General features: G+C 31.3%; 6 protein-coding genes, 2 long non-coding RNA genes and 1 pseudogene across 36 annotated transcripts in view; all 9 read right to left on the bottom strand.

Moving 5' to 3' along the window:
- Nucleotides 1-2354, bottom strand: part of LOC134280553 (uncharacterized) — a 5539-nt gene extending 3185 nt beyond the window's left edge. The window contains exon 1 of the long non-coding RNA XR_009994929.1: nucleotides 2030-2354. This is a non-coding gene — a long non-coding RNA (uncharacterized LOC134280553). The remainder of the gene's footprint in view (nucleotides 1-2029) is intronic.
- An 8029-nt stretch (nucleotides 2355-10383) lies between these two features.
- Nucleotides 10384-30730, bottom strand: LOC134280551 (multiple epidermal growth factor-like domains protein 11; the record flags this gene model as incomplete). The annotated part of the gene is made up of 3 exons (XM_062762993.1): nucleotides 10384-10684; nucleotides 29542-29691; nucleotides 30565-30730. Coding segments are annotated over 3 exons (576 nt in total), but the record flags the coding sequence as incomplete, so codon positions are not given.
- LOC134280550 (multiple epidermal growth factor-like domains protein 10) lies at nucleotides 19791-22920 on the bottom strand. The gene is made up of 3 exons (XM_062762992.1): nucleotides 22123-22920; nucleotides 21463-21562; nucleotides 19791-20585 (listed from the first exon to the last, which is right to left on the bottom strand). Exons 1-3 carry the CDS (start codon nucleotides 22358-22360, stop codon nucleotides 20564-20566), a joined length of 360 nt encoding a protein of 119 aa, XP_062618976.1. The 5' UTR covers nucleotides 22361-22920; the 3' UTR covers nucleotides 19791-20563.
- On the bottom strand, nucleotides 23111-24995 carry LOC134280554 (uncharacterized). Its single transcript, XR_009994930.1, has 2 exons — nucleotides 24627-24995; nucleotides 23111-23320 (listed from the first exon to the last, which is right to left on the bottom strand). It is a non-coding gene; the product is annotated as an uncharacterized LOC134280554 (long non-coding RNA).
- Nucleotides 30731-31002: 272 nt separating the features above from the next.
- Nucleotides 31003-80817, bottom strand: LOC134280545 (multiple epidermal growth factor-like domains protein 11). 29 transcript variants are annotated; one of them, XM_062762965.1, is made up of 31 exons: nucleotides 80656-80817; nucleotides 79132-79347; nucleotides 78807-79028; nucleotides 75155-75304; nucleotides 74585-74734; nucleotides 73181-73321; nucleotides 72840-72989; nucleotides 72616-72756; nucleotides 72050-72199; nucleotides 69331-69471; nucleotides 67176-67325; nucleotides 66427-66567; nucleotides 66069-66218; nucleotides 64365-64505; nucleotides 63032-63181; nucleotides 59110-59259; nucleotides 58341-58481; nucleotides 57989-58138; nucleotides 57407-57556; nucleotides 56728-56868; nucleotides 52522-52671; nucleotides 50295-50444; nucleotides 49299-49439; nucleotides 48942-49091; nucleotides 47724-47873; nucleotides 46988-47128; nucleotides 45739-45876; nucleotides 45464-45598; nucleotides 44668-44773; nucleotides 44512-44576; nucleotides 42823-43063 (listed from the first exon to the last, which is right to left on the bottom strand). In XM_062762965.1, the coding sequence occupies exons 1-31, from the start codon at nucleotides 80735-80737 to the stop codon at nucleotides 43047-43049; spliced, it is 4350 nt and encodes a 1449-aa protein (XP_062618949.1). In that variant the 5' UTR covers nucleotides 80738-80817; the 3' UTR covers nucleotides 42823-43046. The 29 variants fall into 29 exon arrangements, with proteins under 29 accessions (XP_062618942.1, XP_062618944.1, XP_062618948.1 ...); XM_062762958.1 differs by lacking the exons at nucleotides 42823-43063; nucleotides 44512-44576; nucleotides 44668-44773; nucleotides 45464-45598; nucleotides 45739-45876 and adding exons at nucleotides 31003-31177; nucleotides 31880-32008; nucleotides 33520-33750; nucleotides 34019-34237 and having other exon boundaries at nucleotides 80656-80812; XM_062762972.1 differs by lacking the exon at nucleotides 46988-47128.
- Nucleotides 80818-92288: 11471 nt separating this feature from the next.
- LOC134280548 (multiple epidermal growth factor-like domains protein 6) lies at nucleotides 92289-99206 on the bottom strand. Its single transcript, XM_062762990.1, has 6 exons — nucleotides 99113-99206; nucleotides 97748-97966; nucleotides 97237-97461; nucleotides 95781-95909; nucleotides 93127-93276; nucleotides 92289-92553 (listed from the first exon to the last, which is right to left on the bottom strand). Exons 1-6 carry the CDS (start codon nucleotides 99189-99191, stop codon nucleotides 92291-92293), a joined length of 1065 nt encoding a protein of 354 aa, XP_062618974.1. The 5' UTR covers nucleotides 99192-99206; the 3' UTR covers nucleotides 92289-92290.
- Nucleotides 99207-101261: 2055 nt separating this feature from the next.
- Nucleotides 101262-117629, bottom strand: LOC134280552 (multiple epidermal growth factor-like domains protein 11; annotated as a pseudogene).
- Nucleotides 117630-120091: 2462 nt separating this feature from the next.
- On the bottom strand, nucleotides 120092-123405 carry LOC134280549 (scavenger receptor class F member 1-like). Its single transcript, XM_062762991.1, has 3 exons — nucleotides 123213-123405; nucleotides 122788-122931; nucleotides 120092-120685 (listed from the first exon to the last, which is right to left on the bottom strand). The coding sequence occupies exons 1-3, from the start codon at nucleotides 123388-123390 to the stop codon at nucleotides 120423-120425; spliced, it is 585 nt and encodes a 194-aa protein (XP_062618975.1). The 5' UTR covers nucleotides 123391-123405; the 3' UTR covers nucleotides 120092-120422.
- A 9633-nt stretch (nucleotides 123406-133038) lies between these two features.
- Nucleotides 133039-136621, bottom strand: LOC134280538 (perlucin-like protein). The gene is made up of 3 exons (XM_062762951.1): nucleotides 136583-136621; nucleotides 134761-134857; nucleotides 133039-133265 (listed from the first exon to the last, which is right to left on the bottom strand). Exons 1-3 carry the CDS (start codon nucleotides 136619-136621, stop codon nucleotides 133039-133041), a joined length of 363 nt encoding a protein of 120 aa, XP_062618935.1.
- Nucleotides 136622-144179: the final 7558 nt, after the last annotated feature.

The raw sequence follows: 144179 nt of genomic DNA on the forward strand, positions 1-144179 counted from the left end.
CTCATTAATTTTCTATAATTCGTGATATTTTTCGACAATTTTCTCAAATATATCTTTAAACAGTTCTATCATTATGTATTTAGATTTCTGACGTGATATTTGAAGTACTAATAGAAATATGGTGATTTTTCTCTGATGCGATCTCCGTGAAAACGACTGTGAAAATGACGTCTACTGAATTGACGGCGCACTCCACTCTTGTTAAATTATGTGTAATGGTCGAAATATCGCCAACATAGATCCAAAACATGTAGTAAACTAAGGTATTCGTGAAATTCGTCCACAACTAGCAAATTGAAATTTTAGACCATTAGACCTCTATAAAACGGCTATACGGGAGTACGGGAAGAAGATTATCGACAAAACGTTATCCGGACTGTAAAGAACGTGATTGAGAGTCACCAATATCACTCTATATCTCATTAATACTTGTAGTTTTGGGTTTTAAAACAAAAAAAAATATTCTTTGCTTGTTTAATAGGTTTTATGCTTGACAAGAAATGGTGTTTGGATGTTGAGTAGATAAGGTACTCAAACTATAGAGGTACTCTTGGGAAAATGTTGAGAAACTGAAAGCTCAATCACTAATTTTTATAATGCCTGTGACGTCGAAGATTTTGATGCTCCCTAACGTAATGATATGTCCTGAAAAATCTCTCAAGATTGATACCAATTTACAAGATTTTGATATTAAATTTCGAAGACCATATAAATAACCTTTTAAATTATGTGTGGCGTTTTGCCTGATTATGTCGTCTAATATTTTTTCTGTGCAACAACTCCGCGTAATTTTTCAACGGCCCTTGTATATGATGAACGGAGGTCATAGAACTGCTAACGATAGTATTGTCAATTTTCATAAGTTAACATATTTGATGATTTTTTAACATTTCTTAAAGAAAATAATAAGAATTTTCATAAAACATTACTTATTTGGCAAAACAAAGAAAGAAAACTCTAAAAATTTTGGTAAAACATGTGTTTTTCACTATTGAAATCAACGGAAAACGTAAAATATTTCTAAAATATATTCCTCCCCATGACACAAAAAATCCTTGTTACAGGTTGTATGGACTGCTAATTTCACAAATTCATACCAAAGCTTTTTGTGTGCCATGGGGGAAACATATGTTTGTAGACAAAAACGACAAAAATGCTTATTTTTTCACCAATTTCTAAGCGATTAACAATTGAAACATTATCTTTTATAAATATAATTATTCATATTTTATTTTTTGCCTAAAACATGAGAAAATACATAAGGAACATTTAGTCATATCCAAGACTATTTCAAAATATGGTGATGCTTGAAAGCCCGATTTCAATGAAAAATATTGTGTACTTCCCTTTTTCCTAGAGTTTGATTTTCGAATAATTTACTATTTCATGCTGGTATTAAGATAAGTTATAAATTACCATTAAATTGTTTTTTGTATCAAACAAAAATTTTATTGCGAAATTGTCATTGATATTGATATAAGTGTATGAAAAATGTAGGCGGGAATCGAGAGTTAGCTTGCGTATTTCTTTACTAAAATTAGAATTTCAAATAAAATTATAACTACCCAAGGTTATCAAACATGCAAATGTTGAAAATTATAATTATAATTAATGTTATTATTTTTTCAACAAGCCTATTAGAGCATAATTGATGGACTTCACAAGCACCAACGTTGAATTTACAAGACTAGAATAAGAATTTGTACCAGGAACATATTCCCTTGAATTAAAAAAAAATTAAACAGACTAAAATTACATCTTGACTGTATTAGTCAATTACGGTAACACATTGCAACATCAACACGCTCTCTCCTTACACTGTAAAGATTGTGTCAGATTAACCCTCTGAATTTCTATTGTACAGGACTGAATAATGGTAATGTATCTGGCTAAGGTTTATAGGTTGCTTACATTTTACTAAATTGCCAAAAAAAAAGATGATTCAATATAATTTGTACATATGTTATTATTTTACTTTCCAAATCAAATTAAGATACGTGAACATTTAAAGAGAAGCTAAATAACTTACCGTTAGAGTCATTTCTATACCAAAACTTAACTGATTTGATGATGTCAATTTTTCCTAGGTCAATCATTAGCCAAGCCTCACTTTCATAACCAGCTGTATGCATGCAGTATGTATAGGAATTTTGACTGACGTCTCCGTCCACTGTCTTGTTGGGGTATCCACCATAATCAACAGAACTACTGATTGCCCAGGTGTGTCCGGGTATTACAAGCTGATCTTTGTAAGAAGTTCATTAATTATATACGTTTCTAATTTGAGTGCTTACTGGCACAATAATTCTTATTAAAGTACTGAAAAGAAGAGTTAATTTTGTTACAGAAACACTTCCCTTTTCTTTAATTCTATATAATTTTTATGATGAGAATGTTGACAAATGATAACAGAATGAACAATACCAATGTTAATAATTAAATTGGAACAAGTGACCGTTTCATTTTTTAATATCTACCCACCTTCTGCATCAAATAGATTTTCACATTTAATTACACGAAAAAAAAAAGATTACCCCTCTGACAGGTTTTCTTTAACATTCAATTAATTAAATTAACGCTTGCGATATATATTTTATTCAATAAAAAAAAATAGCAGGTATTTGATAGGAGGATAGGTTGTTTCCTATGTCAAATATTCAAATAGTAGATACACGCATAATTGTAATAGAGAGTGCAGCCTATTATTAGCTGAACTATCGTTCTATTTTTTTTTATATAGAAGAAAGGAATTTTTTAGAATTGCTATGGATAACTCTATTGATGACAGGTTGAGGTCAAAAATTAAAACACATTCCGATTTTCACACAAAAATACTAATTGATCCTCAAAAATTATGTCGACATTAACATATATCTGTTATGTAATCAGATACATTGCATCATAGGCTTTTATGGGTCGGATAACTGAAAACATAAATAATACATACTATAGCATAAACCACGGTATAGAACATTAATCCAAGTAAAAAATATAACAGGATGACACTTGCTTAATCCCATCTTTGATCAACACTGATGAGAAAGATTTTTCATATATAATCCAGAAAATCTGGAAAATTGTAGATGATGATGTTGTTTCTTTCCGTATCTAACTCTTAAAAAATCTACACATTATATAAATACACTTCCTTTTTCAACACAACTTTACACCCTCTTTTTGATACGATTAACTCCGAAACAAACCTTTTTAGCTTTAAATGTCATGGTCTTTCTCTTTGCTCTTTAATTATCAAAGACCTATGTATATAATAAACAAATGCTACGTATTTAAGTTTAATGTTTTATTCGAGTTGGCAGGTATTGTCCACAGTGGTCTACACAACAGTGGGGCAGCCGGCAAAATGGCATACCCCCAACATCAACATAAGTTGTGCCCTCCCTGACGGGAAAAGTAGCACGCTGGGTTGACCTCATTCGTGCTACGGACACATTTCAACACAAATTATCTTTTATAATTATATTATTTGGCTTTAGCTTTAAATTGTATAAGATATAATTTTCAAAGTCAACGTCACATATATCAACATCAACCATCACATATATCAACATCAACCACAAAAAGTCAACAAAATCAACAGTTCAATGGTTAAATTGAAGGTGACGATTTCGCAAACACGACCACTGTGAAGTATAGTTTACTGTCTTTCCCCGAACTCCTCGAATGGATAATTCGCCAAATTGACCCTTGTCATGCATGGTATTCGGCCAGTGATCATTCCAAAGGTCCCAGAATACGGAAATTCCAAAAGTCCCAGAATACGGAAATAGCAGGCAATTCAGATCAGCATCGTTAGTCTCCTTCAACGAAATCTCTTATATCTGAAAAGACAAAAACAAAAACCCACAGCAGAAAAAGATTCTCAATAACATTTGCACAACTCTAATAAATTTGGTATAACCAAATGATGTAAAACAATGAAAAACGTTATTTAAACAAACAAAAGAAGAAAGGGTATATACTTAACACCTAGCTCAAGGGTTGAGGTGGGAGGGTATTTCATAAAACAAAAACATAAATCAGATACTTTCATCACCCACCTTTCACTTTCATTGATGCATAGAAAAGGGGAGATAACCCGTAAACCTAGTGACTAAGTACCGACACTGTATGGATGGATAAATAAATTCCGGCTTATCACATTTATTAGTTTTTTCCACAAAAAGGAGGTGAATGATGACATATAATAAAAGGATAGAGCTTTGATAACGGCGCATATTGTGAGATGAACTCAAATATGCGGTATTATCAAAGACCTATGTATATAATAAACAAATGCTACGTATTTAAGTTTAATGTTTTATTCGAGTTGGCAGGTATTGTCCACAGTGGTCTACACAACAGTGGGGCAGCCGGCAAAATGGCATACCCCCAACATCAACATAAGTTGTGCCCTCCCTGACGGGAAAAGTAGCACGCTGGGTTGACCTCATTCGTGCTACGGACACATTTCAACACAAATTATCTTTTATAATTATATTATTTGGCTTTAGCTTTAAATTGTATAAGATATAATTTTCAAAGTCAACGTCACATATATCAACATCAACCATCACATATATCAACATCAACCACAAAAAGTCAACAAAATCAACAGTTCAATGGTTAAATTGAAGGTGACTATTTCGCCACATGGGCACCGTAGGTGCCCACCGCCACCTGGTGGGGGTAGGCAACTTCAATTTAACCACCCACCATGGACTCCTAGCCTACTCAAAACCCTCAGCAACCCATCCATCGTGAACATCACTCTCTCTCATTGCCAACCCACTGTAGAACTATCCTGCATTAAAATAATTCTGGTCTCCCTTCAATTAATTGGGGCTAACGCCCCCCCCCCCTCCTGAATTTATATCTTTCAAGTTACTAGTATATTGCTTAGGGTCTCAGATTCCATTATTAATAGCCAGCTGGCAAGAGAGAACTACTACCTGGACTAATGTAAGAAAATTATGTAGAAAATACGTTTTATTTAGGTCCCCCCTTTTTATTTATTTGTTTATAAATTTGAATTTTATTTCTTATTTAATTATTTTTTAGGTGATAAAATACTTTCATGCAGAGATTAGAAACAAGATGAATGAGCACCTTTACTCTTTAACCTCCCCCCTTCCCTTTCAGCATGATTATGCTATTCCTGTATTGTTGACAATAATTTTAAAAGTGTTCACGTGCCCAATTTGTAAACTGCAGAACACGTTTTTTGATATTTGGTAAATTATGTATTTTGCCATTTTGAGGGAATGATGTTTTATATACATGTACCACTTATTTTGAAAGCGAACTCTTCAAAGCACCATTTAAAATTGATTAAATCTTGTATATAATAAGTACCTTTCAAACCAAGACACACAATGGAGGACTGTATTTGTATTTACAGCTCATTTGTAAATGTAGTTGGACTGCAGCAGACACTGAAGGCACACATGACTAAATCCTTTATTCTAAAGTCTAAACCCCTTCCCAGCTGATGTTCTATCAAAAATGCATGATCTTTTCACACCTAAAGCTCCCCCCCCCCACCCCGCAAAAATATGTTATGGAATAGGTTATTTAAATAATAGACTTCAAAATATTTTTAAGGCTGTAGAAAATGGATATATGATAGAGAGCATAAAAATTAATATGCTCAGTCAGTGGAAACCTAACCTATATCTAATACCCTAAAATGCTGGAGAATTTTATCTAATCTTAATACTATGAATCTTGTAACTCCTACACACATGTGGATTTGTATTTGTATCCCTTAGCTAACCTGTATTTGTACCCACTAGCTAATGCATGGATGTAAACTGCATGTACATATATATATGCACCGACTAATGCATCTTAATCCAATATGAGATAAATGTGTAAAGTAACATAAAATAATTATGCTACATGTAACTGCTCAGATGAGAGATAAACACCTATCATATTACATGCAAATGGCACCTGGGTTTGAACTGATATTTTCAATGGGAAAATGCCCCCTGAGATATGCATATGTGTCTTAATTTCCAACAGTAAGCACATTACTATTAAAAAGAAAATATTGTAGGAAATGGTTTGGATTGTAACCTAGCCTGTGGAACAATATGTGTTAACACCCCCCCCCCCCCCCCCCCCATCCCCGCGCTGTTAGGTAGTTAGGTAATCTCGCCTTTAGTGCTTATTAGTGATAAAGAAAACTAGCTACCTAAACAATTTACCCTTTGCGAGTTTAAAAACTGTGAATATAGAATTTTAACTAAAGCAACTTTTATCTGTGTGAAATAGCAAATCTTAACAACTTAGAGACACAGCAGAAACCAACACTGATAAAAAGACCCAATTTGAACCTTATAAGTCTCATTATAGCCCTTTCTATTTTATTTATTTATTGATTTATTTCTTATCGTTGCATGACCATTCATACAGCATATGCCATATTAGGAAAATACATAGAAAGTACCAGCACTGTGAGCTGTGTTCAAATGAGCCTGCATATGCATTGACTGTAGCACCTGAAGAACTCTGTGAATTGTCCCTCATTCCCAATGCCAAATTGAATGAGTAAAATTGGTAAAAGTTCAGGAAATTTGAGTTGCAATTCCTATTTTAAAGTTCACTTTCCCCAATGAGAAAGATAACTCTAAGGAATAAATGTTAATTATGTTAATTTCCTAATACTCTTGACAATTTATTTATTTCACAGTGCTTCAATTAGCCTATAAATTATTATTATTAAACTTCTTTTTATAGTCTTTTATTTGTAGAATTGTATTTCAATACCCAAAGTTCTCTTCTTGTATAAATATTAAACAAGTGACTAGACTCATGTTTTTAGAACATTGTCAGGAAATAAAAGCCCATGCTGAAATTAATCTCTGTGTAAATAATCAACATTTGTGAAATAATCTATATATAATAAATTAGTAAAACAAGTTTACCTGATTTTTCATGTTAACTTATTGTCTTAAGATGGTACAAAACTTTTCATTTACTAAACACAACTTTATAAGATACAAGGCCTTTATGCTGTTAATGGGTGAGAAGACTTTAAGGAGGCTAGGGGGTCAACAATTATTAACCACCAGATATAATTTAAATTTTGGGATATGATATCTTAAGCTGTCAACTATTATTTGGAAAAGATAAATTTCACAAGTGTTAGCTTTAAAATTTGATCAGTTATATCTTTATTGAGCTCTTCTTCTAAAGGAGATCCAAATAGCCTAAAAATGGCCACAACCACCCAGTCCCTTTAAATGTATGTGTTTATATTGTGTTATCATCAAACCTTCTCAATTAAGGTAAAGGCGCTGTTAGAGAAATTCATGATTATGCTCATGTACACTGGAGACGGCTTCCTTCTTTTATTTCCTTTATGTATAATTTTAACTACCCCATTGAACAAAATGACAACACAGAATATATGCGAAACATGCCCTTCGCTCCATCTTACTTAATCTGAACCCTTTGATATATATTAACCAGCAAAATAGTAGCTAGCCTTGCTAGATATTACATGTAGTTAATTAAAACAAAATTTGGGGAATTCTATTTATATCAACTGTTACTAATGAACCATTGAGGTCCTAAATTACTATGCCCACATTGTTATTGTTCTTGTTGAATCTGAAGTTGCCCTCCCTATCAAGCCCCTTAAGAGAAGTGATATCCGAATAGGCGAGGATGCTGCTGGTCCTAATATATTATAATTATGTGGATTTGACAGACAATGTACAATTCAACTCTGGTGCATGTTACCTATGCCGGGTATGCCTCCCAGATTTTACAGCCTGAATTGTTGATTGTAATGCTTCCATCCAACTGAATTTTTTGACTCAAAATCTATTTACTTTTTTAGTCATCATTCATATTTACTTACCTTGAGTTTTGTCATATAGCATGTGTACAACTGTAAATATGTCTAAACAAATACACATCTTACTTGATGTTTCATTCATATCATAAAATGCATCATTGTAATGCTACATTCAAAAGCACCCAAACTTGTAATGTACTTTACTTCAAACTATTTTATTTCACAATTGATTACTGTCTTTGTCGCAACTGCATATCTTTCATGCCTCTCTTTGGACCCTTGTTAAAGTTGAATGGCCTTGATTGAAATTTATATACTTTAATTAGAGTTCTGTCCCTTTGTGAATCTAACTATAAATAACATTTCTAAAGATTTGTCAAACTTTTATTACTTCTCAATCTGTATTTTTATTTTTTATTCACTGTTTTTAGGACAAAAGGTAAACTGGTATGGCACAGCTAGGGTAACCCTATCCTTGAACATTTACTTATTTATTTTTTTAAAAAATCACTCAATATTTTAAATAAACTGATAAATGCACCAAACCCAAAGTTATAAAAAACATACTCATACTGTAAGAATTATAATTATGGATATTCCCATTTTTAAATCCCCTAAAGATAGGCTAAGGGATCTAAGTAACTAAATATAGGCCACCATGTGTACGGATGTTTATTGGCAAATGACCTTGAATAACATGGACCGAATAAAGTTGAAGTTCATACCTATTTTTACATTAGCTCATTTTGTTCATATATTATTTCACTTAGTAAGTTTTTATTCATTCAAAATCTGCTGATGAAGTTGGTTATTATTTTACCACATTGTAATCTTGTACCATGTGTCAGTGTTTAAAGCATGGACGGGTGGCAAATCGATCTGTTTCAATCCAATAAAATACTTGCCATCGAGCAATATCAATGTTAATAAGATAATCTGTTTTACTTCTTTGACTGAAACTTAACTTTAAAGACTGGAAATTATTATAAAATATTTCATAAAACAAAAACATAAATCAGATACTTTCATCACCCACCTTTCACTTTCATTGATGCATAGAAAAGGGGAGATAACCCGTAAACCTAGTGACTAAGTACCGACACTGTATGGATGGATAAATAAATTCCGGCTTATCACATTTATTAGTTTTTTCCACAAAAAGGAGGTGAATGATGACATATAATAAAAGGATAGAGCTTTGATAACGGCGCATATTATGAGATGAACTCAAATATGCGGTAGTATATTAAAAAAAAAAAAATAAACTGCGTTATTTTATTTTCCTTTATGATCACAAATTCTTTTGTACATTTGGTCTTCAAGTCTATTTCAAGTCTTTTTAAATGTATTAGTTTTATATACTCTATCAGGTTCCCCTATTTCTTAAGTTTACTTTTTGTTCATAGTATTGTTACAAATATTTAGTCTACTGTAATTATCTGCATTTTAATTTCGACAAGGGACCTCCATAAAAGATCAATTTTATATTTATTCAATGATTTATAAAAAGCAACATCAATTCTATATATACATGTATACATGTAATGTAAAAGTATACATTTTCTAAAAGAAAGATGCGTAATGATTGCTTTTTCTTTTAAAACAAGTATATCAGCATACAAGGAAGTTCTGCTGTCGTAAATGAAATCTTATAAGAGTTCTCAACATACGGAAAAAGCAAACTTTAAATACTAAAGGAAAATGAAGATGTAGTACTTGAGTTTTAATTTTATGTTGTTGTTTTAAAGGTGAAGCTCTTAAATTCTAGAGTATAAGCCTACAATAATTTACTTACACTGTAATACTTATACAAAAAACGTTCATCTTTAGATTCTTTCCTTCTATCTTCCTTTCCCTTAACATATACCAATGTTGTTTCATACAATTTATGATATGACATTAACAAAATTAGAATTGAACTTTCACACATCAAGGTAACTAGGTCGGTAGAGCACTTGCCCAGTGAACAGAAAGGTTGTGAATTCCAAAACAAGCCTCAACTGACCCAAGTCAATAAAAATAGGTAGCAACTGCTCATTTACTAAGCGCTCTGTACCTACAGTATATGTTACACGTCCTTTGGATGAGACTTTAAAAACAACATCTTCTCGAGACAAGAGTTTTTGATAACGCCTTTCTCCTCATAAACCATTGGCAGACGTTGCTGTGAAAAGATGCATTATTTACGTAACATAATTTCGAAACAGTAACATAATGATCATTTCTTCTTGTCCATTCGTTTACCTTTTAAATGTTTAGCTCTGCAGTTCGGATAGACAAGTTCAAAATTGCAAGTGATGTCTTAGACAAAAAATGATTCTAGAAACCGTCTTTACAGTAACATGTAAAGCTTATTTACCAGTATTTTGAAATATATCTTAGTAATACATGTATGTTACTTTTTCCTATGTCGAGTACTAGTATATTTTTATTCATTCATCAATAAAAATTTTAAAAAATAAGGCAAAAAATAATTTTGATTGATTTTCATGGGTCAGGAAGTGACTTTCCAAATAATAAGGTGCATAATTTTTATATCGAAGATCTAATTCATGCAAGAAGTAGTGTAAAAAAATAGTCATTAAAAAGTCTTGTTTGAAAAAGTATGTTTTTATTTTCAAAAGGCAGTGGGAGACGCACAATTTTCCTTTAGTTCAACTCTGCGTCTCTTATCGAAAAGTAATTCTCTCATTAACTTAATCATTTTACGATGATTTGCTAGATGTTTAGAAAATACGCTATTTTCACATTTGTCTCCGAGATATCCAGGTTCACATAATCCAGAACAGGATCCGGTCACGTGATGGCATGATTTGTTACCTCTGCAGTAACCACATTGTTTTCTACATTCGCTACCATACCAACCGGGATCGCAGACTAAAAAAGTAGAAGAACAAAAATGACATAAGAGAAATCTTGGTCACTAAGATTGATTGATTGATTGATTGATTGTATATTGTTTAACGTCCCTCTTGAGAATTTTTCACTCATATGGAAACGTCACCGAATGCCAGTGAAGGACTTCAAATTTAAAGACCTATACTCGGCACTCAGGGCCATTGAGCAGTAAGCGTGCCAGCGCCTACCGTGACACGGGACCTACGTTTTTAAAGTCATATCCGAAATAAGGTCATATCCGAAAGACCCGTGACTTTCACTTCTAGTGCCGAGCGCTTGGCGAAGGAACATTCACTACCTTTGTTTACGTCTTAGGTATGACGCGGCGCCGCGAACGAGAATCGAACCCGGGCCACTCGATCACGAAGCGAACGCTGTACCACTAGGCTACCGTGACCGGTTTGGTCACTAAGAATAAAAAAGATCAAGAGTATTTTTCGATTATAAAAATTTATACGCAGTACACATGTGTGAAGGAGACGTAAATATAAACCGGAAATTCCAAAGATGGGATCAGAGGCTAAGGATGAGTAAGAATCCTCCTCAGACGTATTAACTCTCAAGAAAACTTCCCAGATTATCTTAAGAGTTCTATTTTTTTAAAATGAATTTAATATCGATAGAAGCAACGATATTAGTTACCTTATTTTGCAAATATTGAAAGGAATTGTTAGGTAAAGAAACGTTTTTTTTTATTCTTTATGAAGATGAACGCGTATTGTATAAGCTACTTGAGTTTACTTTCACAGTTAATTGTTTCATTGTCATTTTTTACCCTCATCTTACAAATAGAACGATGAAGAATTTACATACGATTGTTGCATTTTTCCTGCTGATATCTAGGCTTACATGACGTAGGGCAGGATCCATTTCTATGATTGCATGCGATATTACCCTCGCAATGACCACATTGTTTTTGGCATCCACTTCCATACCATCCAGGATTGCACACTTGAAAAAACAAATAATATTTTTTGGTACTCTTTAAATATTGTTTTTTTCCCTTTTCAGATCAACTGCCTGAAAATAGACCTACTCAAACAACTTTTTTACACCCTTCTCCAGGGATTAAGATACAGATGTTCTACAATCTTTTATTTTTGATTTTATTTTTTCATTAAAATAAATGTTGCTATTTTCTAAGAGAAAAAAAGTCCAAGCTATATACCTGAGGATTACATTTTACCCATATTCGAGAGAGAGCAAGCAAAAATTGTTCGAAGATGACCTGATTAATTTCATTGGCATCTGTTTCCCTGCTCTTTTGTAAATTTGTTGGGAGAAAAAAAATTATAGCTGATGCAAGGCCTTTTGTACCCGTGAATGGGTTCACGGGTACTTAGTAAAATTGGATTAAATCTTTAAGAAGAGTAGTTTTTTCCTTGAATAAGTGTTTGGTTTTATGTCTCTTTACGTACCAATCGAACTCATTTGCCAGTGAAGGGTTTAAAATTTTACTTCACTCAGCACTCAGAGGCACCCAGGGACATTTAGCAACCAGACATATATATGTAGCGTGCCTCATAGTCAAATGCTGACTGAGGTCTTTCATACTAATTGTTTGTCCATAATTTAGAAGCTGAATTGGCGACGGTTTTTCATTTTTTTCCAGATCATAACAAGAGTCACACGGGAGATGTGACCGTTCGGCAGAGGATGCTCACTCCTCCATGAAACCAGACCCCATATCTGATGTTTTAGAGGTCCGTATCTGTCTGCTTCTCTCCTATTTTGTATTGTTTTATGGAATATAATATTGAACACTGTTCGTTTTCTCCATATTCGTCATCCAAAACATCAGTAACTTCTACCTGAATGTGGCGAACTCTTGACAAAGAAAGAAACAGGCTCTAGCTTTTACAAACAACTAAGGTATGTTGCTGTTGGGAATGTATCCAAATGCCCTTGAGTAACTTATTTTGAATTTGATTTAAGAAAGATGCAAAGACAGATAGATACAAACAGACGGACAAAACTGATGTCACTGTTTTAATGCAAAAGCCTTTCTGGTATGTGATCAATTGAGCTGATAATGCTAGTACTGACACTGCATCTAAAATTAATATTTAAGAAAATTATGCTCGTAAAAGCAATCTATTAGTTTAATGTACATATATACATTTTTTATAAGACATACCAATGTCTTTATTAAAGTATATTGAATTTCTTTCATCCAATTATTAACCTGAATCTATGTAAGATTTCAATGTCAATATTTCTTAATGACGTAGGGTTATCTTTATACCTTCCCCTTTTGTGTTATCGATGTTGATTTCACAGGTGGCCTTGCACTGTTCCTTCGTTTCGAAATTGTTTTCGTATCCCCTGCATCCTCCGTAGACAAATCATTTACATTCTTGTCCATTAAAATAGTACTTCTTATAAAATCCTAAACATGGACCGCTGATCATTGGCTGTTCGCAAATAGGGTTAGGCACTAAAAAGGGATATCATCAATGTGCATTTTAAAAATAATGTTACAAAAGATTTTTTTTGTAAATTTACCGCAGATTTTGTCGACTCATAAAAAGGCATTTATTCAACAAAGGTAAACTTTCTTGTGAAATTGTTCTCACTTCACAGTTATATTTAAGAGCTATAGATAGTCAAATTATAAATTTAAGACTAAAGATATTGTGTCCAAAGGCATCAAGAATTAGATTGATTGTTGAGTAAAGCACAACTCTTCGATTTATTTTACGAAATTGGTGCTTATTAGTGAAATTTCGTCTCTGTCTGTAAATATATGTAGTTAACTTTATTTTAACCACATGGATTTTAATTTAAATTCAGAGAGTGCTTGTGATTTTTTTTTTCCTTCATAAGTTATAAAAGATCAACCAGAAAATCCACTGCACCTGTATCAGTTTCATTTTGTCTACATCAACGTAAACACGAATATAAATCATCAAAACGGTTGTTGTTACCACCACATCCACCATAAAAGAACCGTTCACAGAGGCCAGATATGGAATTATAGAACCATTTAACAGAGTAATCCTTACATGTTCCAAGTTCAGAGTTCATTTAGCAAACTCCAACTGATGTCACCCAAGGTTCTACAATGGAAGCAAAAGTCTCTATGTCTTTAGCCAAACCGATTGGTACTTAAAATGGTGATGCTGATTGATTGATTGATTGTATATTGTTTAACAGCCTTCTCGAGAATGTCTCACTCATATGGAAATGCCACCACTTGCCGGTGGGGAGCTGCAAATTTTGTCCTATACTTGGCACTCAAGGCCATTAAGCAGGTAGGGATCTTTTTTCGTGCTAGCACATACTGCGACACGGGGCCTCGGTTTATACGGTCTCATATGAAGAACCGGTCTCCACGTCCCACAGTGGGATTCGAACCCGCGATGAAAGGATTGACTCCTTACCTCGCGACTCTAGAGCAAACGCTCTAACCACTGCGCCACGCGGGCGACAGGAAGATGGGAAAATTAAAATCTTAACCTAATCTTAATCTAAACATTAGCTACGGAAAATCAATTAAAAAGAATTCTAATGATGTGTGCAACTTTCCTTTAATTCATACTGAAATACAGAGATGACTTTGATTCAAAAGAATACAACGAAACATTAAAGGAATAAACAACAATCAATCTCAAATTGCATGTTTTCATGAGTTTTATTTAAAGAATGAAACCTATTTAAGGACGTTCGATCCTGGGCTTTTGAGTGGATTTTGGTCATGTCCTTTATTTATAAAATTCTGCATCAATATTAAGTATTTAGATTAAATCTGTATTTTGCAATGCAATTGAACTATATTCAATGAAAAAAAAACGCGATTAAATTCTATTTAAAGAATTAAACTAGGACTATATTTTGTGCCGGAAATTTTTTTAGACGAAAATGATCAGTCTTTCCCTTTTGAACTATAACAGTACTGTTTATTTTGAATTCCTATTTTTCCATGCTGGTTGCCCACAAAGCTGTTTTTTGCAGTGAAATATGTTATACTGGTTCTGAAATATCAATTAAGTTATTTCTTATGAATTCTATCAACAAAGTTTGACATACCCCGGTATATAATATATATATTCTGAAAATCCGGGAAAATATTCACCCAATTTTAACGTAAAAGTGACTCTTTTTTTAGTAATATCTGAAAATTTACATCATATACCCCCACTTTTGATGTTCTTTTCTAAATATTCAAGATAACTTTGACCTATTTGCTTAAAATCAGAAAAAAAATTAAGACTTTTAAATAATTTTCTTCCTAATTAAATTTTCAATGCCAGAAAAATCACCTTTTATGAGTGCAAAAAGGATAAATAGTTATTTATGCAAAGCAATATGAAACTTTCTCTTACTAGTCTTAGTTTCTTTTTTTTTTAAACATACTTAGAGTTCATTTTGTTTCTTGCTTTATTTGGATAAAAAATATTGAAGGGGAAACGTCGAAGATGTGATTTTTAATTAAGACACAAATATCAGAGCAAAAAAATTCATATTAAATGTACAGTAGCGCCAAAAGAAGCATATTGACCCCCGTTTTTTTATTTGAATTTTAATTAAGATATGTATGTAAAAATTAAAAATGTACCTGGCAAAAAAGTTTAAGACTTTAAATATCAGGATCGAACGTCGTTAATCTTTTTTTTTACGATATAACATAACTTTGGGCAGTTTACGCTTCGTAACCCGCGAAGCGGTTTATAAATAAGCGTAAACTGTCCCATGTTATGTTACATGGTATAACATAAGTTGAAATAAGCTTCATTTCTTATAGTTTACTTTCAGAACAGACAATAAGACAATTTTTCCTTCGAGATAGGGCATTGAATTTAGCATATTTCTAAAATAACGTCCAGCGGAGTAAAATGCTTTTAACGTTAATCATTGTGACGTAGGCTAGTTGTGTTATAAAACATAATTAAAATCTTCTAACCAATCAAATGAGTGTAACAGCTAGAATTAAATTATCAATATTGAGTCAACGTACATTTTAATGATACATGTAATACAATATAATTAGACAATAAATCTTAGAGTGTATATTAATGTTCTATTAGTCAAAACCTGCATGAGAAGTAGCATTTTGAATGGATTTAAAAACATTTTCATTCATTGAACCATGTCCAAAATTCTACAAAATCAAAAATCGAAACAAATTTGTTGTCTTTATGGTTAATCTTTCTCCAAAATTAAATGGCAATAATTGAGTATGAATTAGAATTTACAGACGGAAGGACAGACAGATAGGAAAATAATGGAAAAAGGGAGGAAAATGACCTACTTCTGATCCGTAAGGTCTTGTGGTCTTTGATCATTAAAATGTCAAAATAACTAGATACGTTTTTATTCAAGCAAATTTTTAAAAAAAATGAAAGGTTAATTAAAATGTGATCGAATTACAAAGCATTGTCATTCAGAGAACAAATGAGAAAAAAAAAGTAATTACTTACCAATTAAAAATACAGAGGACATCATTAAAATGTGAGCGCTGAGAAAATATATGGACCCCATCTTGCACTTCACATTCGTATAATTGTAAGTTTATTTGGATTAATAAGATATTGAAAATTCAAAAATTAATAAACTGTTTTCCGTATATCAATATTAAATACTTTTTCCCTGATACCCGCTTATAATGTTCACATTTCTTAAATTAACATTGAATTCCGAATAGAAAATTGCAACTACAACAATTATAAAGCTGCCCCCGCAATTGGAGTTTCAAGTTGTTGAAGATGTTATGTAGAATTACTAGGCTGAGAATTTATGGGGCAATCCAGGTTCAAGGAGAAAGAGAAAATCTATGTACACTGTATGTACTAAGAACAGACATTTATTATTATTTATTAAAACCATATGAGTATTTTCTCACCTGCGTAAAAATATAGACAAAAAAGTATTGCTGCATCTGACTGAAAGCAATGAATAGAAACAAGCAGATCCGTTTTGATATGAGAAGGATTTTGTGAAAAAAAGTACCATGACCTTCGTGTCAACATTTATATATAATGTATCAAAGACATTTTATCTATAAAAATATATATTTCTAATTCTCACACTCACTAATTGTATCATTTAGAACATTGCATAAATGGGTCGGTTTTATTTAATGCATGTTTTACCTCATATTTTCTATCGTCTTTGAATTCACAACTCACTGTTTTCACCTGCCCATAGAAACTATTTTTTCATGGGTGATTTCATACCTAGGAGCTTGTTCTAGTGCGGACGATTCCTTATATGGGGTAGCTTCTTTTCATAAGATAAAAAAAAACAGTCTAGTTAAAGGAGGCTAGGGGGTCAGCAAATTATTTTTTCATTAACTTAAATTTTTGGATATGGTATCTTTAGCTGTCAACTATCATTTGGCAAAGAAAAATTTCAAAATTTTGATTTTAAAATTTGATCAGTTTATTATATCTTTATATGGAGCTCTTCTTCTAAAGGAGATCAAAATAGTCTAAAAATTGCCACGACTACCCAGCCTCTTTTAAGTCAAAACTTTACCAAACGTAAGGTCGATTAAACGACCATGACAGATGCAATCTTTTATTAATTTGAATGTGTAATGACGTATCTAGACAAATATGGGTGCGACCACCTCTCCCTTACCAATATTCAAACCAGAATGGAATACCTTTTCCTCTTATAAAGTGAAGTACGCCCTGGTTACATTATTTTTAAAATCGGATGTAGTATTTTTATAGTCTGAGCACCAGGAGATTATGCAGAAATGAATGCATTATAAATAATTTAATAAAACCGCTAATTATAAGTTAGATTAAGTAAACCAGTATAAAAATAAAATTGTGCGAAAAAAATGAAATCAAGTAGCCAGAATGTGACAAATAAAAATTTTCTTTTAAAATTTTGATAAACAAAATTTTTAACTTCCATGAAAACACAACTGTTGAAATTTAAACTTTTCACCTATGCTTACAGTGTGATCTACAACATTATATATTCAGTTCACAGATGTTTTCCTAGTTTCACTTGTGAAAACTGTCTCCAACATGTGTTGCTCTGGGAATTTGTAATTTCAAGAAAATCAATGTCTGTAAAAAAGAATAAAAATGAAAATCCTTATGCAGAGTAGAAAAGTTAAATAATAAAATTGGACAAGTTTATTGTACATACCTTCAAATGTAATATCATCCTCACCATCTGCATTCTGGGGTGGCAGCACAGCGGCAGGGTTGGTAGATAAACCCAAAACATTTTTTGTTTTTTCGCTGAAAAAAAATGTATTTCTATGTATTTATAAGTAATATAATTTAAACAAATCATAAATATTTTGTTACATGTATGATTATATAACAATTTAATAACTGAATTCCCATAATAGCCCTTGAAATAGACATGGCCATGTCCATTCATCGCAAACATGAGCTGAACAACTCCTTATGCTGCTTTCTGATTGGTGTAATTGACGTGATAAAATCTGTCTAATTCTGTGATAGAAGTTTCTTTCAAACAGTGGTTTGTGTAAAAATTCATTTTTTGAGAATTTTTTTAAAAAGCTACTTTTCATACTTGAGTTGGCCCATTTATCCAAAGCACATCTAAATCTTTGTTCAGTTTTTCGATGTAGGTCACAAAAGATAATATGGGCAATGCGGTTGATCTTTAATCAAAAACCTTGACTGTTACTTTCGTCATCTTTGTGGTTCTTTGTACGTGATCTCGTTGCAAAATACAAATATTGTTCACTATCTGTACCAGTAGAAAAGTCACTAATTCTTAAACCTATTAAATTCTCCCTTCCTCTATTACAAAAATAGAGCATGTAATGAACAAAGACTTTGTCTTGTATGGGACATTTACAATTAAAAAAAATAAAGTTTCTGTAAATCTGATCTTGTAATGGGTTCTTTGTGTACTACTGCTCCTTTGCCCTCCTTTTTAATTTTGGCACACAAAAAATACCGTATTTGCCTTTAAAATCAATCATTTACATATTATCTTTCTTTTCTTCATGAAATACTTCTGTAAACCATGTCTGATTGATATCATACTTCTCTTTGCATAAGCTTCTCCATCTGCACTTCGTAAACCCCCATAAAATACTTTAAGAAATTCCTGGAGCTCGGATTTCGGTATTGCGTACAAGTCGGAAACATCTCGTCCAGTTTCATCACAGAAGCTTCAAAACACTTACACTTGAACTGATCACCCGAATTGTGTTTACTGATTTTTTTTTTTTTCAATTAGATTGTTCAAATCACTGGAACTAAAAAAAGCGAAGTTGCTTTTCCGTCATTTTGAATCGCCCACTGTTGACGTTTGCTTAGCAACTGAATGTCGAACCCGAGCTTAAATATATGTAAAAACACGTGAACGTGATAAAATAGTGACATAACTGTTTAATGTTTCCGGCCGGACATAACTGTTTCCGGTGTGACTCGGCATTTTTCAGGGTTTATAGCGAAACTTATCACATTTGTGATATAATAGGAAAACTTGTTCAAAAATGTTATATAAAGAATTGACTGCATTACATCTGTATGACTAATTTTATAGAAACGCTAGGTTATGTTAGATTAATCAGTAAAAATTAAAACAAAATTATACGAAAAAATGAAATCAAATAGTCTGAATGTGCTTTTTTCTAATACAACAAAATTGTAAAGCATCAAACACAATTGTTGAACTCTTCACCTATCTATGATACGATCTATTATTTATATATTAGAAGGAAGAGTTAACTTGATAAGACCTCAAGAAGGCTCTCAATTATCTGTTCATTACCTCTAGAAAGTACGTATAACTAGTCATCTAAGCCTTTCGTTACATTTTGTCTATTAAAGTAGATCCATTGACAATCCCTGTATAACGACGTTAAATTTTAATGAAGAATTGCTTAACTAGATTTTTTTGTGTGAAATTATAACACTATAATGTCAGAATTTAAGCCCCGTATGAACAGACATTCAATGACAAAGGGTGAAACTGACTTTCAGTAAACTAAAACCAACAAGGTTTCTTATACAGGTTTCTTTCCATATATTGCAGTAAATATTCAGCTGATGATTTTAAAAACAGTTTTTCTGTCTTAGTGCCCATTTGAAAATTTTGTCAAAAATCCATATTTTGTCACTAAATATAATATTCTAAATAGCAGAAAACAAGCTTTAATGTGCAATTTTTTACATTCATGATAAGAAACAAATATAGTTAAATACATGGAGAAATCAAGTATTTTTTCATCAATTAGAAAAATAATCGATGGAAATGAGTAACATCCATGGAACATTTACAAATTAAAAAAAATTATAATTGTTTGTATCGACCCCGTTAAAATTTCAATTTATAAAAAAATAAATTCTTCAATTTTACAATAATTAAGACAAGGTGTTTAAAAAGGCTGGAAAGATGTAGGTAATTATTATTCCTACCTCCAAAAATATATACCACTTACAACCCAAAAAGTTTACTAATTTTTTTTTAAATGAATTGTATTTCCATATTAACACAAGCATATACACACAAATTTATATTATATTTAAAGAATATGAGGGGTAATTACAAAAAAGATTATGAATGTACGCTAAGCAATACAGAAAATACATATACTGTACTGTAAGATATTACGATAATTTAATTCCTATCTTTACAATGTATACATACACAAGAAAATTTACAATACAATAAAATATAGAACTTTACAATGTATACATGCACAAGAAAAATTACAATACAATAAAATATAAAACATCTGGTATAACTCGCCATTCTTTCTTTAAATGTTGGGGTAATAATTATTTGCAAAGGGCAAGCATTGCAAAACAAGGGATGCAGAAGAAGCGTTTTAACAGAATTCAAAAAATCAAATGGAGTTTCTTCAAATGTTGGAGCTTGTCATTCCGGTGTTCGATATTAGAAATCATTTCACATAGCAGCCAACCTCTCCCTGTAAAAGAAAAACAATTACACCATGAAGTATGAAATTTAGCATTGAATATTATTATTCTTGCACAATCTTCTCTGCTAATATGAACATTGTATGACACATGATGTTGTCAAATAAAAATCAAGCTTAATCAAATAATTTATTATGAAAACACTGAATTTCCTTTGGATGGGTGTAATTTTCCTTGTTTTCATAGTATTAAGAGATCCACGAACAATCTTCTTTTTAGAAATGATAAATTTTCGATTTACATTAGAATATTTTATCAGCTTAAAATGTACGATTTTCAATCAAATCTCCTCGAAAAAGTTTTCTTCTTAAACCGTGAAAATTGAAACCCCTTGTAATAAACAATTCAAACAAATATCATACGTGTGAATTACTTATTCATTTTAAAATCCTTATTCACCTTACTGTAATCATAAAACATTTAGCAGGGTATTTTATTTAGCGATTTTGGCGGAAAGCAGAGTCCGCTAATTCAAGTGCATTGCTAAATGTTTAATGTACATTTAACATTTATAACTAGCACATTCAGACAGCACTAAAATAAATCTACGTTAATTGTTTTAAAAAATGAATTTCCGCCAAATATCGTACACGACAAATACATGTATAATACATTTACATGTATACAAAAGACGATAAGTTTGTAAAACTCAGATATCTTTTCACGTAATGTTTATGAAAAAAACTGTATTTACGTCTATATAATATCGTTAATTTTTAAGACACAAACTTTTTCATCGCCCTTGATGAGAAACGGCTAAAACAAGGCTTAGACAATGGAACATTTAAAGTGACAAAAACCCTCGAATAAACAAATAGAGCACTAGCTAAAAAAGTGGCAATTATATGCTTATTGTTATTGAAGTACCTTTTCAAAACAAGTGCAAACAGTATGCTGAAACAGGCGATACTTGTGGTAATTCCTGCCACTTCAACTATTGATGTCATCCGCCGTTGTAATGCATGAGCTTAAAGAAGAAACAAAATCAATTATTTTATTGAAATATAATATCCCAGTAAATATCATTTTTTTCTTTTTGTAAAATTTGAAGTTATTTTAGCATGTACATGAAAAAATATCCATGTTGTAAATATAATGACCAGGAATTATTTCTCAGAATTCCCAACAATCGGTCAAAATATCCGAAATCATATATTTAGAGATAGGACATTTCATTTTTACCAACTGATAATTATATTGAAGTTTTTAATACTTATTTTGTTTTATGTAATGACGATATATACGGTCCATTTTAAATAGTATAATCATGGAATGTAAAAGTTAATAAAAATTGTCATATCTCATGCCTGCCTCCAATCATTTACATGTAGTCATGTAACATCATAAAATTTATGAATACATTTTCTTAAAATAGGCTATGTACACGCATAACAGTTTTGTTTTAAAGTAAATGATGTACATAAAAAAAATCACACCAGCTTTATAATATTGTAATACAGATTGAGCTGATATGTACTAATTAGAGTGACAAATACATTTCATTACGGTTCATAATTAATACAATACCGTCGATACAGAATGCCCCTGTGTATCCCTCTCTGCATTTCTCGCACGTCCCGTTCTTTTTATCGCACACCGAGAGACAGCCCTCACTACAAACAGATTTACATTCAGATCCATAAGTTCCATCCGGGCATACTGTAAAATATGATATAAAATTATTTAAAATGTTTAAAACAAGATGTAATATATAACTAAATGTGCACATACGATTATTTTCTCTTATCTGAAACATATGGATCATCACTCAAACAAAAAAAATATACAGCATATTTTACATGTAATACATGTAGAACATATTTTTTGCTTCCGTAAATGTTTTTAAAATATCAGACCCAGCAAAGCTTTTAATTTCTTAGTCTTTAAGAAGAAAGAAAATAAGCTTTTCTTTTAAAATATGGCAATGACAATAGAGGCGGCAAATTAATTGCTAATATATTTCTAGGTACAGTGTATTTCTAAATAAGAAATACACATGATATCAAATTGATTATACTTGTTATCAAATATTTAATTGTATATCACAAGCCAAGGATGGACTAAGGGAATACATTTTATAATACACTGATGCAAATATTTATACTGATTTTTAGAATTATTATATCAGATAATGTTTTCGACATGCAATCACTTATTCCAAAACATTTTTTTTGTAATGTCTATGTCAGCATTGATGCATTCATTCCACAAAAGATTTATACTGCATGCTTTTTATTCAACATAGTATCCTTTTGCATAGTAATTACACTATATACATGTATAACTTATTCACAATTATATATTTATGCTGCTAAGTATTAATACTGCATGTTATTCGAAGCAATTTATATAACATACAATTATGCTGAATACCATTAAAAGAGATGAAATCATTAACATTCATTTTTTTAACATTTTTTAAAACACGTTTTAAGTCGCGTGATGGATAATTTTAAAATGTTTATGAAATTTTATTTTATTTTTTTATCGTCTTCCCAAAATACAACAACAGATGTGAAATTTGTCATGATTTATTTCATAGAATTAATGCACTATTTAAACATGATCAAAATGTAAACATATTTTGAAAAATGTTGTCATAAGAGGTGCAAAATCTACAGTCAACAATATCTATTCCTTCTTCAGATTCTCTGTTTTCAGATTTACAGCATATTTTCTGTTGTCAGTCTTGGGGTCAATTTGTTTTGGATTCAATTATCGTTATCTAAAAAATACAAAATTACAATTAAATTAGAAAATGTTGTTAAGGTTTCTTTCAGTTAATAAAATATAAATATACGAGATTAGAGATTTTCTAAACATTTCTCCTTAATTTAAGTTGATATTATAGCTCAATTAATTTTATATTATGCATGAAATCATATAATTATACAGTTTTACTACTCTATATCAGAACAACTCTCAATACAGTGACTGCGAATCAGCAAAGAATTCCCCCCTGTTTTAACAAAACAAAAAGAAAGGAAAAAAAATCAAATTATTCAAATCAAAGATTTGATACATAAAAAAAAGATGGATACTTATGCTGCAATATACCTTCATCACCTGCATACTGAGCTTATATACGTCTTTAGTTGAATCGATTCGCAAGAGCTTGCTCTATGTATAAACAATTTCTAAAACGATGTAAACTATTTAAAAAAATTGATGAAACAAGAATATCACCAGTCTCTTTTAAAGTCATCATTTCGTTAGTTCTATGGTTGATACAATGACCTCGTTAGCAAATACAATATATCATTAAGACAAATGCTGACTGACGTATTTCCTAATAATTGTTAGTCCACTATTTATACAACGAGTTGACGATGGATATTTCCGTCATTTCCTGATCATGACAAAGAGCACAAGGCAGGTATGACCGGTCTGCAGGGGATGCCTCCATAGCACCCCATCCCACCTCTGATATTTTGAGGTCCGTATTTGCTCTGTATTGTTTAATGGACTTTGATATTGAATGCTATTCGTTATCTCCATATCCTTCACGGTAAGAATTGATTTTACTAAAGTACTCATATTTCTTGGACAAAAGTATCTTTAATGCCCATGTAAAATTGATTTTCAAAAATTCGTATTTATTTTCATAAACTACCCTACATCGCACTGTAATAATATCGATTAACAAAAAAATAACACAGTGAAGAATACATACTTCCTACAGTCCACTTAAGAAAATCAAAATTTCCCTCAGGAGTTTTCGAAGCAGAAAAAAAGAACCGTGATTTTTTCAACAGAATCTAACATTTTGTTTCATATTAATGCTGAATGTAGAATAAAGGCATAAAAATTCAAAATTTAAATCGTATTATTTTACCAACCTATCTTCTCTCTTCCCTCTACAAAAAAAAGGCTCACTGGATTTTTTCTCTCAATTTTTAGCACGTTTATTATACATTTCTTCAATTAATTAATTAATTAATAAGAATCGTTACTGCAATAATGCAAAAAAAGACAAGGGCATTTTTTAAAAGCTTATCTTGTTTAAAGTATTTTTATATATTCACACATACCTCAGTAGTGATCCTGAACAATAAACAAATATCCAGCTTAAAATGCTTTCTGACATGAGACCTGAAATGCAAAAATGCAAAATCTTAGTAATAATATGAAATATGTTTCATTGTAATTAAATAGAAAAGATATGAAGAACCACGCTCTTAAATAATTTGCACATTTTTTCTCCTCAAATTTCTTAAGTGTATTACACAAACATCTTAAGAGAGGAACCAATGAACAATTAAATCTTTTCAATTAATTCTACTGCAATAAGGAAGTAATCAGCGTAAGTGAACATGTATGTCTTCACTAAGTATAGCAAAACACTCAACATCTTTAAAGTTGCTTTCAAATACAAAAAAAAAGAATTAGTTGAAAGTGCGTCATTAGATGTATGCATTATGATGTGTCATTAGATGTATGCATTATTTTTTTTTTCAAACAAATATGAGCTTTTATTATCTAATTTCAGTGATATTCCAGTCAATACATTACAGATGTTTATGTTTATTTCAAAGAATTGAAACTAACCATGAAAACATAAACTATAAAGAAGAATATATATTCCATTCCACTGTAGATACACATTACAGTGTAAATGTATCTTTCTTTGCAAGATAGGCACTGCCAGATAATATTTTTAAAATCGTGTTAGACTAAGGAAACAAACATTAAACACCTCATTAGGTGATTACAATTATAATTGCAAAATTCAGAAATGAAAGCTAATTCCATTCAAGAAATATATGCATGTAGTAATTAAATTAAAATAATTTTTCATTCATCTCTGTTATTGCATTCTATCTGATTGGCTCAAACTAGATCGCATGATCAAGAATAAAAAGTGTAATGGACTGAATGTTTCTATGTAAAAAAAAAATAACCTGTTGTTTCTAAAATTGGAAGCGTTTTCTGTAAAGCAATAATAATGCTGACGTAACAATAGTTTTTGTAAACTGGATGTGTCTGAAAATAGATACTGCTTTTCATAACTGTAACGTCATAATGCAAATGACATAACAATGCCATATATGAGGAGGAACTGAATATAAGAAACAAGAATTTTAAGAAATTTCTCATTAATTAAGTGATAAAAAATTAATAAAACGATAAAATTATAGTCATTTGATTCGGTACAATCCCTAGATATATAGACCTTAGAGAAACAATATTGATCGAGCACAACGGGATGTCCGTAAAGTTTATGGACATGTAAAAAATTATATAAAAGTTTGTCATTGAAATTTATTATTACCATATCTTTAATCCTCTACTATGAGTGAATTGAAAATGTAAAAATGTAAAAACAATTTTAATTTTGAATGTTTAATAACAATTATGGCTTCATAATAAGCCTTTGAATGGAGACCCGGAGCGCCACAAAATTTTAATTGAAAAATTATTTATCAGTTTATAAATTTCTTTTATTTTTATACGATTCTGAGGAAATCTGGATCACTTCTAAATAATAAGGTTAACAGACGTTAACAAAATGCCTGAACAACAAAAGATGGAACATATTGAGACAGGATCGAACTTGCTGAAAAAGGAGACGTTTTTGGAATTGGTGGAGCAGTGAACAGTGATTAAATTCTTTGTAGACATCGGAAAAACACCTACAAAGACTAATACATTTTGTAAACAATCGGGGAAAGATAGTAAAAGACGCTGTACATTAGTATTTAAGTGGCATATAATATTTTCAGACAGAAGGAACGGTTTACAGGATGACATGCGTATAGAAAAATAATCATTCCGAGATTGCAGTGCTGTAAAAAATCAGTCAATAACGTGGTCATGACTTTCCGTAAATAAAATCTTTTTACGCAAACAGAGTTTGGACGATTGCAGAATATGAGACAGACATTGTTAACTATTATTTTGCGTATGAAATGAACATTTTGTGCACATTTGTATGACTCGTTAAAGCGACTCAAGAAATGTTTTGAGTTAAACAGTGACTATGTTGAAAAATTTTGACGCCGGGTAACGTCAAATAATTTTCGTTTTAATGCTCCGGGTATGAGTGCCTGTCTTTTTTGTATCTGATAAAAATTTAACCATTTGTGCTTTGTTTTTGTTGAAAAATTGAATATTTATAAAATGAAACATGGATTAAATGAAAATAATAGTTTCATCTATTTTATCAATGTTTGTCAGTAATTATCAATGTAGTCCACGAACTTTACGGACAACTCTCGTATATCTAGGGATTGACCTCATCAAAAGGCTATAATTGTATAATAACAGATTTGTTTTGCAACAGATTTGACCATACTATTTGAAAACCTTTTGAACTACTTTGCAAATTTATTTTTTAGTTCATAGCTTGTCGCAACAAACTCCGATCATTTAAATAGCATTTTCTTACAGTTAAATGCCACAAACGTAATTTTTTTTATAATAAACCTTTTTATAAAGTTAAATATGAAATTTTAAATATGTATATATACCTGATAACATCTTCTGAAAAAAGCACGTTCATTACCAATTGAACTTTAAACCATTTTGTTTATTTCTTATTCAAACCTTATTCAAACAGATTTAAAGGGGATGGGTATCATTTGTCCATAATTGTTTTATAATAAACTCAGAACTGAAAAGAATTCGACATTGAAAGCAGCATGATGATTCCAATTTCATTAACAGACATCTGTCGTAGAAAAATAAAAAAACGGCACATTCTACAACTTATAAACTTAGTATTATCTTTTCGCTGGTTATAGACATTGAAATTTTTGGAAAATAATACTACAGTAAACTTGTAAACATTTGCCCTGCTCGACATACAACTGGCTCCGACCGTTTCAACGTTGTTTTGAGGTATTGACTGTAACGTCACAATGCCCGTACATGCACATACGAATTCAAGCGACTATTCGCTACTATGCAGTGTTAAAAATATGCTTGTGTATACAATATAAAAACTATTTATGGACCGTAAAACAATACATTAAATCTTGAGGAGATTAAAGTATACAGAAAGTATTTACGAGTTAACTTGCTTTTAATCACACACTAGTTTAAAATTTAGGCGACAACTATAAAATTAATGAAAAAAATAAATAAAAATAATTCACATAACTGAGAAACTTGTAAAAAAAAATGAAATAAACTCTTGTAAAAGATATTTAATAATTCAGAGAAACATATAAAATGAGAACATTTCATTTTATTTGTCTTTTATGATTATACTTGATCATTTAATTTTACAATACCAATGCAACAAATAATTAAGGTTACATTTTGCTTTTATTATATACATGTCTACATCACTCAAATGGATAACTCACGATTATGCTGATATCCTTGTTGGAATATACAAATCTTTAAGCTAAACAAACCAAGATAAAATCATGTCAAATGCATTTATACGAGTACAAAGTTCTCAAGCTCTTATCAAAAACATTTATCTCTTTGAAGTCGGTAGGGAACACAACGTTTACTTTCATTTCAAATCTTTGTATTTTTAAAAGAAGGAAGTCTCTGATTGGGTTCAGAATTTTCCTCTGTATTGCAATAAGTTGGGGAAATTTGCTTTTTTCATATTTATCACCTTGATACTAAAAGCGCAAAACAGGATCAAGTCACATGATAACAAGACATTTACATGTAGTTTAACATGGCTCTTACGAAAAAGTTTTACGTTTAAAAGTCTGTGGGAGATGTTCAATTATATCTCAAATCAATTTTCATATTATATGAGTACAAAGTTCTCAAACTCTTTACAAAAACATTTATCTCATATAAAGTCGGTAGGGAACACATCGCTTGATCTCAGTTCAAATCCACGTCTTTTCAAAAGAAGCAAGTCTCTGAATGATTTCGGAATTTTCCCCTCCATTGCAAGCAGTTGAGAAAGCGACAAACAGGATCCAGTCGCGTGATAACATTACACTTACATGTAGTTTTACATGTCTCTTTTGAAAAAAATTCAAATTTAAAAGTCAGTGGGAGATGTTTCATTACTTCTCAAATCAATTTTGCGTCTTTTGTTCGCAAGCAATTCTCTCATCAACCTAATCATTTCTCTCTGATTTGCTAGATGTTCTGAAAACACACATTTATCTCCAGAATATTCGGGTTCACATAACCCAGAACAAGATCCGGCCACGTGATGGCATGGTTTGTTACCTCTACAGTAACCACAACGTTGTTTACACTCTCTACCGTACCAACCATCATCACAAGCTAGAGAAAATGAAAAGAAAGAAAAAATAACTAAAAGGTTTTCATGTGATTGATTAATTGATCGATTAGGTATTGTTTAACATCCCTCTTGACAATTTTTCACTCATGGAGACGCCACCACTTGCAGATGTAGAGAATTTTATCCTATAATTGACACTCAGGGCCATTGAGTAGGGAGTCGTCTTTTTCGTGTCAGCACCTGCTGCTACACGGGAAATGTGTTTATATGGTCTCATCCGTAGGACTGGTAGTCACATCAAAAAGAGGGATTCGAACCCGCGACGCAAGGATCAACTCCTTACTTTTCGACTATAGAGCAGACGATCAAACCATTGCACCATTGCGCAGATTAATGTGATAGACCATCACTGCTTATCGTCAAACATGGTGCAATTTACAACAAATAGATATATCGCCCTCTTGGCGCAGTGCATGGTAACAGCGTCTGCTCTAGAGTCGCAAAGTAAGGAGATGAACCTGATGTCACTGGTTCGAATTCCACTTTGAGACCGTATGGACAGAGGTCACGTGTTACAGTAGTCGCTGGCACGAAAAAAAAATCTTTACTGATAGTGAAGGACAAAATTTGCATCTCTCCTTTTGCTATAAGATGAATATAATGAAAACTTTTTGTTAATTTAGATATTACATTTATATTATTATAGATGTTAAATTTCATTTCATTGCAAACTAAAATTGCTGCTCATTTGAAATTTGAAAAAAGATTAGTTTTTTAACCTTCGTTACATTTCCTGTCTTTGCTGCGCTTCCACCCTGGTGCACAGTTCCCATCAGGACAAGAACCATTTACGGGGTGACAGGTTGCTTTATTGGCGCAATGTCCACAGGTAGAAATACAATTCTTACCATATGCCCCCTCTTCACATGCTGCAGTTAATGTAGATTACGAATGCATTTTAAAACAGAATCAAAATTATTCCATGAAGTTAGTGAAGTAAGAGTTTTGTTTAAAGAAATGATTTAAAATATTTTAGTGCATGTTTCCAACTGTTGTCTTTCATTTTCTGCAAATGTTACATGGGTTGATTTAATAAAAAAAGTGATTTTTTAAAGAGAAATTGTTATGATGTTTTTCAATATAAACCATTACATGTAGTTCTCAAGAATTATTTTTTTTATTTATGAAAAAGTCTTTTATATATAGTCAATCCATAGCGAAACAAACAATTAGGTATTCATTACTGTATATTATATGAAACTAAATATATTTTTAGAGGTCCATGAAAAAATAAATTATTTTAATACTACTAAAAAATAACTTTTTTATGCTACATATGTCTGTATGATTTTCGTGTGATTATTTTTTAATTTGTTATAGATACGCTTCTAGGCTAACATTCCATTCGTAACGTCATCAGATTTTAAAATTGGAAAAGGTCAATATTTCATTTTAAAATATTATTTTTAAATAAATTACTTTAAAAAGATTTCAATTTGGAGCATATATTAACCCGAAACCTTTAAAAATCCTAAGAAATCATTATTGCGTGTATATTGAATTATTTTGATACTGATTTGATACAAAAAAGCATATTCTACAAACAATTACAAAATGTAATCTCTGAAGGAGAAAATTCATGTTAAAAAATTATCGAAAACAGTTGAAAGTCATCATTAAACAAATTTTATTGCTGATCAATGGCTTTATCGGCAGATATGTATGATATAAAATTTATTCATATATTTAAAGATCTTTGAAAAATAGGCATACTGTTTTACGCAAAAGTGAAAAGCATATACCTTGATTGCATCTTCGATCGCTAGAATGTATCCAACCTGGATCACAGAAACCGGAAGGACAAAAACCTGTCACGTGATCACATGTTGTTTTGTTTCCACAATGTCCACATGGAAGACTACAATTCCTACCGTAGAAACCCTTCTTGCATTCTAGAAATACGTAATGTTTATTTTCAGAGCATTGTAATCAAATTTTAAATAATTAATGAAAGGCATTTTTTTGTACACAAATACATGCAATTTGGAATATTATTCTTGTGAATTGTTGAAAAAAAAATGTATCTATTAATTTTCTTTTTTAATTTTCATCGTGAAGTACGTGTGTACATTATTTTAATATTTCAATGAGAAATGTAAAAATTCATGCGTAGAAAGTCTGTCATTGTTTTGAACATTCAAAATCTAAATAATTTTTTTTTTCATATTACAAATAATGATAGGAGAAATATTAAAAATGGCTAGCCTTTATCACATTTCCAGTCTGTTGTATATTTCCATCCTGGTGCACACTCTTTATTAGGACACGATCCGGTTATATTGTTACATTTTGCATTATTGGCACAATGTCCACATGAAGAGTTACAGTCTTTGCCGTATCTCCCACTTTTGCATTCTGTGCAAGATATAAAGGATGACTGACGACTGACAATCTACATTGACGAAAGCTAAGAGCATTTGATTGTTGATTACACTAATTCAATACAAAATTTTCTGATGAAAATAATTAATATAATTCAATAGAAAATGTCATAAAATAAAAAAAAATGAAGGATATATTGAACCTATTTCAAACATAGCGATAATGTAAACTTTTTGCACACTCACAAGCCCGTGCATTTGTACAACAGCCGAATCGTGCCAATAAAAGTTAAATAGCCCTATCTTAATAGGCTATTTCAGCAAACCCTCTTGAGGGAAGAAGGTAATTTACAAGCCCTTTGTGCTTCATTGGATTCAGAATATAACAGAGCTGCTTTTGGAATATTACAATTACACAGTATAAACAACAATCTATTTAAAATATACGGTTGTATTAGAGCATAAATTAATACAGTAGACTTAATGGGAAAGAGCATATACAATTCCAATGAATTGTTATGACTGTGGCATAGACTTTTGTTATTTACAAGTTTTTTCTTCGATTAAAAGATTTGAATCTATAGACCTGTTAAAGTTTTTGTATCAATATTTGTTTTCAGTATTTTATTTATCATTATCAATATTGTTTGTGTGTTTGTTTTTTTTTTTCCTTATTCATTTTATTTCTTATTTGCATTTTATTCAAAACAAACACATGTTTATATATTTAATTTACCTTTGCAGTATGGCAAATTGTATCCATCATGTATACAACCATATCGATCACATTGTCCAGTTGCATGACAATCCAATTTGCAATTTCCGCAGGATTCACACCGTTCTCCGTATTTCCAACGCGGACAACCTGCAATAATTAATACTTAAGATATAATTTTTTAGGATAAACGTATTGTTTGTATACATTCGAACATATTTGGTTTTTCATTACCATTTCAAACACAAATGTATAGTGAAACAAGCAGAGAAAATGGTAATGTTCAATGATTTAACTTTAAATTTCGAAAAAACAAAAATTTTTTGCTCAGAAAATTAATTATGTAAACTATATGCGTTTCAAAACCTATGGGATAAATTTGACTTCCCGAATAGCTAAAAAATGTAACATTTTGAAAGCATCAATATAAAAAAGGAGATAAAAATCAGTTAAGGTGAAATCAAGCAGAGATGAAAGTACTATAAATATCATTTATTTTTATTTAATATGCTTTTAACTTTCCAATTATTGCAAAAAATGTAAATCCACTATTATTCAATGATTTTATTTTCATTTTTTGTAAAATTCTAAACAATAGGTAAAAACTGGTTAAACTGCAAAAATTCTAAATGCAGCTCAGAAAATTTATTATGTATATGCGTTTCAAAATAAATGGTATATATTTTACAATAAAGCAAATGCCTGAATGAAGAGACCTTAGAGGAAGTTATTGCCCTTGTCAACATTTTTTAAAGATTGAATAGTTGATTAAAGCAATATAAGCTGCATGTTTTGCATTTGAAAATTTTGTTGCAAATTTGTAATTAACTATTTCAATGACAGTAAAACAAAATATTAATAAACTTCTGTTGTTCATATTTGCAATGGAAAATTTTTTACTAGCTTTGATTGAAGTAAAATTGAGTTATTTTCGTCCTGTACAATAATAATTTCTTATATAAAAAACATACAGAAATATGAAACAAAACTTTATTTTGGGCTTTTTGGTCATAAGGGTTTAAATAACATACAAATGAATCATAATAGCATATTTTACCAGCAAAATTAAATTTTAAAAAAATGCAGCTCATATTGCTTTAAATATAGAAAATATGCATTTTTTTTTAATTCTTTAACTTAACAATATTTATCATTACACCTATTCTAATTCTTCCAAGACATATTTGATGAATTTAAATAATTACATATCATAGAAGGGTGGAATTACTTTAAAGACTTTTTAGGTCAAAACTAAAATTAAAAAAAAAAATATTTTTTTTAAATTGGATGACTCATAGACCATGTGTAAACAAAAATGAAAAACGAAAGGAAACAAAAACGAAAATAAAGGTATGTAAGTATATCAAGCATATTCTCGTATTAAAAGAAGTAACGTTCTCTAAAGCATTTGAGGAAAACAGAGGATATTTGATTTTACTAAATACACCAAATAATAAATCCTGATGTACTAAACAATTGACATTTGTATATATGCATCTCTCTCTCTCTCTCTCTCTCTCTCTCTCTCTCTCTCTCTCTCTCTCTCTCTCTCTCTCTCTCTCTCTCTCTCTCTGAATTTACATTTCCAAAGTCAAAAATCGTGCCCTCGATAGTTAACTGAAATTCTCTTTGTTAAATTTGCAATTCAAAGGCATGCATACCGAAAATTCTTATTTCGCAGATCTCCAGAACGGCACCATACTGAGATGAAAATGTTATCCTGTTAGTGTATATCTTTATATATCGAGCTGTCCGATCACAATTCACCTCAAGTATTGTTTCGGGTGCAACATGCCCTGGATCTTGATAACATGTGTCGTTTTCATTAAATTCAGGATTTTGAGAGGCGAGTATGGAAAATCCTCTAAGTCTGTAAGCACGATCCGATCCAGCTAAAAAAAACACTTATAAATTACGTACTCAATGTTACAAAGAATATCACAGACTTAAAAATTATTTTCTTTTGAAAAATCACCATAAATATTCTGACAGAAATTTATTAATTATAATTTCAACATTTCAAACAAATTAATATACGGTACAACTCATAATATGTACTTGTCAATATTAAAGTCATGTGTAATGTTAAAACACAAAAATATATTTAAAAAAATGATCCATCGTTAGCATATGAGAAACACACAGGAAAAATCAACTCACTATCATCTCTGTACCATATTTTAACGCTTTTCACATTGTAGATATCTCCGAGGTCTACAATTAACCAAGCCTCCGACCAATCTAGGGCTGTGTGCATGCAGTAGTTGATATATTGGTTGAAATTTCCGTCTATCGTTAAGTCTGCTGTCCCTCTGCCATTAAAGTATCTATGTACTGAACTACTTGAAACATTCGTTGTCCTGGTATTTATAAGCTGCTCTATGTGAAAAATAAATAGATATAAAACAGCTACATGTATAACATGAAACGTTCTTTTTGCTAGAGCAGGAACAAGGGGTCTTCCGACAGACCTATCCTACTCCATTCCATTGAATACATGTAGATTACATCTTATTATGTTTTTTTTATGTTCACATACTCCATTCTATAAACAATCTTCATAAATAATAAACATTTACCACAGAATACCTCGTTAAATTCTTTAGCAAAAATTGGCAAAATCTTCCATAAATGTTTTTGAAAAATGAAAACTCATTTGCAAATAAAAAAAAGAAACAAGGAAAAAACGTTTGATATGCCCACAGCGGGATTTGAACCCTCGACAGTGGAACAAATTTAATTCGGTCAAATCTTTGCAATAAATGCACGCATGAAGAGGGGGGGGGGGTATTTCGATTTCTAAGAAGAAATTTTAATAATTCTATAAATCCCAAAGAAAAATATTGAAAAACAAAAACTTTAAAATTTTGGACTACTTGAAATCACTTGCGACCAGATGTAAGGAAAATGAAGGACGATCCAAACATCTCCATTAGATGCTCTAATACTTCAGTGAGTTTCTCGTTTATATGTTTATCCGTTCTCGAAAAAAAAATCTAGAGGAAAAGTCATTAAAAAAATATTTAAAAAACACAAATTTCCTCGAAAATTGCATACGGAAGTGAATTTTGAAAAATAGAGATACTATTTAAAAAAAAAGAAAAGTAATAATGATAGAAAACAGATGTAAAACAATATTGTCCTCCGAAGGAAGTTGGAAGACCATAAATAATATGAAAAAGTGTCCTACCATAGCAATTCGCTAATGGGATACTCATTATCCAGAGAAATAAAAGACCTGAGAAACAGATCCATGTATCAACATCCATTTTTTTTCGAAATAAACAATAAAAAATACTTTAACGTTAAATCTAACGAAATGGCATTTATAGCACATTGGTTTGGAAAGCTGTACTTTTACAAAAATAAACAGCTTAATGAGTCCGGTTATTCAGTAATGGAATGTCAAGTAGTGTTTCCAGGGGCACCTATGGAGTTTTCACAAAATGTAGATAAGACAAGTATTTTTTTCCTGTGTACAATATATATTAAGATGCATAGTCATAGTTGCATTATCGTTTTGTTTCTAAATTTTATATGAAGACAAAAAAAGAAAACAAAACAAAAGATGTTCGGAAAAAACTTACCCAAAATTTCTATGTCCAAAAGGACATAACTCTGTCAAAATTGGTGCAATCGTACTCAAATATAAGTTGACCTAGATATTTATCTGATAAATCTGTATGCGCAACCTCTGCAAAGAAAATGAACGGAAACTGCAAATAATTGGGTTTTTTCCAATTCCAAGGGACATAACTCTGTCAGAAATGGTACGATTGTACCCTAAACAGAACTTGACCTATATTCATCGGATATACCTGTATACCAATTTTCATTTCAGCATATGCAACAGTTTTGAAGAAAATGAATGGAAACTAAGTGGACAGACAGACCAACAGACCAACCGACAGACAGCAGCAAAGGAAAATGCCCTCCAATCTTCGGAAGATGGCATTATAAGTCAATAACTACTGAAACTCAAGGCTTCCATGAATTAAGTAAGATATCTTTTTGGAATTAATTTTCTTATTCATCAATATAAAAGTATGCTCAAATTGTTCATACAATTTAATATTTTCTTTCCCACAAAGGACAATATTGTATATAGAAACCAACAAACAATGGGATATATTGATGCTTTGAGTAATCAAAAATTATCATCAAAAGACCTTTTCTCATATTTTACGTGCGAGCCTTTTATTTTTGAATACTTATTTTTAATTGAGTCATTTTTTTTAGTAAGTTGTGTTTTATTATGTGCAAATTATGTCCTCTAAATTTTTGTTTGATCAAAAATAATTGATATAATTTTCCATTTACGTCATAACTAGTAGACGTGTTCAACACACTCAATTTGTACTGTTGAGGTTTGAAAAAAAAATAAATTTAATCATTTTGTATGCTAAAAACGTATGGACGTCAAATAAATTGTAAATCAGTCTCAAATATAGATAAAATTCGATATTATTTTAAAATGTAATTCGGCTGCTAAGAAGGGATGACATTGAATTAAATCTATCATAAAGCTTTTCAAGCTTTTTTTTTTACCTGATCGCATGCCCAATCCGTATTTTCACCCCAATAAAGTTTTAAATAATAAACCTTATATCTTAATCAGAAGAACTAACTTAATTCGAACGATCACACACTTGAACAATATTTTAAGAATAACAAGTGAAATAATTCGTAATGCTCACCAGTCATTTCATAAGCTTTGGCTTATAATGTTGATTTTTTTTAAAATATAAATTATTGACAAAGAAGTTGATGAAACAAGAATATCAGCAGTCTCAATGAAAATAATCATTTTATATGTTCTATTGTGGGTACAATTACCTTGTAGGCAACTACAATTTATCATTGTGTCAAATGCTGACTGACGTTTTTCATACTGCAACTTCCTTTTTTGATACACCGAATTGTCGATAGATATTTCCGTTTTTCCAAATCATGTCAAGGAGCACAGGGTGAGTGTAACCGGGCGGCAGAGGATGTTCACTCCTTCATGGCACCTGATTCCAATTCTGATGTTTCGGAGGTCAGTGTTTGCTCTGCACTTTTCTGTATTTTTGTATGGATTTTTAATATATTAAATCCTCTTCGTTACTCCATATGTTTCAATCATCTGGGTACGAGTATTTGATATCGAATTCACACGTTTTCGTCTAAATTTAAATGATGTTTTAGGGTATGGAAAATATTCTGCACACATTAATAGTGATCATTTAACATCAAAACGCTTGGCTTTGAAACTCAAAAAGAATATAAGTGTCCTCATGTAACTGTTAATAGTCACTTTCCTTTATTGGAAAATATTTACATCCATTGAATATTTTCTTCTTTATTTCGTAAGAAAACCCATTGCGTTCATCCCTGCATGAACTACATTAGGCATATCACCTGTACAGATTTCTTGATCAGTGGCCGTTCCATCAATGAAACGTACAAAGACGTTCGAATCAATAACACAATAATTAATATTTTTAATCCTACTTAAAATGATAATTTAAACAGATATAAATATAAACAATAAAATGTCTTTCTTTGTTTGTTGTTACTGGAATGAACGGTCGCAGCTATTGTAGAAAAAAATTACATAACCCGCTTACGCGGGTTATGTATTTTTTCTGCAACAGCTGCTTCCGTTCATTCCAGTAACAACAAACAAAGAAAGCATTTTATTGTTTAAAACACAGCTTGCTTTGCATGAGTTGCATTTCAAGAGGCACATAAGCTTTATTTAAAGAATTTAAGCCGAAATAAACACCAATTGTCATTTATAAACTTATCTTTTTATTTTATGCTTATTAAACATACATGACATTAGTACAATGCTAGGAAAAGGCAAAACAAGAATGTCTAAAAAATTTGTTAAGAATCAAAAGATACTAGAGGTTCAGTATAGAAAACAATATTTATAATATAAAAATTAATCTAAACAGGAAACACTCTTAGAAAAAAAATATTGTTATATTATAAGATTAAAATTACGATAGGTCAAGTGAGTTAAGAAAAAAAACCATCACCTATGGAACAGTGGTACAAATGGAGTATATTTTTTTTTTACAAACGATTACATTAGTATGTTCAAATTAATGCAATATTAACACATAATTCTTTGACTCACTTATTTGATTTGAATCTTTCGAAGACCATTTCTTTTACTTGAGGTCAGTCGGGGACGTGATGTTTGCAATCAGTCCAACTTTTCGTTATTTAAAAAAAGAGCAGTTCTCTAACAGAGTTGAGTATTATCCTCTGTATTGCAAGAGGTTGAAAGAACTTGCTTTTGATTTCTATAATCTCCAAGATATCCCTGAACAGGATCCGGTCACGTGGTGGCATGGTCTGTTAACTCTACAGTAACCACAACGGTGTTTACATTCTCTGCCGTACCAACCATTTTTGCAGGCCAAAATAGATAAAAGGAAAAAAAATCAGTTGTTCAACGCCTTTGATAGAAATGCTAGCCTTCGTCCTTAAAGATTGATTGATTATTTATTGTTAAACGTCCCATTCGAGAATTGTTCACTCATATAGATACGACACCTTATTGTGTTGAAAGGCTTCAAATGTAGACCTATACTCGGCACGCACGGCCATTGAGCAGGGAGATCAGGAATATAAATTAACATGATACTTGATAAGACATTAAAATATGATTTAGTATACTCTCATCACCTCTTTTAGAAATCGCTTGCGCGGCGTGGACTTTAGTGCGCCTGCATGTTTTAGAGTGAGATTTAAAGATATAATCCTCATATTGTGGCTTCGAATGTAACTGTTGGGCGTGGAAACTTGTTCTTGGAATTAGATCGTATAAGCCGAAGTTCTTTGTCTCAGTGGACGTTGGCATGATAAAGAAACCACGCTACTCAATGGTCATAACAAAAGAGTATAGGACAAAATTTGCAGCTCTCCATGGCAAGTGGTGGCGTCTCCAGACGAGTGAAAAAAGTCCAGATAGAACCTTTAACAATAAACAAACTAACAAAATTTTAAAGCAAAATTCTAAGTTGGAGAGCAATGGAGTCCTATAGATTTATGTAAAATAAACAATTTGTTACCATTAGAATTACTTAAAATGGTTAAAGTTACTGTTCCCTTTCAAAGGACAGGCGTCACTCACGTGATCACGTGCTGCATTATTTGCACAGTGCCCACAAGTAGATCTAGAGTTACCATCTCCGCCATAGGTTCCGCTTTTGCATTCCGTGTACGTCAAAATTACATTGACTTTACAAATAGGATAACATTATGCAAATTCTGCATTTCATTCATAGAATATCTCTCCTGCTTTTACGACCGTGAACCAATATTGTTAGACATAAGCTCTACAAATGCAAATATAGTGAAATTTATAACTTCAATCTAATACATCATTCTGTACACGATAAGGAAGAGACATTTAGATGAAAGAGGTGCAAAATCATGAGTATTCATATTGTTTACGGATAATGAGACGTAAACTGACCCAAACCAGATTATACTCGATAATATGATCTAGAATTAGGGTCATTCCTTATAATTAAATTTTAAAATAATTAAACAATTTTGGATGCAAAATTGTCTTGCTTTTTATGAGTTCAAATTTACGGTGCAATAATACAACCGTAGTAATAGAAGTGATGGGAAGCAAGGGGTGGTAATTACTGATAGATAAATCTAGCAGCCATGATGTTTGTTTACATGAGGTAAGATCTTGTAGCTGTTTGAAGTTAAAGACCTGGATCCGGTTGTATCAACATTTAATGAATGATTAAAGCTTCATTAAACTGATTGTTTTTAATGTGTCATTAAATTTCGTTGTATCAATGCTTTAATGAAGGAATCGGTGCATTAAACCTTCATTAAATTCCTCAATTTTAATGAAGGTAAGGGGGCTTCATTAAGTGGTCATTAAGTATGGCGGCCTACTATATTTTTGTCCGCTTGACAGAGGGAGAAGAATCAGTGCCTTTTGTAAGCCCTTTTCACTGCATATTATGTACGAGGAAATTCGGAAATGATATCGATACCGTTTAAAAAAGAAAAGAAAATATATGGACGGTCTGTCGAACCTTCAATAGACAATAAGACATTAGGAATCACAAATACATCACCTACCTTGTCAACAAAATTATTGGTATAACGATGCTTCTTTAAATCAAATCACAATAGAAATCCCAACTGCAATATACCCAAAATACCTTCGTGTATATTGTAAACTAAGTGACGTCATTTCTTTCGTCATAATCTATGAGTGGTTAACCGGGTTTTTGTAACAAAGGTAAACAGAAAAGAATAAATACAGCTCCTATTTTAAGGTATACGGGTATCAATAAAATCATGCATATGAATAATCTATTATATGTCTCTGGAATAATATATCAGAGATCTTAATATTCTATATACTGTAATAGCAAGCCCCCCCCCCCACTTTCCCACACACACCTTTCAGCTAACCATCACGTAGTATTTGCACAGATTGTCATTGTTTGCGTGTTAATATTTTCTTACATGTAAATTAATTTTAAAAAAATTACTCATTTTTGAACAATACTGCCACAAGCTATCACATGTAATAACGAATAAAAGAAAAATCTCTTCGGAGATCGGTTCATTTTTTTTATTCATTGCTAAAATCAAAATGTTATAAATTATTAATTGCATTGAGAAAGATATATTTTGAGTAGAATAAAAGAGCTTGTAACCTTCTTTACATGTATCTTTAAAATACGAGTATATGCCTTTATGTTATTTTTTTTTTATTCATACCTACCAACCCAACATTTTACAAACATGTAGTATTTCTTTCTTAGAAATCATAATTGAAAGATTCAGTTACATATTGTAGTAAATAATGTCTCATCAAGCTATTATTTTATAAATAAACGTATTTAATTAAAGTTATCTAAAAATTAGTCTGTGTCTGCAACTAGAAAATTGTCGGAAAGACACTAATAAATTAATGCAAAAAAAAATGCAGAACATAATTAAATGTACAATACACGCATATATATGAAATCTTTTTCTAAAAAAGTAAACGTGATTCCATTTTGCGCCGTGATACACTCCCGTATTTTATCATTTTCTTAATTGTTTGTATTGAACATTCTTGGCGACTTTCCTATTAATGATTTTGATACTTTCTTCCATTCGTATGGTTAGAAATACATGTAAGTTGATTTTTGCTAGAACCCCCTCCCATTGCTATGATTATATCTACATGTACGCTATGTACAATCGTTGAATGAGATTCATTGTTTGTGTGACTGAATTTAAAACTGAATTTTATAAGAACAGAACAAAATAGGAGTAAATGAAGAGAAAAAAATCAAAGTGAAATGTAATAGGCATGAATATGAACAGCTTATCGAGACAAAAGAGTTACAGTATCAATCAGGTATAGGTGCATATAAGAATACATAAATAGGAAAAGATGTGTCGACGTACCCCAAATTTTAAAGAGAACAAGCTTCTCCAGAGAATTTGTGTCCCCGCTTAGGGAAAAATTAAACCATGCGCAGTTCGAGGGAGGGGGGGGGGGTTCTCGAGATATCATGTTGAAACAAAAGCATTACAGAAAGACGGACAGATGGACGGACATACAGATTCAAATTAATATCAACCACTTTTCGAGCGGGGGACAAAAAATGGAAGGAGCGGGAGTCCCCCTCCCTGCCTGTAATACCAAATGATAGAGAAGTATATAGACAGAATAAGAATAAAAGCGAAATACACAGACTTTTGATAGTATTTCCCTAAATTGCATACCCCCCCCCCTCCTTCCGCGCTACATGTATTTATGATAACGATATTTCTCTCCAGAAGTTCAGTGAATGTAAAATTTCGCTAGAATTAATTTTCTTTCCCTTATTTCTATTACATTTAATTCTAGTGCAGTTTTTGATGAGATGACGTTTTTTTTTTATGTTAGGCCTATATATCCTTCAAGTTACAGACTTCGTTAAATGACGTAATCTTTTTTAATGTTCACGTCATAATTAAAACGATTTCTATTCGGTTGATTTTTTAAACACTATTTTATTAATTAGCGCTTATTTATTATAGGTATTTTGTAAACAAGGGAAACACCCATGGATACGCCCCCGGGAGTATTTATGCATTGCATTGTGGGATATTCCCCTAATGTTAATAAGTCTTTAATGAATTCTTAAATATTTAATGATTCATTAAGTAATAAGACTCTACGAAGGGTTTTGTACAACACACTTTAATGACTTTATTAACTAATGTATCATTAAGAATTTAATGAATCATAAGGCTTAATGATTCATTTATTTTAATGAACCATTGATACAACCGGGTCCTGTACATTTATTAAATCTGGAATTTTCCAAGGATTCCGAGTACTGGAAATGGGGGACTGCATGGATAAGATGATTAAGCAAGTCGTCAAGGGGGATGTCCCCATATCAATCAAGATTATGAAAAAAATGCGTTTCTTTTTGGAAATCAACCAATGAGAAGCGAGCATACAAACCTCCGGCATAAGATTCTGTAAAATAAGAATTTTATAATGATAGAAAATTTGGTAAAAATGATTTTCAAGTTCAATTTTATTTTTTCAGTTATTAATATCCCTTGAAATTTGTAATTCATCAATAATATTTTAATCATAATCTTTATACCTTAGAACAATGACATTTATGGAAAAAAGTCTCATATTATCTAAAAAATATTATCTCGTTTTGTGATTTTGTATAGTATGTATTTTTTTTCTTCAAATAGACATTATCAGAAATTAGTAACGAATGAATGATTTCTAATTTTCATTTATTATGCATTTGTTAACTTAAATACTTCTTTTAATTTAATTATATCTTTTGAATTCGTGAGGATCACAAACTCATTTGTGGATTTTAAAATTATTATCAAAGACAAACCATGCTTACTAGGGTTCAATATCAAATTCAACATAAGAAGACAACTGACGCATATTTCAAGTTTTTATTGGTTTATTGGCGGTTATGACAATGGATACACTCATAATTACTGCAAGTAAAAATCGGAAAATGATCCAAGGTGAACCCTGGAAAACAGATGAACACCCGGATATGAAATTAATGATCATGTTCTTTAATGTTTCTGAATAAATTTAATTGAAAAATCCAGGTGAGCACTACTTGTAAGCTGAATATCCGTTCACTCCAGATATCAGCAGCCGCGACGGAGGGAACGGCTCTCATGGTAGGGTTTTACCTGAAAAATACACAAAAACGAATTAGCAAGATACATTTGTAAAATAAATACAGCCTATAGTTCAAGTACTCTGAAAAAATCTATAATTTTAAGCTAAAACTATTTTTAAGGAAGGGTTTGTTGGGTGAATTTTCACGTGCTGAATGCTAGAAGTGTATGCCGGGAGACTGTAGGATGGCCGTGATGTGACATCTTACGACTTACGTGTGACCCGACAAATGAATAAAATCCTATCATTTTTTAAAAGTTTCTGACAATTCAACTTAAACATTGTATGACTATGTACAAGGACAATTTCATTAATGTAACTTTGGGAATGTCCCTGATAAATTTTCTCTTTGTCCTTTCAAACATTTTTTGCTTTTATCTTAAATATCAAATATTTAATTATTTATATATATAAAACACTACTTTTAATAATTTTCTAACTAGTTACACACAAAGACTAGAATTTGTACATTTGAAATCTCCAAACGTAGACTGTTCTAAAATTACATAATTTGATCTATGAAGTCATTTTCGTTAAAAAGTAAATTTCCTTCTATTTTATGTTTGCAAAAAGCTCATGAAATAAAAAAAATGGTAAATTTCTATTTTTATGACGTTAAGATAAAGTGTATGTTGCAAAACAGTTCAGTAAGTTGTAAATAGTTATTTGCTACAAAAGAATAAGAAATTAAATGTATATTAGCAGATATTGACAAATATCCTTATACAATATCTTTGTTGTATCTACATAACATTAATATATCATCTTTGTTGTATTATTAAGGTCATAGGGGTCGTGAGGTTCAGTTCAGCTGTATAGCTTTCGGTAGGGAAGTCCAACTTCTCTTTGAGCCCTATAACTCTGTACTTAGGTATACCTATCCACATCATCACAAAATTTATAATATATACATGTACATATATTGTCTCATTTAATTCAATCTTCTCTATACATGAAATGTTAATAAATAAATTCGGTTATGTCGTATTTTTAAAATAAATATTTTTTTATAAATCACAATACCTTAAATTTATGTAAATACCCTTCTTTAGTTTTGGGGGGATTTTATATAAGATGAAATCCATTTAACATTTCTTTTAATATTTTGATCATCTTTATATGTGTACATAAAATACTTATAAAGCATTGGAAAAAAAAACTTATTAAATTAATTATGAAATTAAAAAAAAATACATGTTATATACAACAGATGACAATGTTTTCGCGACATTTTATTTTTCGCGAGAGAGACACTTGCTCTTCATAAGTAAGACAACATGTTCACAAATTTAAATAACTGTTCTATATAATCTCTAGAAAGCGATAATTATATATTCACAAGCACATGGTCTCGAGCAAGGACGCGGAAAAGTTCTCGCGAATAAAAATTGAATAAACAGTAGATGTTCTAACATCATGTTTACATTTGTTGTTTGTATTATATACATGTATAATATACCACTATTAGGCATTTCTTTCCTGTCTTGTAACTCTATTTCATGTGCTTTTTTCTTTCTTGATTTTCTACAAAATATTGAAAAAAAAATTAAAATTCTGCAAATAAAATCTGTATCTGGATGTATAAAATTAATCACTTAATTAGGACTGGACTAACCTGGCCATGACAACCACTAGTACGATGACGACTATGACGAATATGACAAAGAAAGCAGCTACCCCTGCATCTGTCTGTATCAAATCCTGTACCTGGCTTTCTGCAACTGTATTATTACTTTTATAGTAACGTAAATAAAACTATATTTATTTAAAACACTTTTTTTTTATTTCTGAGAATCCAATTTTCAATACAGGAAGTGAGGAACAGAACATCTGATAAAACCCTTAAAACCGAAGTCCTGTTTTACAGTAAATAGTTACACCTATAAAAAAAACATGAAACGCAACTCAAAGAAAACAAAGGGCAGTTTGAATCCTTTAATAAAAAGTTATGTCCTATCGATTGAGAGAGAGAGAGAGAGAGAGAGAGAGATCTAGACCGGACGTTTAATAATCAAACGTATTTTAAACAGAAATAGCTTAACTTTGATGCCAACGACAATATACCAGTAAATCACCAAATAAAAAAAAACAACTTAGAATAAGTTTTTCGGTTTTTTTTTTTTAGCAAAAAGTCGCATAATTTTGGATATATAAAGTAATAGTCAAGAAAGATACAGTCATGTACCTAAGCCATAAAAAATTTAAAAACCCAGAACTTTTTTTTTTTTTATTTTTTTTATATAATTTTTACTATTGACCAGTAAAGAAAATTTTGATTCAGATAAGATTACTCAATTGTTTTGTATTTGATTTTCTACTTTACAAACAGAACATCAAGATTAAAATCGACATTTATGATCGAGAAGTAAATTAAGAAAGTAAACTTTTATATGTCGCTGACTATACTGTACCGGTTATATTGCAAAATTCCCCAATGAATCCGTCATGACAAAGGTCACAGGTTCCATTTATCTTATTGCAGAGGGAAAAACAACCTTTTGAACAGGTAAAATTGCAGCGTAATCCAAACGTACCGTTGTCACATTCTGAAATAAATGCATATTTTTTCCTTGAAGATAATTGATTTTTGCCAGCAAAAGGAGAAGTTTCAAAGTTCAACTTTTAGAATTTTTGCCTTAGGATACATTGAGATACAATTTCAAATCGTTGTTTCTAAAAAGACAACCTGTGTCACATTTTTCTGTCTGAAAACCAGGTGCACACAAATTTGGACATGATCCATGGATGTGATTACAGGTGTCATTACCGCCGCAGTTGCCGCATATTTCATCGCATTCTTTCCCGTAAGAACCCGTAGGACATTCTTCAATAAAATTCATCAAATGTACCAAGATATATTCCTCCATACACATTTAGCTTTTAAATATTCTAGGGTATCACTGTTTTATAAGGAAGGGTTGTCTCAAGTAAAAAAAATCGCATTATATTCTAAAATATTTTACATCAAATAGTGCATTAATAACAAATTTTCGCTTTGTCCTTTATCCATGTGCGGACAAGTTCTTTTGCGAGCGCGCTATTCAAGGAGCACTACTGTTCTAAAAAAATATTTTTTTCTGGATTAAAGTTTTAATATTTCCCATTAAAAAAAAAATTCTGGATTAAAGGCACTATTTTTAATATTTCTGGATTACATTAATACACAACAAAATTGTTGCTTTTCCTAACGATTATGAATAAAGTTAAAATTTGTGAAAGTGAAATGATGTGTCAATCAAACCCACCAAAAAATTAGAAGTTTAATAACTTTTAAATGCAATAAGTTTTTTAATTAATTTTTGTGTGAAATGCTATGAAAATATATAATTTGTGACATTATACAAAATGTTTTATCTTTAAGTCTGTGTCCAGGCACCTTTAAGGCGCTCTGTTTACAGAAAAGTTATTGATTAAAGACAAAAAAAATATTTGGGATAATGGTCTTTTACTTATTATTAAATAGAGGAAGGGTTCAATTTTTTTAACATCAAATATGAGCTTTGAAAATTGATTGCTGTATTCTCTAAGCAAAAAATCAAAAAAATGTAAAGACATTGTATATATACTATTCATCCTTCAAAATAAATAAATGCAACTACAAATAAAGATATTTAACACACAGGGATACTCATACTCGTGAACAATCGAAAATATAACTCTATCGCTTTATCATTGACATTGTTCGTTTAAAAACATATATAATTAGTGCTATAGATCCCCTTTCCCATTCTACAAAAATATTTTAAAAAAACGAAGAAAAAACTCATCAGGTCAAATGAAAATAACTTAGATATGCCCATTCTTTTAAAAATCATTTAAATGATACAATTCAGCCATCAAACATTTAGAGAAAAATATGCTTTGTAGATAAGAAAGAATTTCCTACATGTATTTCTTTTCTCTGCATATTTAATAATTTCATCTAGTTGACTTACCTTCATTGCACTTATCCTTTGTCCATCCATCTGCACACTCTTCAATACAGATTCCATCATCTTTTTTGCACGGCAATCCACCTGTACAATGCCCACTGCAATTGTACATACAGTGTTCTCCAAATGTACCATTATCGCATTCTAAAAGCAAATATTTCAAAAATATCTCTCTGTGATTAAGGATTCTGCATTCCTAGCACAAATAAATCATGATTGTTTTAAAATTCTAGACATAATAAAGAATATATAAAATTATTTGTTCCCTTTAAGTGTATATAGAAACGAAATACACAAAATCTTTATGAATAAGTATGCCTGTGTTAAGTTTGTACAGGCATATTTACATATTATCTGTTGATATAAACTAAAGCAGTTTATGAACATGTACCTGCCTATAAAACAATGTAGTGTCTAAAATCTATTCATAAATCATGGCAATTAAAAATATTAAAACCAAGAGTAATTTTATTCAAAATAGGTTAAGAAAAGTAATGAACAAAACATGAATTATATGTCACGTGACGAGAAAATTATATTTATATATATATATTACTTAATAATTATGTTAACTTAAAAACATGGCACACAAAAAATCCCAACAATGTATTTTTTGAAACTTCCTTAATAAGCTAAAATTCATATAAAAATATTTACTTTTCTTGCGTCAATTAAATCATAGAAAATAAAAAAAAAAACTGAATTTGATAACAAGATAATTTAAAGTTTATGAACGTACCAATATTGCATCTTTTATCGGGTGTATTTTTCCATCCTTTCTCACAGTCTCCATTTGGACAGGAACCATTTACGTGATCACATTTTTCGTTTTTAGCACAATTTCCACAAGGATTTGTACAGTTCTTTCCATAAAAATAGTCGTTGCATGCTAAAGATATATACTAATTTTTATATGTGTGTAGCAGCGTATAGATATCATAATGAATGTTGCTGAAAAAGTCTTAAATTCTTATAGGTACCGGGATACAGATTTGAAGTTAATTAATCGAAAATCTTATTTCATTGAAAAGTTATCAATGCTTCATTTTTTTGCGGATTTGATTGACACATCCTTGCACTTTCACAAAATCCAGAAAATTCAGAGATGACTTGTTCGAAAGCAAAACAAACACAGAATATGTTGTTAGTCAGTGCAGATGTGGTGAGCAGACTTTGACTATTGAACGCACCCGGTGAATCGTAAACAGTAACAGTACCAGAGCTCGTGTCTTGTTTACATAAGCTGTACACATAAAACGAATGTGATCGATTTGCTCAACTCTGTACACAACACCTAGCTCAGAATGATGATACTTCTGAAGGAGTTTTGCTTTCTAAAATTTCTACTCTAAATAAAATTATTTTTTCTGGATTAAAATTTTAATATTTCTCATTAATTCACAACAAGATTGCTACTTTGCTTAAAATTTAAGAATAATGTTAAAATTTGTGAAAGTGCAAGGATGTGTACATGAAACCCTCCAAAAAATTTAAAGTTTAATTCTTTTTAAATGAAATAAGATTTTTGATTATTTTTGTGTGAAATGCTATGAAGATATATAATTCGTGATGTTATACAGAAAATATTAAATTCACGTCTGTGTCCAGGCACCTTTAAGCCGTTCTGTTTGTCGACACGTTGTTCATTAAAGACATAAAAAATGCTTATTTTTGGATAATTGTCTTTTGCTGATTAATAAATAGAAGAAGGGTCAAATTTTTTTTACAACAAATATCAGCTTTGAAAATTAATTGCGGTATTCTCTAAGCAAAACAATCAAATAATTTATAAAGACATTGCATATATACTATTCTACCTTCAAAATGAATAAATGCATCTACAATTAAAGATACTTCACACAAAAGGATACTCATACTCGTAAACAATCCAAAATATAATTGTATCACTTTATCATTGACATTGTTCATTTAAAAAAGGTGAACATTTGATATGCACCTTCATCACATCTCTTATCAGGTGTATGTTTCCATCCTGGCTCACAGTCTCCATTAGGACAGGACCCAGTCACGTGATCACATTTTTCTGTTTTAGCACAACGTCCACAGGGATGGGTACAATTCATTCCGTAAAATCCCCTTTTGCATTCTAGAAAAAAATGAAAGAAAACAAAGTAAAGAAATCAGCAGGTAAAATAAAATTAACATAGATATGCGCATTCTTTTAAAAATCATCTAAATGACACAATTCGGTCATCAAACATTTAGAGAAATATATGCTATGAGACAAAAAAGAAATTCGTACATGTATTTTTTCTTTCTCTGGATATTTAATAATTTCAACTGGTTGACTTACCTTCATCGCACTTATCCTTTGTCCATCCATCTGCACACCCTTCAATACAGATTCCATCATCTTTTTTGCACGGTAATCCACCTTTACAATGTCCACTGCAATTGTACATACAGCGTTCTCCGAAAGTACCATTATTGCATTCTAAAAGCAAATATTTAAAATTTATCTCTATGTGATTCAGGATTCTGCATTCCTAATAAAAGGTACGTTTTTTTTGTTTGTTTCTTTTGAAAATTCTATATATAGTAAATAATATACAATATACCGTATAAGTGGAAATTTTAGCGAGACGCAAATTTAGCGATTTCTACCTAAAATCTGATATTTTATTTTTAGCGAGAAGTAATCTTAGCAATTTTAAAATGTTAACTAAAGAAGCTATTACAAATAATACGCAATTAATTTTTAGCGATATTCAATTTTAGCGATGTCAGCACCCTCGCTAATAATGCCAAAATTAAATCCTCGCTAAAAATTCTACTTATACGGTAGTTTGTTCCCTTTTAGTGTATATAAACACGAAGATACACAAAATCTGTATAAATGAGAACGCCTGTGTATTGTTTGTACATGTATATATACATATTATCTGTACATGTTGAAATAAAATAACACAGTTTATGTACATGTACGTGCCGATAATTTTGTCTAAAATCTATTTTTAAACCATGGCAACTAAAAATATTGAAACCAAGGAGTAATTTTTATTTAAATTACGTTAAAAAGAGTAATGAACAAAACATGAAGTATATGTCATTTGACAAGAGAATTGTATTGAAATTAATAATTAATAATTCTGTTTACTTGAAAGCAGGATACACCACAACTTCCAGCAATCATTTTTGAAACCTCCTAAATAGGCTAAAATGCATATAAAAATACTTTTTCTGCATCAATTAAATCATGCAAAATGAAAACAACTGAATTTGTTAACATGATTTACCTTTGTCTCTAATTATTTCAATTATAAGGTTAATTCATGGTTTGTGAACGTACCAATATTGCATCTTTTATCAGGTGTATGTTCCCACCCTGGCTCACAATCTCCATTAGGACAGGAACCAGTCACGTGATCACATGTTGCATTTTTTGTACAATGTCCACAGGGACGAGTACAGTTGATACCGTAAAATCCCCTTTCGCATTCTAGAAAAAATGAAAGAAGCGAAATAACTCAGCTAATAAATAACAAAAGATATGAAACTTTAAGATATGATATTGATGAAATTAATTGGTACCAAAAGTAGGGTATTCTCACTGGAAACAATTGTGAAATTTGAAAGTAAGCCAATGTTCAAATTCTTTTCAATAAGTACAAAAAAATCCTATGTCAAGGTCAAAAGGTCAAGGTAATTGGTAGAAAATGAAAGGTCTTTCAGCATAAAATAATTATATAGAGCATGAAAGCCCTAGCCCTTACCATTCAGAAGTAATGCCGAATTTCTTTTTTCAGAAAAAGTACGTCAAACTTCAAGGTCAAGATCAAAGGGTCAAAATTCTTGTTCTCAAATGAAAGGTTTTGTCACAAGGATTAAATATGTAAAGGATAAAAGCACTAGCCCTAACCTTTTAAAAGTTAATAACAAGGTTTCCTTTTTTAAGGTAGATGAAGCTCAAAGGTCAATGTAATTGCTATCCAATGAAGGGTCTTTTCACAAGGATTACATAATAAGTATGAAAGCCCTATCCCTTACTGCTCAAAAGTTTTAACTAAGGTTAACTTTTTTTACAAGAATGGAAATTTACAAGGTCAAGGTCAACTGGTCAAGATTGTTGGTATCCAATGAAAGGCTTTTCAACAAAGATTACATATGTAAAATATAAATGACCAGGTATCTGTTGATTAAAAGATATGGCCAAAGTAAAAGGTTAAAAGTTTCCTGGAAAAGTGTGTCATACTGTAAGGTAAAGTTCAAGAGGTCAAATTTGGTGGTACAGAAAAGAGTTCATAATGCACATGTGAAATATAAAAGTCATAGCTCCACTAAATCAAAAGACATGGGCAATGTTAAAGTTTTCGCAGACAAACAGAGAGACAGACAGAGAGATAACTAGACAGACAGACTGACACGACAAAAACTATATACCCCCAAAACTTCGTTTACGGAGGCATAAAAAGTTAAAAGCATTGTCAACGACATTTTCGGACAACTCTCGTATAAATCACACAGACTTACACGAAGGCATATTTCTCAAAATGTGCTTGCACGCTTCATGAAATATGCCTTGAAAAAAATGTTAAAGGTAATCAACAACAACGCAGTATGATAAATGTGATTACTTTAACTTTTCTATCGTCAACATCTCTTATTCATGCAGCAATGTGATACCTTCATCACTTGCAAACGATATATCTCAGTTGATTCGATACGCAAGAACAGGCAATACGTAAGAATAATTTCTAAAACCAGATAAACAATTTGATGAATCAAACAAGAACAGAAGTGTATCTCGTTTAAAGTCATCATTTTGTAAGTTCTATTGTCGATATAATGATCTTTTCAGCTAATAATATTCATCATTTATTACTTATTGACGTTTCTTATAATAATTGTTAGTTCATTATTTATCTGAATCGACGACTGAAATGTACAAGCTTTTCATCAATAATGCACATTTATATTTTATTCGTTGATAATTATCGCAGAGTCAAAAAGTGTTTCTAGTTAGATGTTATAGCATGATTTCTTAATTTAAAGATTGAAATTTCTCTAGTTCACTATTGTTTTTTTTTCACTGATAAAGAAAACTATATTATTCTTACCAACTTTAGACACCTCTTGAGGATACTTAACGTAAATGCAATACTTAAGCATTAAGAACGTTTATGAATTGCACTTAAGAATTTTCACTACTGTTGTTATTTTTTTTTTAATCCACCAAAAAACTAGCTCAGTTGACGTGGTTTCGGTCTTGCATTAATGACAAAGGAACATAAAAGTATTTTTAACAACTTTAAGTAAAACTTAGGAAGTTAATAAAAAAACATGACTTACGTGATTTTTCAAACTGAAGAATATACTAAGAAAATTTTATGAATTCTGCCCGTGATCCAATCTCTAATATTTTGGCGGTCCGTGCTTGCTATGTTCCTATTTTTTATTGTTTTTATAGACTTTTAATCTTGAATACCATTCGTTATCTCCATTTGTTTAATTTAAAATAAAATTTCCTATTGGGTCTAGCAATGCCTTAAAGTAAAAGAAACATAACATGTACGTACTCTGATTGCATTGTCTGTCACTTGTAATATTCCATCCCGGTGCACAGAGTCCAGAAGGACAGAAACCCGTCACATGATTGCAGTTTTCGTTGTTAGAACAATGTCCACAAAAAAGGCTGCAGTTCATACCATAAAAACCTCCTTGACATTCTACAAGATAAACATAATCTTATTACGTCATAAAATAAAATCAGAAGTTTACAAAGAAAATGTCGTTAAAGTGCTAGGTCATAGGAATTATAGGTCTAATGTTACTCTAAGGTCTTTCATCTGCTCTGCAACCAATCTTTGCCGATCATTTATTGCTATTCAGCAGCATTGTTATTGTTTGAAAAAGGGGCGGACCTAATTTATACTTGAAATATTTACTGAGACGTCATACAAAATAGGTAAACATTTTGTATTTCTCATGATACTAGAAAATCAAATACTTTTGAATATTCAACTGTATTAGCGTAATAAAGAATATGAAAACTTATCAGTGCATTAAAAAAAGTTGCTAGTTAAACCCAAGACAACAGTTTATAAAAAAATCACTTACAGTCCCTGAAACGTTCTACTTTCCCATTTTTCCGTTCGCTAACCGCTCGTTCACCGATCGTTCGGTGTTTGCTCACCGTTCGTTCAGAGTGCGTTCACCGTTCGCTCTCCGTTCACGGTTTTGCATTTACCGTTCACCGTGCGCTCGCCTTTACTGTTCACAAAACGTTCACCGTTCGCTCTTCGTTCCGTTTACTTTGCGTTCACCTTGCGTTCACTGTTCACTTATCGTTCAGTCTTCATTCTCATTCGGAATCCGAAGTGAAAGGACTTATCTTTTTGATGGTAAGGATTAACACGTTTTTAATTAACTAAAATATCGTGTTTGAGGAATAATTATTATTATTTCATTGCAAAAATTATCTACACTATTTATATTTCTATTATTATAATTTCGCTGTTACTTTATTTGTGAAATTTCCCTGGAAAATAACACATTAAGTTTCTATATGTATGTAGAACAATGCTAAAATATTAATTTAAAAAAAGAGCAATGTACAATTGCTTCACGCACGGCAAATTCTTGATGTAATGTAAAAGACGACAAATCATTTATGTATGGATAATAATCCAAGTAAGACAAGAATACACAAAAAAATTATTTCTAATACGCATTTAAAAAAAATGCCCAAAAACATATATGAGAACTACTGTTAGGTCAGAGAATTATGAACAGTACTGCAGATATTTAGTTAAATAAATAGCTCTAGAATTAATTAAATTAATAGCGGCGTGATTTAAAATTTTAGATAAGACCAACAGTTTAAAATGCAATACATTAGAATTTTTTTTACTCTAAGTTAAGTCTATTATTAGAGAGGGAAAAAATTTCTTCATTCACCTTACCTAAATATATGATTGCCATTCAGTAAAAATAAGAGCCCCCCCCCTCCGTGCCTTATCTCCCGATATCAAATACTTAGTTAGTATATCCAGAATATTTCAATTAATATTTAATGTGTATTGTAACACAAAAAATATCAGTCTTAAAACGAACATCAAACAGTCATTAAACAATAGTATTCCAAAATATACATGTGCCGACAGTAGGATTTTAAATTGGCAGGGAATATGTTTGAAATTCAATTTCAAACTTAATCTTTGCAAATGTAAATTCCCATTATTTATTTTTTTTTTTTCTGCAGGAATGCAAAAATCAGATCTGAAATAAAAGGTAAAAATATTAAAACTTCTTGTAAATACTAAATGACTCTTTGCCTTCGGCATGCTTGGTGAAACGAGATTTCCACACCTCCACTGCGTCTAATGATTTTGATTGACAGGCCAAGCACGCGGACTTCTTGTGAACCGTGTGAAGTTGTAGATGGAAAATAAAAGCCGATGATTATTGTCACACGGATTTGTTAATCTAAAAAAATTGATTACTTTTATTACTTGGAATATTTCGGAACAATAATAAGAATTTTATTTGATGCAACAGATGTCTGAGAATGGAGGGGATTTCTCTCTCTCTCTCTCTCATACATTTCTCTGTTTAATAGAAACTATGACAGCACATTACTTATTTAGTTTATAGTTTTGAAAATGTAATCTATTACAAATAATTTTAATGACTCTTTCCATCATCTTGTCCGAGTATTATGACGGCCGGGAAATGTCTACAGATACATGTAGAGGTTTGCTAAAATAATCATCATAAAAAAAATAAAAATTACACTTAAATATAGAATATTTTGCATTAGAATTTTAGATTACGAGTGTTTTATGCAATACATCAACAGACAAAAGTGATTTTCAAAGAAAAAATCCGGTTTATTTTTACTCAGAATCGCCTTGGCATGGAAATACATTGTTTCAACTTGATACAATGTAATAAATTCATTTTATTAGTAGTAGTTTTATCTTCTAAAGTCCACATTATTTTAATAGTTTAAAAAAACATATTTACTATATAAGAAGATTAATTTATATTTCAACTACACGCATTCGGTAACAAATACACATGTTTTACGGTGATAAAAATCATATTATTAAAATATTGATTTAAACATGGGTATGTGCAAAGAAATGTTTTTATTTATTTATTTATTTACTTAATATTTATATATCAACGGAGGCATTACGAATAAATCGTTTCTATTGCGTTCACCGTTTGTTAACCATTCACTTTGCGCTCACGTTCGCGCTCCGTTTGCGTTCTGCGCTCACTCACCGTTCACTGTTCACACATCGTTCACTAAGTTGCGTTCAGCGTTCGTTCAGCGTTTAGGTGGGAAAATAGAATGTTTCAGGGACTATATCACAGCAAACTTTTCGACATGACGTCATTTTGGTAAAAATGACGTATTTAATGTGCTGCAAAAGGCAGAGGAAGTATATTTTTCAGTGAAAACTGGATTTTATAATCAAACAGAATATGTTTCACACATTTCAAATAGGCAATGAATACGTGTTGTTCATTACATGTATGTCCTTTTAATTGTTTAAGAACCAGGATTGTCGAGCTCATCTTTTATTTGATTTGTATTAAAAATCAGACAAGTTATTTCCATTATTACTCATGGTTCATTATCTTATTGCATGAGATGGATCTTCAAACAAGGTATCATGGTTCTTGCACCACCACGACCATTCCTTAGAAGGGTGTCGTATTGAACAAAAAGGGATCATTACGACACAATGAACTAGTTTTTTAAGCAATACTTATTTTTTTTCCTCATAACATTTCCAACATTTTATCTTTCCTCCTAATGTTCTCATGAGATGGGAAATACTGAGTACGCTGTACGGTGTTATGATTATGGGTTATCAGGGTTTCTAAATGACAAATGATTAATTATGAAATTCAATATATTTTTACATAATTGTTTATTACTTTTCGGTCTTGTTTGACATCTGTAGTTGAAAGTTAATTGTTTTCATTTGATGTTTAGGAGAGGCATTTTTGCACATGTTACCAATATCTAATTCTTGACGTCTCTTTCCTGTCTCACGATATCAATGTCATTTACTCATACTTGATATCAGCTTTATTGTTAGATCTTAGGATGGTGTTCTTTGAATTTGATATGCTTAGCTCTACCTAATTTCAGTGTTGTAAATCAATGTCATACGGATTCCCCCTGTTCTTGCAATTTTCTATGTGAGTGAGTTTGTGAGTGAGTTACTTTTAGGAAAATTCTTTGTAAAATTCAGTTTGTTCCATCTACGAAATTTGTTCTAATTTATATTTGTGAAATTTATATTTTTGGACTTACAATAAATTCTAAACTTTAAAACCTGACTTATCAATTTTACAATTTATTACAACGGTATATGAGCTTTACATGCTGTCTATAATATACCTTATTTTGTGTTTACTTTAATTAATTAATTTTTTAAGTTTCAAAATAATCTCTCTCTATTTAAAAGAAACAGTGATTCTTTCGTCTCATTTTCCATGAATCTTGATTTTTTTCTATACGATTCATCAAGTAAAATTCTTGTTAACCTTCAAGGTTTAGGTGTTTGTATATAGCAGTATGTGTATAAGACATTATCAGGTCATATAAACATGAAATAAATATGCCCATTCTTAAAATTCATCTAAATGACACAATTTAGCTATCAAATATTTAGAGAAAATATGTTTTATAGACAAGAAATAATTTCGTAAATGTATTTTCCTTGCTCCTAATATTTAATAATTTCATCTGGTTGACTTACCTTCATTGCACTTATCCTTTGTCCATCCATCTGCACACCCTTCAATACAGATTCCATCATCTTTTTTGCACGGCAATCCACCTGTACAATGCCCACTGCAATTGTACATGCAGTGTTCTCCAAATGTACCATTATTGCATTCTAAAAACAAATATTTCAAATTTATCTCTCTGTGATTAAGAATTCTACATTCCTATATCTTGTAAAAGTCATGATTATTTTGAGAAAAAAAAACTCTAGACATTATAAAGAATATCAAAAGAGTTTGCTCCCCTTGAGTGTATATAAACACTAAAAATACAAAAAATCTTTAAAAATGAGTATTACTGCGTTAAGTTTGTACGGGTATATGTACATATTATCTGTTAAAATAAATTAAAACAGTTTACGTACATGTACATGCCGATAATTGTGTCTCAAATCTATTTATAAACCATGATAATTAAAAATATTGAAACCAACGAGTTACTTGTTATGTCATGCGACAAGAGAATTATATTCATATTATATATTGCTTAATAATTACATGTATGTTTCTTCATCAGCTAAAAGTCTTATAAAATATTTACTTTTTCAATTAAATCATGCAAAATAAAAACAATTAAATTGGATAACATAATTTTCTTTTTTTCTTATTTCAATTATAAGGATAATTCATAGTAAACATGTATGAACGTACCAACATTGCATCTTTTATCGGGTGTATTTTTCCATCCTTTCTCACAGTATCCGTTGGGACAGGAACCATTCACGTGATCACATATTGAGGGTTTGGCACAATTTCCACATTGATTAGAACAGTTTTTTCCATAAAAATAGTCGTTGCATGCTAAACATATATACTTATTTATATATGTGTGTAGCAGCGTATAGAAATCATAATGAACTTTGCTGAACAACTCTCAAATTCTTAAGCTGTTCTGTTCACTGAAAAGTTGTTGGTTAAAGACATAAAAAATGTTTATTTTTGAATAATTGTCTTTTACTTAAAAAGAAACATTCATTTTTTTACATCAAATATGAGCTTTGAAAATTTATTCCTGTATTCTCTAAGCAAAAATCACATAATTTATAAAGGCTTTAAATATATACCATTCCTTCTCCAATTAAATAAATACATCTACAACTAAAGATATTTCACACACAAGGATACTCATACTAGTAAACAATCGAAAATATAATTCTATCACTTTATCATTGACATTGTTCATTTAAAAAAATATATAATTAGTGCTATAGAACGTGAACATATGATATGCACCTTCATCACATCTCTTATCATGTGTATGTTTCCATCCTGGCTCACAGTCTCCATTAGGACAAGAACCAGTCACGTGATCACATGTTGCGTTTTTTGTACAATGTCCACAGAGACGAGTACAGTTTATACCATAAAATCCCCTTTCGCATTCTAGAAAAATAATGAAAGAAAACAAGGTAAAGAAATCATCAGGTCAAATAAAATTAACATAGATATGCTCGTTCATTTAAAAATCATCTAAATTCAGTCTTAAAACTTTTAGAGAAAAATATGCTTTGTAGACAAGAAAGAAATCCGTACATGTATTTGTTTCTTTTTCTGCATATTTAATAATTTCATCTCGTTGACTTACCTTCATCGCACTTATCCTTTGTCCATCCATCTGCACACCCTTCAATACAGATTCCATCATCTTTTTTGCACGGCAATCCAGCTGTACAATGCCCACTGCAATTGTACATACAGCGTTCTCCGAACGTACCATCATTGCATTCTAAAAGCAAATATTTCAAGACTATCATTTGTGATTCAGAATTCTGCATTCCTAATAAAAGGTATGTTATTATTATTTTTTTTTTTGAAAATTCTAGATATAATAAAGAATAAACAATATAGTTTGCGCCTTTTTAGTGTATATAAACACGAAGATGCACAAAATCTCTATAAATGAATATGCCTGTATTTCGTTTGTACATGTATATATACATATTATCTGTACCTGTTGAAATAAATGAAAACAGTTTATGTACATGTACGTGCCGATAATTATGTCTAAAATTCATTTATAAACCATGGCAACTAAAAATACTGAAACCAAGGAGTAACTTTTTATTCAAATTAGGTTAAGAAGAGTAATAATCATAACATGAAGTATATGTCATGTGACAAGAGAATTATCTTGAAATTAATAATTAATAATTATGTTAACTTGAAAGCATGACACATGACAAATTCCAGCAATTATCTTTGAAACCTCCTATAAAGGCTAAAATTCATATAAAAATATTTACTTTTTCTGCATCAATTAAATCATGCAAAATGAAAACAACTGAATTTGTTAACATGATTTACCTTTGTTTCTTATTTTAATTATAAGGCTGATTGATGGTTTATGAACGTACCAATATTGCATCTTTTATCAGGTGTATGTTTCCACCCTGGCTTACAGTCTCCATTTGGACAGGAGCCAGTCACGTGATCACATGTTGCGTTTCTTAAACAATTTCCACAGGGACGAGTACAGTTTATACCGTAAAATCCCCTTTCGCATTCTAGAAAAAAAAAAACCAAGAGGCCCAAGGGTCTTCTATGTCACCTGAGTATTGCGGAAGAACTTTCAAACAATTAAATTTGGTTTGTGTTTTAAACCAGACGCTATGAAAATCAAAATTCACAATTTTGAAAGAGGCACCATTGCTTATCATAATTATAAATTTAGCATGCTTACTATATTTACTTAATACCCAGGTAGATCAGAGTAACAAAGAGATAATGCACTCACCCCAAAGGAACCACTGACCCAGGGGCCACATATTTCAAAATTTTGCAAATTTTATCATAAAATGGTGATTAATACCAAAGAGTAGATTTCAAAGTATTAATTTATTTTCAGACTATGTAACACCCCCACCCCACTAACTTGGGGGCATAAAAAGCACTTTGCTAGATGCACCTCTCTTCATCATAAATGTATATACTTGAATCATTGGCGAAAAACCCAGAAGCAAAGGAAAATGTTTTCAAAGAATTAATGTAATTTACTATATAATCAATAGAGCCCCACCCTAACACCAGAATCCCTGAACCGGTGGCCATTAATTTCACAATTTTGAAAGAGGCACTTTTGCTCATCATAACTATGTGCTTAGTTAGTTTATTTGATACCAAGAAGCAGAGAAGAATATTTTCAAAGAATAAATGCATTTTCACTATATAATCTATAGAACCCCGCCCTAACACCAGAACCCCTGACCCTGGGGCCACAAAATTCACAAATCTGAAAGAGGCAGTCTTGCTCATCATAACCATAGACTTAGTTTATTTGATACCCAGGAGCAGAGAAGAAGATTTTCAAAGAATTAATGCATTTTCACTATGTATTCTTTATAGCCCCACCGTAGCACTAGAACCCTTGACCCTGGGGCCATAAAATTCACAATTTTGGAAGAAACACTCTTGCTCATCATAACTATGGGCTTAGTTACATGTAGTTAATTTAATACCCAGAAGCAGACAAGACGATTTTCAAAGAATTAATGAATTTTTACTATACAATGAATAGAGCCCCGCCCTAACACAGAATCCCTGACCCTGGGGCCATAAAATTCACAATTTTGGAAGAGACACTCTTGTTCATCATATCTATATACCTTGTTAGTTTATTTAATGCCTAGAAGCAGAGAAGATTTTCAAAGGATAAATGCATTTTCACTATATAATCTATAGAGCCCCGTCCTAACAACAGGACCCCTGACCCTGGGACCACAAAATTCACAAATCTGGAAGAGGCACTCTTGCTCATCACAACTATGTACTTAGTTAGTTTATTTCATACCCAGGAGCAGGGAAGAAGGTTTTCAAAGAATTAATGCATTTTCACTATATTATCTATATAACCCCGCCCTAGCACTAGAACTCCTGACCCTGGGTCCATGAATTTCACAATTTCGGTAGAGGACTCAATGCTCGTTACATTCAAGCCAACAGTTTGCCAGAAGAAATTTTTTAAAGATTGCATTAATTTTAGTGGTTTTGGCCCTACCCCTCAGGCCCCAGGGGGGGGGGGACCATGAAATTCACAATTTTGTTCCCCGTAATCCATAGATGCTGTATACCAAATTTTGTTGAAATTGGTTCAGTGGTTTCAGAGAAGAAGCTGAAAATGTTCAAATGTTAACACACGACACACGACGCACTACGCATGTCGCACAACGGACGACGACGGACGAAAACAGATAGCACAGGTCACCTGATTTACTCAGGTGACCTAAACATGAAATAACTCAGCTAATAAATAACAAAAGATACGAAACCTAAAATATGATACTGATGAAATTAATTGGTACCAAAAGCAGGATATTCTCACTGGAAAACAATTGTGAAATTTGAAAGTAAGTCAATGTTAAAGTTCTTTTCAATAAGTAAAAAAAATCCAATGTCAAGGTCAAAATGTCAAAGTAATTGGTAGAAAATGAAAGGTCTTTCCACATAGAATACTTATGTAGACTATGAAAGCTCTAGCCCTTACCGTTCAGAAGTTATGCCCAATTTTTTTTAAAGTACGTCAAACTTCAAGGTCTAGGTCAAAGTGTCAAATATCTTGTTCTTAAATGAAAGGTCTTGTCACAAGGATTAAATATGTAAAAGATAAAAGCACTAGCCCTAACCCTTTAAAAGTTATTATCAAGGTTTCCTTTTTTAAGGTAGGTCAGTCTCAAAGGTCAAGGTCAAAGTTATTGGTATCGAATGAAGGGTCTTTTCACAAGGATTACATAATGAGTATGATAGCCCTATCCCTAACCGCTCAAAAGTTATGGCGAAGGTTAACATTTTTTCACAAGTATGGAAATTTACAAGGTCAAGGTCAACGGGTCAAGGTTGTTGGTATCCAATGAAAGACTTTTCAACAATGATTACATAAGTAAAATATTAATGACCTGGTATCTGTTGTTTAAAAGATATGGCCAAAGTTGAAGTTTAAAAGTTTCCTGTAAAAGTGTGTCATACTCTAAGGTAAAGTTCAACAGGTCAAATTTGGTGGTACCCGAAGACAGTTCATGTCACAAATAATACATATGTTAAATATAAAAGTCAAAGCTCCACTAAATTGAAAGTTATGGGCAAGATTAAAGTTTTTCGAGGACAGACAAACAGAAAGACAGATAAAGAGACAACTGGACAGACAGGCAGACTGACACGACAAAAAATATATACCCCAAAACTTCGTTTACGGGGGCATAAAAAATTATAAACATTGTCAATGACTTTTTTTGACAACCCTCGTATAAATCACACAGACTTACACGTAGGCATATTTCTCAAAAAGTGCTTGCACTCTTCATGAAATATGCATTGAAAAAGACGTTAATGGTAATCAACAACAACGCAGTATGATAAATGTGATTACTTTAACATTTCTATCGTCAACCTCGATTATTCCTGCAGCAATGTGATACTTCATCACCTCAGTTGATTCGATACGCAAGAACATGCGATACGTATGAACAATTTCTAAAACCAGAAAACAATTTGATGAAACAAGGACATCAGAAGTGTATCTCGTGTAAAGTCATCATTTCGTAAGTTCTATTGTCGATATAATGATCATGTCAGCAAATAAAATTTATCATTTATTATCGAGTCAAATATTTATTGACCTTTTTTATACTAATAGTTAGTTCATTATTTATCTGAATCGACGACTGAAATGTACAAGCTTTTCATCAACATTGAACATTTACATTTTATTAGTTCATAATCATTGCAAAGTCAAAAGGAGTTTCTAGTTAGATGTTATAGCATGATTTCTCAATTAAAAGATTGAAATTTCTCTAGTTCACTATTGTTTTCTTTCACTGGTAAAGAAAACTTAAGTATTTCTTATCTACTTTAGACACCTCCCGAGGATACTTAACGTAAATCCAATACTTAAGCATTAAGTACGCTTATGAATTGCACTTAAGTACTTTCATTCCTGTTGTTATTTTCTTTTAAATCCATCAAAAAAGTTGTCTTGGCTTCGGTCTTGCATTAATGACAAAGGAACATAAAGTATTTCTAACAAATCTAAGTAAAACTGAGGAAGTGAATAAAAAAAACATGACTTAAGTGATTTTTCAAACTGAAGAATATTTTATGAATTCTGCCCCTGGTCCCATCTCTAATAAATCAGTGGTCCGTGCTTGCAATGTTTCTATTTTGTATTGTTTTATGGACTTTTAATCTTGAATACCATTCGTTATCTCCATTTGTTTAATTGAAAATAAAATTCTCTATTGGTGCCTAGCAATGTCTTGAAATAAAAGAAACATAACATGTATGTACTCTGATTGCATTTTCTGTCACTTGTAATATTCCATCCCCGTGCACATAGTCCGGAAGGACAGAAACCCGTCACATGATTGCAGTTTTCGTTATTAGAACAATGTCCACAAGAAAGACTGCAGTTCATACCATAAAATCCTCCTTGACATTCTACAAGATAAACATAATCTTATTACGGTTAATAATAAAATCAGAAGTTTACTAGGAAAATGTCTTTAAAGAGCATAGTCACACGAACAATAGGTCGAATGTAATTTAAAGGTCTTTCATCTGCTCTGCAACCATTTTTTTGCCAATCATAAATTGCAATTCAGCAGCATCGTTATTGTTTGAAAAAGGGACGTGGCCTAATTTATACTTGAAATGTTTATTGTTTACTGTGACGTCACACAAAAAAAGTAAATTTTGTATTTCTCAAAATACTAGAAAATCAAAAACTTTGGAATATTAAACTGCATAAGCGTAATAAACAAAATGAAAAGTTATCAATGCATTAAAAATAGTTGCTGGTAAAATGCAAGACAACAGTTTATAAACAAATCGCTGATCGCAGCAAACTTATCAACATGACGTCATTTTAGTAAAAATAACATATTTCATGTAATGGCAGAGGAAGTATTTCTGTTACAGAGAAAAAAAAAATCTATTTTCAAATAGAATATCATTTACAGATTTCAGATAGGCTACAATGTATGAATACGAGGTGTTCATTAAATGTATGTCAATTTCAATCCTTTAGGAATCATGATTGCCGAACTTCAAACAAGGTATCATAGTTCTTGCACAACCACGACCATCCATTAGAAGGGCGTTTTATTGAACCAAAAAAGGGATCGATACGAACGATGAACTAGTTTTTAAGCAATATTTCATTTTTTTCTTATAACATTTTCAAACATTTTATCTTTTCTCCTAATGTTCTCATCAGGTGGGAAATACAGAATACGCTCTAAGTTATATGAGCTTTACATGCTGTCTATAAAAAACTTATTTTGTGTTTACTTTAATTCATTCTTTAAGTTTCAAAATGATTTCTCTCTATTTAAAAGAAATAGTGATTCATTCGTCTCATTTTCCAAGCTTCTTGATTTCTTTCTAACAAGTAAATTTTTTTTAACCTTCCAGGTGTTTTTATACAGCAGTGAATTTTGCATAAAAGCTAATAAAAACAGTATCAGGTCAAATGAACATTTAAAATAAATATGCCAATTCATCTGTGACACAATTCAGCCATCAAACGTTTAGAGAAAAAGTATTATTATAGACAAGAAAGAATTCCGTACATGTATTTTCCTTTCTCTGCATATTTAATAATTTTATCTCGTTGACTTACCTTCATCGCACTTATCCTTTGTCCATCCATCTGCACACCCTTCAATGCAGATTCCATCATCTTTTTTGCACGGCAATTCACCTGTACAATGCCCACTGCAATTATACATACAGTGTTCTCCAAACGTACCATTATCACATTCTAAAAGCAAATATTTCAAAATTATCTCTTTGTGATTAAGAATTCTACATTCCTAGTAAAAGTCAATTTTTTTTGAAATTCTAGATACGAGGGACAATCAAAAAGTTCGTGGACTAGCGCCATAAAAGTAAAACCAATGAGTTTTGAAATATTAGTTATCATCATCTTTTCTATCTATAGAATAAATTACAAATCATAAACTTTATTTTTAAATAATTTGAAAAAGTTTTTTGTAAGAAAACGACGTTTTTTCGGCCTCATTGTAACTAAAATAAACTATTTTGATATGAACATCGACATCCAAAAATCTCGTTAATTCAGGTATATGTTGTGACACTATTGTTCCATAAAATGTGGAATTCTTACCTCATTCTGGAAGTTCTATAAAATTTTACTGTAAATTTTACATGGAATATCCAAACAAATATTGCCTTGAAAATGACGTTAAAAGAGGAAGAAGGGGGGGGGGGTATTTTCCAACATTCTATGAAGTTTTGTCCCTGGAAAAACTGTTATACACATAGGAAATGTTTAAACTGGCTTCGGAGAAATAAAATGTATCCAGATTACATGTTTTAATGCCAAAATAGATCCAGAGAGTGATGCAAAATTGATGTTGTTTTGTAGTCAAGATTTGAAAAATCAATCACGTCAAATAATGAGGTCTATCATGTGCTTTAGTTATATTGAACTTTAAAAAATATGCTTGATAATCAATGGTAGATGTCTCCCAATGTATAAATCCATTTGCAATAACTTTGCATTGAAAGCTGCTGTTCATGACATTGTAATGTCATAATAACAAGGTGGGTTGAATTCCTAACTCAGTTCTAGGGTATCTCTAGCTAGGAAGCCGACATTGAAAAATAATGACGTTTGTCGGACGTCATGAAACTAACTGCCACGGCCCCGGGTGATCATATGATGTCGTTTTTATTTTATGATAAATTTGGAAATAATAAACCTATCAAGCTAAATTATCAACATATATTTATTTTTTGTTGTTTTATGTTCCAAATAAATTTTGTAAGCTCGTATCATAAAGAATATACAAAATGGTTTGCTCCCTTTCAGTGCCTATAAACACGAAAAAATACAAAATCTTTTTAAATGGGTATGCCTTTGTTAAGTTTGTACAGGTATGTTTACATATTATCTGTTAAAATAAATTGAAATAGTTTATGTTCATGTAGGTGCTGATAATTGTGTCCAAATTCTGTTTATAAATCATGGCAATTAAAAATATTGAAACCAAGGAGTAACTTTTTATTACAATAAGTTAAGAAAAGTAATGAACAAAACATGAATTATATGTCACGCGACAAGAGAATTATATTCATATTATATATTACTTAATAATTATGTCAACTTGAAAGCATGGTACACCAAAAATCCCAACAATCATTTTTGAAACTTCCTTAATAGGCTAAAATTTATATAAAAATATTTACCTTTTCTTAGAAAATTAAATCATGCAAAATGAAAACAACCGAATTTGATCAAATTATTTACCCTTGTTTTTTTATTTCAATTATAAGGTTAGTTCAAAGTTTATGAACGTACCAATATTGCATTTTTGATCAGGTGTATTTTTCCATCCTTTCTCACAGTTTCCATTAGAACAGGAACCAGTCACGTGATCACATGTTGCGTTTTTTGTACAATGTCCACAGGGACGAGTACAGTTTATACCGTAAAATCCCTTTTCGCATTCTTGAAAAAAAAAAAAGAAAACGAAGAAAAAAAAATCAGGTCAAATGAAAATAGCATCAATATGCCTATTCGTTTAAAAAATCAATTAAATGACACAAATCAGTCATCAAACATTTAGAGAAAAATATGCTATGAGACAAAAAAAGAAATTCGTACATGTATTTTTTTCTTTCTCTGCATATTTAATAATTTCATCTAGTTGACTTACCTTCATTGCACTTATCCTTTGTCCATCCATCTGCACACCCTTCAATACAGATTCCATCATCTTTTTTGCACGGCAATCCACCTGTACAATGCCCACTGCAATTGTACATACAGTGATCTCCAAACGTACCATTATTGCATTCTAAAAGCACATTTTTTCAAAATGTGATGAAAAAATTATAGCTTCTAAAAGTCATGATTTATTTTAATTCTAGATATCATAAAGAATAATTATACAATATAGTTTGCCTCCTTTAAGTGTATATAAACAGGAACATACACAAAATCTTTATAAATGTGTATGCCTGTGTTAAGTTTGTACATGTATATTTACTTATTATCTGTTGAAATAAATTAAAACAGTTTATGTACATGTAGGTATCGATAATTCTTTCTAACATCTAATTATGAATCATGGAATTTAAAAATATTGAAAACAAGGAGTAACTTTTTATTCAAAATAAGTTAAAAAAGTAGTGGACAAAGCATGAATTATATGTCATGCGACAAGAGAATTATATTCATATTATATTTTACTTAACTATTATGTTAATTTGAAAGCATGGCACACAACAAATCCAAACAATTGTTTTTGAAACTTCCTTAATAGGCTTAAGTTCATTTTAAAGAATACTTTTCTGCATCAATTAAATCATGCAAAATAAAAAGAATTGAATTTGATAACATGATTTACTAGTACCTTGGTTTCTTATTTCAATTATAAGGTTAATTCATGTTTTATGAACGTACCAATATTACATCTTTTATCAGGAGTATGTTTCCATCCTGGCTCACAGTCTCCATTAGGACAGGAACCAGTCACCTGATCACATATTCTGTCTTTAGCACAACGTCCACAGGGACGAGTACAGTTTTTACCGTAAAATCCACTTTCGCATTCTAGAACAAAAAATGAAAGAAATGAAATAACACAGCTTATAAAGAAAAAAAAGTATATGAATCTTTAAAATATGATATTAATAAAAAAAATCAATAGAATTAACAGTTTGGAAACAATTTCGTTTCTGGAACATAGTCGGATTTTAATTACTTTTCTTCCGAGACACCTATTCACATTTAATAAGTTATAATACAGTTAATTCTGGTTATGAAAAAAATGCATATATGTTTATAGTTTTTAAAATTTTTATAGTCTTTCATATATATAGTCTTTAATCTTTGAGGACAGACCACCTCGAGTAACGAGCTCAAAACGAGAGTTTCATGAAAAACGTTGATCATCAGTATCACAAAATGCACTAAAATGATATGTACTTTTCTCTGTTTCTGCAAAGACTAATATACAGCTGTAATATATATATACGAAAGCACTTTCAATTAAGTTGGAGTTCTTTAGAAAAGAATATAAATGAAAAAAAAACCCGCAAAATCTTATTCTGCATCCTATTTTTCTTTATTTTATTAGTTTTTTTTTTAAAAATAGAATATACTACTTGTAATTCTACTGTTGTATTGTGTTTTTTGCCATTTCTACTTTTCTTTGCATGATATAAGAAAAAAAAATTGAGAATTTTATATTGGCATTTTAATCAGGGTTGTGATGTCGCTAAAATTGAATATCGCTAAAAATGTCTGATATATATTTGTTATAGGTTCTTTAGCATATTAATGCTGAACACGACTCGTAAATAGGCATGCGCCATTTTCGATATCATTATCTACGATACTTCAACACTAGGGTATACTCGTCGCATTCGTCATACCTGATTGCTTTATTGTCACGGGTATCGGCGTGGAATGGCGACCCGTGTTTGTGCTGGTTATCTAGCATTACATTAGTTTACATTTTATTGCACTTATGTGTATCTGTGTTGTTTGTATACTGCACTGACCTGTACAACTATAATTGTAAATTTATTTGGTATCTTACTTTCCTGCATTAGACGAAATATTACGTTATTATTCTCCCTACTGAGTTTTGTGTAGCATACGTCCGTCTACACCGGTGTCAACTGATTACACTGAACAGTGCCCAAGTTTTGCCCTATAAATAGGGGTATGCAGAGTGGCGAGAATCGGGAGCAAAAATGGCGGACAAATTCCTTTAACGAATCGTGTTAAGCTTTAAATTAGCTACATATGGAATACCAGTTTCAAAAGACAAATCGCTAAATTTGCATCTTTCTAAATTATCCACTTATACGACATACACAGAGAATTTCGCGCTAATGTGAGGTCCAAATAAGGCTGCAGCAAAGCTAGTAATCAAGGTACTCACCAAGTACTGAAAGACGTGGTCAAAATAATATTCATGCTAGATTTGACAAATGTGAATTTTTTACGAGTTTCTATAACAACTTTATTTTTCATTAAAATCCTTAAAACAAAACGACGAATAAAATTTATTTACATTTTTCATTTAATTTGAAGTAGAAATTTAAATAAATGCTCAGTCTTGAAACCTCTTTGAACTGCTCCGAATTCCATTGGGTATGAATTAATATTTTTTATGAAGTAAACAATGGATGATGCCTACACAGTCATAATATTACGAGGATAGTACTTCGTTTACTAGGTGATTTACAGATAATGTTTTTAGTTTTAAATCATCAAAATACTTAATTAGTTTGAGTTAAAAAAAAAAGGTTCATATCCCTTTCTTCAGTTTGATACAAAATATTTATGGTTTGCTCAAAACAATTGCTGCACTCTTTCATATGCGTAGTTTTTATTGATAAGAGCAGTGAGATTTGCATAAAAACAAAGAAAAAATACCAGGTCAAATGAAAATAACATAAATATGCCCATTCCTTTTAACATCATCTAAATGACACAATTCAGTCATCAAATATATAGGGGAAAATATGCTTTGAAGACAAAAAAGAATTTTGTACATGTATTTTCCTTTCTCTGCATATTTAATAATTTCATCTAGTTGACTTACTTTCATCACACTTATCCTTTGTCCATCCATCTGTACACCCTTCAATGCAGATTCCATCATCTTTTTTGCATGGCAATCCACCTGTACAATGTCCACTGCAATTGTACATACAGTGTTCTCCAAACGTACCATTATTGCATTCTAAAAGCACATTTTTCAAAATTATCTCTCTATGACTAGGAATTCTGCATTCCTAGTAAAACCATGATGTTTTTGAAAATTCTAGATATAATAAAGAATATACACTGTAGTTAGCTTCCTTTAGTAGATATAAACATGAAAATACACAAATTCTTTATAAATTAGTATGTCTGTATTAAGCTTCTACATATATATTTACATATTATCCGTTGAAATCAATAAAGACAGTCTAATATATAATCATAAACCATGACAATTAAAAATATTGAAACCAAGCAGTAACTTTTTTTATTCAAAATAGATTAAGAAGAGAAATGAACAAAACCTGAATTATATGTCATGAGACAAGATAATTATATTCCTATTATATATTGCTTAATACTTATGTTAACTTGAAGGCATGGTGCACCAAAAATACCAACACTTCTTTACAAAAACACTTTACATGGCCTGGATATCGACTATCTGAAAAATAATCCCCCTTCGTGTTCATGTTCTTCTTCGCCCTTTAACTATAGTCCTGCTGGACAGGTTATTACAGGTGACGTAAATATAGTTCGTAATGAGGACCTTAGGTCACTTATTTTAAAAGGTCCTAAATATAGGGAACCCCGATCCTTATACTGGCGTCGGAATTTCACAAATATTATGGATTCTGTTGAAAATTACGCCAGACGATGGGCCAGATATGAAAAAAGAAGACGTTGACACCTTGTCAGATTAAATGTATCAGATCCATGTTAAAGTCTCGAATTAAAAGTTTGAGGGGCAAAATGAAAACCATCTATTCTTCTTTGTTCAATAAACCAGAAGTGAAAAAAGAATTAGATAGTTTACACGATCAGTACGTACTGGTTCCGGCCGACAAAGCAGGTAAAAACATTTTCTTCGTTTGTAAGGCTCATTATATAAATTGCATTCTAGAAGAACATTGATTTAATTCTACAAGTGGTAAACCTACTTATATTCATACTTCCCTTTGAAGGAAGAAATTCTTCAAAATCACCTGTCAGTTTTTAATAGTTTTAAAATTCCACAGAGACAAAATGATTTTGAACTACCTGATATATATTGGATTCCAAAACTTCATAAGAATCCTTACAAACAAAGATACATTGCAGGTTCCAGTAAATGTTCAACCAAGCCTCTTTCGTTACTTCTCACTAAGATATTGACAGTAGTAAAGGAAAAACTTCAAGAGTACTGTGCAACTATATATTCAAGAAGTGGTGTAAATCAGATGTGGATAGTTAAAAATTCTAAAGAACTTTTGGACAATTTGAAATCACAAGACTTTACAAAAATCAACAGCTTAAAAACTTACGACTTTTCAACTTTATACACAACAATTCCCCACGACAAATTAAAATCCAGGCTTTTTGATATCAGTGACAGCTGCTTCTTCAATAAAAATGGAACTCGTAGATTTACTAACCTCGTCATTGGTCATTTACAAAATTATTTAAAAAAAAAATGATTCTGATTGCACACATAAATACTCTGAGGTTGACATCAAGAAGATGCTTGAGTTTCTGATTGACAATATTTATGTGGTTTTTGGAGACCAGGTATTCCAACAATCTATTGGAATTCTCATGGGTTCAAATTGCGCTCCGTTATTAGCAGACTTATTTTTATATTCATATGAAGCAGACTTTATGCAAAAACTTATGCATGAAAAGAAGAAAACACTTGCTGTGGCCTTCAACTCGACATTTAGATATATCGACGACGTATTGGCAATTAATAATGGTAATTTCCATTCCTACGTCGATACGATATATCCTGGTGAGCTTGAGATAAAAGATACAACAGAGTCCGACACTTCTGCTTCATACTAGGATATTTTACTTAAAAAGACACTAATGGTAATCTAACAACCAAACCATATGATAAACGTGATGACTTTAACTTTTCTTTCGTCAACTTCCCTTACTTATGCAGCAACATACCTTCATCACCTGCATACGGAGTATATATATCTCAGTTGATTCGATACGCAAGAGCATTCTCTACGTATGAACGATTTCTTAAACGAGGCAAATAATTGACAAGCAAGTTGATGAAACAAAAATATCAACAGTCTCGTTAAAAGTCATCATTTCGTAAGTTCTATGGTCGATACAATGACCTTGTCAGCAAATACAATTTATCATCGAGTCAAATGTTGACTGACGTTTTTCATACCAATTGTTAGTCATTACTTATACACTGAATTGACGACGGACTTTTTTCCGTTATTTCCTGATCATGACAACCAGCACACGGCGGGTGTGACCGGTCTGCAGGGGATGCTCACTCCTCCATGGCACCTGATCCTACCTCTGATGTTTCGGAGGTCCGTGTTTGCTCTGCTCTTATTTTGTATATTGTTAAATGGACTTTGAGATTGAATACTGTTCGTTATCTCCATATCCTTCTTCTTTCTGAATATTCCTTAATAGTCTATAATTAATATAAAAACATTTACTTTTTCTGCATTATTTAAATCATGCAAAAAGAAAACTGAATTTAATAAAATGATTTACCTTGGTTTCTTATTTCAATCTTAGGGTTAATTCAAAGTTTATAAACGTACCAATATTGCATCTTTTATCAGGTGTATGTTTCCATCCTTTCTCACAGTCACCATTAGGACAGGATCCAGTCTTGTGATCACAGGTTGCATTTTTTGCACAATGTCCACAGGGATATGAGCAGTTCTTTCCATATAAATAGTCCTTGCAAGCTAAAGATATACACTTATTTATGTATGTGTGAAGCAGCGTTTAGAAATCACACATAATGATCGTTGCTGATTTTTTTTTTTAAATTCCTAAGGCGTTCTATTCACTTAAAGTTGTTGATTAAAGACAAAAATGTTTATTTGGGACAATGGACATTTACTTTAAAAGAAGAAGGGTTCAATTTTTTTTTTACATCAAATATGAACTTTAGAAATTGATTGCTGTATTTTCTAAGCAAAAATCTAATAATTCATAAAGACTTTGAATATATACTATTCATCCTTCAAAATATAACTATACATTTACCAGTATAGATATTTCACACAAATGGAAACTCATACTCATATACAATCCAAAAATAATTTTTTCACTTTATCTTTAACACAATTCATTCAAAACATATCGATAAAGAAATTACTTTCATTACAATAAGACTTTATCCAACCATCATTACACCCTCGTGGACAATACCCATTTACTTTGGAGCAGTGTAATCCACCTGCGCAGTGTCCACTACATTTGTGCTCACAGTTTAATCCAAATGTACCGTTTTCACATTCTGAAACAAAATAAAAAAGTGAAATTCGATATGTGCTGTGGGTGATAATTAAGAGTTATAAAAAGAGGACATTTAATATGCACCTTGATCACATCTCATTTCAGGTGTATGTTTCCATCCTGGCTCACAGTCTCGATTAGGACAGGAACCAGTCACGTGATCACATGTTGCGTTTTTTGTACAATGTCCACAGGGATAAGTGCAGTTGATACCGTAAAATCCACTTTCGCATTCTAGAAAAAAAAATGAAAGAAAACGAAGAAAACAAAACCATCAGGTCAAATGAAAATAACATGAATATGCCTATTCTTTTAAAAATCATCTTAATGACACAATTCAGTCAACAGACATTTAGAGAAAAATACGCTTTGTGGACAAGAAAGAATTTTCAACATGCATTTCCATACTCTGCAAATTGACTTACCTTCATCGCACTTATCCTTTGTCCATCCATCTTCACACCCTTCAATACAGATTCCATCGTCTTTTCTACACGGCAGTCCACCTTTACAATGCCCACTGCAACTGTACATACAGTGTTCTCCGAAAGTACCATTATTGCATTCTAAAAGCAAATATTTCAAAATTATCTCTCCGTGATTAATGATTCTGCATTCCTAGTAAAAACCATGATTTTTTCAAATTCTAGATATAATAAGAATATGCAAAATAGTTTGCTCCCTTGAAGTGTATGTAAACACGAAAATACACAAAATCTTTATAAATGAGTATGCCTGTGTTAAGTTTGTACAAGTATATTTACATATTATCTGTTGAAATAAACTAAAACAGTTTACGTTCATGTACATGCTGATAATTGCGTCTGAAATCTATTTATAAACCATGGTAATTAAAAATATTGAAACCAAGGAGTAACTTTTAAAATATGTAATGCGAAAAGAGAATTATATTCATATTTTATTACATTTTTAACAGTGAAATATTGTAATTTATCCATCGAATAGAAGTGATATCCTGTTATGACGTGAAGGGATATCAAAATGATATCCTGTCACAGTGTTAAAGACTCTCAGAATTGCGGGAAAACTCTCGATTTTCCTTCGTGTCTCTAAGAGTGTTGAAAAATATTCCTTAACCTGTTATCAGATTGAAAACGAATTCAAAAACATTTCTGTAAAAAAATAAAATTGAGAAAGTTCCCCAAATATCTTGCTGAAATGCATGTTTACAATGTCTTTCAATTAGCTATCACGTCTCAACCGCTCAACTATGACGTCATGTAGCTTAAGACTGCATTACAAGAAAGACGTAAGCTAAGGGAAAATCAAAGAATATGTGATAGACAGAAAATTCAATGTCTTGTAGTTGAATATGGAATTTATTTCACTCAGGAAACAGAATTTTTTTTACATTTTCACATCCGTGAAAATATATTAAAAAAAATCGAAATAAACATATTCATACCAAACATTATAATATATATATATATATATATATATATATATATATATATATATATATATATATATATATATATATATATATATATATATATATATATATATATATATATATATATATATATATATATATATATATATATATATATATATATATATATATATATATATATATATATATATATATATACATGTACCTTAATAATTATGTTAACTTGAAAGTCTAGCACACCAAAAACACCACAATTATTTTTGAAACTTCCTTAAAAGGCTATAATTCAAATGAAAACATTTACTTTTTCTGCAGTTTTCAAATCATTCAAAATGAAAACAACTGAATTAAATAACATGATTTACTTTGGTTTCTTATTTCAATTATAAGGATAATTCAAAGTTTATGAACGTACCAATATTGCATCTTTTATCAGGTCTATTTTTCCACCCTTTCTGACAGTGTCCATTAGGACAGGATCCAGTCATGTGATCACATGTTGAGTTTTTTACACAATGTCCACAGGGATTTGAACAGTTCTTTCCATAAAAATAGTCGTTACAAGCTAAGGATAATTATATACTTATTTATATATGCGTGTGGCAGCGTATAGAAATCATAATGAACGTTGCTGAAAAACTTAAATTCTTAAGCCGTTCTGTTTCCTGAAAAATTGTTGATTAAGGACATAAAAATGTTTATTTCTGGATAGTTGTCTTTTACCTAGATAGACGAAGGGTTCAATTTTTTTTACATCAAATATGAGATTTGAAAATTGACTGCTGTATTCTCTAACCAAAAACCAAATAATTTTTAAAGACTTTGAATATATACTATTCATCCTCTAAAATCAATAAATAAACATTCACAGGGACACTTATACTTGTAAACAATCGAAAATATAATTTCATCACTTTATCAAAGACATTGTTTATTAAAAAACATACATAATTAGTGCTATAGAGAGTGGACATGTATTATGCACCTTGATCACATCTCATCTCAGGTGTATGTTTCCACCCTGGTTCACAGTCTCCATTAGGACAGGAACCAGTTACGTGATCACATATTCCGTCTTTAGCACAATGTCCACAGGGATGAGTACAGTTTTTACCGTAAAATCCACTTTCACATTCTAGAACAAAAAATGAATGAAATGAAATAACTCAGCTTATAATTAAATAAAAAAGATATGAATCTTTAAAATATGAATTAACAGTTTGGAAGCAATTTTGTTTATAGTATTTTGTATACTCTGATTATGAAAAAATGCATATATGTCTTAAATCTTCTAGGACAGACTATCTCGAGTAACGAGCTCAAAAGGAAACTTTCATGAGAAAGGTGATCATCAGCATAACAAAATGCACTAAAATGATAAATACTCCTTATTGTTTCTGTAAAAACCAATATACATAATTATGTAATATGTATATGTAAACATCCGCAACATCACATTCTGCATCCTATTTAAGTTTTTATATTAAAAAAGATAATAAAATATGATGCTTGTTATTCTACGGATGTATTGTTTTTTTTTTTTTTTTGCCGTTTCTACTCATCATTGCACGATATAAGCAGAAATCGTATCGACGATTTTATTTTGCCATTTTTATTGAGGGTTGTGAGATCGTTCAAATCGAAGATCGCTAAAAATGTTTGACATTTATTTGTAATAGGTTCTTGAGCATTTTAAATAAGTAACATCTAGAATTCCAGTTTCAAAGGACAAATCGCTACATTTGCCTCGATATCTTACTAAAATTTCCAATTATACGGCATACACGGAGAATTTTGCGCTAATGTGACGTCCCAATGAGGCTACAGCAACGTTGGTATAATGCAACAATATCAAGCAGCGAAAAGTTCAGTTACGAGTATTGAGTAATAACTATATTTTGGTTCTTTGAAATGTGTAAAATGTGTATTAAAAGGAGTGTTTTTAAGTTAATGTGAATTATTGATGTACGAGAGTTGTCCCAGAGTCGGGGAAAGAAAAATCAGTTTAGTTTTTTTTCATAATAAATTAAATTTCTTTCCTGATCATAGCAAAAAGTAACATTTTATGATCATGATTTCAATTTTTATCATGATATCACATTTAATAAGAAGATGATGATAAAATAAGGAAAACATGTAAGTGTACATCAGCGCACGAAATCAAAGATAATTTACGTCCCTTATACGTCATGGTCTCTGTCTTCTTCACACACATCTGTTAACATTCAATATTTTATTTTTTAAAAGAAGAATAACCATATTTGACTAAAGGACTTCAAATTTTCAGTCAAACTTTAGTCATATGATCGCCTTACATTATAAGCAGCAGGGAATAATCGTAGGTGACGTCGTTCGTGGCCCAGATTGTTCCCTATTGACTGTGCTTAACAATCAGTACTCTACTTCTTTTGAAATCTTTACTCATGTCTCTTATGAATATGAAGCATCTCCAAAACAACCTAGTACATCTCCATGAGCATGCTACGCGTTTGACAACGTCATTTTCATCAAACGCAATTCAAAACTTTGAAAATCATAACACCAATCGCCTATTTTTAGTGCTATTCTAATGACATTTTGAAATTGCTTTTTAGATTTTGATTCTAGTTTCAAGGATTTAAATTTGACTTCAATGTTGTATGTAGTACTAAAGAAAAAAAAGCAAGCATACAAGTCAAATACATAAATTATTCTGAATTTTATTCGTGCGCCAACAGACCTTACAGGCCTTCATATAAATCGTCCTAATTTTAATAATATGAAGATACATGTATATCTTTTCGAATTTACAATTTTAAAAAACAATGGATATATTATGTCTTTGCAAAATTTGGCTAGTATTGGTTGCTAGTTTAAAAAGTTATAAACATCATCAACGACATTTTTTTCGAAAACCCTCGTATAAATCAAACGGACTTACACGTAGGCATATTTCTCATAAAGCGCTCATAAAGCTCATAAAGTCACCATTTCGTAAGTTCTATTGTCGATATAATGACCTTGACAGCAAATAAAATTTATCATTTATCATTGAGTCAAATGCTTACGGAGTTATTTTTATACTGATTGTTATTTCATTATTTATCTGAATCGACGAGTGAAATGTACAAACTTTTCATCAACGTTGCTGATAATTATCTCAAAGTCAAAAAGAGTTTCTAGTTAGATGCTATAGCATTATTTCTTGATTAAAAAATTAAAATATCTCTTGTTCATTATTGTTTTTTTTTCTCTGATCAAGAAAAATTAAGTATTTCTTACCTACTTTAGACACCTCCTGAGGATACTTAACGTAAAGTCAATACTTAAGCATTAAGTACGTTTATGAATTACACTTTAAGTATATTTTCTTCAAATATTAAAATATTCAAATTTGAAACTTATATTGAGTTCAAACTTGGTTATTTTATCCATTTAGGACAACCTTTTGATTTAATATATTATACTTAATAAAAATTTCCTTTCTGTTTTCTGAAACCTGAGTAAACGTTATCCTTAAGGTGTACATATAATATCTCTCAGATAAAAGCGATAATTTCCTGATGACATTTTACCATGAAATTTGATGGACTGTCGTTTTCAGAATTTACAGAGTTAAAAAAGAGAGAACCATTTAATAGTCAATTAAAAGCAGTCTGTAGTACTGTACATATATTGATTTATAGTTTCTTTTGCAAATATTGTCCTTTATTATGTACAAAATGATTACCTAAAACTTTAATGCTCAGGTCCTTTGATCTGTGTAAATTAAGATATTTTCATCTTTAAAGGTACTTTTCTTTTAATTGTTACAAAAATTCTAGATTTACAATTGTTCATAATCATTTAATTAATATTTTGTTTAACTATGATTTTCAAAGGCGATAATGGAAATATAACTCTTCTTGATAAATTTATATTTTCCAAGCAAAAATCATTTCGATATTCTGATTTAAAAAGCAAGTTTTCATTATATTTATACCTTATATGTTTAATTTTATTGTGAGATAAAAAAAAATCTTGATTTTCTATTTACCATATCAGAATTTCTTACAATCATGATTAGACAGAATATTCGTCTTTGAAAAAGAGTTAAAAACGCTTCATACTTTAAAATATCTTCCATTTGAAGTGTTAATTTGAATGCTATTATTGATGATGATAATCGATGTTTGGAATTTAAAAAGAAAATGTTGAAATTTGGAGCAGAGGAATATTTCACATGAAAAGGATTGTGAACCAAAGGTTCAGGTTTGAGCTTTTTAATGAGTCTTTACCCGATGATACAATGTTCTCTATCATATTTAATCCTTTTCTGTAGAAATTTTCTGCTCAAGAAAATATCATTTAGCAATAAATTTGTATAGCAACAATTCTTGATTTCATTTAAGAGGAATGAGGGCACATTTTAATCAGAAAGCAAAGAAGGATATGGAGATAACGAACAGTATTCAGTCCATAAAACAATACAAAATAGGAGCAGAGCAAACATGAACCTCCGAAAAATCAGTGGTAGGATCAGGTGCCATGGTGGAGTGAGCATCCCCTGCTTAACATACATTTGTACTTACTCATGCTTTTACAATGTTAAGACATGTATATACAGCGAGCAATTGAAATTACCTCGTTGTTTTTTTAATATCCAAAAGATTGCTTACCAAAAACCTGGACTTCACATATTTCCAGGAAAACTCCACCGTTGTGTGTTTTATTTGTGTAAATCCATACGTACTGGGCAACTCCTTTACATTCTTTCTCAATAATTGGAGGTAGAGTTGTTTTTCCATCATCTTGATAACATGTGTTCTGAGGAAGAGTCTGGTTTGTATTTGAGAGTCGGATGTTAAATCCCTGTATTCTTCCTGTATTATATCCCTTAGCTAGTACGATAAGTAAATTGTAATAAAGAAGAAATTAAGAAATAAATAACAAGTTTAAAAAAAGCAATATTACAAGGTTAAAACGAACGTAATAAAAACTTACTTTTTGAGTCGTTTCTATACCAAAACTTGACAGAATGGATATTGTAGATCTTCCTAAGGTCGATCCTAAGCCAAGCCTCTTTGTGACCAGAAGCTGTATGCATGCAGTATGTATATTGATTTTGTCTGAAGTCTCCATCCACTGTCTTGTTTGGGTATCCACCATAACCAACAGAACTACTGCTTGCCCTGGTGAATCCGGGTCTTACAAGCTGATCTTTGTAAAAAAAAAAAAATACTGTAGAAGTATTTTTTACGCGTGGTATAAATTTACACTATGTACGCAATGACAATTTTTCCGCGGAAATTTGTCCAAGGGTATTTAATATAACTGTAAAGCATATAGTGACAGTCTTCAAAATCCGCGTAATGTTTTACCCGCGGATTAAACAGAAATTGAGATTCTGCGGAATTATGACCACGTGGAAAAAAAGTATGTCTACAGTAACGTGGATATTCCTAATCTGAATGCTAATTAACCTTTTTTTAGAGTACACATATTCTCTGTTATGATGTCATCCTGATAAAAAATGGCGGGGACATTTTCTATTGTACGCATGAAGATGATGTCTGGGAATTTTTTTGCATATGACTGGGGCAATTTTGCTAAAACTTCACAGAAAAGATGATGACAAGATGTGTTTGTGCTTAGATATTTTCAGTTTAAACATATCTATTATTGCCATGAAAAGACGAAAAATAAACTTTTTTATGAAGTGTTCCGGCTGATGTCTCACACAATCATAATGAGTCTTGAAAACAGTAAACAATAATTTCAAACAAAACATTTTTGACATGAAAGCAGAAGAAAAGAAAATTCTATGTTTCACTGTGTTGTCTGCATAAAATGAAATTGATAGTTAATGAGAGAAATACAAAACAACCTTTAATTTCTTTTTAGTTAAAATACCTATGTCTTAGTGGGTTCTCGTAAAAGGTTGAGAAAATCTTCACGAATTTTTACATTTATTCATTCATTCATTTATTCTCTCCAAAATCCATATGCATTATTCTGCTAAATTCAAAGGGTATACATATAGTTTTATGAACGTGCAAATGCAGTGACTTTATTTACATACACTTCCTGTATCTATAAAAGTAGAACTTCGATGATCGGAACTAATAATTTCGGATTTTATTTAATTTTCATCTTTCGAACGCCTCGATCTCTCGAACATTTCTTGCGGTCCCTTGAACTTCGAGAGATCGAGAGTCACATGTACATGTATCTCAGAATCAATTAATGAATACATGGTAATAAATAAAAAATAAACTTTGTTAGAGAATATCATTTCTTTTCATGTTCATGTTACTGAAAAAAAATTGCTTAAATAAGCATTATTCTTAAAAGGGCTGATTATGGCCGTTCCTTTTCCAGTAAGAAAATAATCAGATTAACACAGTAACACGTCAATTTATCTTCGACATATTGACAAGAAATGGAATAAGAAAAATATTATTTTTTTATACTGAAGTTATAATAAGTTTTCCAAACGTCCACATATACTACATAAATAATACCTACTATAGCAAGAAACATGGCAAAGAATATTAATCCAAATAAATCTAATGAATGGATTACACAGTCTTGTCTTGTTTAATTTCATCTTTGATCGGCACGAAATACTGTCGTAAAGAAAAGCACGTTCATATATAAGCCAGGATAATTTATTTTCTCTTTCTTTTCTTTGTATTGAGCTCTTAAACACACTACATTATTAATATTCAAACACTTCTGTTGTCAACGCCACTTTATATTATTTCTATCTATAAACAAAGCCTTCGTGGACGATATCCCAACGTGGATTTTCTGGGTTTTTTTACAGCTTTTAACAGCTTTACGTTTGTTTTTTGTTCGAATCCATGCAAACATTAAATCTCTTTTTTACAAAATTAATTAATATTTGAAGTGAAACAATTTTATTAAGGTTTGTTTCTGTTTGTTTTTTTTTTATTCCTTTCTGTTTGTTTCTTTTCTTTTTCTTTTTTTTTAGTTTGTTTGTTTTTAATTGCTATATGATGCAATGATGATAGAGGTGAATTTAAATGATACATGTATATATAACACTTAACAGATGCATGAGTGGAGATTTTTTTAAGTAGTGTAAGACAGTCTTGTTATCAAATTTGATTTCTTATCCATCCTTGTAGAGAGCATAGCGAGCTCAGTAGACTTACGTGTGAGAACAGAGGAAATTCGAAATGAAATTTGTATATACATCTCGCAAATTTTTTCTGGGAATCATTCCCAGAATTCCTTTACTACCCAATGTCCTTTGCAAAAATGAATAAATCTGATAAAAAAAAATAACAATAACGTAAAGCAAAAAAGGCTTTCAGTTTTTAGAAGTCTTTCAAGGAAACAGAAAATAGCTCTGCAATGTTTTTCGACCAAAATTGCACTAGTTCTATAGTTTCAATCAGACGCTCGGCCGTCTCCGTAATCTTCTACGAGCTCAATGACGTCGTGTGACGTCACATCTAGTTGAGATGTCCTGTGCGGCTTGATGCCTGAAGTGGCTGAACAATTTTTCAAGTGTTTTGATGGTACAACTGCGCTAGCCCCAACGGTCTCACCGTAAAACATATTAACACTTTAAAAGTGTTTTGTAAAACTTGGAATCATGTTGTCACGTGATTGCATAAAGTCAACTGTTAAATAGAGTTTACACAGCTGGACATATTTCTATCTTCAGTATAATTACATATTTTATTACTTTTAGTCTTTAATATACTTTTAAATCTATGCACTCTATTTGGATCCCATATTTTTAATTGTCCTTTTTTGGTCAAATTATTCTTACAAGTATCTAGCAGTGATTATCTTCAATTCATTCTGGATAATTGACAAAGATGTGATTCATTCTATGTTTTCGGAGACACGCTCACAAAGATCATACAGGCAATTGCTAAATTTTCTAAAAGTAAATTATGAAATGTTTTAATATTCAAACAATTATATTATTTCAGCATAGGTGGAAATCTTGCTGTCACAAATGTCATCTTAAAAGAGTCCTTACTATACAGGAAAAAAATGAAATAGAAGAGGAACATAATGATGTAGTACTTGAATATTCATCTAATGTTTATTTTTCTCTCAAGAATGTCAAGATGAACCAATTTAATTCTAAGGATTTAGGCCTACGATAGATAGTTTACACATTCAAAAAGGTTTTATGTGTAGAATTCTTCTTTCAATTTTCCTGTTACTTAATACAATTCTTTTTATATACTGATATTATTCATAACTATATATGAAGTAATATTAACAAAATTAGAATTGGACTGTCTCGCATCATGGTAGCTTGGTCGGTAGAGAACTTTCTCAATGATCGAAAGGTTGTGGATTCGAAATTGTCCAAAGTTAATAAAATAGTAAGCAATCGTTCATTTACTAAACTGCATGCGTTCGGCATTCGGAAAAAAAAACAGTCACATGCCCTTTGAATGAATCCTTAAACACCACATCTTTGCTAACCAAGAGTGTCTGATACGCTACTCTCCTCATAAACATTTGGCTTGCGGTGTTGTAAATGACAGGATTATTTTCGCCAGGGGACCTCGAATTTGCACAAGTTGCGTCATCAACGGAAATGAAAAAAGTATTTAAATCATGACTGTTTTTAAATGATAAAGAATAAGAAAGTATAAGTTTTTTAATTTGTTGTTTAAAGTGCAGATTTAAAGTTTCAATATAAATTCTACATTGTAGGTCATGTTTTGCACATACTAGTATCTTCAGAAGATTTTAGATGACACCATATTTATTCATAGAATAGCAATCAATTATTGATTATTGTGATTTTCATCCCGAGAGTAAGAGACAAAATATGTCACGAACCAAGAAAATGTAATTGAAAGAAATCGATATCAATATAGATCCCCTCAAATCACAACCTGGGATAAAAACAAACTTTTTTACACGACGTTTAGCAAGTGCTTACTAGAAGAGTGTTGCCATCAGAACCTCTTGGCTAGCGAAGATGTTAAAACCGAGGCTCCTTGTAACGACAGACTTTGGCACAATAAAGGTCCGTCACTGCACAATGGTTATGAGTTGCAACTTAAGGTCTGAATATGAAGCCTTCGTCAGTGTTTGGTGGCGAATGCATATGAAAAAAAAAACTATTTTTAACATATAGGTCACAGCGTAGTAAGAGGAATATGCATACTTAAAATGAAGCATCTATCTCTTAAGGTTTGAAAGCTAAGGGGAAAGTTTGAAAAAGCTATTTTTAGCTTATGGTTAATGGTAGAGGTCATAAGGGCATGTCATTGACTCTAATGCCATGTGAAATAGCTTAATTAGTTGAGTATTCATATCATTTTTATCAACTAAATCCACTGTAAACGTTAGAAACTATAATTAACAACTCCTAACTTATAGTTCACGATTGTAATTTATAGTTTACAGAGGTGAACCTATGTTTATCAACAAAATCCATTGCAAACGTTTTATTATGGGCCGATAAACTAAGATTAACATTCGCAAACGATATTTAACAACGATCTCAAATCTCTGAAGGTGCCTGTCGCTGATAATTGTAATCATCCCGATTGGAGCTGTGTAATTATTCAGTCTCTCAAAATCCTCACAACTAACATACAATATACAAAAGATATACAAGATATATACACATTGCAGCTCTTCGATACAACAGGTGAACCGATTGTTCCATTGATTTCTACAAATTGATTGATTTTAAATCCAACCTATTCAACAAGAAGTTGTAGCGTAATTGATAAGGTCGCAGATAATCAAGCAGGAAACCTGGGTTCGATTCTTGCCTTGTGCACATTTTTTTTTTCTTGCATTAATTTTTTTCTCCTTTTTTTATTCAGAATTAAATAAATTGAATGCTATTACATGTATATGAAGAAAAAGTGAAAAAAATTTAAATGTTTAGTTCGAAAATAAGCCGATTATTAAATAAAGAGATGCAACTGATTGATGACTGAAAGGTCACTAAAATGTATGTCCCATTCAGTCGACTGAATGGTAACTGAATGATCACCGATAGGTCACGGAAACGGGTCTTTTCAGTGACCTTTTAGTGACTATTCAGTGGGCATTCAGTTACCATTCAGTCGACTGAATGGTAGATTTTCATCCTGTGATATATGTTCTACATCCCATACTCTTTGGTTGAAAACCAAGGGAGTTATACATGTAGGCATAAAAAGTTTTAGTCAATCAAATTGCAGCGCATATGCATGCGCGTGATATCGTGACAATTATTATATATCATATTGTAGGACATTCTTATGCACGACTTTTTTTTTAAATTTCAAAGCATTTCGTCAAAGAACAAAAAAGATATTGAGATTTTTGTTTCAGCCAATTAGAGCGAAGTGCACGTGTATGCGCATGTGTTCATGTTGATTTGACAATGTCATATTACCTTTACTGTCCATTTATTCTTTTTTAATGAGTTTTAAAGCATATCATCAAAAATATAAGAGTTATAGCTTAATTAAGTATATAAGTCATTTTAAGCTCACGCACGTGCATGCATATGAGCACAAAATGACCTCCCTTCTGCACACCTACACTACAAATGTATTAACCCTAAAAAGGTTTACACTTTGTTGGGTGAACAGTTTCTGAGAACACAAGCGGACAAAAAAGTACTTGAGAACAAATAAGAAAAAAATAATAATTATAATAACTAGAGTAAAGCTCGTTGCAAATTAACGAGTAGGACTTCCGTCCTGTTTGACCGAGAGTAACTTTCATTTAAGGAAAAAAAGTAATGGCGTCCAAAAATGGTTTCCTCCAAATTTATCCTAATTATTGCAAAAGAAAGCAATTTTTGCTACTTCCGGTTTGACCGGAAGTGTCGTTGACGGACGGGAAATAAAGTTTTATGCTTCCAGTGACATATGTTGCATAAAAACTTGTTAAGTACGGCAAAAATATGCTTTTTTAACTACTCCCAGTTTGATCTGAAGTTACGCACTCGGACGTAGTCTGACGACCCCAATAGATTTAGTTTTACATTTTAAACAATGTTGCTTTCTTTAATATTTAACAAATACTTAATACTTTAAAAGATATCAGGAAAAAAAATTCTGGCCCTCTAGATCCCTTATTTTAGGAGCCAGCCCTTTTTCCGAGCTATTATTTTAAAGATCTTAGAATTCTACAATTCTTTTGTTCTATATGTATTTACAATAAACTTCCAGGTAAAAAGATATTTAAGAAAGGGTGTTCGAAATTTTGAAATTCGAGATATGACTTTTTAGTATTTTTTTATTCTCTACCTGAACTGAAAGTTTCATAAAAATCGACCGAGTCGTTTCCGAGAAATCGCGTGCACAAAATCGGTAGGAAAAAAATAATAAATATAATGGAAAAGAAACCTAAGAATAACAGTAAGGTCTCATGCTGAAGACGAAAGACCTTAACGAGAAGGTCTGCTATTGCAAGCAATAGCGTATGTCACCCCGATCTGGAGAAAGACTTTAACTTTTTCAACACTAAAACAATACACATTAGCTAAGCTTGGAAAAACCATCAACTCGTATCAGTCCTTTAAGTACTTTGATTTAAAAATCCAAGTTAAAGTAGTTTCGATGGAAACTATCGACAATTTGCAATTTTTAAATTCAATGAGCACAATTACAGATACTAATCATTACATAAATAAAATTTTATGAAGAATGTCCAAGGGACCAGAAAAAAACGCGGATAAAATTCGTCGGTTTTTGTAGATTTTCATAGCACCTAACCATTTTGAACCTGAATGACCACAGAATACAACTACAATTACTGATCCTCCTTTGAGAAAAATTTCAGAAAGATTGTTCTAGCCATCTCCGAGAAACAGCCTGGAGAACAAAAAATGCGTACGATCCAAATATGTCGCCCAAATTCGTTCAGGGCGACATAACTAGAAAGTCTGATATTGAAGCAATATGCCCAGTAAATAGTTTCTTAACGTGGAATAACACCTCTGTGAATGTACATGTATGGGGTAATCCAGGTTCAAGGAGAAAAAAAAAGTTCTCTGAAGATAATCATGACATCTATTTTGAAATATCAATTTAACCTATGATAGAAATATTCCCATTTCATTGGAAAACAAACATAGACAAAATATTTCGCTGCTTGGGGCTATTAAGTAACGGATAAGCAATAAGGACATTTTTCCCCTAAAAATATGATTTTGTTCCAACTCTCATTCGATGGATCCACTCGAAACAAATGATCCCACAGAGTCTAATTCATATTTTTCATACATAATATTTTTCCAATAAAAAGTAAATAGTAACTTAAAAACAAAACTTTATGGTGAACACAATAATTTCAGATTTCTTTCATCGTTCAATTCACAGTTCACTTCCATTATCTGCCTATTTAGTGGGATCAGGTGTCATATAAAAGTGAGCATCCCATGTGGACTGGTCATACCTGCCCTATCAAGAAAGGAAAATAATGAAAAATTGAAAAGATAAAAAAAAGGAAAAAGAAACCGACTTGCATTTCACATTATAAGAAGAAAAGGTATGTCGATCCAGTTTAGAAACTGGAGAAAGGGGGGGGGGGGGGGATTTGTCTACAAGAACCTGTGTTCATCATCGGAAGTCGGAAAAATCCGTAAGATTAGCTAAACCACTATAAAACAAAATTTTACTTTAAAAACTTAAACAAATAACCTGAATGTATTTTTTTCTGAATATACAAAAGCAATAAAAGAATATTTTGAACTTTACACCTATCTACGATAAGATCTGTATAACTATATTAGAAGTAGGAACACGTAAACTTGATAAAACCTTTAGTAGGCACTTAAATATCTGTACTCTAGATATAGAAAGTGTATCTTGGAGTTAAGTTACATTTTGTCAAATTAAAGTAGATCCATTGACAATTCCTGCTGAACACTTAAGAATTTCTTTGTGTTATATTTTTTTTTTTTGGTGAAATTAAAATGTCACAAATTAATGACAGGATTAATGCACCGTGATAACATACATTAAATAACAAATTGTGAAACTGGCTTTCAGTTAACTAAAAACAACAGTGTTAAATTATACAGGGTTTCTTTCCATATCTTGCTGTTAACATTCAACGGACGGAATTTGTAAAATGTATATCCATTAACCGAATCAAAAAGGCTTCGCATGGATCAATTCAAGTTTGTCTATATATGTAAAGGATAATAGAAAACAAGCATAAATTTGCAATTAATTATATTTATTATAATGCATGCATAAAAATATGGTTAAAAATACATGAAAAAGGAGTCTTCTTCAGTTAGAGAAGGCTTTCATAGAACTTTTAAACAATAATAATTCCTTATTTTTGCAGTGAATTTTTCAATGAAAAATAACAGAAAAGAAATTATATAAATGTTTGGGGAGGCATGTCAATCAGTGTTCCTTATAAAATTCTAAAAGTTTACATAATTTGAAGCAAAAATACATCTAATTAATTTATGGATTAACACAAGCATTAAAACAGAATGTATATTACTGTAACAGTATTAAGAATATGAGGGAGAACATTCAATACAATAAGATATAATCATCTGGCATAACTCAGTTTCATTTTTATTCTATAAATGTTGGGGTTATAATTTCACACAAAGGGCAAACTTGACAGACAAGGGACAAATAAGCGTTTTAACACTTAAATGATTATAAAACTAAGATTGGGCGTCTTTTTTTCTAGTTTTGGTGATTTGCATTCCGATGTTCGGTTCTGGATTTCATTTCACATAGCAGCTAATCTCTCCCTGTAAAAAAAATGCAAACCAAAAAAAAAAACCATAGTGTAGTATGAAATTTAGCATTGAAGGTATATTTCTTACACACACTGCTCTGCAAAAATGTAAAACACATGACGTTAAAAATCAAAGCTTCTTAAATTCATTCATTGTGAATACATTTTTTTCCTTGCGATGGGTGTAATTTTTGTTGTTTTTGTGGTATTCAGAGATCCACTAACTTTTTTCCCTCTTGAAATGTTAAAATGTCATACTAAAGTACAGTAGATTGTTTTTAAACTACGATTTTAAATCCCCTGGAAGAAATATTTTTTTCAATTAAACTACGGAAATTTGACTTCTTGAAATAAGTAATTTTACAGTATCGATAAAATACACACCAGACGTAAATGTTGAAAATCATACATGTATGAATTACTTAATCTTTTACAAAAAAATTCGATGTTTGTTGAATGTATGTATTTAAGCTATTCAAGCTTCATTTTTGAAGAAAGAAAATTAATTTTTTCTCAAATGATATCGTAAGATTTTAAAGAGACACACTTTTTCACTGCTGTTGATGAGAACCGACTAAAACACGGCTTAGACAATGTAACATTTAAAGTGACAACACTTCTCGACTTAACAAAGAGAGCACTAGACAAGTGGAAATTAAGTGCTCATTGTAATTAAAGTACCTTCTCAAAACCAGTGCAAACAGTATGCTGAAACAGGCAACACTTGTGGTAATTCCCGCCACTTCGACTATAGATGTTATCCGCCGTTAAAGTGCATGAGCTGTAACAAGAAACAAAGATACATATACAGTTCCGTAAGTTATTTTATTCAAATTTAATATTTCGTTCAATATGCTTTTTTCTCTTTGTAAAATTTTAAATAATTTTAGGAGGTACATGAAAAAATATTCATGTTGTAATTATAATGATCAGGAAATATTCGTCAAACTTTCACAAGAATCGGTCAAAATATCCGAAATGATTTTTAGAGATATGAAATTCATTTCAATCGATTGATAATTATGTAGATTTTTTTAATACCTATTTCGTTTTATGTAATGAAGACACATTTGGTCTATTTCACATAATATAATCATATAAAGTTTATGTAAATTGTCATATTTCATGCTTGCCTCCAATCAGTTAGTCATGTAACATGATAAAAAATACAAACAGCATTTTTAAAATAGGTTATGTACATGTATAACTTTTAAAAAGAAAGTATATGATGTACATAAAAATGGCAACAACTTAATAACAATGTAAAACAGGCTGAGCCGATATGTAAGTTATAAATAGAACTGACATATTACAAAAAGACTTATATAATACCGTCGATACAGAATGCCCCCGTGTATCCTTCTCTACATTTCTTACAAGTCCCGTTCTTTTTATCACACACTGAGAGACAACCCTCGCTACACATAGACTTACATTCAGCTCCATAAGTTCCTTCCGGGCATTCTGTAAAATGTGATAGAAAATTATTTAAAATGTTTAAAACAAAATGGAAAATATAACTAAATGTGCACAGATGATTTTTTTCTCGAACAAATGGTTTATCACCCAAATAAAAATATTTAAACAGAATATTTTGATATATTAAGAACATTTTTTGCTTCGGTAAATATTTTAGAAATATCAGCTGGAGAGAAGCTTTTAATTTTTTAGTCTTTTAGAAGAAATAAAATAAGCTTTTCTTCTAAAAACAATCTAGGCAGCAATTTAATTTGCTAATATATTTCAATATATATAAATAAGAAATACATATGAAATCAAATTGATTATTCTTGTTATAAAATATTTGATTGTATACCACATGCCAAGGATGGACAAAGAGAATACATTTTATTGTACACTGATTTAATATAAATGTTTTTACTAATTTTTAGAATTATTTTATAATCTGATGTTTTCAACATGCGTTTACTTATTCCAAAACATTTTAAAAAAAAGATTTTTATGTTAGCATTGATGCATTCATTCCGCAAAAGATTTATACTTCATGCTATTTCTTAAACATAGTATCCTTACTGCATCGCATTTACACTACATACATGTATAAATAATCCACAGTTATATATAAATGATGCATGTTATTCGTCCGCAATTTAAGCAACATACATTCACACTAAATATCATTCGAAGGAAAGGGATCATGAACATATTTTTTTTTAATTTCAGAAAAGCATGTTCTAAGTCGCGTGATAAAAAAATGAAAAAAAATAATGTTTATGAAATTTTATTTTTTTTTTATCGTCTTCCCCAAATACAACAACACCAGTGAATTTGTAATGATTTATTTCATACAATTAATGTAATATGTAGAAACTAACAAAATGTAAACATTTTATTTTAAATGTTGTCATAAGAGACGCGAAAGGAACAGCCCATCCTCAAATTCTATGTTTTCAGATATACAGTATATTTTCAGTTGTCAGTCTTGTGGTCAGTTTGATCGCTAATCTACAATATACAGAATTACAATAAACATACAGTTAAAAATACATTTAAAATAACAAATGTATATTAAGGTTTCTTTCCGTTATTAAAATATAAATGCACTAAATCAGAGATTTTTTAAATAATTCTCTTGAATAAAGACATTATAGCTCATATAATATAATATTCTGCGCATTACAATCTTATATGCAGTTTTGCTACTCTATCTAAGAACAACACTCAATCCAGTGCCTGCGGATTAAGAAAAAGAGGTAAGAAAAATAATTAATCATTCAAATCAAAAATCTTATACTTAAAAAAAAAATACTTATGTAGCAACATACCTTCATACGGAGATTATATTTCCCAGTTGATTCGATACGCAAGAGCTTGATCTACGTATGAATATATTCTAAATTGTGGTAAACTATTGACAAACTAAGTTGAAGAAACAAGAATATAAGCAGCCCCGTTTACAGTCACCATTTCGTTAGTTCTATGCTCTGCTTCTAATTTGTATTATTTGATGGACTTTGATACTGAATACTGTTAGCTCCATATCCTTCATGATAAGAATTGATATAACTAAAGTGGTCATATTTATTTGACAAAATTATTTTGCATACCCATATAATTTAATTTTCATTTTTTCCCGTTATTTCCTGATCAGGACAAGGAGCACACGGCTCGTTTGACCGGTTGGGAGCGGTTGCTCACTCCTCCATGTCACCCGATCCCATCTCTGTTGTTTTGGAGGTCCTCTCCAAAGGAGCTCTGTTCCTATTTTGTATTGTTTATGGACTTTGATATTGAATACTGTTCGTTATCTCCATATCCAGCATGATCAAAATTGATATAACTAAAGTAGTCATATTTATTGGTCAAAGTGTTTTTGATACCCATATAATATTAATTTTGAAAAAAAAATCTTACTGTGTTTCATAAACTACCCTACATCGCACTGTAGTAATATCGATTAACAAAACTTAAAATAACACTGTAAAGAATACATACTTTCTACAGTCCACCAAAGAAAATGAAAATTTTCCCTCAGGAGTTTATGAAGCAAAATAAAGGAGGTGAACCGTGTTTTTTCTCAATTGAATCTAACATCTTGTTTCACATTAATGCTGAATGTACAACAAAGGCAGAGCAGGTCAACATTTAAGTCATATTATTTAAACAAACTGTCTTCTCTCTTCTATTTACTAAAATAAGGCACACTGGATTATTTTCTCTCAATTTTAGCACGTTTATTACACAATTCACCAAACAATTAAGTAAATAGAATCGTTCCTGCAATAATGTCAGGGCATATCTAAAAAGCTAGTCTTGCTATAAGTATTTTTTTATATATATTCACACATACCTCAATAGTGATCATGAACAATAAACAATTATCCAGCTTAAAACATTTTCTGACCAGAGACCTGAGATGCAAAATGAAAACTGCAGAAAGTAATGATATGAAATATGTTTCATTGTAATTAAATAGAAAAGATATACATGTATAAGAACCACACTTTTAAATAAGTAGAACAATTTTTTCCCTTCAAAGTTTCTTAAGTGTATCACACAACCATCTTAGGAAAGCATCCAATGAAAAAAAATTAATTCTACTGCAATAAGGAAGTAATCAGCGTAAGTGAGCATGTATGTTTCCACTAAGTGTAGCAAAATTAACACTCAACATCTTAAAAGTTGCTTTCAAATGCAAAAAAAAAAAAGAATTAGTTGAAAGTTTGTCATTAGATGCATGCATTAAGATTTTTTCTTTCAAACAACTATGAGCTTTTATTTTTTAATTTCAGTGATTTTCCAAAACATTACATATTTTTATGGTTTTATCTCTCGAATGAATAACTCATCAAAAATTATGCTGATATCATTGTTGGAAAATATAAATATTTAAGTTTAGCAAAACAAGACAAAAATCATGTCAAAAGCATTTATAAGAGCGAAAAGTCCACAGAATTTTTTTAAATATATCTTATATGAAGTCAGTAGGAGATGTGCCATTTGCTCTCAGTTCAATTCGTCGTCTTTTAAAAGGAAGCAGTTCTCTTCTGGAGTTCAGAATTTTCCTCTGTATTGCAAGCAGTTGAGAGAATTCGCTTTCTTCACATTTATCCCCGTGATACCCAGGTTCACATAGCGCTAAACAGGATCCGGTCACGTGATGGGATGGTCTGTTTCCTCTACAGTATCCACATTGTTCTTTACATTCTCTGCCGTACCAGCCATCCTTACAAGCTGGAAAACATCAAAAGAATGAAAAATAACGAATAAGTTTTTTTATGTCATAGACCTTTTCTGCTTTACCCGAGGCCCTTTACAGATAGATATTATAACTGTTTATGAGTATACACTTAAATACTAGTACGCTTCGAAATGAGATTCCCTTATCCACCAATACCCGATGCTCAAAAGGTGTATCTTTTCTTTATAAATATAACTTGGGCAATTGCAATATTTTGATCTCATTTTTTTTTAACAAAGTTCGGATAAGATATTCTTATTATATATATTCTTTTATGATAGGATGCATATAACGAAACCATTTATGTATTTTCGATGTTACTTTCATCATATTATTCAAGGTGTTTAATTTCACTTCGTTGCATTGCCATATATGGAGATAACGAACAGTTTTCAAGATCAAAAGTCCATTCAACAATACGAAATAATAGCAGAGCAAACACCGACCTCCAAAACATCAGAGGTAGGATCAAGTACCATGGAGGAATAAGAATCTCCTGCTAATATCTGCCTGAAATTGTCGTTTATGTTGCATGTCATTTTAATTCCGTGATAAAATTTTCAAACCTTGATTACATTTCCTGTTTATATTGTGTATCCACCCTGGTGCACAGTTTCCATCTGGACAGGAACCTTTCACGGAGTTACATGTTGCATTATTGGCACAATGTCCACATTCTGAGAGACAGTTTTTACCAAAGCTCCCAGCTTCACATGCTGCAGCTTCACATGCTGCAGTAAATGTACACTTTACATATTTTGTATATTGTATTATAAAACTGAATACATATTAATTATTCTGTGCAGTAAGTGAAGTACGAATTTTTTGCTTTAAAAAATGATTTAAAGTACTTTTATTACTTTAAGTTTCAAACTGTTATCTTTCATCTTCTGTATATATTACAAGGGTTTATTTAATATCAGAAAGATTTTTGTTTAATTGTAATAATGTGCTTCAAATATAAACCATTAAGTCTGAATATTTAAGTTTAATTGACGAAAGATCCTACAGTAAGGGTTCATGTATATAGTTAATCCGTATTCAAACAGACAATTCAGTATTTATCACTGTATGCAAGTTATATATTGAAATAAACATATTTTTTGAGTTTTCATTATATCAACGAAAAATACTTTCTTTTAAAAGCCACGTATGCCATCCTATGTCTGTTATTGCATGATTTTCTTGTGTGTGTTTATCAATACATTTAAATAGACCATTAATTCGTAATAGACACCAATAAAAGGCTAACATTTAATTTCATAAATTCAACAGACTTTAAAACTAAAATATGGCCAATATCCAATTCTACATACAATTAATTTCTAAAGGGGCAGACTACTGTCGAGAAAAAAAATGAAGATAAAGATTTATCGACAATAGTGAAAAGTCAACATTTAACGAATTTGGTTGTTGATCAGTTACTTTATTTGCAGATATAATCTTCAGTTAACTCAAATTTTGAAAAAATGTTTTGAAAAAAAGCACTATTTTCACTCAAAAATAAAAAGGATATACCTTGATTGCATCTTCCCTCGCTAGAATGTATCCAACCTGGTTCACAGAAACAGGATGGACAGGAACCTGTCACGTGATCACAAGTTGTTTTGTTTCCACAATGTCCACATTGAAGGCCACAATTTCTACCATAGAAACCTTTCTGGCATTTTAGAAATATATTTATGTTCAGAGCAATATAATAAATTTTTGATTAATTTTAAAGAATTAATTTTTTGTACACGAATATCTGGTATAGAATTTCTGCGAAATTTTGTAAAAAATGTATTTAATGACTTCTTTCTTTATAAAAGTATGAACATTGGTTTTTAATAAAGTTTTATGTCAAAGAATAAAAAAAGTAAAAAAAAATCATGCATAGAGAATCTGTCCATTTTTGAAAAATTGAAAAATCTACATATTTTGTTTCTATTACAAATAATGATAGGAGAAAATTTAAAGTTTGCTGACCTTTATCACATTTCCAGTCCAATGTTTCTTTCCATCCAGGTAGACACTTTTTATTAGGACACTAACCGGTTACATTGTTACATGCTGAATTATTGGCACAATGTCCACATAAAGAGTTACACGACTTGCCATATCTTCCACTTCTGCATTCTGTGCAAGTTACAAAAAATAAGACTGACAATTTGATTTAAATTAAGCCAAGAGCTTTTGAATGTTGATGACGTTAACTTAATTCAATATTTTGAAACATCAAAATATAAACAAAATACGAACAAAAATACTGTGAAAAAATCATTTTGTTTCAACCAGACAAGAATTTTTTTTAATTAAATATCAAATTCAGCTTCTGGAGATGTATAAATATATGTAAACAAAGAGATCAACATTTTCTTCTTACGCTGTGGCACGTAAGTACATTGAAAGATACGACACTAATGGCGGAAGAACAATCAATCATATTTTTCAGCAATACCTAGTGTAACCACTCAGAGAAAAATTTGTCAAGAGTATTAAACGTTGGTTAGGTTTTTTTTTTTAATTGTATATTACGGGGTAAATACAATGTTTTAACTGAAGACCGATAAGTCAGAAAATTCAATAAACTAAATAAAATAAAATAACTATTGGGACCATCATTGGAATTATGTGATATAAAATATTAAAAGGAATATATTGTATCTTGGACAGTTATAATTTGAATACTAGCTGACACTGGAAACTTCTCATTAATTTTAATTTACAGTTTAACTAATAAAATTATTAATAGAAATTTATGGCAAATGTCATAACTCTTTAAGATGAAGGAGTTATTGAACCTATTTTCAACTAGATGAATATTTACAACTGTTGTTACTCGCAAGTTCGTACAACAACCGACTCGTGCCAATATTCACCAATGTAAGTTCAATAACTTTATCTTATTAGGCTATTTCAGCAGACCTTCCATGAAGGAAGAAAGTAATTTAAATGGTCTTTGTGCTTTATTGGATCCAGAATATAACAGATCTGGGGTTTGGAAAATTGCATATACACACTAAAAACAGTGATCTATTTATTCATTACGGTCGTATTAGAGGAAATATTAATACAGTATACTTAGTGAGAAAGGGCATATACGATTGTAATGAATAGTCATGTCTCTAACAGGCATTTTTATTTACGAGTTGTTTTTTTTTATTTTTTTTTTTATTTTTTTTTGTTTTTGCATTTTCTTCAAAATAAACACGTGGGTATATATTTGATGTACCTTTACCTTTACAGTATGGTGGATGGTATCCATCATGTATACAACCAAATGAATCACATTGTCCCGTTGCGTGGCAATCCCGTTTACAATTTCCGCATGACTCACACTGTTCTCCGTATTTCCGACGTGGACAACCTGAAATAATTTGGACTCAAGATATATTATTAGGATAAACTTGAGAGATAATTCAAATTAAATAAAGCAAGAAAGTGGAAATGCGTTTTGGCATTTGTGGAATTTCATTATTATACAATTTGAAATGGAAATGGTAGACTGCGTATGAAATCAAGCAGAGAGTATATTTATGATGACGTCCGTATCTCACACCCACTACTATACAATGAATTTACTTTCAAACTCAAACAAAAAAAAAACCTTAGAGAAAATTCCCAATGCTGCTGAAATATTTAATTATGGATATGCGTTTCAAAATTGATGGGATAAATATGATTTCCCGAATAACTAGAAAAACGTAAGATTTTGAAAGCATCAAATATGAAAAAAAATCAGTAAAAGACTTTAAGGTGAAAACTTAAATTTTCGTATCATTTCCACTTTGTTTGACTTATAGACCATGTGTAAAAATAAGAAAATAAATAAATATATAAATATAAATCAAGCATGTACCCGTGTTACCAAAAAACCCTAAAACTTTCCAAAAACATAGGGGAAGAAATAGAGGTAATTTGGTTTTATTTTTATTAATTTGATTATGTCAGTTTTGTATCACATATATATAACGAAATAGCGTAGTGGTTAGAGTGTCTGCTCTAGAGTCATGAAGTTAAGAGTTGATCCTTATGTCGCGGGTCCGAATCCCACTGTGGGACGTGGAGACCAGTACTTCGGATGAAACCGGATAACCCGACGTCCCATGTTGCAGTAGGTGCTGACACGAAAAAGATTCCTCCATGCTCAATGGCCATGAGTACCAAGTATACGACAAAATTTTCAGCTCTCCACCGGCAAGTGGTGACGTCTCCATATTAGTGATATATTCTCGAGAGGGACGTTAAATAATATACAATCAAATAATCAATGTAATAAATCTTAGATATTATTCATTGTCGTAAGATTATATACAACATGTATGTCAAAAGCTACAGGTTTAACATTAAAATCCAACCTCAGGATGTATTAAATGCTAGTTTTACCATGTATTTAAGATTTTGCTGCAGCCGAGCTCCAGAATTAACATTAAGACATTAAGCTACTCTTAACTTAATGTAGGTATCATCATCTAGATAAAAAAAATGGCTTAATCGATCGATAAAATGGTTATTCTAAAGACTTTCTGATCGTGATGTACTCGAGATTAGCAAGCCGTGACGAAATTGTAAACATATCCAAACCCCCCACCCCTCTCTTTCTCTGAATCCAAATTACAAATGCTTCTAAATAATGCAATCGATAGTTAACTGAATTTTTCCTTGTTAAACTCGCATGCCAAGCCAATACATACCAAAAATTCTTATTTCGCAGATTTCCAGAATGGCACCATACTGATCATTTTTCTTGTTAGTATATATCTTTATATATCGAGCAGTCCGAACACAATTCACCTCAAGTACTGTTTCAGGTAAAACATGACCTGGATCCTGATAGCATATGTTGTTGTCCTCAAATCCTGGGGTTTGAGAGGCAAGTATGGAAAATCCTGTAAGTCTGAAGGCACGAGCTGATCCGCCTAAAAAGACTCTTAAAGAACTAAATTCAATAAAGAAAATCACAAACTTGAAAATGAATCTCTGCTGCAAAAATCTCTCTAAATACTCTGAAAAAATTGTTTATTCAACATTTTGTATCAGATTACGTTACCGGACAACTTAAGGGATGTATATGCCATTTTTATGCTCTGAATGATGAAAGGAAAACATTTAAAGAGGACAATCCATCATTAGCATGAAATATATGGAGATAACAAACAGTATACAAAATAGCATTAGACAAATACACAAATGAAATTAACTCACTATCATCTCTGTACCATATTTTAACACTTTTTACGTTGTAGATGACCCCTAGGTCTATGGTCAACCAAGCCTCCGACCATCCTATGGCTGTGTGCATGCAGTTCGTGTAATGTTGATTAAAATTCCCGTCAATTGTAAAGTCCGCGGACCCTCTTCCTCTTCCGAATGGATGTATTGAACTGCTTGTCACTTTTGTTGTCCTGGTATTTATAAGCTGCTCTTTTTGAAAATATATGTTAAAATATACGCAAAATTATTAAGTGTTGTACAAATATTTTATGCCTAACAGAAGGTTCAGCAATAGTGTCCTTATCTTGCAACCCAATGCATTGATAGTCAGGGAATGCTTATAATTATTTCAAAATATTATATTAAACCATTATATAGCAATGAGATTTGTTTTTTAATCATATTTGAAAATAATATAGATATTATAAAAGATACTTACGAATAATGAAATAAATGAAGATAATCTTGAGATGAAAATTACGTTTTTTAATGCGTAAAACTAATAAACTCTAAAAACATGTATAACTAGAAATGATGTTTTTGCAAGAGCAGCATCCGACTGACTTATACTACATCAGTCCATTGAACACATGTAGATTACATCCTTTAATTTGTTTATGTCCATATACCACAGTCTATTAAGAAAGAGTATGAGTATTAAACGTTTACAACGGAATATCTCATCAAAAACCTTTTAGAAATAGACAAGTTCTTCCAATATTGTATTAAAAAAAAGAAAAGTCATTTGCAACTAAAACAAGACAGAAACAAAGAAAAATGTTTGACATACCAGCAATGGGATTCGAACCCCAGACAGTGGAACAAATTTTGGTTCGGTCATATTTTTTTGCAATAAATACACGCATGAAGACGAGGAAAAATATTTTGATTTCTTAGAAGAAACTCTAAAAGCCCTGTAAATCCTAAAGAATAATATTGAAAAACAAAAAAAAAAACGTTGAAAATTTTGGACTTTTTGAAATCATTGCGACCGAATGTTAGAAAAAGAATGTCTATCCACACATCTCCATTTGATGCTCTATCAGTTCAGCGACTTTCTTTTTTATATCTTAAACCGTTCTCGAAAAAATATTCTTGACAAAATGCCCTTTAAAAAATACAAATTTCTCCAGAAATTACGAGCGAAAGTGAAATTTGAAAAAGTGAGATACCCTTGGAATAATTCACATGATGCAATATCCCTGAAAAAAACTTTCAAACTGAACAACGTACATGTGAGATATGGCCTGTATATTGAAAAAAAAGAATGCTAAAAATAATAGAAAACAGATAGAAAACAATATTGTCTTCCGAAGGAAGTCGGAAGACCATAACTAATATGAAAATTGTCCTTACCATAGCAATTAGTAAATGAGATACTCATTATCCAAAGAAATAACAGACTTGAGAAACAGGTCCATGAATCAACATCCATTGTTTTTCCAAAATAAGCAATGAAAATATAATCTTGAACGTTTAATCTATCGTAATGACATTTATAGCATTTTGGTTTGGAATGCAGTACTTTTACAAAAATATACAGCCTCATGAGTCAGGTTTTCAGTGATAGAATGTCAAGTAGGATTTCTAGGGGCGACCATGGAGCTCATCGTAAAATGTCGATAAGACAAGTAGTTTTTCCTGTGCACCACATATTTTAAGGCGCATGGACATAGTTGCATCGATGGTTTGTTAACAATTTCAAATTTCTTTTTAAATGACCACAAAAAAAAAAAAAAAAAAAAAAAATTAAGTAAATTACCCTTGAAACTCAAAACATTCAATTTGGATTAAAAGTTGACTTAATACATGTATATCTAAAATTAATTTACCTAGTCATCAATGGAAAAGTCATCAATAAAAAAGTATGCTCTCAAAATTGTTCATAATTTTTTCTTTTATTATTTTCTTTCCCAAAAAGGACAATATTTTATATGGATGACAATAAACACAGGATATGTGGAAAGACTACTATTTGAATACCAAAATTTTTCATTACTAGTACCTAAAGACTTTTTTCACAGTTTCCATGCGAGCCTTTTATTTCTGAATATTTACATTTCAAATGAAACATTTTTTAAGCAAGGTGTGTTTAATTATGTGTAAAAACATTGTAAAAACCGTTGAGGTTTGAAAATTTTAATCATTTTATGCATATGTGTTTAAAACTTAAGCATGTAAAATACGTTGTAATTAGTCTCACATTAAAATAATAGTAATAAGGTATCACTTTAAAATTTGATAGGGATGCAATTACGGGATGATATGTGATACATTCTACCGGAGAGCCCTTCAGGCTTTTGGCGACATGATCACATTTCTAATCCGTAACTATTTAGATCGCGATAAATGTTTAAAAATGAAACCTTACTTCTTAAGTAAAATGGAACTGATTGTGTTCAAGTGTTTTATTCAACGAAAATTATACACTTAAACTTGAACAACGTTTTTAGAATGATAAGTGAAGTAATCCGTAATGTCCACAAGTCATTTTAGTCAATTTAGGTTATAATTTTGATTTATGCTGTTTATATCTGTCTTAGATCTTTAATGCCATAACCAAATTAAGTAATACAAAAAACTGTTTTTTTTCTCTCTGGGACTAACTTGATTTCCCCGATTCAGTTCCCCGAATTGTCATTTGATATGTCAGCATTTTTAATGATTTCAAATTTAGTTGTGGCGGCGTATATATTATGCAAAGACGTTAGTGGTAATTCAACGACCAAGCTCTATGTTAAACGTGATGGCCTAACTTTTTTATCCTCTACTTCTCTTACCTATGCAGTAATATACCTTCATCACCTGCATACTGTATTCATATACTTCAGTTGATTCGATACGCAAAAGCATGCTCTACAATCTCTCAAGGGAGGTAAATTATTGACAAACAAGTTGATGAAACAAAAATAGCAACACTCTCGATTACAGTAATTATTTTGTAAGTTCTATTGTCAGTTCATTGGCCTTGTTAGCAAATACAATTCATCATTTACTATATAATGCCGAATGACGGTTTTCATACTTACCGGTAACGTAAGTCCACTATTTATGCACTGAATCGACGATGGATTTTTCCGCTATTTCCCGATCATGACAAGGAGAACACAGCTGGTGTAACCTGTCAGCAGGGAATGTTCTCTCCTCCATGGCTGTTTGCTCTGCACTTATTTTGTGGATTTTTGATCTTGAATTCTGTTCGTTATCTGCATATGTTTCATTCAACCGGTTACGGGCTTTTGATTTCAAAATTCAGCGCCATATATATGTCAACACTCAAACGATATTCGGCTAAGAATAAATGTTTTGTACACATTGATTGTGAGCATTTAAACATCTAAAATTTTGGATTTGAAACTCGAAAAGTATGTAAGTGACATCTAAGAGTCAATTTTTTTTTTAGAACAAAACAGCTTGATTTGCATAAGGTGCATGTCGAGAGATACCTAGGATTTATTTAAAGAATCTAAGTCGTAATTTTAAAAAAAAAACACACACACACCAATTGTCATTTACAAACAAGATTGTTTATTTCATGCTGATTTAACATACATAAGATTAGTACAATGTTAGGAAAGGAAAAACAGGCATGACAATATTTTTTATACAAATTAAAGGAAACTGCGATTTTTTATACATTTATTGCTTGATTGTGAGGGAAAATCGTTGTGCAGAATGATTATAATGAGGCATAATAAAAAGAATAATATGCATAATATAAAGAAGAAACAAGAAACACTCTTGGAAAGATATTATAATATCAGTACAATATTGTAATATCTTCAGATTAATTTTTCGATAGGTCAAGTTAGTTGAATAAAAAATCACTAATGGAACATTACATCTTGTCCACAGCTAATGTTTATCTAACAATCATAAGGATAACATTATTTGCCAAATAATACAATATGAACATAGAGTTCTTAGTGTCATTTAAAGAATATTTTTCTTGGCTTATCCGAGATGAGACGGAGTCGTTCCATTCGCAATCAGTCCAATTCTTTGTCGTTTGAAATAGAGAAGATCTCGAACAGAGTTGAGGATTTGCCTTTGTATTGCAAGAAGTTGAGAAAACTCGCTTTCGTCACATTTATCTCCAAAATATCCAGGTTCACAGAACCCTGAACAGGATCCGGTCACGTGATGGCATGGTTTATTACCTCTACAGTAACCACATAGGTCTTGACATTCTTTACCATACCTGCCATCATTGCAAACTGAAAAAAGAAAAAAAAATATCAGAAATTTCTATGCAAAATTGAATATTCAATAATAAAAAAACAATGCATACTAGCATACAATTTCAAATAGCTTTGAAAAAGAGAGGGTTTGAAATAAATAGAAAAAAACAACTTTTGTACATTCTGCAATAAAACTTCGTAATTTCGTAATCTTCATTTATTATATTCAAACTTATCTTCTGTAGTAAGTTAAGTTTCTTATGTAAAGTATTTTTAATGGAATAATTTAAAGTCTTGTCTCTTTTTCAAATTAAATGATTTTTTTTAATGAAAAAGAGAAAAAATCTTATAAAATCAACAAACTTTCGTTGCATCTCTCCCCATGATAACCAGGCTGACATGAGGCAGGACATGTTCCGGTGACATGATGACACGCCATACTTCCAGCACAATAGCTGCATTGCTCCTGACATTCTCTGCCGTACCACCCATGATTACAAGCTTAAAAATTTAGGGTTGAAATACTTTTATTCCCTGATATCTAATGATTGATTAAGCAATAATAGCACTTATTCAAAAGCAGGCGTGTTTTGCAAACTGCTAACATTAGGTAAATAAGAACTTAAGTTATATGAATTAACAGTGTGTTATATTAAAAAATATTTCTACATATATGATTGATTGATTGTATGTTGTTTCAGGTCCCTATCGAAAACTTTTAACCAATATGGAGACGCCACGCCACCACCTGCCGATGGAGAGCTAGAAATTTTGACTTATACTCGGCACTCGGGGCCATCAAACAATGAGGGATCTTTTGTTTTGTGCAAGCACCCACTGCCATAATGAAATATCGGTTTATACGATGTCATCCATCTCAAACTTTGGTCTCTACGTCCCACAGTGGGATTCGAGGCCCCGACCTTTTCTCACGTTGCCACTCTAGAGCAGACGCTCTTACAACTGCTCCACGCGGGCGACTCCTACAAATATGAAATACTGGGTTTTTTTAAGTTTCAAATGTAAAAGGAAATCAAATGAGTCCTTTTTATAGCAATTTTTTTTTCAATTCTACTAACAACAAACAACTTCCATGTTCTTCGATTGTTCTAAAACGTTTTAATGTATAGGATAAGAAATTCATTTTTAATACTTGGTATCGCGATTACTTCACATATTGGAACTCTTTCGCGATTGAGGTAGGAAACGTTTGTTGTATGGGAGCAAATGTGCTATGGAATACAATGCAAGATCGATCATTGTAGAATTTATAAGGACAGGCAAGTAAAGTAAAAAATCTTGGTGGAATACCTTGCTAAACAATCGCTGAACTAGCCTAATCAATCTTTGAGAGAAGCCAATCCTAAAATATTACATACGTTACGATATTTTTAACTTAGCAGACTCTTCTCATGAAATTTTCCTTGAAAATCGTCACATTTTAAAGCTAATAGAATATTCTAAACTTTCCTTATTTGACAATCTACTATTTGGAGTTCAATCCTTGGCAATACATTGTACTTTCTGCATAAAATTGTAAGACTGTTGGTACTGTAAACATTAAGTCCCCCCGAAATCTTGCGAGATTTAGAGTTTTCTGGACTTCCCCGAAAAAGAGTGGTACATGTAGTAAGTTAGATAACTGCGAGGTACTGGCGATGTTACGTATTATTCGATACTGATTATTTTACATTCGTCTATTTCCTTTCATATTGTAAAAAAATTGAAATGCCTTGTACTTATCCTCTAGAGGATAAGTCAGATAAAATGTGAAGTGATAAAATAGATCTTTAGTAAGTTACCTTGGTCGCATCTTTTTTCACTGGTATGTTTCCATCCTGGTTCACAACGACCGGAAGGACAAGATCCTGTCACGTGATCACACGACTCGTTATCAGAACAATGTCCACAGGGACGACTACAGTTCATACCATAGTAGCCTTTCTTGCATTCTACAAAAACATGAAATTGTAGAAGAATTTTAACAAGAGACCAAGGAACCACATCGCTCACCTGAGCAAATGGCAAGGTAAAAGCAAAAATCAGTTCAACCAGGGTTCTCCACAAGGGGTTTTATTTGGTGGCTCGGCATGGTTAAATTTATGTACGCCATGGTTAAACGAGCTGCGCCATGGTTTAAATCGACAGACGCCATGATTAAATTCTTCTGCATTTCAGTCCTGACACCTACTTTTTAATGATTTGGGTAGTTAATTGTGTTTATACTATGCCTGTCATGCACCTCGCCTCTCGAGAGAAAGCCGGGTCGTGCTGAAACAAACACTGTCGTTAATCAGCGACTTTGCTGTGAAGCGTGACAATAAAGAGCCAATCAGTTGATGATCGCCGTCTTAGTTTTATAGTTACTTCCGGTTGTATTGAAAGTAGCGTGTCAGTATTTTTAGCACTGGGGCACGTGGAGAAGTAAACAAAGGAGTAAACTCAGTTAAAAATGCAATACCTAGAAAATTAGAACCTTAAGAAAGAAAGGGGGACACTGGTCAAATTGTTGTTAACTTAAAATGAAATACAACAGATTCGATAAAGTAGTATATTAAAAACTATTTTCTGTAGTAAATTAAGTTACTTATGTATATAGTATCTTTAATGGAATAACTTAAGACTTGTCTCTTTTTCAAATTGAATAATTTTTTAACGAAAAAATGCAATATCCTAATAAAATCAACATACTTTTGTTGCATCTCTCCCCATGATAACCTGGCTGACATAAAGCAGGACATGTTCCAGTGACATGGTGACACGCCACACTACCATCACAATAGCCACATTGCTCCTGACATTCTCTGCCGTACCATCCATGACTACAAGCTTAAAAATTCAGGGTTGAAATACTATATACCTTGATATCCACTGGTTGATTAAGGCAATATTTGCACTTATTCAATAGCAGGCATGTTTTGCAAATTACTAACATTTAGTAAATAAGAATAAAACTTCGTTAAGTTTTTCTAATTAACATTGTTTTATATTAAAATATATTTCTGCATATATGATTGATTGGTTGTATGTTGTTTCAGGTTTCTATCGAAAACTTTTCACCTATATGGAGAAGCCACGCCACCACCTGCCGATAGAGAGCTACAAATTTTTGACTTATACTCATCACTCGGGGCCATCGAACAGTGAGTGATCTTTTATTTTGTGCAAGCACCTACTGCCACAATTGAATATCGATTTATACGATCTCATACATCTAATCCTTTGGTCTTTTCGTCCCAAAGTGGGACTCGAAGCCCCGACCTAATGACATTAGATTATTTCTCACGTTGCGACTCTAGAGCAGACGCTCTAAAAACTGCACCACGCAGGCGACTCCTACAAATATGAAATACTGTTTTTTTTAAGTTTTAAATGTAAAAGGAAATCAAATGTGTCCTTTTTATAGCATTTTTTTAAATGCTACCAAGAAAAATATTAGTTTCCTGCTCTTCAATTGTTATAAAACATTTTAATGTATAGGATAAGAATTTCATGTTTAATACTAGATATCGCGATTACTTCACATACCGGAACTCTTTCGCGATGGAGGTAGGAAACGTCTGTTGCATGGGGGCAAATGTGCTACATGTATTGATAACAATGCAAGATGGATCATTGTATAATTTATAAGGACAGGCAAGTAAAGTAAAAAATCTTGGTGGTATATTCTTCTAAACAATCGCTGAACAAGTCTAATTAATCTTTGAGAGAAGCCAATCCTAAAATATTACATATTTTACGATATTTTTAACTAAGCAGACTCTTCTTATTAAATTTTCCTTGAAATATCTTGAAGGTTCACATTTTAAAGCTGATGAAATATTCTTAACTTTCCTTATTTGACAATCTACTATTTGGAGTTCAATTCTTGGCAATACATCGTACTTTCCGCATAAAATTGTACGAATTCTTCGATTGTCACTACTGTAAACATTGTCATGAAATCATGCGAGAGTTTTCTGGACTCCCACGAAAAAGAGTGGTACATGTAGTAAGTTAGATAACTGCGAGGAACTGGTGATATCACGTATTATTCGATACGATTATTTTACATTCGTCTATCTCCTTTTGTATAGTAAAAAAACTGAAATGCCTTGTACTTATCCTCTAAAAAGGATGAGTCAGATAAAATGTGAAGTGATAAAATAGATCTTTACTAAGTTACCTTGGTCGCATCTTTTTTCACTGGTATGTTTCCATCCTGGTTCACAACGACCGGAAGGACAAGATCCTGTCACGTGATCACAAGTCTCGTTATCAGAACAATGTCCACAGACACGACTACAGTTCATACCATAGTAGCCTTTCTTGCATTCTACAAAAACATGGAATTGTAGAAGAATTTTAACAAGAGACCAAGGAACCACATCGCTCACCTGAGCAAATGGCAAGGTAAAAGCAAAAATCAGTTCAACCAGGGTTCTCCACAAGGGGTTTTACCATGACGGCCCGCCATGGTCAAATTTATGTACGCCATGGTTAAAAGAGCTTCGCATTGGTTAAAATCGGCAGCTGCCATGAATAAATTCTTCTGCATTTCAGTCCTGTCACCTACTTTTAAATGACTTGATTGGTTATTTGTTTTTATATTATGCCTGCCATGCACCTTGCTTTTCGAGAGAAAGCCGGGTCGTGCTGAAACAAACACTGTCGTTAATCAGCGACTTTGCTGTGAAGCGTGACAATAGAGAGTCAGTCAGTTGATGATCGATATTTTGATAGTTAAAATAATTTTCGGTACACCAGTTTGTTCACTACATGATTCGATAACGGGTTTATAAAAGATGACAGTTACGAGTACGAGCATTATAATCGCCATGTGATTCAAGTTTCTGTGCTAGAAAAAAAATTACTCTTTCAAAATTTCATATTCCTCTGTATTTAATCAATTACCCATTCTCTGTGTTAAAGTTTTTACTATTATAATATTATCTTTCTGATAAAATGTTCAAGTGTCAACCACCGTCTCAGTTTTATAGTTACTTCCGGTTTATATAAAAAAATCACGTGTCACTATTTTTAGCACTGGGAGAAGTAAACAAATGAGTAACATCGGTTAAAAATGCAATATCTAGAAAATTAGAACCTTAATAAAAAAGGGGGACACTGATCCAATTGTTCGTTTGTGTATTAACTTAAAATAAAATACAACACAGTCATCAGATTTAGTTTAAACAAAACGTTTCATACAATTGGCTACAACAATTCTTATAATTTTTAATTTCTGAATAATATTGCCATGGTTACTGTATCATTTTTTTTCTTTTAATTCCTTCAAATGATTACTACAGTTTAGGGGCAAATTTTTGTACATTTGTGAAGTAAGATAGTTTTACGTAATTATTTTTAATTTAATTTAGTAATTATTTTTTACCTTTTAAAAGTGTTGGTTATTTCAGCGTTTTGTGTTGCATTGGTAAAGTTTAAAAATTGTAAAATCAATCACTGATTAATAGAGGTTATGAAGTCTAATACGCATTTGTTGTTTCGCCTTCGCGCAGCTTCCACCATTGTTAAATCTTCAAATGTTGAGAACCCTGGTTATATATATAAAAGTAGTAAAAGGGGGTATTTGAAGAAACTTAAATCCGTACTTCTTACAAATATTTTTTTAAATTCATATGATATATATATACTGCCTTTGCTGTTTATAAGATGAAAATTTTGATTGATATAACCTTTACATTCATTTGTATAACAACGACCCACTTTAATGGCTCTTTTATTCTCCTGGTTGGTCATAATTTGATCAAATTTAAATCTACGTTACCTTTTTGATGCTTTTATATCGATGATCAATCATGGCTTTGTTGTTCTTGTAAAGAATTTTAACATTTTTTCCTATGTAAAAACTTGATCATCCATTGTGGCTCCACCTTACCCCTGGGGGTCATGACTTGAATAAACTTTAATTAAGACTAAGAGAGGATACTTCCCCACAAGTTTCATCGTTTAAGGCCCAGTGGGTTTTTTGAAAAGAAGACTTTTAAAGATTTTTCCTATGTATTCCTACGTTAAACTTTGATCTCCCATTGTGGCCCCACCCTACTCCTGGAGATCATGATTTGAAGGAACGTGAATCTATACTTACAGAGGATGCTTCCACGTAAGATCTATCTTTTGCCCAGTGGTTCTTGAGAAGATTTTTTTTTAAATATGCCATTAATTTTTCACTTATTCATAACTATATCCCCTTGGAAGAGGGTTTGGTCCTTCATTTGAACAAACTGGAATCTCCATTATTCAAAGATACTTTGTGGCATGTTAAGTTGAAATTATGTGAGCTAAAAATATCAAATATTGAAAACAATGCACATTATGTTAAAATACCTGTAAAAAAAAGAAGCTTAACGACAATTTAAGAATTTTATACTAGTAAACAGTAAGACTATAACTTTCTAAACTAAATTCTTTGATTTCATTTACTAAAATCTTACGTAATTTAGTAAACTATTTTACTAGGCCTACAGTATTTCGATGAATTAAGCTTAAAGCTGAACACGATCTATAAAAATAATTTGTCCAACATATTTGTTCGAGTGTCATATTGAAATATTCCTACAAGTATGAGATACTTTTTTATAAAGTGTCAACTGCAATGTCTTTCAAAAAAACACAAGTGTTCTTTTAAAGATCAGAGAATGACAATAAAAACTGTTTAAGGTATATTATAAGAAATTTAGGTTTAATTATTCGATACTCGTTAATTTACTTTTGTCTTTCTCCAGTTAAATTGTAATAAACTGAAACGTTTTCTACTTATCATCTAAAAAGAATATGTTATTCAGATTAAACGTGACAGTGAAAAAACACATCCAATAATGAATTGAATATAATATCCAACACTTACTTTCATTGCATAGGTGGTTTATCCATCCATCTGCACATCCTCCAGGACAACTTCCGTCGAGTTTGTTACACGCCATTCCTCGTGCACAGTGTCCATTGCATTGAAAGCCACAGTTCAATCCAAAAGCTCCATCATCACATTCTGAAAATTAAAACAAAATAATAATAAAAGAGGGCTGTTCAATAATGTCGTAGGTGCTCAAAAAGAAACGAAAAAAAACCCCGTTTTTTCAATGATTTAGTTTTAATTATTTCACTTAAATATTCTATTTTTAATTAACACACATGTCCCTTACACTTTTATAAAATTTCTGATTGTTTTAGAACACACTTTAGAGTATGGCCCTTTGTATCTGGAATATCGTAGATGGTATGATTTCCTTGAAGGTGTTTTTTTATCAAGCTTGGAAAATGAAACAAGTCAAGGGGTGAAAGATCTTACGAATATTGTTGGTGTGAGAAAACATAAGTTATCTGTTGATCCCCAAAAATCCTTTACTCTCAATGGCTTGTGGATTTTGATGCTGTCATGAACAGATTTAATGCAGTGGATTCCTGATTCTGATAAAACCTTCTAATAAACCTTTCGATTTTTGCAAAATGTTCTTGTCTAGTCTTCTCCAGAAATTGAACTGCCTTCCCGAATAAGAATTTGAAAAACAAGGCCACTAATATTTAAGAAAATAGCAGAAAAAATTGTTTTATGCTTTGAAAATTCTTTGCTCTTATCAGACCTTGACTGTTTTTGTCAAATGCATGTTATTATAAATTTGTTTTGAGGATTTAAAGCAATGGATTCAGTTTTATTATTTGTTTGAATTTCAGAGAAAGGCTGATTACTCTATTTTTTTTTTAATAATTGTTTAGATATTCTTACGTCAATCAAACATCCTGAGTGATAATTTACTGAATTTTGGCAAACAGTATACTGATTGTTGTAAGTCTTTAAAGGCAGGGACGGTATCTATTTTTAATGCCCATTATATCATTTTGGTTCATTGAAATCCACCTGCTCATGTGGGGCTAAAAAACAGACATTGCTTGTTGTAAATTTTACATATTTCAGTGAATATTTCTTTGAAATTCTTAACGAGTTGAACAGCAGCTTTTGTGAAGTGTTTAATTTCTCTTTTGTTTACTGATTCTTTACCATTTATTTTTAATGCAGTGTCTCGAATAGCCCTTTTTTTCAGCTTCCAACAATGAAACTATGAAAAGTGGTCACATAAACTAAGATCAATTCAATAAAGATTCAATAATGAGAGAAAGCCAAGCTTTATGTCATATGATTTCTATGTTGTATGTTATAGAGCTCAGGAGTTTATTTATTGAACAGCCCTCATACATTTATTTGAGAATAATCGGCAACTTTAGTTGTTAAGTAAGTTACCTTGGTCGCATCTTTTTTCACTGGTATGTTTCCATCCTGGTTCACAATATCCAAGAGGACACGAACCGGTCACGTGATCACAGGTTGTATTTTTAGAACAATGTCCACAGACACGACTACAGTCCCTACCGTAGTAGCCTTGATTGCATTCTACAATTGCATTGTAAATTAATTTGCAAAATAGACCATATTTCTAAATATCAATTATTAAAAACAATGCATTTAATGTTAAATTCCCTTTGGAAAAAAAGAACAATTAGAAGATAATAGACAATATAAAAAGTAATGAACAGTATCCAGAAAATAAGTATATTATGCGCTCCATTAAGCAAAGTAGTATTTAGGGTAACTAGTTGACTCTAGGTGAGAGAGCAGTATAGGTTTGTTCACGGTAAATACATAAAAAACGTTAACGATTTTTCATTTAGGGGGAGAAGGAGAAGATGTTCTGACCAAACAGGAAGACAATGTCCTGATAAGAGAGGTTCATATACGTGTCAATGTTCTGGTAGCGGGCAAAATCAGTGTTTATGTCATCTTAATTTATGTCATATGCTTTATGAATTTCTTATCAAAATTTTTAAAATATTATGAATACATGCAGATCAGGGGCATATATTCATTTCTAATATTATCAGACAATAAGTCTGGAAAAAATATCGTATATATATACGTCCTGCGTTTATTTTTATATTTTTAGTACGCATACACCCTTGCTCTCCCAAACTCTTCCTAAAGGAACTGTGCCCATTTTAACAAAGAAATCCATACAATTTAATTCATAAAAAAAAAAACACGGAATCGATTATTTTATTACCAAAAAAAAGGAATTGAAATTTTGATAAGCACCCTCTGTTTGACTATGATTTAATATTTTCTTTAATTGATTTTATAATTTATTTATTAAAGAAATGGTAGATGAAATATCTATTTATCCACTTGTTGTTTTTATTCTATGCTGAATTCTTTAACCATGAAAACCTCAAGGGTCAAAACTTTCTTTTATTCTTCTCGGATTTAGTAATTGTACTTAAGCTACATGTAACAAAACGAAAAATGATCTCGGAATATCTTGGTTGTGTTTTGGTCAGATCAAAAGCGTGGGTTTCCGAATTTACATGATAAACGCAAAAAAAATACACGATAGAACACAATAAACACAAGTAATAGTAAGATCATGTGAAGAGAATTTTTTGTCATGAAGAATGGGCGCAGCGAAGCGGAGCCCATTCTTCTTGACAAAGATTTCATGTGATCTTACTGACTTAGAACAGAACCTCAGCCAATCAAATAAATGGATTAAAATTACACTCCCACTGCTTTGTCATATATAATGCTCAACTTGACTGCTCGTTGTAGATATCGAGCACGCAATCAATATCGAACACACGCAGTTTCAGAATGGACTCCAACCCATTTAGGTTAGCACGGGAAATAGCTTGATAATTTACTGGGAAATGGTATGGTGAAGATATCAAAGCTACTGAACTAATGAATATCCTTATAACAAGAATCGTAATATCTATATTTTTGAAAAATGATGGTATTAAAATGACAAGGCCCTAGTCAGCAGGAGTGGGTTTCACAGTCTAGGGTTAAATAAAACTTTTATGAAAATTGTGATTTAAATCTGTCTTGAAAGACAAGGTTCGTCTCTTATTTACATGACGATTGTTGTATTTTTTGCATGTACCGAAATATAAAAAAAAATAATATTCAGAAAGGCAACAAAAGATTACAGTGGGAAAAAAGTGTAGCATGGCCTCGAAAGTTTAAATATTGTTGTAAACAGCACGTGGGTTTTGAATAGTTTCTTTTGTGTGCTGAACAAAAACCAATAAAAACACACCCATATAACTGTCAAGTGAACCAATCAGACATTGTGAAATATTTCAGAAATAGAAGAATTCTTCACCATGAAGAATCAATTCTTCGCGAGAAATGGAACCATTTGATTGGCTGAATAAGTAGGTCATGTTCTAAAACGCTATATACAATAGAACTTGATGAACACAAAGACGATAGAAACGCAAAACCTGACAAATGGAAAACACAATACGATATGATACGATAGGATAGATGCACGATGGTACACGATAGAGTTGTAGAGATAACGATATGGGTACTGTAACCTACTACTAAGTTAAGACCAGAACGAATATATTTCAAAACTTTACATCAATGTGATGATTGATAATTTTCTGAGAATTAACCTCACCTCTACAAGAAGGAGGACGAAAATTTCCATGTGCACATCCTTTACCGTCACATTGTCCATTGATATCACAGTCATTCTTACAATAGTCACATGTAGAACAGTTTGCAGCAAATTTTTGACGAGGACAACCTGAAATTGATACTTGACAGATTTTATCTTAATTTTTCGTGTATATGTATGTAATTTTTCCCATGATTTAAAATCTTTAAATAGTCAGTTTAAACATTTAAATTCATTTTAAATTGTTTCCTTGTTTAATCAAATTGCTATTTTTTTAATGAATATTTCCATTGCAAAATAATTGTTTATGTTTTAAATCATACCGTAAATCTCTACTTCGCAGATTTCAAGAACAACATCATTCGCAAAATATGGCTTATCTGTATATATCTTTATGTATCTCGCCGTTCAAAGGCAAGAAATTTCGAATACAGCATCAAGTTCTTTTTCTCCACTGTCTTGGTAACATCTATCATTTTCGTGAAATGTAGAATTATTGGAGGCAAAAATGGAAAATCCTCGAAGCCCGTTTGTTCCCCACAGGCCTAAAAATGTAAGCTTGCGATCAAAGGACATAACTGAAATCACGATTTAAAGTACAAACATAATACCATTTAGAAAGAATATAAATAATATTTCTAAATACATTTTAATGCTTTAAAATTCATTGAAGTATAACAAAATCGTCAGAATATCTTTTTATATATATAAAAATTCAAAGCACAGTTTTTTAGGTCACCTGAGTAACTCAGGTGACCTATTGCTATCCGTTTTCGTCCGTTGTCGTCCGTCGTACGTCATGCGTCGTGTGTCGTGTGTTAACATTTGAACATTTTCAGCTTCTTCTCTGAAACCACTGAACCAATTTCAACCAAATTTTGCATACAGCATCTATGGGTGGGGGGGAACAAAAATTGTGAATTTCATGGTCCCCGCCCCCCTGGGCCCTGAGGGGTGGGGTCAAAACCACTAAAATTAATGAAATCTTTAAAAATCTTCTTCTTTACTCCTGGACATCAAGCAGGCAAACTGTTAGCAGGAATGTAATGAGCATTGAGTCCTCTACTAAAATTGTGAAATTCATGGCCCCAGAGTCAGGGGTTCTAGTGCTAGGGTGGGGCTCTATAGATTATAAAGTGAAAATGCATTATTTCTTTGAAAATCTTCTTCTCTGCTCCTGGGTATTTAATACACTAACTAAGCACAAAGTTATGATGAGCAAGAGTGCCTCTTCCAGATTTGTGAATTTCATGGCCCCAGGGTCAGGGGTTCTGGTGTTAGGGCGGGGCTCTATAGATTATATAGTGAAAATGCATTATTTATTTGAAAATCTTCTTCTCTGCTCCTGGGTATTTAATAAACAAATTAAGCACATAGTTATGATGAGCAAGAGTGCCTCTTCCAGATTTGTGAATTTTATGGCCCCAGGGTCAGGGGTTCTGGTGTTAGGGCGGGGCTCTATAGATTATACAGTGAAAATGCATTATTTCTTTGAAAATCTTCTTCTCTGCTCCTGGGTGTTAAATACACTAACAAAGCACATAGTTATGATGAGCAAGAGTGCCTCTTCCAAAACTCTTAATTTTATGGCCCCAGGGTCAGGGGTTCTCGTGTTAGGGCGGGGCTCTATAGATTATATAGTGAAAATGCATTATTTCTTTGAAAATCTTCTTCTCTGCTCCTGGGTATTAGATAAACTAACTAAGCACATAGTTATGATGAGCAAGAGTGCCTCTTCCAGATTTGTGAATTTTATGGCCCCAGGGTCAGGGGTTCTGGTGTTAGGGCGGGGCTCTATTGATTACATAGTAAAAATACATTTATTCTTTGTAAATATTTTTCTTTGCTTCTGGGTTTTAAGCCAATGATCCAAGTATAAATATATTTATGATGAAGAAAGGTGCATCTAGCAAAGTGGTATTTAATGCCCCCAGGGTGAAAGGGGTGGGGTGTGGTTACATAGCCTGAAAATAAATTAATGCTTTGAAATCTGCTCTTTGGTATTAATCAACCATTTTATGATAAAATTTGCAAAATTTTGAAATATATGGCCCTGGGTCAGTGGTTCCTTTGGGGTGAGGTGCACAACTGGTTATAAAGTGGAAGTGCATTTTCTCTTTGTTACTCTGATCTACCTCTGGGTATCAAGTAAATAGAGTAAGCATGCTAGTTAATAATTATGATAAGCAATGGTGCCTCTATCAAAATTGTAAATTGTGAATTTTATGGCCTCCGGTTTAAACACGAACCAAATTTAATTGTTTGAAAGTCGCTGCACAATACTCAGGTGACCTATAAGGCCCGTGGGCCTCTTGTTTTTAGATACAATATAATAGCAACAGCTTTTCTTGTAATCAGCTTATTTTTTCATTTATACTTTTGCCTTAATCTGCATGTATTCTTACCGTCATTCCGATACCATATTTTAACACTTTTTATGTTGACGATATTTCCAATATCTATCATTAACCAGGCTTCCGATTGCTTTAGTTTTGTGAACATGCATTCTGCCCAGGTCTGGTTATAATTTCCGTCAATTGTTTTGGCTGCATTTCCAGAGAAGGACCCAAAAACATGAGTGGAACTGCTGGTTGCTCTGGCTGAATGATCATGCAATATATTTACTAAAAATCAGACGACAATGTATGTCATTTTAAACTTTATATTTAAATGTTAAAATTGCTAAAATCAAAATAAAAATAAAAAACGAAACAGTGTATTTTTATTTAAGGAATGTTTTTAAGTTTTGTGTGAGTTATTAGTGTGTGAATCACACAGACTTGTCACGTAGGCATATTTCATGAAGTGCGCTAGCGCTTCATGAAAAATATGCCTACGTGCAAGCCTGTGTTATTCACACACCAATAAGTCACACTAATCTTAAAAACATTCCTTATATTTACATTGTACTTGTTTGGAAACACAAAAAATATACTCAGTATTTGAATTTCTCGCTGCTCTATATCGTTGCATTTTTACTAACGTCGTTGCAGCCTCATTGTGACGTCACGTTAACACACGTTTCTTCTTTTATATTTTTACGCGTGAGTATACACGAAAATGGTTTTCAAATCAATTTTACAATAGGCTTACTAGAAAAACACAGCGAATGTAAATATTACATATTTGAATGCAAGAAAGCCATATATCATAATCATGAAATGCTAAAATGTTGTTCATTAATCACAGTGGTTAAAATGCACATAGTGACATTCTCTAACTCGTCAACATGGAAGATCTTTTTTCTCAATGGTACCTGCTTCCGCCTGTTATTTGAAAGAGATGTGTTTAACCTGCTCCTGCTTCGATTTTTTTTTAATTTGAGTTGAATACAGTTTTTTGCAGAAAATCTCGAAAAATAACCAAAAAATCCACTTTATATGTTTCAAATCCTTAAACATTTTTAGAATTGAAACTTTAAGTGAAAAGTCCTCGACGTTATTTTAAATACATGTATTCAACTTTCAAGCTAGTTTATTATTAATATTTTCTGCTCTAAAATAGACAAGAAACAAGACATAGAAAACAACACATGACATGCTGATAGACAAGAATTTAGTCTTCTTTGTATACTAAGAATTATTTAATTGATATGCAAAGTCATGTAAATATCCCACACGCTATTGACCTACAAAACTTTGAATTTGTTGACAGAAATGCATCTAATTGTTCTTATTTTGTTAAAAGAAGTTTCATTTCCCAAATAATTTCAAAAACTTGCAAAACATTTAAGTTCCTTAAATTTCCATGGATGAAACAGTAATTATGCACAAAATTCGATTACAATACAAATTAAGACCTGGAGACCATAAATTGAGAACAGACTTAAGTAAAAAATTTGATTTTGAAAAGCTTGTCATGTTACCAAAAAATTTAAACTGATGGTAAAAATTTTGCTTGTTATCAATTTTTTTTTAAAAAAGTTATATTGATATGAAATTTTGACTTAAGTCTATGCTCAGTTTATGATCTCTAAAACATAGGAGTTGGGATCATGCGCAGTAGAGGAGTAAGCATTCCATGTCCAACAGTCACACCCACGGATTGCTCCTAGTCATGATCTAGAAAACTGTAAAATAATGTTTCAAAGCGACATATTCTTCTTCTTCAACTTGTTTCTTGATAGCTTGACTCGTTCTCCAATTTTTTGAAAGGCAAAGCATGCTCTTATATATATAATACGCCGGCAGACATAAACCCTCAGAACTTTTAATTTTAAATAATCCAAAAGCCTATCGTTTATTTTAAAAACACAATCATGAAGTATCCATATGATGATAATAATTTCTGAGAAACACTTTGCGTTAATTTTTTTCTGTGTAATACGTGCATGATAACCAAATAATTATGAAATTCATGATTCCGTGTTTTTGTTTTTCTTTGTTCGACGAGTGATACATTATTTACAATGTATAAAGATACTAACTGTAAAATTTTCATGTCCGTATAATGAAAATAATCACTACTGATCGCCCTTTTCAAAAACTTAAAGCTTGTGTCTTTTATCATCTTTACCTCAACATTTTTTTTTCCAAAAAGTAGACAAATAAAAATTTTCTGTCTTTGTAATTTAATTACTCTTATCTTAAAATGATGTGGCTATTTATCTAAAGTGGGATTTGTGACCCTCCTGGATAATTATAGGATCAAACTGTTTTCAAGTTGTTTTTGCTTTTTACTCCTCCTTTTCTACAATTGTATGCTTTTTATTTTATTTAATTATGAGAAATTTATTTTTTTACATAACAAAGAAATTCAGCTGAATATCAAATTTATAAGAGAATTATAAGAATCTATAAGAGCAATTCACTTACCATAAGAATTCACCATTGAGAGAATCATTATCCATATACTCAACAGCATTTGAAAATAGTAATAAGAGTCCATCTTGTTTAACATCATAACCAAATATAACAATGAAAAGTAATTTCAGCATATTTATTTGTGAGCAGATAGAACCAAACATTTTAGATTTCAAAACAAAAAAAATATTATGGAGTGACGTTTAATTGTCAATTTCCTTTTGCAAACAAAGGAGCCTGCAAAAAGTAAATTGCTGTTAAAAGATACATGTTAAACTAATCTGAACAACGCTGATAAGATACATATTTCCTGTGTGAGATGCTCTAGAAAAAAGATAAAATCAGTTTTGTCTGATCCAATTTGTTTTTACAAATCCAATTTCAATGACTTTATTTATTATTTCCTGGTTTCTAGTTAGCAACGATGGCAAAAAACTTCACTTTACAAGATATAAGTTAAATATTTATCAAAAAGGAAAAGTTTAAAAGAATAAATTGGAAACTAGAAACGAAACTCGTTGCGAGCAACGAGAGGTCTTCCGTTCGATTCTGAAAAAAAAAACACCACAAAATCGAGCTGAAAAAATTGATAAAACTTTTAATGAAAACAAAGGGGATTGAACCCGAGTCGCTAGCGTGAAAATTCAAATAGCTTACTATTACGCTATTGGGACCACAGGTCTAAATGTACTTGTATATACTTCTGCAACAGTACATCTGTTCTACAATAATGAAAGATGGGACACTATTCATAATTTTGCATCAAACGCCACGAGTAAATCTTAGAGCCTTATCCTTGGAATGTTCCATAAAATAGGTGTGATAGCTTCAATGGAAATTAAAAAAAGAACGTTCTTATAGCTACAATTTCAAGGTCAAGAGAGAATATTTAACACATTCCACGTAGATACATGTAAGTAACACTAGATCAGCAAAAATGCTATAATTTTTAACTTTTTCAAAATTTCCTGTTTATTCCCATAGTGAACGATCCCGATTACTTAAACTTTCATTAAAAGGTTGAAATGTTTCGCCGAAAAACATGTGTCGCCCTACGCAAGTCAAGGAATTAGATTACATTTATGTTCAATAGCTTGATCAGATCTTTGAGACAAGAATATTAAAAAAAAAAGTTTTCTTACATTTGTCTTTTTTATCTGTTTAATATGACACAAGTGTGCATGGGAAAACAGTGGTTTTGCGTTTAATACTTACTATATACATCAATATTGTTTCTTAAAAACTATTACTTATAACTATGATTTAAAATATGATTATCCGCAAAAAGCAAAATATATTAAGTATCGTATTTCATTATCACATTTAGTCGTTTCTTTTTCTTCTCTGAGAACCAGCCAAAGCTAATTACAGAAGATGTTTGAGACGAATATGGATTAAAACTTAGTTTGCAGAATTGCAACTTAACTACGACGTGACAATCCAAGTATTCTTTTACATTTCATTTATTCTTAGGTTACTTCTGTTTAAACAAACGCTCGGCTGCCTCCGTAAACCCTCACTTGCGCAATGTCGGAGTTGACAGAGACAGCCGCCATTTTGGACCCGCTTCAGATTTGTAATGTTAATATCTAGAGTTTGGATTTATCAATATATTCAAACAAATTATATAGTAAGCATTAAAAGAAAGGTTTCTATTAACATTCCAAAAATAGATAAAAATATTGAAAAACAAAAAAGTTAGAAAATACGGACTTTTTAATTTCGCTTCCAATAGCAACCGGAAGTAATAACGACGCACGAAAAGGTGATTCCACAAATCTAGAAGTCATCATCTATCATCTCTAACAAGTCTCCAGTTAATATCTTAAGCCATTTTTGAAGAAAAGGGGGAACAAAAATCCATTTTAAAATCAGAAAACTGTCAATATCTTGGAACCAAAGGTGAGTATTCCAAATTTTCCTTCTCATGCCACAACTTCATATAATGACGCATAATTCCTGAAAATTTCACTGAAAACCACTGGATAGTTTTCGAGAAATCGCCTGCACAAAATTGTGGGGGAAAAATAATAATTATAAGAAACAGTAGAATCACTAGAAGGTCTTCCGTGAAGACGGAAGACCTTAATAAGTGTATTCTCTTTTTCTTGATCTTAATATTTTTTCATACATGACTAATTAATGAATAAATTTAACAAATAATATTGATGTCTAGATTTACTGTTCAATAACTTCGTATATCGCTAGTAACATTGAAAACCTTCTATACTCAACAAAATAGGGTGGAACTCTGTTAACTGGAAGAGGTCTGCATGACGGAGTTATGTTTATTAGTGATCTTTCCCGAACTTTCAGTTGCCATTCACTTGATGGGATGGTGTAGTTTTATCCTGTGAGTGTCATATCCTATTTTATAATCTTTTGTTCAATTTGTCGCCAGGTATGCTTCAAGTTTTTGTCCAGAAACAACCGAACGAAATGAAAGGAAATAAATAATCCAAATTATTAAAATAATAAAATTTCCTCAAAATTTAAAAGATTTAATATCATTCTTTCATAAAAGCAAAGGAGACTCTAAAACTTTACACAGTTGTTTAAAGGAAATCAATAGACTATGAAATAGAATTTTTTGAAAAAAAAGTAATGTTTCTGTATCATTCTGAAGAAATTTTGAAGTGTTTCTATAATGCTTCAAAATAGAAAAACAACAGCGAGACAATGATCCTGAGAATGAAAGAAAGACAGAATTTACTGATTTACAATTTTGAAATAAATGTCAGCCTTTTCGGCAATTCCGAGTATTTTTTTTTTCAATTCTACTTACATGCAAAAAAATGTGGTTTTAGCAATATAAACTAACAAGCAAATAATTACATAACTGGCCCATTTCAAGAGCTCAAGCCAAGACAAAAATGAAAAGAACACGTATTGTCATTAAAATAAAAGAGATTTTATTATTATTATTTCATGCTAATTAAACATATGGGTATATGATATAAATTCAATGTTAGTGTCAGTGAATGTCAGTGAAAAAAAATATGAAACCTTGTTGCGGATACAAAATAAAAGATAATAAGCATAAAATAAAGAAAAAACAAGAAACATTGTGAATAAAAAAAAAACTTATTGTAATATCTTCACTTATGAAACAGTGCTGCTTGTCCTCAGCAAATGGATTACATTTAAGTTTACAAATGATAACATTGTTTGCAAATCAATGCAATGTAAACACATCATTCTTTGAGTCTTTCAGAGAACATTTCTCTTATTTGAGGTCAGTGGGGGACGTGATGTTAGCAATCAGTCCAACTTTTCGTCGTTTGAAAGAAAGCAGTTCTCTTACGGAGTTGAGCATTTTCCTCTGTATTGCAAGAAGTTGAGAAAACTCGCTTTCGTCACATTTATCCCCAAGATATCCAGGTTCACAGAACCCTAAACAGGATCCGGTCACGTGATGGCACGGTTCATCGTCTCTACAGTAACCACAACGTTGTTTACATTTTTTACCGAACCAACCGTCATTGCAGGCTGAAATATAATTGAAATAAGAAAAAAACAGTTGTTTAATATCATAGATTTGAAATGCTATATAGCCTACTCCCTTAAGCAAATCATGAAAAAAATATCGTCAAATGCATACTATACAATTATGGACTCTTTTTGTGTTGCATATGGTTTTTTATTCACCAGAAAAATGTCAGTATTGACCCAAGCGAAGCCATATTCAACACAAAAAAGAGTCCATAATTGTTTTATTATATAGTACGGGTTTGAATAAATAAGACACTGAAGACTGCATAAAGATACTTTTACGAACTTACGCCATTGAAAATAAAAAAGTAACAATTATCGCTATGTGTAACATCAAAATGGTTTTTTTTTAAATCCTGCAATAGATTTCAATCATTTTTCCTGCTCAGATGCATAGCTGGCTGCGACCGTTGCAACCGTTGTTTACGACGATGTTTAAGATGTTGATTTTGACGTCACAATGCCGCTGCACGTGCACTGACCCTCCGGTGAATACGGCCTCAAATCCGGTGATTATTGTACAATTATGGACTCTTTTGATGTTGAATATGATTTGTTATTCACCAGAAAAATATTCATATTGACCGAGGCGAAGCCAAGGTCAATATGGATATTTTTCTGGTGAATAACAAATCATATTCAACACCAAAAGAGTCCATAATTGTATTATTATATAGTCGAAATTTGAATAAATAAGACATTGAAGGCTGAATGACGACACCATTTTCATTTACGAACTGTTGTTGAGAAATTAAAAAATGCCCAGATTACAGTTTGTCATCTCCGAGTTTCGCTATGTGTAAGACGTCCAAATGTTTAGAAATAATCCTGAAATAGGTTTGTATAATATTTTCCTGCTCAGATACGTAGCTCGCTGCGGCCGTTGCAACCATTGTTTACAACGCTGTTTGAGGTATTGATTGTGACGTCATAATGCAGCTGCACGCGCAATGACCCTCCGGTGAATACGGCCTCAAATCCAGTGAATATGTAGTATTATGAACTGTTTGCGCTTGTATAGATTATATAGGGAATATAAATAAACTATATAATAAATAGTGTTAAAAAATGTTTGCCCTTGTATAAATTATATTGGAACCATAAATATACTATGTAATGATATATATTATATGAAACTTTATTGGACATTAAAATTGATTTATGCTATTCTTTTCAAATCTTCAAGTTATCGCTCGCGTAGCTCGGTCGTTATAGCGCCTTTATGTTCTAGAGTCTGAGATTAAGGAGTTGATCTCTATGTTGTGGGTTCGAATGTGACTTTGGGACGTGGAGACCGGTCCTTTGAATCGTATCATATAATCTGAGGCCTCGTCTCTCGGTAGGTGTTGGCAGAATAAAGACACTACGCTGATTAATGGTCACGAAGGCCGAGTATAGGACAGAATTTGCAGCTCCCAATTGGCAAGTGGTGACGTCTCCATATGAGTGAAAAAATTCTCGAGAGGAACTTACGCAATAAACACTAACAAAATCTTTAAAGTGAAATTTTAAGATATAGAAATATGGTATCCTCTATGTTTAAAATATAATTTCTTGATTTCTTACTGGCATTGAAATTATAATTGAAAATGGTATAAATTATTGTTTCCTTGGAACGGAGGTAAAGCTTTACATTTTCTTTGATATTATCTTATTTTTCCAAGTTTGCTTCATTTAACACTGTAAATGCAATTTTTGTATCATTACATGTAAACGCATTCAATTAAAAACAATACAGTATTGAAAAGTAAAAGCATATATCATCAACGAAGATGGAAAGTGGTAAAGATGCCGTTCTCTATATATTAGGATAAAATTTATTTGTCATTATTTTGCATTTGATTTATATTTGGTTTTATTAGGAGGTATATTTTTTCAGGTGTATGTAGTTTTTATGTTGAATTGACTGAATAAATATAATATTCATATCTGAATATGCATAATTATATTTTAAAAGATGTACGCATTATCATTAAATGTAGATTACAAATTTGAAATGATTGTCTCTCCGCCTTCCAAAATTGTTCCCGAAATATCTTTTCTATACACATTTTACCGATTATTAACAAAAGTCAAAAGATATGAGAAAAAAATCAAACCTCTGTCGCATTTGTTGTCTCCCGAATCAGTCCATCCTGGTGCACATTCAGGACAGGCGCCAGTTATTGGATCACAAGTTGCATTATTCGCACAATGTCCACAAGCAGAGCTACAATTTCTTCCATAGCGCCCGCTTCCGCATTCTGTGTACGTCAAAATTACATTGACATTAGAAATAGAATAACATCATGTAAATTCTGTTTTTCATTTATAGAATACTATTAACTCTTCTGCTTTCACGAACCAATATTTTTCTAATCACAAAGATTGGACACACGCTCTACATATGCAAACATTGTAAATGCATAACTTCAGTCTTTCACAAGATTGGGAAGGAACATTTAGATGATAGTGGTGCAAAATTAAATGCCTTTATAAATTCACATTTATTTCATAAAATACATAGAGTCAAGGAACATCTTACTTGTTAAACACATTTCTCCCGCATATCCCGGTTCACATGATCCTGGACACGATCCATTGATGTGATTACACGGTTCATTGCCTTCACAATGTCCGCAGACCTCTTTGCAATCCTTTCCATAACTACCAGGATTACACGCTGCAACAAAACGATGATAAAGTATTTTAAAACCCTTCATATTTAAAAGACCCTTTCTTCACATTTTTTTCAAGAGATGCATGTAATGTTAGCGTTGTATTTAGAAATATTTTTTTGAAATGAATGCAAAACTTCACCTATTATAACGAAAAATTCACATGAAGTGACGTTGAATTGAAATCTTTTGTTTGCAATTTAAAATACTCAATTTATTCCAGAGCTTGACAAATTTTAACCAGATGCGATAAATATTCGAACTTAAGAATAAAATAGCAAATTTACATTTGTTTACCTTTTCTGGGTTTTGAAAACAAACGAATAACAGAAAACGCAATCTTAAAAATATTTTATTTCACAAAATAATTACAATAATGAAGACGAAATATTGAACATTTTTGTATTTAGAAGCAATAATTTTATCCCTGATCGGGCTGATGTCTGTTGAAGTTGACATCTATCGTTGATTTCTCTACAAAATATAAATGGTAGATATAATTTTCAGTTGAAAAGAAATCTGTTCACGGGATCTTTAACATATACATTTAAAGAACATGTCATTTAACATGGTCTCTCATATTTTACGTCTGATATACATGATTTTCTTTTCAGTTAAGCATTTCACACATATTGCACTTAAAGGCAAATCTCATTCTGGGGGGAAAGTTAGACACTTAACTGTATTAAAAAAACAAAAAAATGAAAAAGATTGTTGAAGACATTGATTCATAATCGAAGTGTGTAATATCTAAATAAAAGTTTATTTCAAAAAATGCTCTACATTCCATTGGACTTGCCATGGTTATTACATGATAATAGTTCATTAAATACACTGTAATCCTAGCCTTCCTATACCATTTTTCTAGTAGAAGGAAATACTTAGTATTTGGCTTAAATTTCTCAAGATGATCTTGACATCATTCGTGGATTGGTTTACATTCAGACATGGTCGTCGTCTTCTTCAAGACAGAAGAGGTTTTAATGTAATATGCTGTGTATAAAGATAAATCAGGTTTATCAATCATAATTGCATCACAAATCGATTTTTTTAGCAAATGAATAAAATATAATGATGATAATTGTTTTCGATTGACTATTTATACATTACTTATTTAACCCTTTAATATCAATCCTATTGTTATTGCACGCATTTAATAATGATCTCCTGCATGCTCTGTTTCATGCATTCGGATACATTTCTCATAAAACATTAAATCTTAAAAGCTTTCTATTTTTTTATATTGATTTCCTCTGGAAGCAAGAATGGATGCTATGTCTTAAAGATTAACACTTATTCTCATTCGTACTTTACTTCGAGATTATTTGGTATATAGAACTCACTTACGTATGCCTTCTATTTTTTATTTACTTTTTGTATTTCTTGAAAAAAAAGCTACCATTGATACATATTTACCATTAGAAGTTATAAAAACAAATCAGAATAAAGAAAATCTCACATTTGAATTCTTGACAAATGTCTCCGTTTCATAGAAAAACATTTTGTTCGTCAATTAAATGCATTTTTAATGAAATCAGAATGAAACCTTTTTAATGGGTATCTGAATAACGTAACCTCCTTATTAAAGACAAGACATAATATTCAGTAGAGGAATAGAGGAGGTCAATTATTTACTAAAATACATGACAGAATAATCAAATAAGTCATATGTATACGTTAGCAAGAAATAATACAAAGCAAAACACACTTAGCATAGATCAGAAATAAGTATGCAATATTAAAAAAAAATTTATTTGCATACAAAAAATACATAAATAATGAATATAACTGAAAAGATGGGGCGAATTAGCCCCCCCCCCCCCCCCTTCCCTTTTATACAAATAAGGTTTAGTTGGTAGAAAATTGATTATACAGAAGGCGAAAAAAAATGATGGAGGTCGGGAGGGCGGTGGCTACTTATTTCTTAGGGAATTTCTCCGTGAATTGATAAAAAATGGCGACTTACGCTAGAAAAGTGCGCATGCGCAGAGAGCACATACAACTGTTCTATCTTAATACAAAATATCTAAGATCAGTACCCATAAATGTTTTATTTTCATAAACCTTTTTCATGCAAACTTCAATAACGTAACCTCCTTATTAAAGAGAAGACATGACATTCAGTAGAGGAATGGAAGAGGTCATTTACATATATATTTACTAAAATAGATAACACAATAATCAAACAAGTCATATGTATACGTTAACAACAAATACTACAAAGCAAAACTTTCTTTTATTTAATTTGAACTCGTTACTACTACTTTATGAATAACCACATACCTCCATATTGTCTCTGTATATCAAGGTATATTTCCATAAAAATGCTATGGGACTTTGTAATTTGTCTGTCTACAATGCATTATTTCTATCCAAAAAACAAAGTAACTTTGAAAAGGACATAACTTTTCTTAACTAGATTAATTGCTTTAAGAAGCCACATTAGAAAACCAGCCAATGAAAAAAGTAAGATATTAATAGAAGCAATGAGGAAGGCAAGAACATAAGTGTTTTGCTTTCTGTGTTAGATGAAAAATACTTAATATATAACAAGTGTTCTTCTCAAAATGTAAATCTACACTTCATTCCTGTTTAAAAGTGTCACTAAGATGAAACTTTTTAAGCGGAAATGAGTCTACAGTGCATATTACAAGATGTAGAACAGATGTACTTATATGACCTGACTTTTTAAGCTGTATGTTGTTAAAGTATTTCATGCAAAAACAAATATCAATTTCTTAAAATTAATTTACGCAGTATATTTCCAACGATAAATCTAACATTGGATATTTTGACATCATTAAGCCTGTTTATTTCTAATGTATGTGAAACTTGTAAATTCACACGGATTGTCTTTATTATTAGTCATCTGCCAACTTCTGTTTTATATTCTGATTATACACACAATAGCTTGAAGTTAATGTAAAAGATACTCATGACTACTAAATATATGTGTATTTTTTTAAGACCAGGTGGTCTCCCAACAGTATATTTGAAATACAATAGGTAGAATTGTGCAATTACATTTTTAAAATTACATAAATGGGTTACATTAATAAAATCAACCGCCTTGTTTTTCAAACCTCCTTTGATACATGTATATGTTGCATTTAAACCATATTTTTATCAATCAATAATCTAATTTTGTTTGTATTCTCTCCTCTCATTGGTTGATTTCCAAAAAGATACGTAAATTATTTTGTATAATATTGTTTAGTATTGGATTACACCCCCTTGAAGACCAGCTTAATCATCTTATTCGTGCAATCCCCTCATCACCAGTCCTCGGAATCCATGGAAAATTCAAAATTTTAAAAAAGTATCTTTAACTTCAAACTGTTACTCGAGCTTATCTCATGTAAACAAACATCATGGCCGGCTGCTAGATCTGCATATCAGTTATTACCTTCGAATTCCTTCGCCTCGTATCACTTCCCTTACTACTGTTGTGTTTCTGAGCGTTTGATTTGAACTCATAAAATGCAACACAATTTGTTATCCAAAGTTGTTTAAATTTTTTAAAATTAAGATTAAAGGATTCGCAGATTATAAAGCGTAAACTGACCAGATTATACTCGATAATTTGTCCAAGAATTAGACCATTCCTTAAACAATTCAATTTCCCCTTTCATTGCTACATAATTGGATAAATACCTCTGAAATCTTTGTGAAAGAGAGCACGCATTCTGACACATCTGTTTTATAATTGGTTTTTTATTAGAAAAAAGATATTGATGGCAAGCTAATGAGAAGCTTTATGATCAACTTTATGACTTCCCTTATTATATATCTATATAACAAATTTAGTGCTGAAATTGCTTGGAAACTTGTCTTAACATCCCATTATTCTAATATTAACATCTACTGACTAGGCTAATCCTGTAAAATCAAATCTTTTCTTCGAGGGGTCAAAATTTTGAGGTTTAAGGAAAATAAATTGGTTCGTAGGGATTTGTTTCCATGGTTGAAGAATTGTTCAGTAGTAATATACGTATGTTAAAAATTACATTTTGTTGTGGATATAAACTCAAGGGTCTTTCAAACCTAGAAAACTACGGAAATTAAACACCCAAGAAAAATTATTTTACAGTAAGTATTTCGATATTAATAATTAATTAATGCATGTAAAACAATTTCAGTTTTGGTTGAATTTGCATTTTAAAACAAATTATTTAGAGCCCAAGGACAATTTATGACTGTAAAAGGTTTGTGCATTTTCTGCTTTTAAATCCACATAGTCATTCTTATTTCCTTGGAACCTTTGTGCTAATGAAACATGAAACATTTTCGATAATTTTGCGGACGAATTCCTGCTTGACTTTGATTTGTGAATAAGAAGCTTCTGTGTCCCAATTCGTCATCTGTCATCGTAAAAAATGAATAACCGATATTTATGTTTATTTCCTTACAAATTAATTAGACTGATAACCTCATAAAAAATGTATGAAAGATAAAGATCACGTCCTCGTATTAATTGATCATCTTTATCTCTGTCATATAGGTCGTCGGAGTCGCATCACATAGACAACCACATGGAGGTTTCAATCTTTATTAACTAACTAATGTAAAACATAGAACCCAAAACTGATACATTGTATAATTCCGGATTACTGATACATGATAATCTCGAATACCTTTTATAAGAAAACGGTTTGGGGAATTTTATTATTTCTTCTAAAAGATATATTTTAATGGCTTAAATTGGGAATTAAAAGCAAAATTTATTTGCAACAACTGGAAGTGTAAGTCACTTGTATTCAAGGTATTACATTCATATCCTAACAAAATCTTAAATGAAAGGAATAGCGTTAATGCTATTAATGTGTACACTCTTTTCATCTTATACAGTATATCAATTGTGAATCATTCTTCCAAATATTCTTAAGAAAATTACATTTTGTGACTTAATTATTCTTTTGGTAGAAAGAAAAAATATAATAAATATCTTATATATATATATATATAAAGGGTGTTAAGAAAGTTCGTTCTACATTTTTCTTTTATTTTCAAAAAGAATTACTATTAGAAGGTATACTCACAGTCAATAAAAACGCAACACCCTAATTTTAGAGTGAAAATTATATACGGGTTTTAACTATGTACAAAAAAGTAAGGACATCTCTTACTTTGCCAAATCAGTTATTTAACGGTTGAATGAATTTCTTTCTGTTACAGGAAGTTGCTTTTTAGCCCTCTTAACAGGAGTAAAAAAATTGCATTTTAAATAACATTTTTAACAATGTTTTTGGTTTTCAAGGTTTTGTAGCTGTTAATCATAAGTATTGTACTAAAATCCCGGGGAAAAATCCTTCTTTCTTTACCGGATGTGATGCCTATATTTCCTCAAAATGACTGATTTAATGCTGGAAATTCTCAAAATAAAGAAAACAAGAGCTGCAGATGCAAATGTACTCTATATAACGACTCATTAAGCTCATGTGTTTCAACAGCATAAATGACAGTTTCTAGACCGGAAGTCCAAGAGTTGCTACACTTCGCCAAGTGAGAGAAAATTCGACAGCAGTATCTGAAAAAACATGCATTTGAAAATGCCCAAGAATATTAATTTCGCTTAGATTCAGACATTAATAAACCTAATGCATGGAAGAAATCTAGCTGCATTTTTTGTACATGGCGGACTAGCACGTTTTAATTAGATGGTCGGAAGGGGGATGTTTTAAGAGTTACCGGATATTTGTTCCTTTCTAAGGTCTAAAGATAACATTTAATATAATGTTGAAATGAAGCATTAATTTTTGTAAATTATCTTTTTACCTAAATATATGACTGCCATCATGAGAAAAAGACCCTTATCTTTTGACGTCACAATGCTCAGAAAACGACGTCAAAGTCGCGGAATTGTAGACACGGAAGTAATTTTTGTTGACTGCATTTTGTAAACAAGAAAAAAAATTGAATTTCTCAAAGCGTAACAAAAATTTGAAGCTTGATGTGGATATTTTTTAATAGGTATATGATATTATTACAATTTAGTAGGTAGATTAATTCATAGTTTTGCTTAAGCATTTTAATTGATGTTGATATAACGGGCATCGGACATGCACTTTGCTAGCTCTGGAACAGCCTTAAACGATGTCGATGCATGACTAAATTAAAGATGTTGCATATTTGTTTTCTGAGCAATTTACAAATGCTTAAATTTGAGTTCATGTTAATAAGTCTTATTGTTAAAAGGTATATTCCATATACATGTATATTTGAGAGAGAGAGAGAGAGAGAGAGAGAGAGAGAGAGAGAGAGAGAGAGAGAGAGAGAGAGAGAGAGAGAGAGCAGGGACGTAGCAACAGGGAGGGGTGGTCTTGTTCGAGTTGGAATTGCATGAGCATTTACAAATGGCTGCAAGTTTTCCTTCGGAATGTTCCTCATTAACGGAGTTAATTAACGGAGTTAATTAACGGAGCTGCCCCCCTACTTTTTTGCCAACAATACTATTACTATTGAAAATGCTCAGTGAAAGGTTGGTTTCCCCCCCCCCCCCATTTTATATTTAAGTGAAGAAATGTGAAGGAAATATAGTATTGTAAGCTTAAAAAATGGATATTGAAAGGAATATTGGTAGTGAAAAAAGTTAACCTCTACACCCCCCCCCCCCACACACACACCCCACGAAATAGGATTTTCGACTTTGGGTAATTTTCCTTTTTTTTTTTTTTGCTTGTAAACTTTTTCTGGTGAGTAAAAACAAAATGGGGTTGCCCCCTCTGCTTTCAAAATCGATGCTACGTGCCTGGAGAGAAGAGCGAGCTAGAGATCTTAATTACCGATCTTATCAGCTATATATTCATATACCTTAATTTAAAACGTATTTAGCCTTTTCACATCATTTTAATTTTAATCCATAGTTATACCCCGATGATATGATATACATGATATACCCCAATAACCAGCCTTCGATGAACTGCGATTTTAAAATGTGTCTAAAATAAGGGGGAGAAGACAGGGCTCGAGCTGTGATTCGCCATTGTCGCCAATTGCGAATTTTTTTCAAAAGTGGCGAAAAGAAATTCATAAGTGGCGAAAATGAATTTTTTTGATGTACAAAATTTGAGTAGTCCTGGTTAGCTCCTTTGTTTATTCAATGTACACAGATAAGTCCCTATGTTTATTTAATGCAGCAGAGGTGTGAAAACTGAAACCTACATGTAGGAAATCACGTCTCGCTTGAACGAACACAGCTGACTAGGTAACTGGCCTGGAGCAATAAAGGGTTACAAAATTGCTTGAAATAATATAATTTGGATTAAACAAGGGGGTATAAAGTGTTATTAGGATATGAAGTTAGAAATAAAGATTTTTATCAACAAAATCTGGATCTATGTAATGTTAGATCGTTTTTTTTAAACCGAAAGTAGGGAAACATGACGAAAATGGTGAAGAATTGCTTCAAATTTTACCTAATTAAAATTGAAAAATGTGTATATTAAATAACCATAAACTGACAAAGAGTGAAAAAGAAATTGGTTTGGAAACAGAATTATCTTTAATTGATAAATTACACTGAATTATTTACAATAACATGAGCTTGCATATTATATTAAACCCTGGAGTCACCAAGTTGTTAAAATAAAGTCAACTTTTGAACCTAATTTTCATTACTTTTTAATTACTTCTTTTCACAATTGATTAATGAGATGATGAAAATTTCAATTTTTAAAAAATGTCATATTTTTACTAGGGCTCCCCCCCCCTCCCTCACAGGGAAAAAAAAATAAACAAGAGACATTTTCTGTCAAGATCAAGTTGACTGATATCAATTCAATTTCAAATTTATTGTATAATTCCAACATATGTTTTTTTAATGGATACTACCATAATTAAAGCTTTAAACATTACAAATTTAAAACAATGTCTGTGTCAGATAAACATAATTGAAAAAAGGACTAACATAAAGTGATTGCATTGTCGAGAAATCAGATACATGTAAGTTTGCCTTTCCTTTTGTCGCGAAAAGTGGCGAAAAATATTTTCGATCCAGTGGGAGCCCTGGGAGAAGACAAGTAAAAAAATCTCCGAATAACCGATAAAAGCTAATTAAAAGCTAAGAAACATAATCCCTCCTTGATTGAATAAAGACACTGGTAACATGGGAGATCAAAACCTTCTTCATCAACAATGAATTATTTTTACTAAACAGTAAAAGAATATGCTAAGGAAAAAATACGAATGATGGGGATGCCACGAAAATTTTGCTAAAAGGAATTGTAAGGTAGAAATTACTATTGTTTCATATTTCTGAAATTGTTCCGATAAAATGAATGAATGAAATCCCACTGGAACCTATTTTGCAATATGTTAAGAAATTAAATACAGCTATTGTAGGCTTTCCCCAAAAGCATTATACCCAATGTTGAAGATATTAACAATATAACATCGACAGTGATATTATGAATGAGGATATTTATTAACCAAAAGGAAAAAAATTTCGATTAAGCAAAAAGATGTACGATTGCCAGTTTCTGGATAACATCAGATATATGGCTACATGTACATCTCTTGAGAATACATCACTGAAGGAGCAAAAAGTATGTGACAAATTGTTATGGGTGTAATTTCCAAAAGTTATGAAAATGTTTAAATCTTTAAAAACTTGAATGAGCGTGAAATATATATCACCAACTATTGAATTCATGATATGAAATAAATAAGTCACATCTTGCGTTGAAATCTTCAAATTTGATACATGTATGTGATACGCATATCTCGACATTAATTTCTTAAAGTTCCGTTGAAATCTAGATAAGACTTTATATCATAATCCTAACATGACTCTTCGGAAATAAAATTCATTCAACCGTTAAATAACTGATTTGACAAAGTAAAAGATGTCTTTACTTTTTTGATACATAGTTATAACCTGTATATAGTTTTTACCATAAAATTAAGGTGTTGCGTTTCTATTGACTCTGAGTATATTTACAATTTGTGATATTTGTTGTTTACAGAGGTGTCCATTGTTGCTACTGATAAGGTTTTTTCTGTCTTTTGTTGAATCAAAATGGGGAGAACAGGTATTAAAACAGATGATGTCTGTTAGAAAATTAATGGATGATGTACATGTGTGACATATACATGTATTAAGCACGCAGGTCAACACACCCTTTCAAATTATATGCAAAAATTATCAAATCTGTGAAATATTTCAAAATGACAAACCTATTCTTTTGAAAAGTGATATATCGTTCTTATACCTACACTCATCAGCTAGTCTGATGCAAGATAAGCTGCTATGAAGAACCAAAAGTAAATTATCCTTTATTTTCACTCATAATAACCAGCATTTCTATCATTCGTTAGCTTTAAATATGCTTTATATTTTTTTTCATATGGAAGAAAAATCCTATACTTTCCTGCTAGAAATGATTTGCTATAAATCTAAAGCATACTCTTTTGATTTTGTCATACTTGAAATTTCATCTCTTTAGCTAAGCACCACTTTGAAATTTTTGAAAATATTTCATCCCGGAACGAACTTTTTCAACACCCCTTAGAACCATTCAAAAATTTAGCTAAAGCTGCGTTGACAGGAATGCAAAGGTATTAATTTATATTTTGTTTTCAAGATATCATCCGGTAAAAGTTGTGCTTTTGCGTAGATGATTGTTCCAAATGCACAATATTAGGTAATGATATCCCATATGGAACAATAATTCCTTTAGAAATAGCTGCTTTTTCTCACTCTTTTTCACAAATGAATGCTTTGTCCCATCCACAGCTTGTGTCATCCCAGTGTCCACTTTGACAAAGTTGGACACAGTTGCCATTTCTGCCATTTTCGGGCTGACCAGGATGCCAGTTGGAATAATTTATTTTGGTGTTCCCGTTCCAGGTAAAATCTCCTTCTTTGTCGATATCCGTTGCCCCAATCCACCTTGAACATGCGCACATGTAACTGCAGACACCTGAATAAAATGAAAATGTAAATTCTGTAACTTTGTGAAATCACTCGTATAATTTTTTTGTGAGGGTTTAATTTTCGTTGTTATCGTGAAGAGACCAACGATTTCGTATTTTTCACGAAATTTGAAAGAATATGGGCGACAAAAACTGAAGTAGAAAAATACCTTATGTTCGTCAAATAAGAAAACAAAAAATAAAATCCAAATTAAATCGCAGTTTTCTTTGATATTTCAGTTGAAATGAGGTTTAACCTTATGTAAAATCTTCATAATTTGCAACAATCTCTAAAGTCTACTATAAAGCAGGCACAATACATAGTTGGTAAAAATGACAATTTTTCCATTCTACAACCCGATTTTTTATAGGTATGTCTTACTCAACTTTTAAAATTATATCATTAAGGTATGTGCAATAAAAAAAAAAATTAGACAAAATAACGATTTGCGAAATAAAAGATACATGTACCAAAGATTTTCTTAGACTTGAGATTTTAATTCCTTTAATGGTAGGCTTTTTTTCTATACATTGGTATATAATAGGGTGTATCAGACAGAATGGTAAATTAAAAAGACATACTGCATTTCAAAATGCCATTTTTCAAAGTGAAACATTAAGAAAACGAGTTATAAATTGAGATATTTTTAACCTTATTATACAACGGTAATGAATGCATAAAATCTACAGTCTCACAGAAAAGGATAAATTACATAATGTTGTTGAATCCTTAAAATCATATATATAATTGAATAACGGTCTCGGTATTACTTTTGACATTTGTTCAAAATTGAGTTATCAATTATTCAAAAGTATAGTCATAGAGTACGGGACCAGGAGTTTAAATCAATTACGACGTCATGATTAATCTTGCATCAAAGGAATTATCAATTAATTTACTAGCTCTTGACCTTAATTACCCGGTAAATCATGGAACAAGAACTAACTCAATCTTAAGAACCCACTTTTATAACACAAAATTTGAATCTTACGTGGAAAATTTGAAGTCAATAAATTCACGTTTCATATCACAAAGAAGAATGAAATACCCAAAGACGCTTTGGGCTATGCAGTGTAGTGATTAATGTGTTAGTTTCTAAGAAGAAATATGCATATTCAAAATTGTTATCTCTTTAAATTCAAAGAACCTCTTTTTTTTTCTTTTTTGTTTTTTTAACAAAAAAAAATAATAATAAATCATGGTGGAAGACTTTTTTCTACAGAAAAAATTGCCATAATTTCAAAAATTAAATTTGATTCTGATTTGTAAGACATTTTGCGCACTTTATCTGACAATATTCTTACAAATGCATAACAAATGAATTATCCTTAAGCCACAGCATCAATGTCCCAATATATTCTTCTTTAGCCATGAGAAAATTACTCAACGAAAATATTTCGATACTGCACTATTAAATACGGTTAAAATAATTGCAATTTCTTCAAAGGAAAAAAACCTACACATTTTATCAAATGCAAGTCTTTAAAACTTTACATTCTCACCATGTTTCTGAGAATTAAGAAAGGTCTCCATTGCCCAAGTATTTTCTATTTCAGTGTCTATTTCCAGTAGGTAAGCCTCATTCTGTTCACAATGTTTCTAAAATAATATATATGGTAAATCAATAATATGCAGGAATATATGGTAGAATAACAGAAAAGGAAAGCAAAAACTATACCATGTACATTAGAATGTGTATAATCAAAAATATTGCTTAAGGTCATAAGCAACGTAGTTTGAACTTTATTGGTCTCTTTCCTCCAGATGAAGAGTTCCACTTAACGAATGACCTGTGTGGAATACTTTTAATGTCTATATATCGATTTGTGCATCTTTTCTAAAACACATTTTGATGGAAAAAAAATCTGGAGTATATGTGACGTAATTTTTTTGGTATACTTTTCTTTGAATAATGTACATATTTTCATAATTTGATATCTTCCAAAAATCCCTGGTAGTGCATTCTGTTTTTTGTCTATGAACATCTGATGGCACTATAAGGCGATCTTTCAAACTAAAGTTCCACTAAAATTTGAATCTGTTTAAAAAAAAAAACTAAATACCAAAAAAAAAACAAAAAAAAAGACAGTAGTGAATATAAATGAGTCCCTTAGTGAAGGATGGTCTTTCACTTTAAAAAAAATATTGAATATTAACAGAAGAGTGTGGAGCAGGAAAAAGATCATGACGTTATAAGGGACGTAATCTACGTTTGCTTTCGTGCACCGGTGTCCACTTACATGCTTTCTTTTATTTTTCATAATTTTCTTATTTAAAACATGAAATGCACGATCATAAAATGTTACTTTTTGTTATGACAAGGAAAGAAATTTAACATAGAAAAGAGAAACAAAAATGTTTTCCCTGTCTACGACTTTTTTGGAATAACCCTCAAAAGCTTTCGTTAAATTCCGAAAATCCTTTTTTGAAATAATTTGATTAAAAAATTGTCAAATCTAGAATGCCATCTATTCCATTTTCGTTTTGGAACCGGGAGTGTCCCGATGACTTCAACTTACTTTTGCGTTCTCCCAGGTATCTTTTTTCTTGTTTAAGAAATAACAATGGTACTCAAAAGGAACCCATCCTGGCTGACAAACTAAGGAAATAGACAGTTAAAAGGAAAAATTAGATATTCAATGTCGATAGGCAATGAAGTTTGAAATATTTTGAGAAACAACTTTGAGATATTTCATTTCAATTTTGTTTAAGAAAAATAAACTTTGGATACAAATGATGTTTTTTTTTTCTTTTATAATGCTCGGGTATTTCTTTTTTTACTATTCAGTAATTTTTATGGCAATTCTGTTATTTGATGAGATAATCTAATTTTTGTCCAAAATCAATTTATTCAAATGAAAAAAAAAGGAAGGGATTGATTAATGTCAGATCCATATCTGTCCATTTTAAGAAAGAGACGCCCCTTTTCTGCTTAATTTAAGGTCTATCAAATATTGATATCGGAAATAGCTATGCTCATTCTATTGTGGTAGTAGGTTTTGTTTTCTATCAGTTACACACAGTTATTAGTGTCTAGCACCACTATGACTGATTAATTAGATGACTGAGTTCAGAAACAAATAGGGATCATCAAACTCATAGATTCTTATATATTTCCGAAAACTCTCATAACCACATGTCACTTTATACAATTATTTTGTATCAGGGAAAAAATTTAAAAAATTTCCAAAAATTAGTGTGGAGTCCAATATGGCACATGGAGCCATTTTGGGTGTTTAATAGATACAAGTATCTGTTCAGTGACTCGGCTACGTTTCACCTTATAAATACACATGTACAATTTTTCATGTACAATCTTTATACCTCTGCTGTTGTCCTCAAACCGACTGTGTAACGTATCATTCTATGTGCAACAATCAAATTCCTTTGCACAAAATATGTTTTTTCCTCAGTCCAAGGTGAAAAAAAATTCTAGGAATGATATGTGGAAATGCAAAGAGTGCCTTTAGCTACTCTGTTGTAGGTTTATATTTGTGTACACAGAGTCTTACTTAGAAATCTTCAGACCCCCCCCCCCCCCAAAAAAAAAATGCAGGTTATGTTTAATGGAGCTGTTTGGGTTTTATTGGTGAAAACTACAATAGGAAAACTCTTCAATTTTATGCAATATGTACCTTACATTAACTTCAGAGTACATGCCAGGCTAATGAAAAATCTCCCGTTTATGTATTTCTCCACCTGTGACACGGGTATATTCACAATAGAATTCTACGGGATATTGTCATTTTTTTGCTATTCAAAGCAAATATTTCAAAAACTAATACTACAAAAAAATAGACATTTTGCTCAAATTATATTATGCGATAACTAATACTTTATTGTATGTAATCTGGAAGAAAACACAAAGGACAATGTATGGTATCAGTCGAATCTGGCGCCTTATTTGATGTAAAAATCAGTACAATATTAAATTGTGGTAGTTTGCAGTTCTGAACGTTAAATGATGCTTGTTTGAAAACCAGAACTTATATTTGATTCAGAGCTTACACGGAGGCCACAAGCGGTTGCAGAAATTAGACAATTTCTCAAAATTTTATCAAATTTTAGATACGTTTCTCTTAAGGAGACATAGAGCACGAGTTGGCATATCTGAGACTTTTATACATTAAAATACATCTGATACTAATGTATGAAATAAATAATCTTGGTAGATAGGCAAGTTTGTGCTCTTTTACAACGCCAAATGTTATAAACCTGGATTATTACATTTTGCGTCGAGATCAACGCAAATTGTAACTAGGGCTAATTGTAACGGGGACCGTTACAGATGTTCCCCAAACGCTCCCCAACTCCCTTTTGGTGCCGTATTCCCTGTAAGCGCTATTAAGTAAGACACACTTTATGCAATTTAGACTTAAACAACGTTTTCCCAGAAGAATACAAAATGTATTTAAATTTTAGCATTGCACGCGTGCTCATCTGAATGCATATGCGTAATGACCACATCATCTTGTCTACACTATATATATACATGTATTTAAATATACTTAATAACGAATCAATTAATCCAGAAGTATTAGAAAATACACTCATTTAAGCGTATTCTAATATTACTCATTTCACATGCACGCACGTGCATGAGGACTATACCTTCTTGTAGGGGGTTATTATGTCTGTCTATGTTCTAAATCCCATCCTGTTTTGTTGAAAAACAAGGGAGTTATAGCCATTAACAGTTTTAGCCAATAAGATTGCAGCACACGTGCATGCGCGTGTTTTCACGACAATTGTTATATATCATATTGTAGTACATCCTAAAGTATGTATATATTTTAGATTTCATAGCATTTCGTCAAAAAACAGAAAAGATATTGAGATTTTTGTTTCAGCCAATCAGAACGAAGCGCACGTGCATGTACGTGCATGATGACCATACCTTCTTGTAGGAGTCTATCATATCTGTCTATGTTCTAAATCCCATCCTGTTTGGTTGACAAATAAGGTAGTTATAGCCATTTCAAGTTTAAGCCAGTCAGATTGCAGCGCACGTGCATGCGCGTGTTTTCATGACAATTTTTATATATAATATTGTAGAACATCCTAAAGTATGCCTATATTTTAAATTTCGTATTATTTCGTCAAAAAACAGAAAAGATATTGAGATTTTTGTTTCAGCCAATCAGAGCGAAGCGCACGTGCATGCTCGTGAGTTTGTGCTAATTTGACAGTGTCATATTATCTACACTATTAATATATCTTTATATAATGAGTTTCAAATCATTTAATTAATAAATGTAAAAGTCATAGCGATATTAAGTATATCGGTCATTTCACTCATTTCACGCGCACGCACGTGCATGCGTATGCGCGCAAAATGACCTTCGTTCCGCACACCTACACTACACACCTATTAACCCTAAAAAGGTTTTAGCTTAGTTGGGTGAACAGTTTCTGAGAACACTCGCGGACAAAAAAGTACCGGAGAACAAAGAAGAAAAAAAAGAATAATAATAATAATAACTAGAAAAGAAACTCGTTGCAAGCAACGAGAGGTCTTCCGTCCGATTCTGAAAAAAACCCGCAAAATCGAGCTGAAAAAGTGATAAAACTTTTTATGGAAACAAAGGAGATTGAACCCGGGTCGCCAGCATGGAAATACAAAGCGCTTACTGTTACGCTATTGGGACCACATCTCTAAATCTACTTGTATATTACTTCTGAATCAATTCATCTGTCTTAGAATAATGAAAGGCGGTCATTATTCATAATAATGCGTTAAACCCCACGAGTAAATCTTCGCGCCAAACTTGCTCAAGATGATCCCATCGGAATTTGTTACTTGAGTTTTAACAGTAATTTTTAGGATAGATAATCTATTAGTGATGAACAGATGATACTGTTTTCTTTCCTTTATTCGATATGTATTCAACTTTTTATTCCATGCAAAACCATATACAGGCATGTCAATGTTATATATTTCTGCACTATTGTCGCCATGTGTCTACTACTGAAGTTGGCCATGATACATTATTTCGTGCCAAACGTCACAAGTAGTTCTTCACGCTATTCCTTTGAAATGTTTGATCTATTTAATGGATCTGATAGCTTCAATGAAAATTAGAAATGCATGTTCGAGCGGAATTTCGAGCGTAAGAAAGTATATTTATCACATTATACAAATATTATATCGTATACGGCCAAGTAACACTAAACACCCATTCTCAATATAAGGGCACAAATGCCTCTCTGATTTTTTAAAAAATGAAGTTCAAGATAACAATTTTTCTATCAATTACCTTTGAAAGAAAGTATGTGAAGATTTTGTTTCCAGATTTTTTTTCATCAAATTTTAATACATGAAATAATGACAAGACGGTAAAGTAGAGGGTGATTTTATTCAGAAATGTAGCTTGAAATGTACGTTACTCTTTCTTCAATGTCCAAAAAGATATGTAAAAAAAACGCAGCCATTAAAATCACAATTGGAATATCTTATCTTAACACCAGCACATCCTACCAACTCTGTCAGCAACATATTTTCTCGGCATACGAACGTGCGTTTGATTTTTCCTTTCAAAAAACAAAGGTTACTTTTTGATCCAGATATATGAAAACATTTTTTTAAATATATGCTTTAAATTCTTCTCCCTGTTTTCTTTAGAGCGATCAGTTTGGAATCTTGTCATTTTCTATAGATACTGGAACTTAACATGTACATGTAGTAAAATTCTATTTTGTAGTTACTGTCTTTTTTAACATATATCCATGCCGATTTAGAAAACTACGTAAATATAACGTACATTTCAAGATATATTTCTGTTTAATAAAAAGCTTAAAATTCATCTAAAATTCATCGTTTTGTTTCAGTTATTCCAAAAAAGATTCTCTATGTAATCACATTGTGTTATATGTAATATTAATCACCACTACAAAGACACGATTGCCTCAGAATATGAGTAGGTAACGTACATTTCAAGCTTGTAATAATATGTAAATTAGTAATAAGAAAATATTGAAAAAAGCAATTATTGACATAAAAATCATTTCAATGAAGCGTTTTAACGCAGTAATATAAGAAATCATAATGTAACAAACGAGGTTATTTGTCATCAACTACATGAATGTCACGTCAGTTCGGTAACGTTCATTTCACATATTACTGGGGAGTCCCCTCCACCTCAGTTCGTTACCATTCTTTTGTGCTGTTTCGCTGAAATTGACACCGATCGTAGCCTAGTTACTTCTACCTGTGTGCAAGGGTACAGACAAAAAAAATAAGAGTCAGACGTATTTTGTAATGATCTAACAAATACTCGTGTTTGGCAATTGAAACTTAACATAAATCTATTCCGAATATATTCATCAACAGTCTTGTTTACAATTTCATTTATAATTAGTATGTTGCAACATCGTTTGTCAAAACACAAACATACGTGCTTTTCAGCAGATCTGGAAAAATATAACCCAAAATGCATTGATTCAAATAAAACTGAGTATTGTGTGCCTTTCAGTATTTGAAATGTACGTGACCGTCTTGTGTTCTGGGTTTATTTGTTTTGTTTCTTTTTCTTTTTTTCTGTTTTTTTTCACCAATTATAAGCCTATTATAAGCCTATGCATACCTTTTTTTTAAATTATCAACAACAATTAAATTGATATTGACAAAAAGGTTGCCAAAGTTGAATTTAAGACACTTAGAAATAAATTTTCTAGCATGTGGTAACAGTCTACCACATTTACGAGGATTGGGGGTGCATTTAGATGGATTTATGTGGTCAGTTGTCAAATGGATTGTAACGATAATTTTGTTCCGCTCGTGTAAACGCAATTCATTGACTAAATTTAAAAAAAAATGTCAGTTAGAAATACGCAAAATGTACGTTACCATACGTAACGTACATTTCAAATATAAAAATCAATTCTCTTCCACAAGCATAGGTTAGACACGCAATATATTGATACTATTTGAACTTGCATATCATAAGAAATGCATCATACAGGTTTCGTATTCAGAAATATATACCAGGTATCAAAATTATATTATATAAAATTGACCTTAATATATTTTTTTCCTCAGCAGAAACGTTTCTTTTCATTAATTTTGGGATTTAGCCGACCTCCAACCTTTGAAACTTTCCTTTGTGTACACATTCGAGTGTGTGAAAGTATGAGAATACATGAAAATTCGTGCGAGATTCACTTAATTCGAATTTCATGGTAACGTACATTTCAGTAACGTACATTTCAAATGATCACTTTTCATGTAAAAAATAATTTTTAATTGTGTTAAGCAAAACGTCTTTGCCAGTTTACAGGATACTAGGGGTTGCTTATTCAGAGTCGTCTCATTTTTTCTACTTAATATATATTCTTAATGGAAGAATATAGGTAACGTACATTTCTTTCTTATCTCTACGATTAAAAATGTCTTTCATTCCGTAAACATATTTATAAAAGTTGCTCAAATTGTTCAATTTCATGTTACATTATCTAAGTAGGAGTAATTAATCCTTTGAAATTTCAAATTCAGCCCATCAATAAATAAAGGAGAACAAAACTATCAGGTGTATTATCTTTGTGTTTGCTTGTAATGTGGTTGAAATAGAATTAAGCGACAGGGACATTGCACAATAAAAATTATTTATTATCACAAAGAAAATGTATTTATTGTAATGAAAAGAAATATATATGATACAAGGTTTAACTTCTCAGAAAATTTTTACTTGAGAATCAAAACTATATATTACACAGAAGGGATTCAGCATAATATTTGCCTCGGCGACAGTAACGTACATTTCAAATAGGCTACCATATTTGAATTTGGAACTCCTTAAATACCCTTTCAGATCGATAATTATATGAATTCTTATTCATTGTTATATGACTATTTATAATGTTGATTTAAAAATTACATCAGTGGTATTTCTTCTAAATGAAAATGAGGCGACATTATTTGAGCCCTTATATTGAGAATGGGTGTAAAGCTGTGAATTCGGTAAGATTTTCCACGCATTTTGTATCCTGTTTACCCCCAAAGTGGAGATGAGTTACACGTTCATGAAAAGACTGGAATGTTTCACTGAAAAAAAAAAAAAATCACTCGCCCTCCGACGGTCGAGGAATCTGATACTCTTCATGTTCAATAACTTGCATTTATTACAAGAATATTTATATAACCTTTAATAAGCAATCTTTAAAAAAAATGTTTTTCTTATTTTTGTCTTTTCTATTCATTTAATATGTCATAAGTGTGCGAGGTAAAATAAACAGAAGTCAAGTAATACTTCAGAAACATAGTGAATATTAAGTCAGGCAAGTTTCTTGAAAATCTATTACTTATAACCATGGTTTAGGATAAGTTTTCCCTGGTGCAAAACAAAAGTCTGTAGTCATCGTATTTCCAGTTGTAGTCATGTTGTATTCTACTATGAGATGCAGACAAAAGCAATTTCAACAGAAGTTTGAGGAAACCTCATATTAAAACTATACTCAATGCAACGTAATTGCGATGTAGCAATCTAAAGAATCCTTTACATTTCATAAATCTTTTTCGTAGAAGTTTCGTTCATCTAAACGCTCAGCTGACCTTCTAGAACCCGACTTGCTTAATGGCGGAGTTTACGGAGACCGCCGTCATCTTGGACACGCTTCAGATTTTTAAATGTGAATATCTAGTGTGTGGATTGATCAATTCTTAAATAAATTATATATTTTGCCTTTCCAGGAGGATCTTAATTACCATTAATTCTATCAAAGAAAAATATTGAAAAACAAAAAAAGTTGAAAAAGTGCACATTTTAAATTCACTTCCTGTAGCGACCGGAAGTACTGACGACGCAAACGAAGGCAAAATTGCACATCTATAACTCATGGTCTATCATCTCTAACAAGTCTCCAGTTAATATCTTGAGCCGTTTTCGAGAACATTCGAAGACAAAATTGCATTTTAAAATCAGGAAATTGCCCATAACTTGGCACTGGTAGCGAATTTTCCAACAAACGGAATTTTATATAAAATTCATATAATGACCTATAATTCCTGAAATTTTCATTGAAATCCACCGAATAGTTTACGAGAAATCGCCTGCACAAAATTTTGTCTAAAAAAAAAGAATAATAATAAGAAACAATAGAATCACTATAAGGTCTTCCGTGAAGACGGAAGACCTTAATAATAAGAAACCGAGTAAAAACAATATGTTCCCAAACTCCGTTTGGGGAACATAATAACGCAAAATGTAATAACACGATTTTTAGATTATTACATTTTGCGTTATTACATTTTGCGTCGAGATCAACGCAAAATGTAATAACGTCCTTTTTCGTTGTTGCATTTTGCGTTATTTTATTTTTTGCATTGAAGACAACGCAAAATGTAATTAACAATATGTAATAAAACAAAAAAAAAAAATGACTGCGTTTGACAAAAGAAATCATAAAATTGATCCAAATATATACATGTAACCAACATGGGAAACACGTTGTTAAAATGTTTAGAACCAAAACAATGAGACCAACGTTAGGGCTTTTACGGACATAAATATATCTAAATGTATCGTTTTTCTGACTCTGATTTTAGTTATATTGAATGCACTGTACTCAATTATACGGAAATAATTTGACTTTCATTGGCATATTTTTAATAGTCTTATTAAATTTTTAACCAATAACACATAGTTAATTACCGAAGATTGACCATGGGTTCATTAAAAGCTCTTGATATGCATATTCTGCATGTATACATTGGTTTACAACATAGAAATGTATGTGTGTGTCAAGCAAGGAGGGGCAGTGATAGGGTGGGGTGTTTACTTCGTATTATGTTTATTATTGCTTATGGAAAGAAAGAGAGAGAGAAAGAATTTTGTTTTTGCCTTTCTGCAATGCTGTAGATTTGCTTAGGACAGTTTGGTATCATTAATGTCAATAAACCCTTTTCCGCTATACATTTACACCAGCC

The sequence above is a fragment of the Saccostrea cucullata genome, unplaced genomic scaffold (genome assembly GCF_032062105.1).
Source record: "Saccostrea cucullata isolate Sc308-1 unplaced genomic scaffold, CSIRO_AGI_Scuc_v1 ctg1530, whole genome shotgun sequence".
NCBI classification, from domain to species: domain Eukaryota; kingdom Metazoa; phylum Mollusca; class Bivalvia; order Ostreida; family Ostreidae; genus Saccostrea; species Saccostrea cuccullata.

What these genes read in the sequence shown, in the direction of transcription:
- LOC134280550 (XM_062762992.1), bottom strand. Translation starts at nt 22,360, where the DNA reads ATGATCCATATGTTTCAGATAAGAGAAAATAATCGTATGTGCACATTT. An exon ending in AGGGGCATTCTGTATCGACG is followed by an intron (nt 21,563 to 22,122) that starts GTATTGTATTAA and finishes TTCTTCTTTAAG; the next exon opens with CTCATGCATTACAACGGCGG. An exon ending in TTTGCACTTGTTTTGAAAAG is followed by an intron (nt 20,586 to 21,462) that starts GTACTTCAATAA and finishes TTTCTTTTACAG; the next exon opens with GGAGAGGTTGGCTGCTATGT.
- LOC134280545 (XM_062762958.1), bottom strand. Translation starts at nt 80,737, where the DNA reads ATGAAATTAAACAAGACAAGACTGTGTAATCCATTCATTAGATTTATT. An exon ending in CGATAAAAGATGCAATGTTG is followed by an intron (nt 56,869 to 57,406) that starts GTACGTTCATAC and finishes ATTTGTTTTTAG; the next exon opens with AATGCAATAATGGTACATTT. An exon ending in TGATAAAAGATGCAATATTG is followed by an intron (nt 49,440 to 50,294) that starts GTACGTTCACAA and finishes ATTTGCTTTTAG; the next exon opens with AATGCAATAATGGTACTTTC.
- LOC134280548 (XM_062762990.1), bottom strand. Translation starts at nt 99,191, where the DNA reads ATGGATGTTGATTCATGGACCTGTTTCTCAAGTCTGTTATTTCTTTGG. An exon ending in CTCATTTACTAATTGCTATG is followed by an intron (nt 97,967 to 99,112) that starts GTAAGGACAATT and finishes ATTTTCAAAAAG; the next exon opens with AGCAGCTTATAAATACCAGG. An exon ending in AAACAGGAAATGTAATCAAG is followed by an intron (nt 92,554 to 93,126) that starts GTTTGAAAATTT and finishes GATGTTTTCCAG; the next exon opens with CTTGTAAGGATGGCTGGTAC.
- LOC134280549 (XM_062762991.1), bottom strand. Translation starts at nt 123,390, where the DNA reads ATGAAGGGTTTTAAAATACTTTATCATCGTTTTGTTGCAGCGTGTAAT. An exon ending in GGGAGAAATGTGTTTAACAA is followed by an intron (nt 122,932 to 123,212) that starts GTAAGATGTTCC and finishes TGACGTACACAG; the next exon opens with AATGCGGAAGCGGGCGCTAT. An exon ending in AGACAACAAATGCGACAGAG is followed by an intron (nt 120,686 to 122,787) that starts GTTTGATTTTTT and finishes ATTATATTTCAG; the next exon opens with CCTGCAATGACGGTTGGTTC.
- LOC134280538 (XM_062762951.1), bottom strand. Translation starts at nt 136,621, where the DNA reads ATGATACGTTACACAGTCGGTTTGAGGACAACAGCAGAG. An exon ending in GTTTGAGGACAACAGCAGAG is followed by an intron (nt 134,858 to 136,582) that starts GTATAAAGATTG and finishes ATATTATTTTAG; the next exon opens with AAACATTGTGAACAGAATGA. An exon ending in TCTTAATTCTCAGAAACATG is followed by an intron (nt 133,266 to 134,760) that starts GTGAGAATGTAA and finishes CATTTTATTCAG; the next exon opens with GTGTCTGCAGTTACATGTGC.